The following is a 144,179-nucleotide window of genomic DNA, read 5'->3' on the forward strand; positions in this document are numbered from 1 at the left end:
TTCCGAGACAATAGAAATGCAGAGAGGTTTGTTATTTGTTCCGTGCAACGAATTAGCAACAGGGCTAAAATAAAAGCAGAGCTCTACATTCTCGGGAAAAGGATGAAATGTTATCGTAACACACTTCTAGCAAAATGCTAAGAAATCCTCAATACATCTTTCACAGTAGAATGATCATGAATAAATTTTGAGAGCAACAAATGATGTTCAAATACATAAGGAAGGCTTTTCTTGGTATAGGCATCAAAAAGGCAACTGCAAATAATTAATAACTGTGTCAACAGAGTGTATACTTCCTATACTTCCCTTTGCTATGTTCTTCTAGAGTTAGCATTGCTACAGAGTAATTGTGGGGTTCTTACTATTTTGTTGTCTAATTTTGCATGTGAGATACACTTAGACCAGAATATTTCCTTACCTCCTGCTTTAATTGCCAAAATCCCAACCATACTGTCAAATGCAAGTTATGTTCTATCCCATCCAGGATGTCTTCGCCATGGTAGGAAAGAAAATTCTCCTCCATTTAAAAATTTTGTTTTCTCTATCTCTTGGCATATCATATATTTAGCTGTGTAATATGTTTGTTTACATTTTTAGTGTCTCTACTATATTAAAGGACAGCTGTTTTCATTTATCTTCTAATGACTACGGTATAGTGAATCGCCCAAAAATGGTGTTCAATATTTCATCAATGAATAAGTGAACACATGTAGTAGAAAAGCACAGTGCTGGCTAAACAATATTGCTTTATCTTGCTTTTCTTTTCTAACTTTTATTTGTGTTTCCAATACAGCATCTTGAACATACAGATGTTTAATAAATGTTTATCGGTAGAATTATTTAAAATACTTAATAATACATATTTCCTTTAAAATAGGAAAATATAAGTAATAAAGAAATTTAAAAATATACTACTTTTTGGCTGGGAGCAGTGGCTCACGCCTGTAACTGCAGCACTTTGGGAGGTCAAGGTGGGCGGATCATGAAGTCAATAGATTGAGACCATCCTGGCCAACATGGTGAAATCCTATCTCTACTAAAAATACAAAAATTAGGGTGGTGTAGTGGCACACATCTGTAGTTTTAGCTACTCGGGAGGCTGAGGCAGGAAAATTGCTTGAACCTGGTAGGTGGAGGTGGCAGTGAGCCAGATTGTGCCACTGCACTCCAGCCTGGTGACAGAGCAAGACTCTGTCTCAAAAAAAGGAAAAACAAAACTACTTTTCATTTATTTTTCTTAAGAAAGATACACCTTTTGGGAATTATTAGCTCTAAATAATGGGTTGATTTGGTGAGATTAAGTGCATTTTATAGTGAGGTACAGATTTGATAGTAAATGTACATAGACTTTGCACTTCGATAACTTGGTTTAGTTCCTGGTCTTCTCATTTACTGTGTGAATCTGGATAAATCAGTTGAACTCTCTCAAACTTAAATTTGCCATTCATAAAACAGAGGTTTTAACATTAACCTCACAGGTTAGCTATATTAAATAAACACTTTATACAAACAACCTAAATTGTGTGCCCAGCTCACAATAAAATGTCACTGCTCTTCCTTCCCACCCTATTAATGACTTCATTTTCTTAAATATTAAATCTAACTAAACTGTAAAATGTCTTATTTTTGATCAAACAAAATGAAAGTTAAGACAACGTTTATTCTAAGTGTAATATGCACAATATAATCCAACTTGAAATGTTTTGTGAAGCTTTCGAGAATTATCTGGTTATTACTAATGTTTTGAACGTCTTTTTCTTTCCCTTTTTCTTCTAGGAATGGTGCTTTTCTTCTTTTGAGAAATCATCCTCCTTTGGCTCCATAGGAGATGAAAGATCATAATTTCTACAACCTCCCCAATTCCCCATACATTATCCACAGGGGTGGGCGTGTTTCCAAAATAAGCCAATCGGTTTTTCTCTAGGATTCATCAAATGTGTAACGTGATAAGAAATCTGTCCTTCTCTTGGAGAGGAAATATAGAATCTCTGCGCCTGAGTGTGGTTGACCATCATGGCTTTACTTCAGAGAGAGCAAGTCTGCAACAATAAAGCAGGCAAAGGGAAAGAAGGCCCAGGTACTCACACTTACCCCATAATCTGGTAAGGCGGATTAACAAAATCTCCTGTTTTGCCTTACATAGCCTGAGTTTGGCTTTCACATTTGCAAATAAAATCTTATCAAATTTAAAAATATAAGCAGTGAGGCTGTATCCTACTGTTTTCTTCCTATTCAACCTTTAAATTTTAGCATCTGACCACTAAGTATATTGTGGTGCCTGCCAGGTGAAGCATTCAGATCGAATTACTGCATAATCTACTAGCTTGTGTTTCACAGCAATAGACTTTATCCTCAACCTGGGTCAGGGTTTGGCAAATGCTGGGGTTTTGTGGGTGGGTGGGGGAGGTGTGAAGGACTAGATGGAGGTGGGAGAGTGTGGCTGGATCAGTCAACCTTTTAGCATTTTCAGGAAAAAGCCCAAAACCTCCTCTAGATTACATGCTTTGTTCTCACAGAAGCACTTTGAGAATCAGAAGAAGGTCCAGCAACTTCCTCCACTCTGTGTTATGCAGAGTGTGTGTCAAAGTGGCTCTATAGACGGATCTGCCTGCCCTGGGCAGGGGCAAGCTCGTGACCGAAAGCTACTTCCTTGAGTCGAAGTTGCCTGAGACATCAAACTGAATAGATCCTGAAAAGAATTAACAACTCTTTTATTCAGGGAAATTATATTTTCTCTTTTTGGGTCAATTTCCCGTCACTCCCCTCCTCATATTCCTTTTCTTTTTCCTTCCAAATAACATTTTAAAAGTGACTTTTTAAGAGGAATATTTTCCTATTGCAGAAAAACTTAAAATGCAGAAAACCAAAAAAGGAAAATAAGAGCCACTTATAATACTACCACCTGAGAGAGTTCAGGTTAATTTTTGGCATATATTCTTCCAACTTTTTTTTATGGAACAATATTTTAACATAGTTGGTATGATATTGCATATTGAACATTGTGTCCTTTTTGTATTTTCATTTAGTAAATCTAAATACTTTCTGGTTAGGTTTTCTGTTTTTTGACACCGTATTGGTCTCTTGCCTAGGCTGGAGTGCAGTGGGGTAATCACAGCTCGTTGCAGCTTTGACCTCCCGGCTTAAGTGAACCTCTTACCTCAGCCTCTCGAGTAGCTGGGGCTACAGGCATGTGCCACTAAGCCTGGCTAATTTTGTATTTTACTTTTTGTAGAGATGGGGTCTCCTTGTGTTGCCCAGGCTGGTCTTGAGCTCCTGGGCTCAATCTTCCTGCCTCAGACTCTCAAAGTGCTAGGATTACAGGCATGAGCCATTGTACCCAGCGTTAGTTAGTGTGTTAGTTCCTATTTATTTGGTATTGTAAAGCTGCCATACATCTTAGCATTACATCTTTGATGCTGTATGTCAGAGGACGTAGAGCATTCATGGCACATATGAAGGACTTACACCAAGGTGAAAACAATAGCCCAGATACTTGACTCCATTTGTGTCTTCCTGAATATAGAATAGATGTCAGATCGGAGATTCTATCAAGTGTATTTATAAGAGTGAAATGAGATGTTAATATGCCTAATACCTGAAAAATTGTTAGTTTCTGGGTAGAAGGAAAATCCAGAGTATAAAAATTTATCATAAACATTAGGCTTTCCCGTCTTTCTATACTTCCCAAGCTGGAAACTCATTATTATTTCTGGCAAGAACCAATGATTATTTTCCTGCCAGGTATCCCTTGTACAGCTGAGAAGATACGTTTTGTCAAGCAAAATAGAAGCACAACATTTTGTATATGAGGTTGAAAATAAAAGTAGTGTTTCTCACTGTTTTAGAGGAAATGCAAAATACAAAGAAGCTGAAATTAAGAAAACATTGTTAGGTAAAAGATTATAATGCAATAAACATGTGCCACTTTGACACCAGTCAGATGTGACTCCTGTATCCACCTGCCCAATCAAATGGTCAGGTTCTTCAGCCTTGAGACTGTGGACAAAGACATGTACTTTTGGCTTTTGCCTAGGTCATCTCTGACTCCCTATAACATTTGGCAGCCATGAAAACAAATCCAATCAGAAAATCATGGTGATCTTTGAAAAAGGGTGGGAAAAACAAGGACATATTAGATACAAAGTTTATATTATTCATTTTTAAAAATTCAATTTGAAGCTAGTGGGAAGTGCAAGATCACAGAGATAAAGCTCCATTTAGTCTTCACATTTTTCAAGACGTAAATGGGGTAGAGATTTACATAGGTGTTGGCAGTTTGGAACAGAGTTGACTAGGCATAAAAGTAACAGAATTAAAAATGTTTGTTTTTATTTTGTATTTTTGAGACTGGAAACTGATAAAAATTTCTGATTAGCAAAATTTGAGAATAGAGTCTTTTTTCTTTCCAAAATGACAAATATCTTCTATGTTGAGCGCTCCATCTGTGGCAACAGGAATGAGAAATGCTTTTGAGAAAGTTAGCAAGCTTTTGCCCCACTTAAATGCTTAATAATAACAGCAGCACAGACCCAAACTTGATAAAACTTTGGTACTTGTTATTTGGATTAAAATTTTGTTTAATTTGACTCAGGCAATTAAATGGGAGTTTTCAGATTATCCTGCCCACTGATTCATAACTGGGAGACAGATTCATGGTAAGGCAGCATTGGACACATACTTCTTCTCTTGCTGAGAACCATGGATATGATCAAATTGTCTTTTATTTAGGTGAGAGAAGCAGAGGCCCAAAAAATTATAGCAAATACCCAAGGTCATCCTGGCAGGAGTGGCAGAAAAGGACTAGAACAAGGAATCTTCTCCGTGGACAGTATCCTTTGCACTCTGCATCTAGCATCCACTCAAACACTGTAGCATGTAGGCTCCTTGCCAACAGGTATTGCCAAGAGCATCTTCCTACCTCATTCCTGAGTTTCATCAGCCCCCAACCCTTTGTGTCTCAGCTTCTAGACTTTCTTTAACCAGAACTCAGCCATGGGAGAACTGGATTTATGTGTGGGATTACAGATAATGTCTTATCTGATGTGACAACTCCAAAGAATTGGTAGTGTTTTAGAGATATCCAAAGGCTCTATATAACTCAAAAAGAGTACCATGTAAACCTCATGACATCTGGTTGTGTGAGGGATAGGGAGGCATTGCTATTTTGTCTCATCTATCATTTAGGCCCAGAAAATCTTATATTTATAGACAAAGGGGATCCAGGCACCAGAGAGTTGTTCCAACATAAGGATGGGAGCCTAATGTTTCAAAAAGCTAGCACTGAGGAGTCTAGTGGCTTTTTATAATTTGTACTAGTCACTCTTCACTTCTGGCTCTTCACCTGCTCTGACACGATGGAAATAAAATAAGCTAGAGAGAGCTGTTTTATTAGAGTTGGAAGTTCCTACTACTCCAGCTACAAATATCACTTAGGTAGGTTTGAAATTTATTTAGGAAATATAGATATAAGTATATTTGAAATTGCCTATTATGCTGTGATAAAGGAGGAAAGGGTAAGGCTATCCATAGTTGGCCTGAAACTATAATTTCAACGCTTATGATAGTTTTCAGAAGGACTTGAGGAAATATGTACATTTTAAGATGATAACATGCAGTACACTCATAGTTGCACTATTTGCAACAGTGCCACACTGGAAAGTTCTCCAGTGCCCATGAACGATAGGATGAACGAATTGTAGTAAGTTCCACAATAGAACACTATTCTGCAGTGAGAATAAAAGATTCACAATCAGCACAACAATATAGAGGAATCTCATAAATGTAAGGCTGAGAGAAAGAAGCCAGACACAAAAGAATACATACTGATTGATTCTATCTATTTAAAGACAAAACCAGACAAAGCTAGTGAATGATATTAGGAGTCAGGATAGTCATCCTGGGAGAAATTAAGTGACAAGGGAGGTGCTCCTAGAGTGTTAGCACTGCTCTGTTTCTCACAGGTGCTGGCTACAGGGCCATTTAAAGTAAGTTTATTGAACTGTATACTTACGCTTTATGCAATTTATGTACATATGTTATGATATTTCTGTAACTATTTTTAAAAAGGCAAATGGACATTTTCAAGAGACAAGAAACTAATACTCATCATTTAAATAGAAATTCCCTTGCTTTCATCTTCTTTAGGAAAAATGAGAATTTTGGAAGTGCACCTCTTTTGTAAACTCTTAATCAGGCAATGAACTAAAATAGTCAATAAAGAGGAAAAGAGAAAATAGAAGCCTCAAAAGATGAATTCCTATCAAGTGCTTTTCCAGAACTCTTCGTGATTTAGAATTCTAGGAGGTCCATCAGAGGCCTCCCATTTCTATTCAGAAATGTACTTTCTTAAGTTAGACAGCTGTCACAAAGCCTTAGGGAGTAATGAGTTCACAATTTCAATTTATTATCAAAATATTTCCATCTGATGAGAAACCTGAAAAGACAGGAGACGCAGAGCTACATAGATGCAGATTTGTCCTTTTATCAGAGACACTCTCAGGGACAGATTTAATTTTCAAAGTCCAATTTGAAAACCACAAGTATATGTATCTCTAGACAACTGTCCAATGGCAATTTTTACTCTAAAGTTCGTGCTTAAAGTTTTTCATCAATATGATTTAATAAGTTTAAAAAGTCTCAAATTTTCATCTGTATATCACTTTACAGATCTTGGTTCACAACTGTTTATTTTGGGCTGAAACTTCAATATTCATTGGTTACCTATAATAATAGTTACTCAGAAATGTAGTTAATAATTAAATATAAAAATTATTTTTACATTTATATAAATCTCTTAAAAAGACCGAGTTTTGAGAGACAGAGCAAGAAATTGCTTAGAAAATTGCAGGAAGCGTTAAGAATCTCAGTGTCAGTCAAAGCAGGTACAACAAAAAACAACTGTAGACATTCATTTTTTGCTCTAAGAATGCTTAAAATAAATGATCACAGAATGAATAACTGATGTATGGCAAAATGAGTTTAAAACTATATAAGCTCCAAGGCCCCAATGTGTGTAAGAATTCTTTGGAAGGGTTTTGAAGGACTTTGAAATGTCGTAAATAAAAGTAAAAACTGGTAGTTAGGCAATGTGTTTTAAACTATAGTGTCACCACTGTTCTTCTGGTGCCTAACTGTGTTCTTCAACATCTTCTTTTCCCTTTTGATTAGAAATCCTGGTCTACCTCAAAGGTTTAGCATTGTTTTCTAGGGACATCAGCAATTGGTAGACCATATGTGAAATAAAATAAACAGTAATATTATCTTTAGAAATTAAGCATTATTTACACAGTGAGAAGTGATTGACTTGATAGGCCTTAGACCCCCTTCCTAGAACAACCTAATATTGTTTGTGATGCTCTCCTCTCTGTTGGTTACCCCCAAGTCATTACGGTGACCCCTAGGGCCCATTTTCTCTCAATAGGAGAGTTTCCCGTTTCTGTGGTGTTGGCAAGTCTAGCCAAGGACAGCACTGCTTCTTTTGTAGATCACCAAACTCGGCATTTCTTTTCTGGATTCATGTATGAATTCTTGCGGCAGTGAAAGGCTTCTGAAAACTCTGCAGAGTTCTGCAAAGTCCCAATAATCCTTTGAAGCAAACAAAAAAGTCACCATCATTATTTGATACTCATGTCCGTACCACACTGGAGCCCTGTAGCATTTCCCTCTGCAGGTCAAGTGAATGAATTTGGAATTTAAAGTTAAACGTAAAATAACCTGGTACAATGAGTCAGTTCCCTTTCATTAACAGAATTTTTAAATGGAGAGGTAACCAAGTACAGGAGTTAACAGCACGGATGTGGGAGACAGACCACATGGCTTGAATCCTGCTTATGAAGCCTCTCTGTGCCTCGGTTTCTGCACAATAGAACATGCATCTTAAGGTTGTCATGGAGAGTTAATAATTTATAAGCATTATATGTGTTTTTAAAACAAATGAATAATTCACATTTGAAAATGCAGTTAATTGGAGTTGTATTATAATACAGTTTGGTCAAAGAATATAATCACGATTTCCCACAATGTCTTGAAAGGGCTCACATAACAACTTACATATAATAGGCTTTAAATAGACATTCTTTGTTGATTTGACAGAGGTTTATTTTCCATTTTTCAAAAAGGACTCCTTAAATTTCAGAAACTGGATTCAGCCCAAATAACTGGAATGGGCTGGCAAAATGCCACTTTCCTCTTATCTCTGACCCCAGTGGGCAAAAACAACACAGTCCAGCTCACTATCTGCACCTAGCAGCGTTTGAGGGGAGACATGGGTCAGTGTGCTGATGCAGAGGTGATGTTTTCACACCCACCCTGTACCCTGAACCAGCTCCTTTCCTTCTCTTGCTGTTAAGGCCAGCCCATCACGCTTGCTTAGGTTGGGAGGAGGGGCCCAGTGACAAGGGGAGACTGAACTGGTGGAAGGATGAGGCGCAAGTGACAGGTGAGTCCATTTTGATTTACGGAACTCTCCCTACCTGGCAGGTGTCCTACCGTGTGTACATCTTAGCACTTCTTTCCCCTCCAGCCATTCTTCACACCACAGTCAGAATGATCTTTAAAATTTAAATCAGGTTCCATAATCTCTTATTTAAAACCTTCCATGGACTTGAAAGAAATGTAAACTCCTGCCCATGGCCTGCAGTGTCCTCCTGATGGCCCCAGTCTACCTCTCTAGCCTCCTCGTGGTGCATTTCTCTTCCTGTTCCTCCTTAGGCTCAAACTATGCTGACCTACTTTCAGTTTCTCAAACTAGCCAAACCCTGTCCCTCTTCAGGGCCTACTGGTACCTGCAGACCTCACTCCCTGAAAGTACTCACCAGTCAATACATGGCTAACTCATGCCTTTGCTTAAATGTCCCCTCCTTGGCCGCCTTAGAACACTGTCTAAACTAATTCCTCTCACTGGAACTATCCCTAGCAAAGCACTTACCACATTTACAATGATTTGTTCTCCCTTTTTACTTCCAGATACACCCACTAGACTAATGTCTCTAAGGGCAAAATACAGCCTTTGTATCTTTGCGTTCCACATCTGTGGATTCAACCAAATGCAGCCGAACATATGTGGGGGAAATATTGTGTCTGTACCGAACATGTGAAGGACTTATTTTTCTTATCATTAATCTCTAAATGATACAGTATAACAACTATTTACACAACATTTACATTGTATTAGGTATTATAAGTAATCTAGAGGTGACAAAGTACAGGAGGGAGAAAGTGTATAGGTTATATGCAAATACTCCACCATTTATATCAAGGACTTGAGTATCCACAAATTTTGGTATCTGCAGGGGGCCTGGAACCAATCCCCCACAGATGCTGAGAGAAGACTGTACTGTGTAGGTCTTGCTCCCTGCTGCACCCCCCAAGCCCAGCACAGGACTCAGTACATACTGAATGAATGAACCTGTGACTTGGTTGGTCACAGTGATTATCTGTAGAGAAGCAATAGGGCATTATGAAGAAAACACTACTTAGTGTTTCTGTTGTTTGTTTGATACTATGGATCAACTAGAAGGAAAGAAAAGCATTTCCTTTCCCTTTCTTCATTCCAGAAAAGAGAGATTCATATGGACTTTTTGTAAGTCTGACTTTCTAATGTTACTCATCAACTAACTTTTCTCTCCCTCTCCACCACAACTCCCCTATCTTTCATGGAGGATGTAACCTTTTTTAATTGTTGGTTTTTTAGGATTCCTAGAGGAGTCTTAGAGATGAAAATAATCTCCTGGTGTGAGAGAGTTATAGTGAAGTGGAGCCAGGAGCTGGGGAATTTATATGTTGGTCCACTTGACAGGGAGATGATGGCCTTCCCAAGAATGGGGTAGGTTCCAGTAATGGCAGGTTGTGTGAATGACAAGGAGATGTTTCCCACTCTGAGCAAGGCCCTGAGAAGCTCTCTGTTAGCATGGCGCATGGTTGCTGGGAGAGCCTGGACATGAAGTGTAGAGGCTCTGAAACTCATCAGCATTGGGAGGAAATGGAACCACTGACTCCAGCTGGAGCATTTGGAATGTACAGGTCTCAGCAGTGACCATGGTGGACTGAAGATGAAGGCTATTCTCTAATTTCTGTGCCTGTGTGATGATTTTGGACTCCAGAATAACCCTGAAAGAGTACGTTGAAAACCCACTGAAAGTAAATGGCTCATCTCCTAGCTTAGTCTACGAGCTTAGAGTTTGGCTTAATTTGATTTAAAAAAAAAAGTCCATTACTTACATCTGAAAAATTGAAAAACAAATTCACTCTTTGGACCATATGAGAGTATAAGGAGAAGTCTGTAGTCTGCAAATCAGGAAGCAGCACTCACCAGAACCTGACCATGCTGGCACCCTGACCTTAGACTTCCAGTCTCCAGAACTGTGAGAAATAAATTTCCATTGTTCATAAGCAAAAAAAAAAAAAAAAAAAAATTAAAAAAAAACAAACACCTACTTCTATAATGTAGCCAAAAGTGACTGTTTATGTAGAGATCAAAAGATCTTAGAAATTAGAAATTTGCTTGGTCTTTAGTCTTTCAGATTGTGGGGCTCAAGGGTTCTTTGTTAGAGAGGAGCTTTGACTCATTAAGGCAACCTTCTTCCCAATTCAGGTATTAAATGGGGAAGGTACTAGGTACTGGCTAAAACTAGGTACTGAAATGCCTAGGTACTGGTTAAAGACAGCTATCCTGTCATCCTGAGCATTCCTCACACTAGGGAGCAAGCTCCCTGGTTGACAGAGTAGCTATGAGAGTCACTGACTGGAAAAGCTGCATGTTTTTGTTTTCATTTTATTAATTTTTTTTCTCCAAAGGATTGTGTCGGATTGAATCAGATGGGGACCAGTACTTCAGTAAAAATGTCCAAACTCAGGATTTAATTCTACATTTCTCTTAAAAAGTATTTTTAAGATTTATATTTATAAATCTCAAAATTAAAACAACAAACAAAAAACACCTCAAAGAAATAAAATTCTTCAGATAACACCGTGGAAAGTAAGCACTGCAGAAACACTCAGCCTGGTAAGCACTCAGCTCTCCACGTACGCTCCACTCGTCTTGTTCCATTCAAAGAATCTACTTAATTTGATCCTGAATAGTTTAACAACACCCCAGGACTTCACTTACTTTCCTAGTTAACCTCTGGTGTTTATGACATCAAATCTTTGAATAGATCATCTACTTTTTTCTGAGACAGGGTCTTGTTCTGTCACCCAGGCTGGAGTGGCATGATCATGACTCACTGCAGCCTTGACCTGGGTTCAAGCGATCCTATTGTCCCAGCCTCCCAAGTAGCTGGGACTATAGGCCTGTGCCACCATGCCCGGCCAATTTTTTTGTTTTTGATAGAGATGAGGTCCCACTATGTCACCCAGGCTGGTCTTCAACTCCTGAGCTCCAGTGATCCTCCCTCCCTGGCCTCCCAAAGTGCTGGGATTAATAGGCGTGAGTGATTGTGCCTGGCCTAGATAATCTATTTTGAAAAGTGAATACATTATTACTAAAATACATCTTTTTTCTAAGAGTGAGATCATATTACATGAGTTATCTTCTGCTATTGGAAGATATGTACCTGAATTTCATGCCATATAGAATGATTTGCCTGTGTCTGTGTTTCTAATAACACAAGATAATAAAGCTTTTATTGATGATTTCTTAAGGTGATTTACTTGAAATTTTTACTTTATTATATAAAATAACTTATTGTACTGCATTTTTTTCCCCTTGGCAAACAGTTACTTGTGTTAAAAACATCTAAGAGATTTGGCATTGTGACCAAGAATGGACTTTATATCCTATCTGACTATTCCTGCCTACAACAACTGAACTTCTGAATTACTCTGTACAATTAATGGGTCCTCAGACAAACTTTTGTTAATTCTTGTAAATGAATGACTTGGCTACAAAGTTAATTGGCTTCATTCAGGAATACGCTATCCAATCTTTAACTAATTTATACTATTCATTCAAAGCAAAGACATATTAATGAGTGTATGTTCTGCTATACATTCATAAAGAAATAAACGCCACAATAGATTTCTGGTTATCAGCTAAAGATTAGAGATGCTAATAGAAATTCTACAAAGCTCACCAAAATCTATACTGATATCTATAATATATCAGGAACCAATGCTAATATTGAAGGTAAATGGAGGAAACAGAAGAATTTCAAAGAGGGCTTATTAGCATGCTAAGTTACAGAGTTATGAAGGAACAAAATGTATCAGTTGAACATATCTACATAAAACACTAGAAAAAAATATTCCTTCAAAAATATTAGAAATTAAGCTTTGAAAAACCTTTCTTGCTTTGCTAGTGGTGTCAGTTCTATAAAGTGCCCTTTCTTCCTGACTGGAAGACAATGTTGAGTAATCTAAGCACCTAAATCATTTTGCCTATTTGGACTTGCTTTACAAAATTATCAGACTCTTATATATTATATAGAAATATTATATCTAAATAATTAAAAAAACATTTATAGATTACATATAAATATTATAATAACCATTCCCTGAAATGACTATAGACGGCTAACAAAAAACTGAATTTCCAAAATGAAGTCAATATTTAAATTGTAGATTCAATTTCTAGACTATTAAAAGAAAATTTTTGGGGGCTTAAATACCATTTAAGTTTAATGACATGTTTTCTGAGCTAATAATAATTGAGGAACTAGGAAACTAAAAGTAGGCAGTACAATAATAGGAAAGAAAACCAGGAAAGGAACAAACACACCGGAAAACTCTAATAAAAAGCCAAAATAAATCAAATAGCATCACAATTGGTATAATAATGTGGCTTACTAAATTAATAAACAGTAGAACCATAACTAATGATCTAAAGTAGTCTGTGTCATTAACATTTTAAAAAGGGTCAGGTGTTTCTTTTCAGGATATTGTTTTAAGGCAGGAAGGTAGAAACGTATTTTTAACAGAGAAATTTTAATCCAGTGGTTAAGATAAAACTGTTAATACTTAAAGGAGACAAATTTTACCTATTAAAGTTTAATTTGCAGCCTCTCACTCTCTGAGGATGGTAGATATACTAGGTATTACAATAACATGACTGAAATTCACCGAGGTTTTTATGGACATATGTTTTAGTTCATGGAGATATGCAGGGCAAACCCTTGACAAATGAGGTTGTATGGTGCGTTTATAAGCTTATAAATGCTAGCTGCTATCCTCAGAATTAAATTCTTAAACCTTAACTTCTAAAGTTTATTTTAAAGTACATAAATAAGGCTTTAGTTAGAAAGTATCAAACAATGGTAAGTTAGACATAGCAAATATGGTTTTATGGATTCAGCTTTGTTGTATAAGTGTATCTTGCCTTTTGTTATAATACTATGGCTATGTAAGCATAAGGTTACAAATCTCTCTCAAATTCAGAAAAATTTCTATATAATCACCAAGCACGATTCTTAAATAGCAACTTGATATCTACTAGTTTTTAAAGTTCTTTAAAAATATGTTTTACTTTGTACAGCCAGGAAGTGGCTTGTTTCCAAAACCAAATGTAAGCTCAAACTTTTGCCAAGAAAATCTCCTTACCTCCAGAGAAAATAATAATTTCCTTGACAAAAGGTTGCCATTCTGTTTACCCTTAAAACACATACACACACACACACACACACACACACTCTCTCTCTCTCTCTCTCTTCTCTTACTATGAATGAAAAATAGTCAATGAAGGATCTTTGGAGCCGAAACAACAACAAAAACTTAAAGATACAAATAATTTAACTTGTTTATAGCAAAATATTGTTTGCAGTTTAAAATTGAAGCTACAAAATTATATACTTATCCACATTTTACTTAATAGCCGATCAGTTACTAACATTCTGAACTGTGCAGAACATAAGAAAAAGGCCTTGACTGATAAGGGGACTATTGCAAAATATATAAGAATTCTTATTCTGTTCATCCCTCTTGTCTACAAATAATCCTAGTATGAACTTTCAAACACACACACACACACACACACACACACGGCTCTTCATTTATATTAACATTAATCCTCTAGCAACTCTCATGATAATTTAATCCTCATTTTACATATCAAGAAACTGAGGCACTGTAACAGAGGTTACAGTAACAGCCAGTAAGTGGTGAAGCCATGGTTGCAACTCAAGTGTTTCTTACTTCAAAGTTTAAGTTCACTTTAGTAAGGAAAAAGACAATGCATAAAAAATTAAAACTAAAAGTTTCTTTACACCGCAATGGGAATTAACTCAGTGACTTTTGTTGCTCATTATGTGTCAAGCAGTTAATTTGAATAACTTAGCAGAACTAAATTTAGCTTGGATTACAGAGATAATAGGCATACCATAAGCAGCTATTGAGTGAATGAATATTGAACGAAATGTTCAGGCAAATATTAGATGATGATGATGATGATGATGATGATGATGATGATGAAGAACAAGCTGAGTAAATTCTTTAATTTTTAAATGTGCTACTTTATTGCTTCAAAATTGGATGTTTTTCTCCATAACTGAATGTTTATTCCCCAGGATTAAATGATCTGGGAAGTATGTTCACATTCATTTTATGTACAGCTTTTGGAAATTTAGCCTATTATCTCTTTTGTTCTCAAATTTCATCTCCAACCACTCTATAAAATTTTTAGGTTTTTTTTCTTTTTTTCAAACTTTCTGGCCTGAGAGGTGTTGTTGATCAGCAGATGATTGACTGAGTGTCCTAGTACATGGGAAAGCAGTAGCATTAGGAATTCTGTTCTAAAACAAATACGTAGGATCTAAGATTAATATTCAAATATTGATTAGAATGACTCTCTTCAACCATTGCTCTCTTAGATTTTCTAATTTGGGAGGGACTTTAACTTCTTCTAGCTCAATTTTCCACTCCATAGAGCATTTTTCTCTAGCATCCCTGATGGGCTGTTCTCTGACCTCTGCTTCAATGTACTTTTTCCTGAAGCTTTGGGAATAATGTTATTCTGTATTGAAGAACCTCTAATTAGTAGAAAGTTTCCTTTATGTTGGAATTGTTCTTTGCAATTTGGAGCTCCTTGGTCTGGGCCCAAACCATTCACAACCTCTTAGAAATGTCTTTGTGCTAGCTTTAAATTGAGCCACTGTTCTCAGATGACATTTATTGGAATTGATCAAGCCTTGAGACTCGGACATGTAGATTCTAAGAAAAAGAGTGGCCAAGGGTATGCTTACGTAAAATGCTCTGATGTATTCTGTTGATCTTATCGGAGTTAGAAAAGGCTAAATTCCAAATGTGGAAGCAATGGACCCAATATTGCTGTTCATACCCACACACCTGAAATTGCCTGGACTGTGCACATCTGTTTTAATGGAGTTGACCGCATACTCTGGCCTATAAGTTCCACACCACACCTAGAGATAGGAATAGAAAAAGCAAAGAATGTACTCAGGTTCAATCCAGGATTATTTGTTTGAGCAAGTTGAGGGGAGGGAGAAAAACTAAACTGGAATTCTGTATTCCTCAACCATTAGCTCTTAAATAATGTTCAGTGAAAGGCAACCAAAAACATAGTTATTTATTATTAATATGATCCAGCAGTCTACTATAAACAATGAAAGTGAATCAAGTCAAATGCTCTGCCACAAATGATTAAAACAGGAGAACTCAGCATGTGATATCTAACTTACTGTGAAATTATAACTCAAAATGGTTTTCACATCTATCAATCAAGAAAGACACAATACCTGTGCAAAATTCAAGAAGAACAGTTGTTTGTGATTTAGGTCAAGTCCAGGAAGTAACTTTTCTTCACCATTCTTTTTAACATAATTCTGATAGGCCTAGGCAGTTGATAAGATAGGAAAACAATGATTATAATTCCTAAGGTTATATATAAACCTATGTAAAAGATTATGTTACCAAGTAATTTTTTGGATTAAAATCACCCTAATAATACATTTAGATATGGTTACCTACAATTATTTCATGAATTAGAGAGACAAATCAAATTTATTTACAAGTGCTCTGAAAAGAACAAGATATAATTAGTAGATGACAAGAGCCTGGCACATGTCAGATGATCAATAAATGTCAATGGAATGAATAGGTGACTTAAGTAATGAAAAGCTTATCTAAATGTTGTTTTATAAATTGACAAATAAGGCTAGTCAGGACAAATGAATTGCCAAGGAAGTCTACAATTAGCTTAGTTACTACTCTCTTACCAAAATAGACTCACCAGACTTAGAGTGATTCTTGCCAAGTCAAAGGATTCTCTTGAGTTCCCTTAGAGGCCTAGTCTCCTATGAGTGAGGATAATCAAATGCAACTATTCTGGTCTTTTGAAGACAGGACAAAATGGACTGAGCCTCAGTTACATTCAGAGGAAAATATTTAGGTAATCTGAATGTCAGAAAGTACTCTTAGTTCTTAAGGATTTATATGCACTACTGAAAAAATTGAGTTTTCCTCTACTAAATATACTTTCAAAAGGAATTGATAGTAAACTTTTGGAGATGTGTCATTTCCAATTTAATACACCTTTAGAAGGTGACCAACTAGATGAATAGAAGATATATTTCATTTCTTCCTACTTACCATCAGCATAGGTTTATTGAACCTCTACTGTGTTTTTTTGTTTTTTTTTGAGATGGAGTCTTACTCTTTTTGCCCAGGCTGGAGTGCAATGGCACAATCTTGGCTCACTGTGACCTCCTCCTCCTGAATGCAAGTGATTTTGCTGTCTCAGCCTCCTGAGTAGCTGGGATTATAGGTGCTTACCACCATGCCCAGCTAATTTTTGTATTTTTAGTAGAGACGGAGTTTCACCATGCTGGCCAGGCTGGTCTCGAAATCCTTATCTCAGGTGAACCGCCTGCCTCGGCCTCCCAAAGTGCTGGAATTACAGGCATGAGCCACCGCACACTGCCTGAACCTCTATTATGTAAAGATGCTGGGGATATGGGAAAGGCTTGCACCTACTCCTTCTTAGAGAGCTCGCAATCTAGTGGGGCGGTGGGGCGGGGGGCAGGCATTACATGTTAAGAATTTACATATTTTGAAGTGTAACAAAATATTTGCACAATTGTAATTGGCGTCATGATTACAATTCTGTACTTGGTTGTTGTGAACTGACTCGCCCCACGTTGGGCGCCAGCTGTTGAGAACTGGCCGCGAGCCCGGGAATCTCGTCCAGCGAGAGGGTCCCAAACCTGGAAGAGAGCGCGCGCCGGAAAAAAAGGAGATAGAAAAGGCGAGGTCTGGAGGGCTACATGCGCTATGCTCATGCAGCAATTTTATTTTTACAATGTGTTTCATTATATACCTTTTTGAAGTTAAAGTTGTTTACACCGATTAACGTACTTAAGTTACAGTAAACAAGTTACACCCAGTAAGTAAGTTAAGCGCAGTAAGTAGGCTACGCCCTGTAAGTAGGTTACTTCCAGTAAGTAAGTTATGCCCAATAGGTCAAGGTAAGTAGATTACAGTCACGCCCTGTAAGCCATGGTAAGTAAGTTACAGTTACACCCAGTAAGTTATGGTAAGTAAGTTACCAAGTGTAAATACTTAAGTTAATATTTTACAATGAAGGTAACAAGGGTCCAAAATGAACACAATCAAGCAATAAACCATAAGAAGCCAAAAGTGGACACATTGCCTCCCAAGTCCTCATATCCATAAAGTAATGTCTATTAATTATTTAGAATAACATAGTCCCTCTCTCGGTTCCTGCTTTCCCTCAGCTCGACTCCCCCAACCGGGGATCTGTGTCCGGGCTCAAGCTCACCATATGGCAAGGCCCATTTCCCAGGGGCCTCACGCGGGAGCGATCCCCACAGATTCCCTCACTTGGTCTAGGTGATGATCTCCACAGAAGTACTATCAACCCCAACTTTGGCTGGATTTTATAGCAGTGATTCGCAATCATTCCCAAGTTAGAATCAACATGGGAATATTGAGTGCCAATGCCTTCTATTTCCAGCCAAAATGGAGTGATAGAGACTAGATTTAACTTCTTGCCGAAATAACAAAATGATGAGCAAAATATTTTAAACAATGGTTTGCATAACATTGAACATCAGACAAAAAGGAGAATGACCCCTGAGAGATGGTAAAAAAAATAAAGTGAGTCCTATGACTGCTGAGCTTTTTGTCCTGAGAGTTTTCAGGCTACATCATAGGAGAAAACCAGTCAGAGCCAGGGGGACTCCTTCAGTTGAGGAGAAGGAGCTGAGTTCAGGGACATCAAGAACAGGGTACTAAAGAGGAGAAAGCTACACAAAAAGAGAACCCTAGAGATCACAGATGGTTACCCTCAAGCATTTAGCTTAGTCTTGATCTGAAGATGTGTGTGAGCAAAACACCCAAAAAAATTAGACAGAACAATGTCTGGTACTTACACAAGACAAGAAATGGAAACCCCCAAGATTCTCAGAGTAGATTCTTATCGCAGCAGTCAGGAATAATGTCCCTAGACTGAACCCTGACTCCCTCCCAACTAACAGTTACAAAAGAAAGACCCAAAAGAATCAAACCATTTTCAAGGAATTTAACTGTATCCTAGAATGAAGTTCAAGAATATTTATAGGAATAAAGAGCATCCAGCACTCAAAGAGGTAAAATGCAGCTGGGAGCAGTGGCTCACGCCTGTATTTCCAGCACTTTAGGAGGCCAAGGCAGGCTGATTGCTTGATGTCAAGAGTTCAAGACCAGCTTGGCAAAATTCCATCTCTACTGAAAATACAAATATTAGCCAGGCGTGGTGGCGTGTGCCTATAATTCCAATTTCTCAGGAGGCTGAGGGTAGAGAATCACTTGAACGTGGGAGGTGGAAGTTGCAGTGAGCCAACATCATGCCACTGTATTCCAGCCTGGGCAACAGACTGAGACTCAATCTCAAAAAGGAAAAAAAAAACGTAAAAAATCACTAAGCATTCAAAGAGTCCCAATCAGTTCCAAACCCTGGAACTGGTTGGGACTCATTCTTTTGGAAATCTTGTAGCAGACTTAATCTCCCAAACTTCACACTCTGATCATCCTTGGTCAACTGACAAATTGCAGGCCCCATCAGTCACCTCTTCCTACACTTCTCTGATGCTTCCTCTTCCCTGACCCAACCATTGATGTTCTCCTCCACTCTAAACCAAACATTGCCATAATGAACAAATGATTCTATATCCTCATTCACTCCACTGATCATTCCATACATCCTTGTCCTAGCGAAGCCTAATTCTAGCCTAGGGACAACTTGTCCCTTGTGACATCTCAAGTAAACCCTGCTTGTTCTCCTACATATGGGCTACTTCATAGTTGAGAGAAACACTCAAAATCATCCTTACTCCTCTTTGTGGCTTCCTAGACCATGAATCCTCCACCCTTTTATGAAATTCCCTGCTTTTTCTTATGTACATGGCATCCACTAGACTATTTTTTAACCATTGCTCACATTCTCAAATAATGACCTTTTATAAAGCATTCATTGATTTATCTCTAGTTCTTAGAATAATGCCAAACCTATTAAGCCTCAATCAGTATGTGTTGAATGCAAGAATAAATGGAAGGCTAAATGGAATTCTAAGGGATGCTCCAATGATAATACTCCTCTGTGTATAACAATGTGGTTGACTACAAGGCCATGTGCTGGAACCATATCACTTCAGTCCCTTAATGTGTCATATATGAACTATGGTTTAATAGGCCCGTGGTTTACATTGATTTTTGTTCCCAAATGCTATTTCACCTGCTACAAAACTGAAGGTCCTGTTTCTTCTATTGGTCAATGACCCTGAAATAATCCTTCTTATGGGACATCTTTTCTTAAAAAAATTATTTCAGAGATTATGTCTTAGAAAAATGTTGCCTCCTTTGTGAACTTGCATATCTCATCATTTTGGCTGTTATAATATTCCATGTTTTCTCTTCTTTTCAGCTCTTTGCAAACTTAAGTGTTCAGCTCTATCACATCAATGTATTGAACCTTATGGCTGGCATATTCACAACTCTTTCTCCTCACATTTTTTCCATTTTCTATTCATCATTTACTACTTACATTATATGAATTTTTTTTGCAAAAGGTTTTAAATGAATTATTAAATATGAGAAATGTTCCAAATCACTAACATGGAAAGAAAATCTTTTAACTTACTCTGTATGCTTGACCAATACCTCCATTATCAGCAATATTTTCTCCCAGTGTATTAATTCCATTGAGCTGTTAAAAAAGACACTTTATTCAGATTGTTTTTAAAAAGCACCAATAATACATTTAAGGTTGAACGTGTCTAAAACTTTTCAAGAGAATACTAATGACATACGTGCTGTCCGCCTGCCAGGTCCCAGGAAAAGTTTCCATACTGATACACCATGCACTGGGATTGCTCTTTAAAGTTACTTGCAGACTGTTGAGTCCACCAGTCAACGAGGTCTCCATCTTTGTTGAAGTTTCTGCCTGTAATATATTTATTTAAGTAAAATGGGAACTCATTGCAACAAGAATTATTATAAGATACCTTTAATTCAAAGCGCAAGGACTGAAATACTGCTGTGTGACAGAACAATAAATTAAGACAGATGGTGAAAGAAACTGTCATCCCTCCTCATCACAGAGCTGGCAAAGCCTGGACTGCCAGAGCTCTCTTTGCAGATGTGCCTCAGTATTGACCCAGACATTTCACTGATTTGGCTCTTGATACCTCAGATGAGGCCACCAGCCAAAATATTCCTGAAATTATGCCTTGTTCTGTTGAATGGTTTTTACCTGAGACAAGTATGTTTAGTTTGATATTTCGAGATTTTAAGCAGTCAACATTTTTATTCTGGCATTAATTTCATATTCCTGAATCCTTCATTGGACACTGTGGGCTCAGTTTCCCTCAACTTCAAGCACACAAAGAAAATGTCTTTCTCTCCCGTAGCTTCCCTGCCAACCATAAATTACATCGATCTTTCCCCCTTTTAAGCTCCAATTGCATTTATCATGTGTTTTGACACTTAATATTACCATTGTTTTCATATTTATCTATGATGTAGTGATTAAGAAAAGGGCTATGCAGCCATCCTACTTGAACTCACCTCCTGGTTTCACCAGTTCCTAGCTTTGTATCTTTGGGCAAATCTTTCGTGAGCTTTTATCTTTTTCCACTTGAAAAACAGAAACAGTATTAGAACCTACCTGTTAAGACTGTTGCATAGTTTGAGTTAATAGACACTTAGTAAGTCTTTTCAAGAATTCTAACATTCCTGTCGCCTTTTCTTTCTCTGGCTCTCTAAAATGGGGATTGATTATTCTCTATTTTCTCTTTCTACTTTCTTTCCATTTGTGAACGAACCTTGACATAAATTTAACTATCATCTCTTTACATATTTCATGTCTTTATTCCTCTTAGGAATTCAGCTTTGATCGAAACTCTAAATTGATTTTGCCATTTAGGGTAGCATTTAAGTGCCTAACTGTTTGCAAAGACTTGAACTAGGTAGTAGGTACAAGATGGGAAAAAAGAACAAGAAAAAATCAAAAAAGTCCTTGACCCAAAGCAGCTTAAGAGTCTTATGAGTACTTGGAGAGACAATATTTTCTAATTTTACATCTGATTTTAAGACATAGCCATGCAGCCTGTCCTTTAAGAGTATGACAAGATAAGTCATATACAATCAGGAAACTAAGACCAAGCATTATCACTGCTGCTGACAAATACCATAGTATTTTCTCAATAGGAATATTTGCTTCATTGTGTCAGAGTGTAAAGCACACATTGTTTCACTCACTGTAAGAAACTTTTTATCTTCTTAAGCAACAACTTGAAGGAAAAATTCAAAGTGTGGTGAAAAACAGAGAAATGATACCTATTTGAATAAATGTGGTTTTGTATTGAAAAATTCTAATAACTCTTAATGCAATTTATGAGCATATGCCTCAGCCAAAGGAAAATGTCAATTGCACCTACCATTGTCATCGAAGCCATGGGTGATTTCGTGTCCTATGACCATGCCGATGCCCCCATAGTTCAATGAGTTGGACTGCTGGGCACTAAAGAAGGGGGGCTGCAGAATGCCAGCTGGGAAGACTACAAGGAGAGAAGATAGGGATTATTCATGGCCTTTTTTTAAAAATTTTAATTTTCTTAGAGACAATCCTCCCTCCTCAGCCTCCTCAGTAGCTGAGACTATGGGTGCTTGCCACCGTGGCATTATTCAGTGACAGGAGGCTTGGGGTTCTGCTGTTCACTATGTCAGTTTCACTTAGTTACATACAAAAACCTTCTGTGATAGAAACCAATGCAGCCAATGCAGACATTTTCTTATGGATGATAACAGAGTTCATCCTGGAGTGGTGCAGTAATCTAGGATTTATCATCACCATTCACTTTACAATGGCTTTTAAGATTGTTTTGTGCTGTAAGGAGTTTGGAGCAAAGGGAAGTTATAACTTTCATTAAGAAGGTCCTTTCCCCCTTATAAATATTTGGAAGAAATAGTTACTTAATAGCACAAGTATTGTTTTTAATGTTATTGCAGAAATTGTATCCATATACAATAATATCTTAAATAAACACTGCCACTCAATTGAAGGTATGCCTCAATCACATAACCTTACCTTATTTTCATCAAGGCACTTATGACTTCCTCATATTCTATGTATTTCTTTTTTTATGACCGGAGTCCTTCCTTTTCCTGTCTGTCCCAATCCCCTTCACCTCCTCAAATATTAGCCCTTTGAGAGCAGATTTGTGTGTCTGTATATACATGTGTTTATTTTTATTTTATACTTTTTTCTAGTTCATTATCTAAATGCCTAAAATTGAACAATATGTAAAACTAGAACAGTACCTGGAACAAAATCAGTGCTCAGGAAATGTATTGCATCCATGAATAATCAATGATAAATAAATGAATGATCACTGTAACTTACTAATGTGTCCTAAAGTATTTAGTAAATAAATAAATGAATTGAAATCTTCCCTGACTTCTGCATTAACTTGCTAACTTTCTTCATTCAGATGTCTCACAGACATGTTACATTTAATGCATCAAACACCAAATTCATTTTCCTCTCTAGGTGCTCAGTCTTTGTATTATGTCTGCTAATGGCACTTGAAGGGTCTCTATCAGCAGAAACAAATGTTTCTATTTATCTTTGATTCCTCCTTTCTTTTACAGTGTTTTACAAGTCTGCTTAGGCAGAGGCTGGGTGAGGTAGCTTTCAGGAGCATCTTTGGTTTATCTCCTCCTGTCACTGTTCTGTTCACACATACTTTCATTCCTTGTCTCAAGAATGACTTAATTTCTTAATCAGTCTCCTACTTCCTGTCTCACCCAACTATAATCTATTCTAAATCTCATCTACTCTCTGAATCTATCCTGCAGCCAGATTAAAGACAAATCTGGGCATCATCACTCTCCTGTGAAAAATCTTTGGAAGACTTACCATTGCTCTCTAGCTAAACACATCTTTCTGGCCTATGGCTCCAGGGTCCTCTCCCACGTCTCCATCTCCATCATACCTCCCCTCCCTGCTTCATTCCAGTATTCTCCTGTAATATATACTCTGACCAAATATATTTCACCATTTCTGAAATATGCTAATAATATGTCTCATATAAAAATATATTCCAAGGAAAGATAATCTACATCTTTTATTAGTATTTATCTCCCCTGTTTAATAAAATTTTCAGTCATGTTATTTAGAGATCATTAATCTTTGATCTTAGAAAGAAATTAAAATTAAATTAATTAAATGTTCATTGTTTAGTAATTCAATCTTTAATGGCTTAAAACTCTAGTACCCACTGAATAACTGAAACATTATTTTCTGTAATTAAGGAAAAAAACCTTCAGTATCAACACATATTAAGTGCAAAGCCCCTATGCAGGACATTAAGAATACAAAAGAAGGGCCCTGACCTTAAGAAATTTGAGATTTAGGCAACACAGAGTAGCAAATGTTATTTCTTTGTCTTTCAGTTGGGCTGAATACAATGTAACCTCACATGGGCTTCAGGGATAAATATTAGATATTTACAGAGAAGATTTTAAAAATTAGCTGAGCTGAGCTATTTAATTGCTCTCCAGACCTCTCCAAAAATTTGGAAAGTTGCCATAACATTCAAATGACACAACAACAAAAAGGTACTTTTGTTCTTAGGGAATTTTGATGAAAATCATTCCTCACGTGTAGCAGCCTGAGCTAAATTGAGCCAGGAAATTATTTTTAGCTTAAAGTATAAAAATTATGTGCAGTACTTTATTAACTTAAAGTGAATACTATCTCCCACACTATGTACTTTGACTAAAATCCACCCATTATATAAAATGCTGTTATGAAACGTGCTATCTAGACTAAATATTAACTATAAAGATCCTGCTGCTTTAATTATACCCTGATATGCCATCTTCAGGCAAGTGATAAGACTTTTATGGTTCTTATTAAATATTAGTCTTCAAGTTCAGGTTTGCTAATTATGACCTCCCCTTTTCCTTTGTCAGCTAAATCTCTGTAAGGAGGATTTTCCCCAGTAGCCTTATTACTAATAAGTATGCTGTTACTACTAGGTGTCACAACTGTTGTTTATAACCAACTGCTTAGTTGTGCATTTTTTATGTTCATGATTGTCAACAAGTTAGTTAATTAAATAAGTCACTGGTCTATGAAGCAACAGATTGTGTCTCCTCTTCTTCCTTTTCCCCTCCCCATCACAACTTCTGTGGTTTGTTTTTTGAAGGCTGCTAGCAATCCAATTTTAGAATATTTAATATAAAGCTTAAGGCAGCAATTAAGCAATTTTTTTTGGTGGAAAATAATTAAACATCCTTTTTTTGTGGGGGGGACAGGGTCTTACTCTGTCACCCAGGCTGGAGTGCAGTGGCGTGGCCTCGGCTCACTGCAACCTCTACCTTCCAGGCTTAAGAAATCCTCCCATCTCAGCCTCTCAAGTAGCTGGGACCACAGGTGCACACCAATATGTCCAGTTAATTTTTTGTAGTTTTTGGTAGAGACAGGGTTTTACCGTGTTGCCCAGGCTGTTATCAACTCCTGAGCTCAAGTAATCAGCCCAGCTTAGCTTTCCAAAGTACTGTGATTACAGGCATGAGCCACCATGCACAGCCCAACCATTCTTTTTATACTAAATGGAGTAACAATGTGTTTGGAAATAATCTTAATTTTCAAGTGTGAAAATAAAACTCCTAAGAATGAATAAGACAATTTAGAAAATTTAACTATCTCAAGGTATTTATATTCCACACAGGCTGAACACACTAAAGAACTTACACATTTGAGAAACTGAAAAAAAAATTATTTAAAAAATTATTTCTGCAATTTTAATGAAAAAGGAGAATACATTCAATCATTTCCTTCACTGAGATTTTAAGGTTTAATATGATGACAGAAGAGTGCCTGGAACTTACAGAGAACCATGTGACAAAACATTCAAGTCCAGCTTTCCTAATGTTATGGCCTTCTAGAGCTCCATGAAATAAACATGCAAGGAAGAGGAACAGCGGATTAAGCACTTTTAGTTTGCCTTCTTTCTTGGAAATTGACTTTTTTGTTGATATGAAGAGGCAGGAATGCATACAAATTGGAATGTCGCCTACATATGTGAGTTCTAACAAAATGGTGAAAACTGAATTGAGAAGTAGAAGTTATTGATATGAGTAAGTCTCTATATAACAAAACAATTTTTTTAAACATAACATAAAATGACCAGTCCCAAGAGAAAGTATATGAAATCAAATCTGGAGTATTCTATATGTCTATGTGTGTGTGTAGGGGGGAGGTGGGTCATTTATGTGGCACATGCTATTCTATAACCAATCCTAATTTTGTAATGGACATTATCCCAAATTCATTAAGGCAGTGTTGCAGAAGACATGTATATAGGTATGTCTGTGTATATTCGTATACAGATACACATTTTTTTTTGAGACAGAGTCTCTGTCACTCAGACTGGAGTGCAGTGGCATGATCTCAGCTCATTGCAACCCCTGCCTCCTGGGTTCAAGCAATTCTCCTGCCTCAGCCTCCCGAGTAGCTGGGATTACAGGCACCACCACTATGCCAGGCTAATTTTTGTATTTTTAGTAGAGATGGGGTTTCACCATATTGGGTCAGGCTGGTCTTGAACTCCTGAGTTCAGTTGATCCACCCACTTAGCCTTCCAAAGGGCTGGAATTACAGCATGAGCCACCGCGCCCAGCCCACATACACATTTCTACCAAGAAAAAAGATGGAGATTTAACTCTTCAACTATTTTTAGTTAAGACAATCCTCACTTTGAAGATTTAAATTTTCAAAGAGAAAAAGTGTACATTTCCAGGATTTTCCCTCTTTACTGTTCAAGAAGCCGACAATCACATAAAAAGAGGTTAACAAGTTTTCTTATTTTATATATCCATTGGATCTTTAAGGATCTTTGAAAACATCTTTTTAAAATAGTCAGAATTGTTATTATAGCTAATTCTTGATTTGCCAGAGGATTATGTTTATTTTGTGAAATGTTGGGCCACTTTTACCTTCTTTTTTCTTTTTCTGTGTGCTTCTTTGGTTTCAGGACATGAAACTCAAAATGAAAATATTTTCATCTCTTCTCTGATTGGGGAATCTCTGAATTGGGCCCATTTTGAGCCACCTCCAGGGACTTGGGGTACTTCAGAATCAAACAAGGTCCTGTCTTGGCATAAATGCCTGAGCCTGCTCTAGAGAACGGCTGAAGGACTGAACATGCCAGAGTGGTCCTACTGAGGATGCGTCAGCACCAGGTCTGATAGGATCCAGGGTCCTCCCTCGGCTGGACTGAAATGAAGCTGCATCCCTTAGTCTGCCCTAATGCAGAGCTAAGGGGCCTAAGTTGCCTCACTTTGACTTGAAATTCCATTGAAAGTTAATTATTCCATTTGTCTCAGTATCAAATGAACTAGATCTTACACTGACAGAACTACTGAATATTAAAAAGAGGGCTTCAAAGTGAAGACCCTCTAGAGATAAAGACATTTTAAAACAAGATCTAAATGGTTTCAAAGACTACATTATAAAGGACTGACTGCACAGGTTCTGAAGAGTTGAATCATTAAGCAGGTTCTGGTCTGGGTTTTAGCAATCATTTCCCTAGCAGAAAACATTCATTAGCTTAGACTTTGAGCTAAGTAATTTTAACCTGAGTAAACATATCTTATTTATTATTTATATGTTCTATAAAACAATCCTTTCTGGGTACTTTATATAATTCATTTTCAGGTAATATACCAAAGTAAATTGAAAATAGATTAAGGTTTTACTCCAAAAATAGAAATAATAAAAATACTAGAAGAAATGTAGATAACTTCTTAACCTAACTCTTGACTTGAAAGCAATAGGGAAAGGCATAATCAAACTTTAACATAAAAATATATAATTTATTTAAAGGTTAGTTTTTTTAACCAATGATAAATATCTGGTAAGATTTTTTATAATTTCTAATCTAATTGGTAATAGAATCAAATAAAAATGAGGCTTACAACAGACTCTGAGATATAAGAAGAATGGTTTAGAATAATGCTGAGATTATCATCTCTCTTAATTCTAGTGCACCTGAAGAACTGAGGGCACTGGTAGAAGTCTGTTCTACTATTTGTTTAGAATATTTCTGGCAGTACTGAATCAGCTGACTACTTTCTAATGCTAAAATCCCCTTGGAAAAAAAAATGGCCAATATATGTGATAAGTGATATAAAGTTCAAAGATGTCCAGGCCTTCCCAGGAAGAGAAAACTATCTTTGTCATATTATGTCATTCAGTTATTCATCATATATGATAATTTATTCATGTATTAATTTATGCATATGTATTTAATAATACTATTAGTGAACATATGAATTTTTTTCTTTTTTTATCCAATGTGGTTAGGTAAATACAATTTCAAATACTTCAATCTAATGTAATTGAGCTTCCAACTTTCTAAACCTGTTGGAGCCTTCCTGAATGAAGATGACATAGAATAGAACCATCTCTCATAGAGCCAGCATACAGAATTGCCAAGATTGGATCTGTGAAAAGTTGGCTCTTGAAACCTTAAACCACTTTAAGAAGCTAATGCTTAATGAGTCTTAAAGTAAATACAACTTTATACAGATATATTTAAGGGACTTAAAAATACTTAAAAATAAAAGTATTCAGAAACATGATAAATTATTTTAGATATAAGTAGGAATATTGTAAAAGAAACAAAACTACTTAATGTGATTTGTACTAATTTGAATTTTCCTATTATAGTGAAAAAAGTTAATGGATTCATTATTTTCAAGAAATGTATTCAATAGATCAATAACTCAGCATCAGCAGTGCTTGTTTAGAGGTATTGTAATTGGTCATACAATGTGCTACAGGTTGGGAACAATAGAGAAATATTAAATAATTATTTAAGAATACATCTTACCTATCTGATTTCTTCCTGAAGAGTAAAATGCATTGACTACAGCTGCTCCGCTTATCCACCTGCAGAAAGCATAAGAACTCATTACAAATGATACTGTATTATCTGATTAAATCCACTCATACAATTAAAGCATTATTACTATTCCTAGATTAATCTTACCTATCTGTTTGAAACATGATCAACAAATAAAAATTGGCTCATTAGGTGAGAGCTCTTTTGAAAGTATTTCTATTTCTTGAAAAACATCAGCATATATTCAAGTCTGTAATCTTTTATTTGCATGAATTTTTATGGAGGCATCTGATGTTGCAAAACCTATTAAAATGTATCACCTCAGAAACTGTAATGGGTTAAGATTGCATTAAAATTTATTTAGCTTTATGTTCCTGATACTGGGTAACTATGACGACGATTCTGGAGCAGTTGACAATACTGAAGTGTGGATCATTAAAACTTCAGATTCAAGTATATTAAAAATAATTAATTCCTGGTTTACAAAGAACCTTTTTGGGAACTAAGATACCTCAAGTAGTTGTCTCAGAGAAATATGTCTCTGATTATTGCCACTTAAACGTATTTTCAAAAAACACAACATTCCATCTAATTGAGCAAAGAAATATTTTTGTATGCCTTTAAAACGAAACCCAGGTCATCCTTAAGTAGAGCTGTCTGTCTATCTGTCTGTCTATACCATGTCTTAGGCTCTGTATAAAATCTAGAGATGCTATAAAATACAGTTCCTGACTTCAGGAAACAATAGTTCAGTTGAGGAGATGAGAAAAACGCATAAATAACTATAGGATGAATGAGAAAATGGAAAAAAATGGCTCGTGCATGATAATATGAGGGATGAGGCTAGGAATCAAAGTTCCCATGGCTTTCTGCTCAGATGTTATGAAGACTGCATATTAATAATCATGTGTTAAAACGTTTTGTGCAACAGAATTAAAGTTCTCATCTTAAAAGACTATTACAAATATCATTATTCACTCATTGGAAAAATGGACACTGCTTAACTTCAGATAACCTCTTAAATTTCAGCTCATATGCATGCACTTAAGATAATCATATATCATTCTTTAATGGCTTCACTGCAGTTGTTCTACTTTCATGGCAACTGTTAGTAAGACTGTTATTATCCTACTCACAGAAGAAATGTACAGTAATTAGTACAATGAGGTTATATCAGAACTGTTTCCAGACCCTGCTTTGCAGGTGAGCTGTACAAAGTCAGCAGCCCAAATCGGCACTTTAGTTGCAATGTCAGTAACTATTGTGAGATGTCAGAGGTAAATTTTATTTTGATCTCTTAAAAATAACTAGCAAAGGGCAATAAATAACAACTGACTGATAAATTCTAAGAAGGGATTTTCTTTCCGACAACTTAATAAGACTTTTTATATGAAGGATGTGGGACTTTAAAAAACAATCTAGTTAACATTTCTGTGAAGTTTTCTTCAGGAAGAAAATAAGGTCGGAGATAAGAAGAATGATTGATCAATGTGTTTCTTCCTTAGTTTGTGACTGCTGTTGTTTTAAATTGAGAAAGCATTTTTAAACAGGATGGGAGGACTGATATATCAGTCCTCCTTAATTTCCTCACAGCTGAGTCATCAGTATTTTAATATTTCTTGCAGGTTGATGATTACAACAGTATAATTTTATTTATTTTAATTAAACTCTATTTGCTTCCCACATAATTTGTGGTGACTCACAAGAAAAACATGTATTTGTAAACCCAGGATATTAGACTAGAACTGAGAGATCAGAAACTATGTAGAATAAGTAGATTTCATTTATGTGACTAAGAAATATTATAAAAGAAAATATTTATATAAACAAAAATCATGATTAGAAAATATATTATGACTATGTTTATATTTATATAAACAAAAATCGTGATTAGAAAATATATTATGACTATGTTTATATATATTCAAACAGTTACTATAATTCAGGTTCAGATATGGTACCAAGTTGCCTGGTAAGAAGGTCAAAATGGAAAATGTGCTGTTAGTACTCCTAGGGGGAAACATTGTTCCTCGCATAATTTGAAAAAGGTAATTCTGATGTGTCCTCGACATTTCATAGCAAACATGGCAGCAAATTTTACCTGTAAATAGCTTATAGTTTTTAATTGCTATAAAAGTTAATTTAAAAGGTACCTAGATCTCAGTGGTTTTAGGGTTCAGTTTCTCAGTTGTGAACTTCTGGGTTAGTGACAGTAAATTCTACATGGGCTTTTACAGGTCCTTACAAATAATAGTTGCAGATTGTTTGAGTCTGGACTAGTCAAAAATCTGAATATTGAAATAGAAAAGCCATTCCAAATTGTTTAAATTGTTATTACAGAGGGGAGGAACTAGATATATGAAACTAATGTTTCAGGTAACAGTAGATCAGAAAAATAGGACACAAATGAATGAGGTTTATATATTATCCATCTTGTGTCTATTGCTTTTGTAAAAACAAATGTCATACCTTTTGTTTTAGTGCTTTTCTGCTCTTCTGTTACATTACTTTGAGGGCTTTAAGACTGCCTTTTGATTTATGTTTGTAACTTTCCAGCAGGGAGAGTTTTGCATATTAAAATGTCCACTGTGAATTATACCTTCAAGAAAATAGGTAACTGTTTATGACCACCAAACGTTCAAATAAAATTAGAATTATGGCAGTTGGGTTTACACAGCATGAATGTATAGGTATTTGCCTTTTCTTCTTTGAGAAGAGAAAGTGAAATGGTGGTGATTCTTGTCCTAAAATAATAGATAGTGTAAGTTACCTGAAGATATCTTTGAAGTGTAGAGGCCAAACACTAACAGCCTCCACAGAGCAGTATCGGACTTGAGAGACGAAGCACTGTGTTCTTCCATTCCTCATTCTTTCTCCAGTGGTCTGTATGTATATGAATGTGGGGTGCATGTGGTATGAAGTGAAGAGTGGGGAAGCAGGAGAAAGAAACTGTATTTTTAATTTCTGAGATGTAATTTTGTCAGGTAAGCTTATTCTTGTTTGGGGGCATTCGGCAGTAAAGCTAAGAGGGGCCACTAGAAGCAGCATGGCTCCTCAAAGCTGAGCTAACAATGTGGGTGGGGAATAGTACTGACATACACTTGATAGAGGAGCCAGGTGTTTCTTTTCTAACTCTTATTACCCTGAGGAAGCTTAGTGCTGATGAATTTCACACACACACAGTAGTGTGCAGAAATCATTTTTATAGCTGGGAAGAAAAGCAGAAGATAACAGACTGATCCTATAGCCTTTTGGATATAATAAACCCACTAGATTGCAAAATCACCTAGAATAAATTTTTTTTCAGCTACTCTTGTGTAACTTAAAAATTTAAAACAACAAAATTGTTAATGTGCCTTTACTGCAAGTGTTCAATTTCTCAGCATTTAGTAGTCTCAAAGCAACTCATTTGAAATCAGCAGTACAATATGATAGTTTTTCTCTGTCTTCCTCCAGTCCCCTGGGTGGAAAGAATTCTTATCTTAGAATCACAACATGACTGCAATCCTTTACATTTATCAGTATTTTCTCATCAAGACTTCAAAGTTTTCCATATACTTTCATTCATCTTTCAAACCATCCATATAATATGTTTGCAGGTACAGAAACTGAGGCACAATATGGTTATTAAACTCTTTCCTAATATACATACAAACTAAGTTAGATAATTGAGAAAATAATATTTAAACTAAGAAAAATAGGAACCTGCTCACCTTCTAATCAAATCTACTTCTAAGCTGTGGCTCTGCATGATACACAAAATTTCATTACAGGGATTAATGCCATTTTCTTGCCATCCTCTTTAAAAATGATCATTTCTTGCTACTATGTCACAGTGGGTTACTATTTAGCAAGCATCTAAGTTATGTGCCAGGTGTATGATGCAACATACAACACAACCATGCAAGACAAAAGTAAAGTGATTATCACCAGATTATAAAGAAAAAATCTAGGTTCAGAGGTTAGGAGGCAAAGCAGAAATTATGACCCAGGTCTACTCCCCTCATTCCCTGACTCCACAGCACAGGCTCTTCCCAGTGATCTGTAAGTGTAACTTTTTACACAAAGGCAAAAGCAGTGGGATCAAAGAACTTCTTTTGTTGTGTAATGGTTGTTAACATAACTGAAGTACTCCCAGTGACTTAACCTGATTCTGTCTGAGGCTAAGACTCTCATTCTGACACTAACCTGAGAGAAGCCACTTCTCTTTCAACAAAAGGTAATGGAAAATTACTATTTCTTTCTTAGATGTTACCAGTTGTTCGCGTATAGTTCTGTTTGGCAATAAGGCATAATATTTTTAGTCTTCACTAGCCTTGTATATGTGTACATGCACATATGTGTGCACACACTCTTGGTACGCTAAATTCAGAGAAATTCCCAATTTCAGAGACACATGAGTGGGTGGATTGTTTCTGTCAGAATTATCTTTGGTGACCTTTCTCCTGATTTAAAGTAATTTCGAGAACTTCCAGGAACTGAAACCGATTCCATACTATATAACACTCAGTACTTATGTAACTTGACATAAGACTATTGTCTACCTAGCTCATGAGAAGGTAACTCCATGAAGGCAGAAATATTCCATGTTTTGTTCTTAATTGAATCCCTAGCGCTAAGACCAGTGGTGGGAGCACTCAGCTCTTTGGGTCTTGGTATATCACTGGGTCCTCCAAGCTCCAGGAGGGCTGACCCATTTTATCCGGTGACTCTAAGAAGGCACAGCGCACCGTTGCAATGCACATTGTAGCAGACGCCACTGAATGTTGTCCTTTCAAGAGATTATACTGAAATAAATGTATCAGAATTCTTGTGGAAAGTTCGTTCAGCTTAAATGGAAGTTTAAGACCTTTTAATTGTGTTGTTTGAAGATATAATTTTTGTTTTGTTTTTAAAAAGAACTACCTGAAACTTCAACCTTTAAATTATTCAGCTTCCTTTTCTAATTCCCCTTCCCCCTCTGAAAAACAAAACAAAAGTAAACAGAATCCCTCATCAAATGCTAACTAAAAAGCAGAAATCTTTTTGCCAATAAAACATATTTTGCTTGCAATCCCAAAACACATTGAAAATCTGCAGACTTTTTTGGCTTAATGGAAGCATAAATGGCAAAAATCTTAAATTTTCATCTGTTACAACATGTGCAGAACACGAGGATGCCATGGCAGACACTGCCTTGGGAAATTAAAGTGATTTGTTTAAGTTTAGTCTATCCCTTCTTTCTGGCTAATATTTGCTGAGTCAAATAATCTTTTTTACAAATCATCTCCATCTACATTTATGGAGATTCATTTGTCTCAAGTGTCCGGCCTCTGCCTGTGCACCCTGGATAGACCCAACTTCACACTGCTGGGCCATCATATTCACCCATATAGTTCTGCATAATTATTTTTCCTTTGATACCAAAGTTGAACAATAAAGAACTTAACTAGAAAGAAGACTGGTTCTAGAAACATCAGTAAAGTGGAAAATCAGAAAGGATCTTTTAGAAAGAAGCGAGGTACTTCTTTGCCACTCAAGAAGGTTTTTTTCTCTTGGGTCATTTGATGTGGAGAAGCTTAAGAGGAAAACTTCCTGGCTCCTATCAAAACTTCACAGTCAGGTCCACAGAACTTTAGTGCCAGAAAGAACCTTAAACGTATTCTACAGTCTAGCACAGCCTACTCGTTTTATAAAGAAAGAAACCACAAGGCTTTTAAAAGGACACAGGTAGTGAATGGCAGAACTGGGACACTAAAAGAGTATTGGGCACTCATCTCAGTGGCAAAACTAGTGTCACTTCCTAGGGTGCCAACTGCTCTGCCATTTTTGGGAGTGCTGGCCTTTCAGGAAATTTCTATATGCACCATGGAATCACAGATGTTGAGCTGCCAGCCTTAGGGGTTCCACTTATTTCAGGGGTGTGCCACCATCCAATTGGATGAGATTAGAAAAAAAAACACCATGTTTGAAGCAACCAAGGGGAAGACAGAAATGAGCTCATTTTTGTTTTGTCTTTAGTGAATCCTCTGTTCAACTCAATATTAATTTAAATGCTGACATTTTGATTCCAGAGGATATTTTATTAATAATAAAGGTTTAATTGTGGTTTGAAAAATTATTGTTCTAGCACTTTGTTTCCTGGTAATAGCACCAGCCAAACCCTGCCTTTCATCATATTTGACTTTTAATAACCTACCTCTTAAGATCATAGCCTCGAGTAAAGGGCAACATCTTGTTCACCTCTTTATCCTCTGTTGTGTTCAGCACCGTGCTCTACACAGAGTAGTTGCTCAATAAATGTTTATTGACCTGGCTCCTGTCAATGTTAGTGTGCTTTCATTTTGATGCAGAACAGCCAGAGAGACGCAGCAATGAAATCTCTTTTTGTACTTTATAAAAAGTTAACTCCAGGGCTCAACAGTTATGATTCACAAACACTAGCAACAATTATATCACAGAAGGTTCTGTCCTGAGAAACTGACAAAATAACATCGTCTAAAAACAACATTTTGTTTTGTTTTGTTCTTGTACATCTTTTTCTTTAGAGATTTATGTTTGTTCTATGAACTTTAAATGAAGATTCATGTTACTAAAAGTAAATATTTTAGAAATATTACTAAGTAACCAATGGATATTATATTCCTGACCCAGCACTATTTCTATGTTATAATGATATGTTTAAAATTCTTTACAAACTGGCGCCAAATCCTGAAATGACATAATGTTTGAGATGGTTTTGGAAACACATACTAAGCATCAGAAACCACACGAACTAATAGCTTTTGAAATTCAAACCCCTGTCCTTTGTAACTGCCAGCCGCTCCTAAGAGCAGAGGGAGGTCCTTTTAGCCAAATGATTAACTTGGGTGTCTCACGTGCAGTGTCTCACGTGCAGACTTCCTGACTTTTTCAATTTCTTGGATTTATTAAAGATGATGTGCATCTTCACCAGTCATGATGGTGAAATGCTTGATGTGACCATTCTTATTTTAGCAGCTGAGTTAGTTTTATCATCATTATCACGAATTGGCAATTTTATCATTTATTCGCCCCATAAACATTTATGAAGAGCTACATTATGTTCATTAGTGTTTAAGCTCGGGTGATACATATATCTGGTTTCTGCTTTCAACAGGGGCTAGTCCAACTAAATGTAGTAAAATGTACTGGAACTTTGACCAAAATGTACAAAGTGTAGTGCAGCCCAAGGAGAAGAGAAATATGCAGTGGGGTGCTATGAGGAAGGAGGTAATACTTAACATTTAATCGAACCATGTGTAAGTTTCTGTTACGTGAACCAGGGCATAAAGGGTGGTCCAGGGAAACAGAGCAAGACTTGGGAAAGACAGAGAAAAGATATGGAAATAATATATATGGCTGGCACTTCGGGAAATGGTGAGGTGTAGGATGAATGTGAAGGAACTATGGAGAGCTAGTGTGGGATATGGTTCTCTTTTCAAAGATGTCACACATCATAAGACAGGCAACAGGGACACACTGAAGTGTTTTCTTCAGGAAATAACATAAATAACATGCCAATTTGTGACTTCAAAAAGAATCTCTAAGGTAGCAGTGTGGAGGATAAACTGAAGGTATACAAGATGATTCGTAATAAAAATTAGGATAATAGCTTAGATGAGTCGATGAACAATGAGAAATGTCTGAATTACAGAAGTGACGATGGGAATGGTGAGCTGGAGATCCCCTCTCCCCACTCCTACATCATATTTAATTAACAGCTGGTGGATGCAGACTTTTTTTTTTTTTGATGGAGATTTGAATTAACTATCACTGTATATGTCAGGAATAACAGAACGATATCAGTCTAGGATGATTAAAATGAGTCCCTGGTTTCTCTCTTGGTAGCAGTAAAATGGAGGCTATTAGAAAATTGGCAGATATACATTTTTGCCTAAATGACAAATGCTGTGTTTGTAGATTCAGTAAGACATCTACATGGAGATGTTTCATAAGCATCTAGACATTTGGATTTGAACCTCAGCAAATGGATCTGAGTCAAATACAAATATTCAGCTAACATGATGATGATAGAAGATATGAAGAAGTATATGAGTTTGCCCAGTGAGAGCATGTGAACTGGGGAAAAAAGTGTCTAGAGGTTTACTGTTCGGTGAATTGAATTTATATTAGTTGCTGCCTTGAAAATTTGATGCATCATCATTTCTCTAAAGTACCCTACAATATAACCCTACAAAAGTCTAAACTGGGAACCCTCAATTTTGGGTATGCACACATATTTCTCTTTTGCGACTTCGGGAGTGAGGATCTTGAGCATCTGAAAATGTAATTCTCTGAGCTGTAATACAGGCTATGTGAAAGAGTAGAAGCAATAGGAATGATCTCGCTAAACATATATAGCAAGGACTTGAACTTGATGTCCCATAAAAAATAAAAGAAAAAAGAGTAATGACTTTATTCCTATTTAAGCAGGTTCAAAATAAGTCAGTAATTTTTCCTGCAAGAAACCTTAATAAAATAAGAGGAGATTTGACCATGTTGTATCCTAGAGGGCTCAGTCTTAATGATTTGATGCAATTACTGTCAGAGGGTTTCGGATTATTTTGGAAGATAAAAATAAATTTTAAACCTAAACTGCCAAGTGAAAGGCATCATCTTGTGAAAATTCCATAAAATTGGATATGAATAGGAATGACGTCATATAAAAAGGAACTAACACTAACTCAGGGGTTCTCACTTGGTGGGTGGTACTTAAAAAGAATACCAGTAACTGGGTTCCAGCTACAGAGCAATTACATCACATTCTAGGGTGCTTGAGTTGGGGAACCAGTATTTTTTTAAATGTTCCCCAGATGATTATAATGTGCAGCTAGAGTTTTGAACCTTTGTATCTGGTAAACAGGCAGAATATAGGAAAGGAAGAAAAACTGGCTCTGTATGGCAAAGAAGACCTTAGAATTCATATTGCATTTGTGATCATCAGAAGCTCAAGGGGAGGACCCAAAAAGTACTCTGAAGTATGCATGTTATTGACCAAATGTTCATTAAAATATTGTATACACTTTTGGCTTCTGATTATCTATCTTAAAAAGAGAAGAATGCAGAGAAAATCAGCCCATATGATGGAAGGGAATGAACAGTATAAATTATATGAAAAAATGATTATGAAACTGGCACTACATCAACTTCAAAACAAAACATCAAGCAATAATTCAACAACTATTTTTAGAATTATGAAGAAATTTCCTGATGTCCTATGGGTACTGATTAATTTGGCCATTTCAGAAATACTATTTGACAGTCTGTAGATATTTTATAGTGCTAACAATTATTAAATCTTAGCATGTCTATTTTTAAGGAAATACGAATATACAGACTTCTAAAAAATTTCTCAGATTATAAATTCACCCAGATAATTATTTTGCATGACTTTTTGTGTGTTCTGAGTGACAGGATATGGTAACTTGATTGCAATGCCAAGCACGTGTATCCACACTCCTTTCCCAGATGGGACACTAACGATTGTATAATATTTGCAATCCCATTTTTAGCATCAGACAACACACTATTTGTTTCAACATAAACTTAGAAGTCAGCAAAAGAGTTGCTCTCTCTCTCAGGACACCTCAGTGTTGCAAGAGTTCAACATGTTGAGTAAGGATTGAAATGTACTGGCATTTGCATTAGCAGTTTCGTCCAACCTGTACTTGGTTTGCTGAGAACAGAACAGGCTCATCATCAAATAAGCCCACGGCACTTTGTACTTTTCTTGGCATGACATTTCCCTACTGGTGGTGCAGTTTGTTACATCATGTCCTGTCTATCTTCTGCTCTTGTCACGTAATCAAAGTTCACCTTTGATTCTCCCAGTACCCAATGACACCTGGACTTCGTGTTTCAAAATATTAAATAAATAAATGCATGAAAGAATAAATGAATGCATGAATGAACTGAGCACCTCTTTGGCATGTTATTGTGTTAGTTACCACACAAATTAAGTTAGTATATTTATTTTTCACTTGCTCACTCACTCATTAATTTAGTTTTAACTGATATTCTTCAGTGTGCTAGATGCTGAGACTTTATGGTCAAAAGGAATAGCCCCTGTTCTCTAGGGGCTAAGAGCCTAAGGAGAAAAAGTCAACATAAGTGGTTCTAGAAATTTAAGTGCATAAACACATACGCTGATAAATATGTTATATATGTCTATTCAATAGAAAAAATAAACTCTAAACTAATAGTTATTTATGAAGTACTGATGTCACCAATAAACAGCGATTAAGAGTATATGAAGACTATGAATAAGAATGGTTCCTGGTGTCTCCTATTTGACTACCACAGGGTTTAGAAAAGTCTTACATTAACTATCTCTGAAGGGGATGGCGTTGTGGGATTGACTGATAGAAAAAAGGTGAGGTTGTCAGCAGAAAAAAATTCTGGATACAGAGTAAGGCCTAAGAGAAGGCTTAAAGGAGCTATGGATTGGCTTACTTAAGTTAAGGTGTTTTTGAGAATGTTGTTTACAAATAAATTGAGCTGATAGATAATAATATAAAAAGAAACAAAAGAAATGAGATAAATTTGAGGATACCTTAATGCAAAAGATACTTTAATTTGGTTAAATTCCTGATCCATATCTTTATTATACTATAATTAGATGCTTTTAGAAGTTCTTAGTAAAAAGAGAATGTTGTACTTTTTAATATTTTTCTAACTGAGGCTCTTTCACTTAATCTAACAAAGAAGGGAGGGAAAGACCTGCTTCTAAATGAGCACATTAGAAACAAGAATATACGCACTCGTCTTTGTCCACCTTTTCTCGGAGCTTCTTTAGTTGTTTACTTTGGCTGAATTTCAAATTTTGAATTATGTTCTCGAAGTATTCATCTTCTTTGTAGTTCAACTAGATTACATATTTCAGGAGAAATATTAAAACCAATTATCTTCTAAATTTTTACTTTAAACATAGGGGATATTTTCTTAAATTAGTCAATAAAGTTAACAGAGAGCATTAAAAAACTTACCATTAAAGGATGTAGTTCCAATTAAGCTAGTTCTGTTAGTATATCACAGGTCAGTACTCTAACCAAATCACGAATTCAGTCTATTATTTCGTAATAATCAAAGGAAACCAAGTGTCAAAGAAACCTCACATTATTGACATTAATCCTCACATAACACAGGTGGATAATGGCACATTCTTATTTAGTACTTACCATGTGCTAAGTACTGTTCTAAGTACTTGAAATTATATATTATACTCATTTAATTCTGTTATACTAATAGAATCGAACATTATGCTCATTTAGTACAGATGAACTAAGGGCTCCTATCCCCATTTTAAAGTCCAGGAACCTGAGATACAGTTTAGTCACTTTCCCAAGTTTAAATAAGTGGTGGAACTGGGATCTGGAACAAAGGAGCCTGGCTTTGTTCCTAGCCACTACACTCTTGCTGTAAGGACCCCTGGGACTTACAAGCTGTAACCAGCTCATTTAAAAGAGAAAGTCAAGTTTCTTCTGCAAATGGAAAGAGAAGAAGGCAGTATGGCTTGCAAATCCCCATGCTAAACTAGTAATCAATGAGTGAGAAATCACTGTCATCCGGGGACCTGGGCAAGGATCACCTCGCTGTCACCAGGGTATCACGTAGTATGGTGACCACAAAGTTAGCAACAGCACTTTCAGTTGAGTCTGAAATCAGCACTTTAGTTACTTTAAGCAACTGTCTGCTCTTTTAACTGTTGTATTTCCAGGGCAGAACAAAATAGCTTTTAGTTCTCAAAATCGGGGTTTGTTTTGTTTGTTTGCTTTTAAAATAGAGTAAGCATGAACCGGTTTATCCAGTACAGGAAAACTTAGAACGTGGAGGGAAACTCGAAGCCTGTGTAAAACGTGATAAGGAGCCTGAGAGTCTGCCTCTTGTTCATCACCTTGATGTCTATCCCTTGATACTCTTTAAAGGACACCAGATGTTACTTACTGTTCTTAAAATGGAATATATGGAAACCAAATGAACAATAACCAAATATAATCCTGGCTAATGAAAACAAAAAGGCTAAAACAAGTATCATTCTGGCACTAGCGTTGAACATTTTATATAATAAGACCTGGGGTTTTAGGCTACTTCACATAATTTCAGGCACCCCATAGCTAAAAACGACACTACCACCAGCCTCAGGTATATCAGTGGCCCAGACTCTCTATAGAGACTTACCTCCAGGTACTCGTTATTCAGTTTGTTATCATCTGCAATAATGTCATCAGGATAGCCGATTCGTTCTTTAATTGCTAAGGCCTATGGAAATTAAAATACTGAATGTGAAGATGATTATATAACTTTCAGATACAAACTTGTAATCTGCCGATAACTAGCAATTGAATAATTAATGTCATAATTATTGATGACATTACTTGATCCACACTGTTCATAAAATGAGTGTCTAACATATTTAAACAGATATCGTAGCAATGGCTTGTTTTTCGGGAGGTTCAAGAATAAATAAAAAACGGGTCTGAAATTTAGTTTCTAATGCCTTTTCCTTATAGGCTGCAGCTTTCTCAAGAAAACCAACATAAAAACTGACAAAACTCATTATTCTACATATTTAGTACTTTTATAAATTTTTTCTCTCAAAGGCTTTTTTTTTTTCAATTTCTCAGAAGGAGTAATATAGTAAAATAGCTTCCATTCTAGCAGGTTATAATTATCTTTCCACTTTGTTGATTCGGCTGAGAAAACAGATATGGGCTTACAGGTTTACTGCTCATATTATTCCTAAATATTGGTTCCTAGAGTTTTTATGTTCTCCTTTATTCTCTAAAGTCAGTGTACCTATCTTCTCAAGTTCAATAAATGACATTAATTAGAAAAGCGGAAAACAGAATTTTCCTTGTTATTCCAGCTCATACTTATCATGTATTTACCATCTTTTTTTTTTCTTTTGAGACAAGGTGTTGCTCTGTTGCCCAGGCTGAAGTGCAGTAGAGCAATCAGGGCTCACTGCAACCACTGCCTCCCAGGCTCAAGTGATCTTCCCATCTCAGCATCCCAAACGGCTGGGACTACAGGCATGCACCACCACGTCCAGATAACTTTTGTATTTTCTATAGAGACAGCATTTCGCCATGTTGCCCAGGTTAATCTCAAACTCTTGGGCTCAAGCAATCTGCCTGCCTCAGTCTCCCAAAGTGCTGGGATTACACCAGTGAGTCATTGCAACTGGCCTATTTACCACTATTTCTAATGTTCATTTTGAATTATTTTAAAATGGTTTATTTTACTTATTTTATTATTTCATTATCACTTGTTTACTACTTGCTATTTCTATTTTTATTTCTCTCTTGATTTTATCAGTGACATCTGACTTTTGCTTCTACCACTTCATATCACTCTTAAATAATTTAATTAATTTAAATTTTCATGGAGAGTTTAGCCTGTATCTCTGAGTTACATGGTGTGCCATCACATGGATGTGGTTTTATTACAAATCTTTTACATGAGCCCAGGGTTTCCCCAGTCAGTGGATCAAGCCTCATATGTATCACTGAAGTCACTAAGGCCGAGCCCATTTTCTTGTAAGTTTCCACACCATCAGTCATTACAAACCAGCCCTCACTCAATGAAACTTTATTTCCTGTAAGACATTTCCCTAGAGAATGTTCTAAAGGACACAAATTCTACAGAAAGTATAAGGTAGTACACACAAAAAAATTTATTGTCAATTGCTTTGGGTAAAAACACTGTAGCAAAAACATTAAGCAAGTTTCTCTATTGTAGGACTTCTTACAATTAAAAATAGGTTAGATTCTAAGGCTAGAATCATAGGTTATTATAAATGTCCAAGATCAGAAATTAATTTATCAATTTAATCATTCGACATATTTCAGTGGTCTACCAAGAGCCACGTATGTTTTAAAGGGCTGAGGATATAATGCTAAGCAGTATTTTCTGCCCTCCCCTGCCCATAAATAGCTTATTGTAAACAACAATGATGAGCAGTGAAATAAACATTAACTCCAAAGTATGATGATAAAATTGCACCCTAGGAGCATGTAACCCTGCCTATGGTGAGATGAAGGAAGACATTCTATAAGAAGTGTTCACCAAACTCTTTGACCATAAGCGTCTTGTGGAACAACTTGCATGTCCGGTATTTTGTGACACAACTCTGGAAATGCTGATCTAGAACAATCCAACTGGCTTTACCAAGCAGAACCATGTCATGCACAGTTGCGACATGAAAGGAGCAAATCCAACCTGAGTATCTGAAGAGTTGGCCAGAGTGTTGAAAAGATAGCAATACTGGGGACCTAGGTTCTAGGCCTAACCCACTCAGGGCTCTTTGAAAGCTGAAAAAAGACTGTCCTTTCATATGATTTAATTCTAAAACAAAACTAGACCAGAGGGTGATTATCTTATTAAAATAAATTTATTATGGTCTCCTCTATCAATCCAAATAGCCTGCGTTTTCTGCCACCCTAACTACAGAGATTAGTCAGAACTGCTCATAAAGCACGTTCACAGTTCTCACAGGACATGTTCTAAAGACAAATGATCATGGTAAATTTAAACCTAAGATTTCCTGAGATATCTTAAACCACTCTTAAGCAAGACAGTAAAAGTCTCAATAATAGCTGCACATTATGGGTAGGCAGGAATAGTTATAAAAAAGCTTCTTCAACATTTCCTTAATGACTGATCTTATAAGGCACCAATAATGCACATTTGCTTGAACAGAAACTTAATATTTTCACCTTGCTAGAGTATTGGTTGCAGAGATAAAAGATCAAGATCATAAAAATACATCTTTATTCAAAAAAACTCTTCCTGGAGACATTGCATCTTGAAGGAGCTTACAAGATTTTATGCAATCTTTGATTATATTTTTTTCTAAATGTTTTTAAAGTTAATCTTTTCTAGTTAGCTGCCTGCTCTTTACCTTTTCTTCAGCTCTCTTTTTTGTCTCAGCATCCATCCAAGTGAGGTCATCTAAAGTCTGAATAAAAACTTCTCGGATCTGTGCAATCAGGTCCTCAACCTCAAATCAGAACAAAAGACACATATAGGCCATTAATTCACTCTTTGTAACACAGATTTTTAAAAATAGAGCAACATGTTGTTTTCATATGACTTAATAATATGTTAATAAGTGTAAATTTATAGACAAACTGTGACCTAAGCTGATAGATATAAGGGATCATTATATTTTTAAAGAAACATTGCTGCTATCACACTCTTGATTAAATAGGTCTTAATATATGGATTAATGTAAAAATCATTTTCAGAATGTAACGGTTTCACTATCATACTAGAAGAACTAACATAAAATATTAGTGCTGTCGTTCCCATTGGTGGTTTGGCTAAGGATAAAGTGACATTTCAATAAATTCTTTCATTAAATTCCATTGTCTTCATTTCTATAACAACAAAAAATAAAGCACATTTCTTATACTTCAAATAAATCCTGTCTTCCTTTCTATGTTTTTAAGAAAATGCTAATAATTTTGGGGAAATTTTGATAATAGAAGAGTTTGTAAAAGACGATATAATTTGAACATGTGACTGGGCACTCTGAATATACTGCTTCTGGAAAATGGTGAGTTGGTTTTGGACTATTAGGAGCAAAACATAACTAGATTCTTGAGGAAAGCAAGGGAAGATTTATTGGGAAACAATGGCATATTATGACTCAGAAGTCCTCTGCCTAAATTAATAAAATTTTAGCCAAATGATGTAATTGCCCATCACTATGAACAAACTGATAGCGTCATGTAAAACTGACAGTGTATTATTCTGAAAACATTACCACGTGTTTACTCTCTCCAGCAAATGCTGCTTCCACATAAAGCCTCCCCACGGCATTTTCCATATTCCCATTGACATAGTTTGCGCAACGTCTCCAAGTTGCTGTTTCTGAGGTTGTACCATAAAGGGCCTACGGAAGAGAAAAAAGAAATGGCATTTGACCAGAAGGACAGGTCTGGAGCATCTTAACAGCACACATTTCAAAAATGTCTCATCTAAGTTCTTAAAATATTCATCACTTCTCCTTACAAGGCACATGTCCCTAGCCTATAATGAAATGTGATCCAAATGGACTGTTTACTTATATATGATCTGAAAACTGTCATATTTTCAGTAGATGTCCCAGTAGAACTTTTGGCGATTACAAGTTAATATCGTTGTAGAAAGCATTAGAAAAAAACCCACAACACTGTAACCACTATACAAACTTAAAACGTGAAGTCATATTCAATAAATGCAATGGGGGAAATATGGTATACAAGAAAACACATTCCTGCTTTTCAAGGTTTTAGCTGAACTCTGAGTACTTAGAAAACCTGTATGTGTATAAATTTAAGAATAATGGGATAACCTAGGTAAGGAAGCTTTAGCACAGCACCATTTTTGCATTCTTCGTTTTAAAAATATGACGACAGTTTCTTTTCAAGGATAAAAACTGGAAATTTCAACAAATCAAAGTTATTTTCTTTCCAAGACACCAATTAACATGTGTGCTAGAGTCTCTCCTTCCTCAATCCCTACTGTCTACTCCCCTTACCATAGTACCAAAATGGTGACTGTTTAAATAACATAGTATAGGCTAAGAAAAGGTCTTAAATTTAACTCCAGGTAGGTGTACTTTGAACAGACTGTCCCCATCAATATAGTCCATCTGTGTATATGTCCAAGATGCAAAAAGCACCTGAAAATCAAGTTAATTGAGATAGACAACCCTGAAATTATTTTTATTTTAAAAAATCAAGACAGTATTCTTTCATGAACTGCGTAGATAAACCAAATGCAAATCCTTACAGGACAATGCAATCATGGTGCCATGTAGACTATCATAAGATGGCAAATCCCAAGAAGACTTATCTCTCTTGGCAACATACCCTAAATATGTGAAAGATAACCAGTTTTGGCATTTTGTCCCTTCGCAAAGTTCACCACATTCTAGCAGTGTACATGGCAAGCCTTCATTACCATGTATCGCTTTATGCTTTAAGTCTTAAGAAAAGAGATTTTTTTCTTCACCTTGCGGAAAGCATTTCTGGACTCCTTGTAGGTTCGGCTGAGGCTGCTTACAAGATCCATTATGAATCTCCAGGACATTAAATTTTGAAGATCTCTGTATAAAAAAACCCACCACCCAGCAACAGAAAAGATGAGGCTGCAAAGTTTCTGAAGAGTGATATGAAATGCAAACTTTGAGGACATGGGCACTATGACATACCTACCTGGCAGAATATTTGGTAAGAATGGGCTTAAGTTTGGTTAAATATTCTGGAGCATAAACAACCACATCTTCTTCATTTGGAATATTAATATTCACAGTTGACATGATTTCATTTGTGAAATTTGACCAGCTGAATGGCTGGAAAAAAGCAGGCATGAAAGATTCAGAAATTAGGGATCTCTCTTCCTGGTACCAAGATCCAGTTATAGTTACAGGGTTGGACATTAAAGGTGTCAGTTGCATCATATAATCATCACAATGCTCAGTTTGATATTCACTTGGGACCCTTCCTCAATTGTTTCAATCAGTTTTAAAATAAAACCTAGTTCTGCCAGGTGATTATTTACAAAGCATAATTAAACTAACCATTTGAGAGCAAAAACAAAGCCTCTAAGCTGAGTGAACATATAACTAGAAATTAGGCTTAATGTCATCTTCTTGCTGTAACCAATATAGAAAATAAAAATAGAAACATTTCAAAATAAAGCTTTTTTGGTTTATGCAAAAGTCAAAATGTGTATAAAGTGTTTATCTCTTCTTTTTTTTTTTTGGTGAGATGGAGTCTCACTCTGTCACCCAGGCTGGAGTTCAGTGGTACGATCTTGGCTCACTGCAACCTTCACCTCCTTGATTAAAGCAACTCCCCTGCCTCAGCCTCCTGAGTAGCTGGGATTATGGGTGCATGGCACCATGCCCAGCTAATTTTTTTTTGTATTTTTAGTAAAGATGAGGTTTCATCAAAAGTGTTTATCTTTTAAAAGCAGATATTAATAAACAGTTCATTCAAACACAGTAACACATATAAATGGAAATCCTACTATAGATGAAAACATACTGTTATAGCCGTGGTACAGTGGTGTTATGAAGTCAAAGAAAACAGCGTCTTTTCAATGATCAGCATTGGGTCTATAGGGATACCACTTTTATGCTTCAGAAGCTAAGTCTGGAGTTACCAAAAGATAAAATCTTATCTTTCTAAATGGGAATTGAGAAGGTTTAAGACTATCAATATCTTCGGCTGTATTTTACACACACAAATACACATACACACAAACACAATTACACATCATTTATTGAGTATGGGGTGCCTTGCTATATACTTTTCCTAATTTCCTTTGATGGTTTAGGTCATTCTTTCAAAACATATTTATTAAACACTTATATATTAAAAAGTTCTGAGTAAGATGCCTAATCCAATAATTAATGTCTTTGGAAAAATCCTTGTTAACAAGAATTAGTCCCAAAGATAATGTCATCGCTGAATGTGGTAGTTTGTAGATTTTCCCATGGATGTTGCTTCATTTCCTGGCTGTATGCATCAAGTAATATACAACAATAAATGCATGGCCACAAAAAGAGATTACTGGATACTAGGTAAAAAAAAAAAGAAGTCATTTCTGTTTATAAATGGAATCTATGAGATAGATTTTCTTTTTATTTGTGTTCTATTTCTGAATTATTGTTCTGAACACCTCTATAGATGGCCTTGATGAGAACATGGGAAGTTCTATGAATAAGTTATCCTTTTTAGGAGTTAAAAGGAAATCTAGAGCTTTTTTTGTGTGACTGTCCAAGTTTCATGACTATATAATGGCCTTTCAGAAAGATTTTCAGTTTTAGCATTTTCCAAACCCTTTTCTATGGGAGTTTCTAGTATTATTCTATAGCTGCCTCAAAAGGAATTTTACCAGCTGGGAATGGTGGCTCACACCTGTAATCCTAACACTGGGAGGCGGAGGTGGGCAGATCACTTGAGCTCGGGAGTTCAAGACCAGACTGGCCAAACCTCATCTCTACTACAAATACAAATATTAGCCAGATATGGTGGCGCATGCCTGTAGTCCAAGCTACTTGGGAGGTGGAGGCAGGAGAATCGCTTGAGCCTGTGAGGCAGAGGTTGCAGTGAGCTGAGATTGTGTCACTGCACTCCAGCCTGGGCAACAGAGTGAGACTCTGTCAAAAAGAAAGGAGAGGGGGAAGGACTCAAGATGGCACTGTGAGAACAACCCAGGATTAAAGCTCTCGTTGAATCCACGGAGAGGTGAGTCAGAGCTGCATTTCCAGACTGATATTTGTTGCCCACAGAACGGGGAAATTCTCAAGTATAAAGGAGACGCGAGACGCCAGGAAGAAGTACCGCCTGGAGAAGCCGGCAGCTGGGGTGGCGGCAGCCGGCCCTACCCAGTGCTCCCCACAGGGCGCCCTTGTCCCAGTGCCCTGTTGAACTGGCAACCTGAGACTTGAGAGGGCTGGACTTGAGACTGAATGGGACTTGGACAGTGGGCCAGCCCAGGGGATTGCAGGGACACAGCATTTGGGGTAGCCCAGTGGGACGGACAAAACCGCGATTCCAAACGCTCCCTGTGCAGATGGTCTCTGAGATGCTATGGGGAGGGGCGTCCACCATTACCAAGGCAACCCGCCCCTACTGAGATACACGCCCACTGCTGACGCAGCCTGCCGTTGCCGAGGCAACCCGCCCCTACTGAGATACACGCCCACTGCTGACGCAGCCTGCCGTTGCCGAGGCAACCCGCTCCAACAGAGAGACTCCGCCGCAGGGCGTAGCCCGCGGCAGAGACCACAGCAGAACAGCAGAGCCTGCAGCAACAAGGCAAACCACACAACAGCAGGGCGGAGCCTCGGCAGGTAAACAGTGACTAGACTGCCTCCTAGCTGGGCAGGACACCTCAACGGACATCCAAAAATAAAGCCCGAACCCCCCAAGACAGAGCATTTGGGAAAAAAAGGGTTTTTTTAATGAGCTCTGTCACAGCAGAATCAAACATAGCAGCCTAACAGCCCTGAATGAACAACAGAGCTCACAGCTCAGCAATTGAGCTCCTATAAAGTACAGACTGTCTCCTCAAGCAGCTCCCTGACCCCTCTATATCCAAAAGACTCACATTTGGCAGGCATCATCCTGAAACAAAGATAGCAGAAAAAGAAACTGGTAGCATCCCTCACTGTTCCACAGCTGCTATAGGTGCACTCCAGACAAGCAGGGCCTGGAATGGACCTCAGCAGTCGTACAGCAAATTGGCTAGACTGGTAGAAGGAAAACCAAGTAACAGAAATACTCCATCATCAACAATCTGGGTGTCCACTCAGAGACCCAATCGAAAAGTCAGCAACTACGCAGACGACAAGCGGATAAATCCACAAAGATGGAAAGAAACCAGCGCAAAAAGGAGGAAAACACCTGAAACCAGAACACCTCGCCTCCTAGAAAGGACCAAAACTCCTCACCAACAAGGGAACAAAGCTGGACGGAGAATGACTGTGACGAAATGACGAAATTAGACTTCAGAAGGTGGATAATAAGAAACTTTTGTGAGCTAAAAGAACATGTATTAAATCAATGCCAAGAAACTAAGGAACTTGAAAAAAGATTTGAGGAAATGATAACAAGAATGGATAACTTAGTGAGGAATATGAATGAATTAAAGGAGCTGAAAAACACAATACGAGAACTTCGCGAAGCATGCACAAGATTCAATAGCCGAATTGACCAAGCAGAAGAAAGAATATCTGAAGTCGAAGACCAACTCAATGAAATAAAATGAGAAACCAAGATTAGAGAAAAAAGCGCAAAAAGGAATGAACAAAGTCTCCAAGAAATGTGGGACAATGTGAAAAGACCTAACCTACGTTTGATAGGTGTACCAGAAGGGGACGAAGAGAATGAATCCAAGCTGGAAAACACTCTTTAGGACATCATTCAGGAAAATTTCCCCCACCTAGCAAGACAGGCCAACACTCAAATGCAGGAAATACAGAGAACACCACAAAGATATTCCGCAAGAAGAGCAACCCCAAGGCACATAATCGTCAGATTCAACAAGGTTGAAATAAAGGAGAAAATACTAAGGGCAGCCAGAGAGAAAGGTCGGGTCACCCACAAAGGGAAGACCATCAGACTCACAGCAGATCTCTTGGCAGAAACACTACAAGCCAGAAAAGAGTGGGGGCCAATATTCAACATTCTTAAAGAAAAGAACTTTCAACCCAGAATTTCGCATCCAGCCAAACTGAGCTTCAGAAGTGAAGGAAAAATAAAATCCTTTGCGAACAAGCAAGTACTCAGAGAGTTTGTCACCACCAGGCCTGCTTTACAAGAGCTCCTAAAAGAGGTGCTACACATAGAAAGGAACAACAGTACCAGCCATTCCAAAATCACACTAAATGCTAAAGAGCATCAACATAATGAAGAATCCACAACAACTAATGGGCAAAACAGCCACTTAGCATCAAAATGGCAGTATCAAATTGACACATAACAATATTAACCCTAAATGTAAATGGACTAAATGCACCAATCAAAAGACACAGACTGGCAAATTGGATAAAAATCCAAAACCCATCAGTATGCTGTATCCAGGTAACCCATCTCACATGCAAGGATACACAAAGGCTCAAAATAAAGGGATGGAGGAAGATTTACCAAGCAAATCGAGAGAAAAAAAAAAAAAAAAAAAAAAGCAGGAGTTGCAATTCTCATCTCTGATAAAATAGACTTTAAAGCAACAAAGATCAAAAGAGACAAAGAAGGCCATTACATAATGCTAAAAGGATCGATACAACAAGAAGAGCTAACGATCCTAAACATATATGGACCCAATGCAGGAGCACCCAGATACATAAGGCAAGTTCTTAATGACTTACAAAGAGACTTAGACTCCCACACAATAATAGTGGGAGACTTTAACACTCCACTGTCAATATTAGACAGATCAACCAGACAGAAAATCAACAAGGATATCCAGGGCTTGAACTCAGACCTGGAGCAAGCAAACCTGATAGACATTTACAGAACTCTCCACCCCAAATCCACAGAATATACATTCTTCTCAGCACCACATCACACCTACTCTAAAATTGACCACATAATTGGAAGTAAAGCACTGCTCAGCAAATGCAAAACAACTGAAATAATAACAAACAGCCTCTCAGATCATAGTGCAATCAAGTTAGAACTCAGAATTCAGAAACCAACCCAGAACCGCACAGCTTCATGGAAACTGAACAACTGGCTCTTGAATGTTGACTGGGTAAACAATGAAATGAAGACAGAAATAAAGAACTTCTTCGGAACCAATGAGAATGAAGACACAACATGCCAGAATCTCTGGGACACATTTAAAGCAGTCTCTAGAGGAAAGTATATAGCAATAAGTGCCCATATGAGGAGAATGGAGAGATCCAGAATTGACATCCTATCGTCAAAATTGAAAGAGCTAGAGGAGCAAGATCAAAAAAACTCAAAACCCAGCAGAAGACAAGAAAAACTAAGATCAGAGCTGAACTGAAGGAGATTGAGACACGAAAAACCCTTCAAAAAATCAATAAATCCAAGAGCTGGTTTTTTGAAAAGATCAACAAAATAGACAGACCACTAGCCAGACTGATTAAAAGGAAAAGAGAGAACAACCAAGTAGATGCAATAAAAAATGATAAAGGGGAAATCACCACAGATTCCACAGAAATTCAAACCATCATCAGAGAATATTACAAACAACTCTATGCATATAAACTAGTAAACCTGGAAGAAATGGATAAATTCCTGGACTCCTGTGTCCTACCAAGCCTAAACCAGGAGGAGGCTGAAACTATGAATAGACTAATAACAAGGTCAGAAGTCGAGGCAGCAATTAAGGGCCTACCACACAAAAAAAGCCCAGGTCCAGACAGGTTCACAGCCAAATTCTACCAGACACACAAAGAGGAGCTGGTACCATTCCTTCTAAAACTATTCCAAATAATCCAAAAAGAGGGAATCCTTCCCAAATCATTTTACGAGACCAACATCATCCTGATACCAAAACCCGGCAGAGACCCAACAAGAAAAGAAAACTTCAGGCCAATATCCATGATGAACATAGATGCAAAAATCTTCAATAAAATATTGGCAAGCCGATTGCAACAGCAAATCAAAAAACTTATCCATCATGATCAAGTAGGATTCATCCCGGGGATGCAAGGCTGGTTCAACATACGCAAGTCTATCAATGTAATTCACCACATAAACAGAACCAAAAACAAAAACCACATGATTATCTCAATTGACGCAGAAAAGGCATGTGACAGAATTCAACAGCCCTTTATGCTAAAAAACCCTCAATAAACTCGGTATCGATGGAATGTATCTCAAAGTAATAAAAGCTATTTATGACAAACCAACAGCCAATATCATTCTGAATGGGCAAAAACTGGAAGCATTCCCTTTGAAATCCGGCACTAGACAAGGATGCCCTCTTTCACCACTCCTATTCAATATAGTACTGGAAGTTCTAGCCAGAGCAATCAGGCAAGAAAAAGAAATAAAGGGTATTCAAATCGGAAAGGTGGAAGCCAAACTGTCTCTATTTGCAGACGACATGATAGTATACCTAGAAGACCCCATTGCCTCAGCCCAAAAACTCCTGAAACTGATAAGCAACTTCAGCAAAGTCTCAGGATATAAAATCAATGTGCAAAAATCACAAGCATTCCTATACACCAATAACAGACTTAAAGAAAGCCAAATCAAGAACGAACTGCCATTCACAATTGCTACAAAAAGAATAAAATACCTTGGAATACAACTCACAAGGAACGTAAGGGACCTCTTCAAGGAGAACTACAAACCACTGCTCAATGAAATCAGAGAGGACACAAACAGATGGAGAAACATTCCATGTTCATGGTTAGGAAGAATTAATATCGTGAAAATGGCTATACTGCCCAAAGTAATTTACAGAATCAACGCTATTCCCATCAAGCTACCATTGACTTTCTTCACAGAACTGGAAAAAACCACCATGAACTTCATATGGAACCAAAAGAGAGCCCGCATAGCCAAGTCAATTCTAAGCCAAAAGAACACAGTGGGGGGCATCACACTACCAGATTTCAAACTATACTACAAGGCTACAGTAATCAAAACAGCATGGTACTGGTACCAAAACAGACATATAGATCAATGGAACAAAACAGGCACCGGAGGCAACACAACATATCTACAACTATACAATCTTTGATAAACCTGACAAAAACAAGCAATGGGGAAAGGATTCCCTGTTTAACAAATGGTGTTGGGAAAACTGGCTAGCCATGTGCAGAAAGCAGAAACTGGACCCCTTCCTGACACCTTACACTAAAATTAACTCCAGATGGATTAAAGACTTAAACACAAGACCTTGCACGATAAAAACCCTAGAAGGAAATCTAGGCAAAACTATCCAGGACATAGGAGTAGGCAACGACTTCATGAACAAAACACCAAAAGCATTGGCAACAAAAGCCAAAATAGACAAATGGGACCTAATGAAACTCCACAGCTTCTGCACGGCAAAAGAAACAGTCACTAGAGTGAATTGGCAACCAACAGAATGGGAAAAATTTTTGCAGTTTACCCATCTGACAAAGGGCTGATATCCAGAATTTACAAAGAACTCAAACAGATTTACAGGAAAAAAACAAATAAGCCCATTCAAAAATGGGCAAAGGATATGAACAGACACTTTACGAAAGAAGACATCTATGAGGCCAACAATCATATGAAAAAATGCTCATCGTCACTGGTCATCAGAGAGATGCAAATCAAAACCACATTGAGATACTATCTCACGCCAGTTAGAATGGCGATCATTAAAAATTCTGGAGGCAACAGATGCTGGAGAGGATGTGGAGAAAAAGGAACACTTTTACACTGTTGGTGGGAGTGTAAATTAGTTCAACCACTGTGGAAGTCAGTGTGGCGATTCCTCAAGGCCTTAGAAATAGAAATTCCATTTGACCCAGCAATCCCATTACTGGGTATATATCCAAAGGAGTATAAATCGTTCTACTATAAGGACACATGTACACGAATGTTCATTGCAGCACTGTTTACAATAGCAAAGACCTGGAAGCAACACAAATGCCCATTGATAATTGACTGGATTGGAAAAATGTGGCACATATACACCATGGAATATTATGCAGCAATCAGAAATGATGAGTTTGTGTCGTTTGTAGGGACATGGATGAATCTGGAGAACATCATCCTCAGCAAACTGACACAAGAACAGAAAATGAAACACCGCATATTCTCACTCATAGGCGGGTGATGAAAAATGAGAACACATGGACACAGGGAGGGTAGTACTAAACACTGGGGTCTATTGGGGGGAAAAGGGGAGGGCCAGTGGGAGGGGGAGGTGGGGAGGGATAGCCTGGGGAGAAATGCCAAATGTGGGTGAAGGGGAGAAAGGAAGCAAAACACACTGCCATGTGTGTACCTACGCAACTGTCTTGCATGCTCTGCTCATGTACCCCAAAACCTAAAATGCAATAAAAAATTAAAAAAAAAAAAAGAAAGGAGAGGGGAGGGGAGGGGAGAAAGAAAAGAAATTTTACCATTGAAATTAACTCTAATGTATATGTAATAATTTCAAATAGTTTTTTTAGGGCTTGCCATGAAGTCAAATAGCTGGTGTCTTCTAAATTCTTATTGAAGTCCCATTTATTTCAATAAATAAAAACTTGATGAATTTTAGAAACAGTGTTTCAATGTTATAATTTAGAACATGGCACAGTAAGAGAGCACATAAAACTTACCACTTACCTTCCCATTGATCTCTAGTGAAAAGTTGCTTTGGAGCTGGGCCAGTGTCATCTTGTTATAAAGCAGCATTGGATCATTGCGATCTTCAGGTTTAGCCGTAGCCTATGGATTTAATTTTTGATCAGAATTTTAGAATTAAGAATTCTTTAGAAAAACAGAACTACATATGGGGGTAAAAATATAGAATACATATAACATGATTTAAGTCCTAATCTGTACTTATTTTTGTAATTTGTTTTGTCATTTCCAAAAAAAAAAAAAAAAAAAAAAGGAGTAAATCTATTAAGGAACAATGATTGAGATTTGGCTGTGGTGTCAAGTTAAAAATTTTTAAAAGCCTTTTTATATTTTGATAACTGCCAAGCCATATAGGCAATATTTATGGGCTATGGCTAACGGCCAGTTCAGTCATGTCTGTGGCTGTTTCATATTCTAACTTCCTTTGATATGGTCCTCTCCAATTTCTCTCTTAGATATTTCCTCTCCCATCTTCACCATTACCATTCAGTGTCCTAGTTAAAATTCAGCCAGGAAAGAAAAGTGCAACAGTTTCTACAAGAATTTACCGCCAGTAACACAGAAAATTCCTAGTACAGAGCACAATTGGGTTGCAAGTTATCTGAGAATGGGAACATAATGGACCTTCGTGACTGTTTTCTCATCTTGCCTGACCAGCTCAGTGCTCTACGTGCAGCAGCATCCAATTTTATTTCTTTCACTGAATTAAAAAAAATTACAATAACAACTCCCCAGCTAGTGGTTGAAATGAGTTAAAACCAATTTTAAGTGAGAAGAGACAAAAGGTAAAGGCTTAAAATTGGAATTATTTCTCAGTGACAATAGCTCCAGTTTCCCCTATAGGTCACTTACCTATTTATTTCTGAAAACAATTATTTATTGAGCATGTCCTGTGTGAAATACTATGCTGGATTTTGTTAGAGATGCATAAATGATTAAAAGATAACCAAGACTTCATGCCAATCTAATACAAGGGTCTATAATAAGACTGTAAATACAGACACGTAATGCTGAGGTAAGACACAACTACTCCAGAGCCAGCGCTGGTCAAAGGAGAGCATGGTCTGGGAAGGTACAAGTGGCAAAACCCAGAGCAGCAAACAGTTCTCTAGCAAGTCTTTTTCCAACACAGAACCACATGTAACCCATCCAAATGCTATTCATCCAGCGGCAGCTCCAAAAACAGGCTGGCTCTGATAGATTTTTGGTTTCATGTAGCCCCAGGAAAGCTAAAATTGCCCTTTAAGATATTGACTCTTCAAAATTCTGATGAGATTAGATGGCAGAGGCAAGCACACAAGGAGTCAAGGATGCACGTGTTGTTTGCAACAACGAAGAGAGCTCTGTGGGTCCTAGACTGACTCTGACCATGGGTTTAATCAATAACCTGGATGCTGCTTAGACTCAGAGTTCACTCATTTGAGACTGCAATGCTGTCTCAAAGAAAAATGAGGGAAGAAGTGCCAACTCAGACTCCAAGGGTTCATCTAGAGCCAGAAGAAATTCAGGAATACACATCTTGGGCTTTGTTGTGAAATTATTGTTTTATCCTCTGTCAGCTCAGCAGCCTGACAGTTTGAACTCAGTGGTATCACAGTGCCACATGGTTATGTTCAGGGGTTAATACTTCTTAGCAAAGAAATAGAGACAATCTCTGTGACTTAAACTTTAAAATAAAGTAACATTTGAGATATATACATACACACACACACACACACACATACACTAAAACAGCTTTGCATTTGTCCTTAGTCTGAAGGGCATGCAACAATAGTTGGACTGTAAATAGTAGAATTCTGATGGAATCCACTTATAATAGGCAATTAAGCGTTTCTAGCTTAATGTTTGTCCAATTTAGTGTGTCTTTTAAATGTCAGGAAACCAGTTTACTATAAAATTCTTTAGTTTCAAAGGTCCTTTTAGTTTCAAAGTTCCTTTTCAGTGATCTATTACCAAGCCATGTATTTTTATTACTGGTTAAAGTGCTATACCTTTTACTCTTAAAATATGATAGGGGGGAAAAAAGCAGTTGACATTATTCAGTATATCAGAAAAAAAATGTGTTTTACATTGGCAATTTCTTTTTCCAGTTCCATAACTTTATTCATTTCCAAAGCAAGCTGGTTTTCATCGATGGGCAATTTTTCTTCCTGACGAATCAATCTGGCCACAGAAATCATAAAATCCACATACGCTGTACAAGCCTGGAAGAAATAAACAGCATACACTGTTGAATAATCTTCTAAACATTCGTCATAGTATTTAAAATTTATTTTCAATTCAATATTAATTTTTGGTAATAGTTAACCCTGAGTAAAATAAAAATCCTTTTCTAAATACTTAAAGAAATGACCTGCACAGATTCTTAGACAGTCAATATATCTTTGAATTACAGCTTAAAGGAGAGCAATAAAGCATCACTGTGAAAGCACTAAGTAATGTATAACCACTTGGTTATGGCGACTTCCTAATTTTCAATTTTCAATCAAGGTTATTTTGCCTTAATTAGAATGGAGTAGCAAAACACTTCATAAGCAGTAACATACCAATTTTTTCCATAAATAATAATACATTTCTTTACCATATCTCTTTTTCTCAGATTTTCTTTGCTCACATATAATTATTTTCTCAACTATTCATGGAAAAGTGACCACAAACTCATATAATATAATCGGACACCTTTTTATCTCTCTCCTCGAGTCAAGCAGTTTCTTTTCTATGAGGCTGTGTTGTCAGGAGCCCCACCAACACACACCTGTAGGTTTTAGTTAATTCCATAAATGGCTCCTGTTACTGTAAGATTTCACTATAAGATACCATAGATTTAGATATTAGCTTTCTTCTAAAAACTCAAATTCTTTATATTTTATCTTCACATACATCTTAATTTGCAAAAGTAAAGTATAGAATAGTTGTATTACTAACCTTTTACAGAATATATAAATGGTTTATTCAAGTTCAGAATGGTAAGAACACTAAGAAATAGAGTATCACTTTTGTTAGGTCTGAACCAGTTGCTATTAATTAGCCATTATTACCTATTAGCAATTAAAATACATTACAATTCCACCTCATGTTAAAATTTAGTAAAGCAGTCAATTGTGATTAGGAATAGGTGAGATTTCTATGCTTCAAAGACTTGTTTGCAGGGTAAATACAAACAATGGCTATAAAGTGTGCTATAATGTGCTTTAACATTTTCACAGTTTTAAGAGTATTTTACATCCTTACTGATCAATTAGAGGTGAAAGAGACATCCTTATATTCACTTTGAGTGCAAAGGTACATCTGAATTTACAGTGACCCATTAATCAAATCTAAAACTAATAGGAAAATAGAAGTACTCAATCAAGCAAGAAGTTAATAATTACAAAATTATTATCAATTTGTAAGTCCAGAGGTTTATATACTGGTATTCCATGACTTTCACTAAATGCTAAGTAAACAGTTTTTTCATGGATATTCTACAATGCTGTGATTATCTATCAAGAATCTCTATCCATGAATTTGCTACTCAGTAGAGCAAACAATTTTTCATCTGTGAATCTGCATTAAGAACCTAATCAATTTCACCACATCAACAGAATTAAAAACAAAAACCACAGGATTATCTCAATAGATGTGGGAAATGCCTTCAATAAAATCTAATTTCCTTTCATAATAAAAGCCCTTAGGAAACTAGGTATTGCAGAAACATACCTCAAAATACTAAGAATCATCTCTAACAAACCCACAGACAACATCATACTGAATAGGCAAAATCTGGAAGCACTCCCCTTGAGAACTGAAACAAGACAAAGATGTTCATTCTCTCCACTCCTATTCAACACATACTGGAAGTCCTAGCCACAGCAATTGGGCAAAAGAAAGAAATAGAAATCATGCAAATAGAAAAAGAAGTCAAACTATCTCTTTTCACTGATGATATGATTCAATACCAAGAAAATCCTAAAGACTCTGCCAAAGGGCTCCTGGAACTCATAAACAACTTCAGAAAAATTTCAGGATACAAAATCAATGTACAAGAATCAATAGCATATCTATTTACCAATAATGTTCAAGCTGAGAGCCAAATCAAGAACATAATCTCAGTTGCAATAGGCACACACATACACATTACAAAAATAGTTGAGTATATGTGACTAATGAGATGAAATATTTCTACAAGGAGGACTACAAAGTGGTGCTGAAAAAAATCATAGAGGAAGCAAACAAATAGCAAAATATTTCATGCTCATGAATTAGAAGAATCAATATCATCAAAATGGCTATACTGCCCAAAGGAATATACAGATTCAACACTTTTTTTTTTACAGATTCAACACTCTTTTTTATCAAACTACCAATGTCATTTTTCCCAGAGTTAGAAAAAACAATTCTAAAATTCATATAAAACTAAAAAGAACCCAAATAGCCAAAGTAATCCTAAGCAACAAGAACAGGACTGGAGGTATCACATTACCTGACTTCAAACTATACTATAATGCTACAGTAGTCAAAACAGCATGGTCTACACAAATAGACACATAGACCAATGGAATGGGATAGAGAACAAACACAGAAGTAACGCAGCACATCTACAGCCATCTAATCTTTGGCAAAGTTGACAAAAATAAGCAACAGGGAAAGGACTCCTTATTCAAAAATGGTGCATGGGTAACTGACTAGTCATATACAGAAGAATAAAACTGGACCCCTATCTTTCATCCTATACAAAAATTACCTCAAGATGGATTAAAGATTTAAATGTAAGACTTCAAACTCTAAATGTCCAAGAACAAAAGAGGAAATACCTTTCTGGATGCCAGCCTTGGGAAAGAACTTATCACTAAGTCCTCAAAAGCAACTGCAACAAAAACAAATATTGACAAGTGGGACCTAATTAAACTACGCAGCTTCTACCACAGCAAAAGAAACTATGAACATAGTCAACAGACAACCTACAGAATGGGAGAAAACATTTTCAAACTAGGCATCCAAGAAAAGTCTAATATCCAGAATCTGTAAGAAACTTAAACAATTCAACAAGCAAAAAACAAATAGCCCCATTAAAAAGCAGGAAAAGACATGAACAGACACTTCTTAAAGGAAGACATACATATGGCCAAGAAACATATGAGGAAATGTTAAACAAAGCTAATTATCAGAGAAATACAAATCTAAACCACAATGATATACCATCTCACACGGGTCAGAATGGCCATCATCAAAAGTCAAAAAGAACAGACGCTGGCAAGGCTGCAGAGAAAAGGGAACACTTATACATTATTGGTAAGAATGCAAACTAGCTTAGCCACTACAGAAAACAGTTTGGAGATTGCTCAAAGAACTTAAAATAGAACTACCATTCGATCCAGAAATCTCACTATTAGATGTAGACCCAAAAGAAAATAAATCATTCTACCAAAGACATATGCACTGATATGTTAATCACAGTACTACTCACAATAGCAACAACATGGAATCAACCTAGCTATCAATGGTAGACTGGACAAAGAAAATGTGGTACATATACACCCTGGAATACTATGCAGCCATTAAAATGAATGAAATTATGTTCTTTGCAGCAATATGGATGCAGCTAGAGGTCATTATCTTAAGTGAATTAATGCAGGAAGAGAAAACCAAATACCGCATGTTGTAATTTATAAGTAGGAGCTAAATGTTGGGTAAGTATGGACATAGAGATGGCAATAAGAGATGCTGAGGATTACTAGAGGGTGGAGGGAGAGAGTGGAGCAAGGGCTGAAAAACTAACTATTGGGTACTATGCTCATTATCTCAGTGATAGGGTTATTCATATTCCAAACCTCAGTACAGTGCAATATATCCATGTAACAAACCTACAAATGTACCCTCTGAATCTAAAATAAAACTTGAAATTATATTTTTATAAAACCCTAATCACTAAGATAACAGAAATGAAAAGATAGTTTTACATATATTCTCAGCAACCCAATTTTTTTCTTTTTAAAGGTAATCAGAATTTTTGTTTCACTTCTAAGTAAATAAATGTTCTGAGTTCATACCTCATGGGACCAACTATTCCAAAGTATAAGCATACAGTGTTTTGAATTAACTGTATTCCCAAAGAGTATAAATCAATTGATACTCAGCAGGGAATTACTACTGACTATAAACAAAATGGTAGTTTTAATTTTCCAATATCAATCTACTGAGATTTTTCTGTATATGGGATGCTTTTTTGTTAAGGAGGTGAGAAAATAGTAACAGTAATCATCTTGGGCACTTTGCCGATTCAACCAACTGGTTCTGCTCCAGTCTCCTTATCCTTATCGACGTATTTAAAGACTATAGAACTTTGGTATAAGGCAAGCACAGAACTTTGGATGATGCTTCTAGTCTGCCAAACTGGTTAAATTTCTTAGGAAACTAGAAACATACAGTATCACAGGCTTCTGGGATGCTCGAGTATTTAATAATATAGCTACATTAATAATATATTCCTACATAAAGGAATATACCACTTCCTTTAATGAATTCCATTACCTGGTAGCTACTCCAATATAACTGATTAAAACATATGTCTATAGTCAGGAAACCATATTTCCTGACTTCCAGATTTATCTAGTGTCAGACTCTAAGGTTACTGCTGTGCTAAATCCCTTGTACGAGATGTGATTCTATCTTAAGGTTTTAATTATCTTTCTTATGATACTTCCAGATATGGAAAATGCAAAATGATTATAATTGTCATGATTTGGGAAGAAATTAATCAACATATACAGATTGGCCAAGATACTTTTTAAATTGAAACTCAATTTTGTGTCTGTAGGACTGAAAGAGCAATTAGTTATTACAACAGCGGCTAGAGTCAGCTCTCATTTTTGACAGTCATAAGGTAGCTTTCTTGAAGCTTTGATATAGCAAATCAATGATTCCTTATGTGAAAAAGAATCCACTAAAACATTTATGTAGCCTTTTTTTCTTTAAAACACAAAAATTGTAAATCCTACTAACAGTAGTTTCAAAGGTGTTGATCTGTTTTAAAAAGTTAGGTAAAATCCATTTAATAGCAGTTTTGTGGGTTTTAAAACCACACACTACCAATGAGATAATATTTACTAACACCCAACATCATGGATAGTTACTCTAATTAGGACTACCTTCATTTTGTTGAATCAGGTAATGATATTTATAATTACCTCTTTAGATATCAGGCTCTTTGTGCCTGGAAAAAACCTGATGTTTGTCAGATTTGTCAAAGAAGAAGAGAGCAATGAATGCCATTTGACTGCTGTCCTTCAAACTTTAATATCATTCCTAATGACAATCAAGACCCAGGGAGGAACAGAAAGTTCTCCTGTCAGATTGATATCTGGGTAACCTAGAGAGCCAGCTCTCTATGGATCAGGGATTTTATTTCAAAAGATTCTGAGATGCCCAGCTCTTACCAATGTTCTATCTTCCTACATAATGTGGAGCAGGAAGTGACTGAGTAATCACAGAACTGTGGCACTCTTGGCCACTGATGTTGGGGAATATTTAATAGTGCTACACAAGAAGTTAGGGGAAGACACAGGGAGACTAAGCAGGAAAGACATATTTCCTATCAAAAAAAGCTTAGAAACATTTCTCAATTTAAGCAGCATGTCAGCTGGTGTGCAGTTGCCAGCACAGAGATACCTGCTTCCCTCCAGCAGACTGCAAACATACAGTCACACAGTCATTGCTGGGCACTGGAAATAAAAAATAGCCTCCAGCCGAATAGGACACTAGAACAGGAGAAACATGGGACCCAAGAGGACCCAAACTTGGACTAGCATAGGGACTGCTGGGGGCTTTCATCAGGTTATCAATAAGAACCTGAAGATTTGTACAACTTCTTTTATAAATTATAAGGTTTATTCCATGCTTGCAGGACTGCATCTAGTTCTTTTTACAAACCAAGTTCAGTTGATATAAAAAATTCTCGTCATATTTACTAAGTCTCATATTTAAAAGCTCCCTTTTGTTTTCTTAAGCACAGATAACTGGACTGAGTGAAACCTTCTGACTATTAGTCACCTGGTGTCCGGAAAGGACGAAGTGAGGTCAGCAGTTTCCCTTGCAGGGTCTGTCTTATCATGTCATAGCTGTGTTATGCAGTGAGACTAGCTCTGCCACGTATCACCCTAGCACATACTGGCCGAGCAGTTTAAAGTACACAAACTGTTTCCCTATAATGAGAGAGCCACCTACACAAGATTATCTTAGGTCTGCTCAAGTTTCTCTATCTGACTTGCTATCATCATTATCTTTCACATGAATTACCACGTGGCCTTCTCTGATCTCTCTGGTTCCATTACAACACATTCTACAAACAACAGCCAGAGATGCTTTAAACAAGCCAAAATGAATCACCCATGCCTTACCCCAGTCACTCGTTGTTCTATCACCTTGATTTACTTTCTTTATACCACTCACAATTTGTCTTATTTCCTTATTTACCTGGTTATTTATTGTCTATCTCTTCCCATTAGAACATGAATTTCATGACAACAAGCACCTTGTTTCCTTGGAATCTTTATTACCTAGAAAAGTATTTGTCACATAGCATAAGCTCAATGAAGATCTGTTGAATTTTTTTTAAAAGTGAAGTTAAATTGTAAATATATTAAGTTTCTCTCACTTTCTATTTCCTCAGAACTTCCATCCATAGCTCAAGTTCTGAACAGATTCTCTCAGCTTGTACACTGAGTTAAGTGGACAAAGAATAGCTCCTCTTTTTAAATTTCATTTCTGGCTTGCACCTGCTCATCTACAGGATGGCACATCTCAGCTTATGCTCTTTCCCAGACACATACAGTGTAGAGACTTCTCCTGGCTTTTCTGATCTGATCGAGGCACACAGACTCTGGGTCATCGCTTTCTGGCTTCAGTCCATTGTGCCCATGTTCCAAGTCCTCTATCCTCATCCCTAAAATGTCTCCAATTTATGAGCCCCCAGATTTTGTGAAGGCTCTAAACTTCTTCATAACTCTGGCCTCCCCTCTTGCCATGCCCTGCAGCAGTATACCCTGTAGCTTCTACTCTCCAATTCCTTCCCCGCCTCCTTATGCTCTCAAACTCTAGCCCCAGCAGTTTTGTTCCTTTTCTTTTAGCCCTGAAATGTTCTACTCAAAGAAATATTTTGTTGATGTATAAACGCACAAGTAAAATAAATCACAATGGCTTTTGAAGTGTGTGTATATGTGAGGTGTTTCTGCACAGAACCCTGTTATTGGCACAAAACAAAGTAATCCTTAGGGTTGGAAGCCACTAGCCTAGCTTACTCCCTCTTTTCAGACAAACATCAGTGCAGAGCATAAACATATCTATTATCTAATTATGCTCAATTATTTTGGATTCCTAATCTTCAGAATTCCCTGTAAAGGAGAACAAAGTAAGATAACAATTACCCTTGATAAGCTAAGAAGGTAGAGAAAGGGAAGCTTTGAGACCAATTCCAACTCACCCCCAGTAGAGAGCTCAGACTCTTCTGATGATGGGTGATTTCTTAAGAAAATTAAGGTCCTCAGTCCTCTCAGTGAATCAGTATATAAAAGCTTTCTCACATAAAATGGCTGGATGGTTTCATTTAAACATTTTGTGAATGGGAAGGGTTATGTTTTTGGGCCATGTATATCTTTCGTATTGTTTTCCTAGCATAGGAATTTGTAACCCTGTAAGGAATAGAATTGTTTTGAATCTCACTACTTCTGTACTTTGAGGTGGCAGTGTGTCATTAAGTAATCTCTTCAGATAATCAGAATACCTCAGAACTCAGGTCCCATTTCTTTAACAAGAGACAGCACAGAGGCTCCTTGACGAGAACAGTTTGAGAACAGTTTGTTAGGAAGAGCAGACCTGGTGAACATGGGCCCCTTACTGACATGATGGAGCTGTTCTGTATCACTTTTCCTTCCTAGATTGTAGTAATAATAAAATACTACAACACAAAAATTCCATTACGAGGGTATCAAAATAAAAAAAAAGGACTTCTATAAAGTGAAATGATCTTTCTTAGTAATTGTAGGGGCTATTTTCATAGTTGATAAGAAGTTTGGTTGTAAGATTATGGAATATAATTCCTCTGGATAACCAGGTATCCCAGAAGGAAGGATCAAAGACCTGTGGAAGTGGGCTGAGTTAATAATTCGATCAAGGAGGTCTATGATTAGGGTACTTCTGACTGAAGAGGAGGTGTGACCCTCTCTGATCCTCAGCCTTTGAGGCATATCTGCAGAAGGCAGACCCTACACTAAAGTTTAAAAATTGTAGGCTAACACGAAAGGCAAGGAAGCCAGCCTTCTATGATCTAAGGACACTTTTCTTTGACAAAAACATTGGTGACCCTATGCCAATTCTCAAAACTTCTTTTGGTTATTTTCCATGAAATAATATAAATTGCAAATGTATGATACCCATTGAGTGTATAAATATACCTCAGGCAAACCGAGTTTAGCAAGAAATAACTGAGGATTGAAAAGAGACAAGAGGACACATAGTTCGTAAAATGCTCAAGATATGTATGCTATTAGCTGTTGATGCCCTAGAGCTCATATTCCCCAACATCAAGGGAAGGAAACCAGAAGGGCTTACAAAGACTGAGTTCTTTCTTTTCTTTCCTCTTGTCCCTGCCATCTTCCCCATCAATCATTCATTCACTGACTCTGTAGCATTTAAGGGCCAGAAACTGAGGTAAGTATCAGAATAAAAGCAAAGGACAATTAGTAATTTTAGGGGTTATTTTCATAGTTGATAAGAAGTGGAAGCATTGCTTCCACTTAATTTTTAGTTTTGTAGGAAAAAAATGACATTGAATAAAAAGTATATATAAATCTGGATGCTAGGCAAACCATAACAGAGGAAAGAGTGTGGGCAGGTGATGTGTGGGGGGCAAGTTTTAGGCAAAGGGAAAAACATATAAAAGACTATAAGAGAGCAAATCACTGAAGGCCAATGATACACTGATACTAAGATTTCTTCCAGATTCGTTACTCATCTACTGAAGGTTATCTTTTTATTCTACACTTCTCAACATTTTTTGTTCGTGAAACATTAAGACACAAGACAGAAATACTTAAGGTGGCTGACATTTTCCAAAGATGGCAGAGTAGGGGAAAAACTAGAATTAACTTTTATTTGATAGCTTGCTAGAGATGCAGGGGAAACAAAAGGATTGCAAATGGTAGTGATTAGGAGAGAATAGCAAATATCATGGGAAGAATAAGGATAACACTGGAATTTTTACTGTAACTACACACATTCTCACCCCCAGTGATTTTCTTTCACTCCCCATGCCCAAAAGAATGGATTCAAAAAGAGGGAGAGGGTGAAGAAATATTCAGATAATTACCCATTTATGGGATGACACATAGATTTTATTTTATATGCAACTTCCTTCCACTGAAAGGAGGTTGTTTATAGCTTGGAGCATGCCTTGAGAAGGATTCTGAGATCTCAGGTTAGCAGGAAAGAAGGACATCACCCAAAGTACATAGTTATGGAAGGCGAAGCAAGGCAGGAAGCATGCTGTGTGTTTGCTAGTCTGATTCAGATCGCTGAAGAGCACCTAATTTAAGCTGAGAATAACTTCCAGGCTGTAAGTGCTGGTGCAAGTGAGTTTTCTCTATCATTTGCTCATTTAAAGATCTCTACTAAGTACCAACTTTTAAGAAGTTGTAGCTAGGTGAGGTGGCTCACGCCTGTAATCCCAGCACTTTGGAAGTCCAAGGTGGGTGAATTACGAGGTTAGAGGTTCAAGACCAGCCCAACCAACATGATGAAACCCCTCTCTACTAAAAATACAAAAATTACCTGGGTGTGGTGGTACTGTGCCTATAATCCCAGCTACTCGAGAGGCTGAGGCAGGAGACTCACTTGAACCCAAAAGGTGGAGGCTGCAGTGAGCAGAGATCATGCCACTGCACTCCAGCCTGGGTGACAAAGCAAGACTCCACCTCAAAAAAAAAAAAATGAAGAAGAAGAAGAAGAAGAAGAAGAAGAAGAAGAAGAAGAAGAAGAAGAAGAAGAAGAAGAAGTTGTAATAATGTAATAGAATGGAAAAGAGAGAAGGACCAAAGTTTGCCACTATACTACTGTTCTGCTGAATGCTGAGGGCAAACTTCTGAGCCTCGGATTTCTCACCCATAAACTAGGAATATATTATTAATTCTGGATTTGATCACCACTGTGTTACTTGATCACAAATACAGTATTCCCTAGATCAGGGAATGTAAACTGTGGCAGAGCCTGCCAAATGACATCAGTACATGTGCTCCTCTTTTAAAAGATACAACCTTCTTCTCTGTCAATCAAGTTTTAACAAGGCACAGACATGACCGCTCTGTTCAAGGCTACATTTTCCTGCCTCCTTTATATTTAGTTGTAACCACATGACAACATTTTAACCAATGGAATGTAAGCAAGTTCTGCACCATTTACATAAACATTAACTATCTGTCTACCACTTTTCCTCTTTTATTTTTCCTGTGGCCTGGCATGTGAACAGGGCAGTGGTGAACCAACTTTGACCAAACAGACTAAGAGAAACACTAGAGGAGGTTGATATTAGAGCAATGACATAAAAGGAAGCTGGCTGCCAGACATTCCCCTGGAGCAGAGCTTCCTGCCTCACCTGGACAGCTTCCCTACTTCCAGATGGGCATGAGAGACAGAAGTGAACTTCTCTCTTGTTTGAGCTGCTGTATTTGTGAGTGTTTTTATTGCTGTGGCTTAGCTAAGACCAGACCAATACGCAAAATCAAGTGCCTACAGGAGCCAAGAAGTCAATATAAATCAGTGAATCACGTTGAAGAGGACTGTTCAAACTTGGAGAACAAATGCCCTTTCTAAAAGGAGCAACCACAACATCACTCTGCTCAATTGCTGCCATGTAAGAATGCAAGCTAGGGGCTCAAATTCTACTGATTTACTAAGAAATCTGGATTCTTGAGTGAAATATTTTGTAAAATATTGGCAACTAATTCAAAATTTAAAAAAAACCTACAGGTTAAACAAAAATGCTTCTATAACAGATTCGAGCGAAAGACTGCCAGTTTGTGACCTGTCCTAGATTATAGGAGTATAAAATGCACAAATACAACATCTTAACAACTTAAAAAATAAAACCTTTTACTGCCTTAAATATCTACATTGACTGCCAAGTAAAACTTGATATCGGAAACATTAAAATGTAAAAAATTATGTATCCTAGGATTTGAAAAATACAATGTAAGAACACAATCCTAAATATGAAAAGCATCCCAGTTGATGGTGATAAAAATGTATAGTAGTGAACCAAATACCTCGATTACTTTCAAATCTGTAACAGAAAACAGCTGCATAGCTCTTAAAGCCAGTAGCTGGACCCCACACAGTAACTAGATTGCACTGAATTCAAATATCCCACACTAATGTAATTATCTGTGCTATTAATTGTGGCCTTTGATAATATATCTTTTTCTTCATTTTGGTGTTATGCAGTCACTCAAAAAGATACCTTACAGTGAATTCATTCCATGTTATTTGAACTTCATAATTAGGTAAAATAAATGCCAATCACAAACATATTTATCTACTAATTTTAACTAAAATGTAATTTTAGTTATGTCACTACACTGCGAACCATTAGGATCATCAATGATAACTTACTTTTCAGCTACAAAATAATTATAAGAAAAACCTTTGTAGAACCAACACCTTTCCCCAGTATCTAACGATGTGTAAGATTTCTAGTTTTGTCTCCTGTTGTTCCTTACTTCTGTAAGAAGAGCACGAGAACATCAGCCCAAGAAAGGCAATGTTGTGAGACACTAAGAAAGCATTCCGGAACATCCAAACGTCCACTACGGGGTATGATGCCCGCTGGCTACCTGGCCAATGTTAGAGTCACAAGGTAGCTGCAAAGACTTGTCTGAGTCCACTATCTCTACCTGCATTGTTCTCTGAAAGTCAAATCAGAAGCTTCCAGAAGGATGCTGCAGACTGTATCTCTCACTGACCCACTCTGGTTCTCACTGACACCACCGTAGCCCATGATAAATCTGTTCATTTTTTAAATAATCCAGTTTACAGGTGGATTAAAATATTTTAAATTAACTTTTCAAAATAGGTCATATGTTTTAAATACTAAAAACCAAGATACAAATAAGGAATTTCAAATTTCCTAGTTTTGTAAAATGCCTTCATTCATTCTACTGAGAATGTTCATTCTTTCAAAGACCGCTCACTTTTATGTGTGATTTTAAGCGTCTGTCCTGAATGAAGAACATAAGAGGGCTAAATTTGAATTTGGCTTCATCTTTTTCATTACTTATAAGTTTACACCAGATGGGCCTGTCGTTTGGTTGTGGTTATTTTCTTTTTCTTTGTAATTTTTACCTCTTTATAGATTCCAGTGCATTCATAGTAATCTCTAGAAGGGAGGCCAAGTCGAGGCTGGTCAACCTGTAAAAGAAAATAAATCATTCAGCAAGTATAGAAAAGTTAGAAAATTACAAGCATGCCTATTTATGTATGTGAAAGATCCTAGTCTGCTGTTTATATGGGGTAACTATCAGACACTGAGTAAGTACAAAATTAGGAAATGGTTTCTACACTACTTATAAGTGTTATACTAACGGGCGGTTAATCTGGAGGAGGACTGTGCTGCAGATATTCAAGGAAAACCAAAGAAAATGAACAAACGATTTACTGGGAGAGATTTTTCATGCAGAGCAGAAGGCGCAAGTGAACAAAAACATGTCAGATTCTAGGACGTGGGAATTTCTAAATAACATATTCACAGGACTTCCCAGCTTCCTGAGATTCTAATGTGCTCCCCTGGGAACATTCTCATCTGCTTTCACCCTGAGTTGGGATCCACTCTCATTGGTGGGAGCAGGTCAATATTCTTCAAGTTGATTTGGATGGATGGGGAGAAGGGGAGGAGAAGTGGAAAACCTCTATGGTAACTCCAGAACCTTTCCACTAATCCAACTCTTGCCAGAAAATGTTTAAGATTCTCTACCCTAAGGGAATGGAGGCACCTTCTCCTTGGTTCTCCCCAAAGCTGCTCTACTCAGAAGAACTTCAGCAGACCCAGATAGCAGTTAAGTGTGTAAAAGATGAAACTCAGTTCTGTGCTAATGTGTCTGGTCCATCTTTAATACCCAAGTGAGAGCTGCCTGGGCATACTTGCAGCTTTGTGAGATTGTTTCCTACTCACTGCATGGCAACTTAAGTGTGGAGGCCAAACAGAGCATTTCTGGGTTAAAGAGAGAATCCTAGCAGCAGTGGAGAGCCTAGGCCAATACAAAAGAAACATTACCCAAATAACTAGGACGGAAAGGGCCAGAAGATATCTCTATATGAAGAGCCCTGATCCTTCCTTACCTCCTGACCCTCAAGGTGATCCTGCAAGGAGAAAGTTTCAGAAGAGAGAGAGTCCACTGAAGGAGATTTTGGTTCAGTTTCTTTAAAAATTTTATATAAAAATGACCATAAAGATTTATGCAGTAGGGACACAGGTATGATTTGGTAACCTGCAACTTTTGGTATCATTTCTTTTACAGGAAAGAAGAAAGAAAGAAAGAGAGAGAGAGAGAAGAGAGGTAAAGGGAGAAAGAAAGAAAGAAAGAGAAAGAAAGAAAGAAAAAGGAAGGAAGGAAGGAAGGAAGGAAGGAAGGAAGGAAGGAAGGAAGGAAGGAAGGAAGGAAGGAAAGACTCATTAAAATTTTCAGTATATTCCAAACATTTTCATTAATCTAATCTTAGGTGACATCTAAATCAAATTGTTTATATTTTTAAAAATAAAATAAATTCATTTCAAAAGAAAGGCATTTTGTTTCTCCTTAATTGAGAAAAAAAGTACAGATATTCTTTAGTGAGAAAAAAATTATGTTATTTTTCTATGTTATTATTTTTGAAAGCAATTATTGTTTTTTGGTTTCCAGACCTGCATTACTTCTATACACCAAAGTATACTCCTTTCAGGTAATATACAAAGAAATCAGGGACTTTTTCTCAATAGGAGGGGCCTGGAGCCCTTCTTAACATTTGTTTTGTGAAGGGAGAGTATCTAAAATAGAGGTAGCAGAAGCAAGAGGTGAATATCTAAAACACAACATTAAGAAAATACTTTCAAAATTGGGACTCCAGGTATTCGGGACAGAGCATGAATACGCCACCTCCTTGCTTACTCAATTCAAGTGAAAACAGCATTATTTCTAAGTATCAATAACAACAATGTGTGTGGAAGTTTTATTACAATTTAAAGATAACTTTAGCTATTTGCCACACAAACTTACATGAATTACGTGATTCACAGAATTCTTATCATCAGTGCCAACAAACAAATTAAAAAGGACTTTTTTCCCATATTTAGAATTCAGTTGTGCAATAGCTTTTTCAGCTGTCCAAGAAGCACCTAAAGCAAAAAAAAATAAAATACATCTTTAGAAGCTTTAGTTCATTAATGATATTATAATAACATAAATTTTACATGGATTTTTTTTTTAAGTAGGAAAATTGCCTTACCATATTTTTGCTCCCAGTTTTCTGTTGCTACTGGCCACCCATATATGTCTGGTAACAGTTTGAGCAGAGGTCCTCCACCTCTGCTATCAATAGCAGCTTTTGAAAACAATAAACATAAATTCAATTAGAAGTCTAGGCATAGTTTGGCACCAATATATGCATACTCCTAATGAAGTCAAATGAAGAGCACTTACATTCATTTATACAAGACCTGTACAATGTTTTTGCTTTCTGCACTGCTACTATATCTTCAGTTTTGGGTTCTTGAAGGACATCTGAAATAGGACGTTTAATAAAATACATCAACATAATTGCTCATTTGCACTATGCACACATAATTGCTCATTGGCAGTAATTAACATTTACAAGATGGGTTCAGTGAAGATACTTTGCTGTTCTGGAGGTACATTCATTCCCTCCCCCCAGTTCCAAAACCTTATAGGAAAAACCAAACCCCTTACCAGATTATCATTCCTAGCACAGAACTGGGAGTCAGTTTAATCAGCCAACTTAGATGAAAGTCCTTTTGACTAGATTATCTTTTTTTTTTTTTTATGAACAGTGATGCATACTGCTCTACCATAGGTAACAGTTACTTTTCTTGAAATTGAGATTAAAAAGAAAACAATAATACAGGGAATTTGGAATTTAGTATGAATAGTCCTTTTGATAGCTCGAAAATAATTATCTGTGTGATTGTACTTTTAATGCTCCAAATGAATGAATTGAATTGTCTTACTTGTTTGGATGTTAAAAAGTAGTTAAAATTGGTTTTCTTCAAAACAACTTCTAGAAGAGGGGAGAACAGGGAACAGAGGACAGGAGCGACTTGTCTAGACTTTGCTAACTTCCCAGGGAGAGCGTCTCAGCCAGGTTAGAATACGCCTACGCTGGGAAGGTAAATCTTAGTAACATCTTACAGTGACTTTAACACAGGGCTTGGGTAGGGAGACTACAGAAGTAGGTTTTTGTGGCAATCATTTAAACTTTTTTATTCTGTAGAATGGCATAAAACTATCATCTTGGTTGGGCATGGTGGCTCACACCTGTAACTCCACACTTTGAGAGGCTGAGGTGGGTGGATCACCTGAGATCAGGAGTTCGAGACTAGCTGGCCAACATGGTAAAACACCATCTCTAGTAAAAATACAAAAATTAGCTGGGCATGGTAGTGGGTGCTATAATCCCAGCTACTTGAGAGGCTGAGGCAGGAGAATCACTTAAACCTGGGAGGTGGAGGTTGCAATGAGCTGAGATAGCACCATTGCACCCCAGCCTGGGTGATGAGAGCGAAACCCCATCTCAAAACGAAACAAAGCAAAATAAAAACAAAAACCTGCCATTTCTAGGGATGATACAGCTTTGTCATTTGCATACCTACAAATGAAAGCAGGAATGCTAAGAGATGTCAACTTATTAATTTTGGTGTCTGCCATTATCAGGGTGACTCAGTAGTGGTACACAAATCCTGGAAGGATTATTAACGTTTTACTCTTTCGTGACATTCCTTGTAATGGCTAACAACTGTATATTTAAAAAAAGAATATATTAAGAGAGAAGTCTTTGATGCACAGATACTATCTCTACCAACCTTTCAAAACGACTTCTAGTTCATCTCTTAAAATGTCAAAGTTGCCATAACGGGAGCTGGTCTCAGGAATGACATTGCGTTTCAACCAGCCTCCGCAGGCATATTTGAAAAAGTCTGTACAAGGCTCAGCGGTGGCATCCATGTTTTGGATCAGTCGAGCAGCTGCAAGAACAGAGAGAAGACTAGATAAAATGATGGGTGTATTTCTTATGTAGCTTAAAAGGACAAAAAGGCATGTTGCTCCCTTTTGATTGTTACCAATTTGTCAGAAGCTCCGTTTTCTTTCTTATGTAACAGTCAATTCAGATGGATGAGGAACACTATCTGTGTATAGTTCTCTTTTCCTTTACTATAGTTGGTTCATTTTATTTTGAACTGTGTGAATCCCTCCACCCTGGGTCCGCAGCCTTCCCAACCCACCACCGAATAAGTTTCTGGCTAGTTCCTATTTCAGAAGAACAAAGAATAGAGGTCTACTTTGAGTTGGCCATCTCGGGCCTGAGGTTAGCATGTCATTCTTCACTCTGATAACATTAGTTGCCAACTCTGCTCTTCAAAGTGCTGTGACTTTTGAATGTCTCTGAGACTCCAAGCCATGAAAGATTGTTAATGAATTTTTATCATTTTAGAAAGGATCTGAAGCTACAGTTATTACTTCCTGGACCTTGCTCAAATAAATTTTGTAATTCAAATTTGACATCTAATTTGCATTTGTTTATATAGAGTCTGTCATTATAAAACTGGCTGTAAGCTTATTACTTTTTCTCAGGTCCACTTTTTTCTTTGACGACTATGATGAAAATGCAAATCAACCAAGACTGAGTATTTATAATCAAGACGCTGACTCTGCTAAGAGCTGCAATTGATAGAAAGATGTATAAAATAGGAACTATTTCCATTGAAGAGGAGAATATGGCCCAATGCCCATAACGTCTACACCTGGAATTGAGAAAATTCTGCTACTGTCGTCCCCACTTTCCATCTCATACAAGTTGAACTGTTTTGCAATGAAAACAAAAGAGCAATTGAGAATTCGTCTGTATCAAGAGAATGTAAGTTCCCAGATGAGCTTCTGAAAACACCTCACTTTCTGAATTAATTAATTAAAAACTTCAAACAATTTCTGAGCTGTATAGATTTTTTAAACTTGGTACAATAAATAGGTTTTCCAGCTGAGCCTCAAGCCCCTACTTTGAACCACCTTTTGGGCATGTTTGCTTGTCTGCCACCTCAGGACCCAGCTCTTTAATACAAAACTCTCAGGATTGTTTCCAGACCAGTCTTCTCATGATTTTTATGCTTTAGTATACAGCACAATTGTTATCATAGCCTCCTGGGTTTGAAACCTTGGGCAAAACGATTTCTCTTTCCCTTTGGTTTATTGGTAATTCCTGTGCCTCTTTTCCAAACCTCTTATTCTGATTGGTACCTGGTTTACATCTTCATTCCTTTTTGACTAGAAGTTACCCACTTCTTCATCGTGATATATTCTACATATCTTTCATAGACGAAACTTCGCAAAAGACTCTTTGACACTGGCCACAACCTTGCTGAAAAATATCAGTGGCTTGACATTTTCCCAGGTTAAATTACAAACTCTTGGCCAGGCACAGTGGCTCACGCCTGCAATTCCAGCACTTTGGGAGTCTGAGACCAGCCTGGCCAACAGGTGGTGAAACCCCAACTCTACTAAAAATACAAAAATTAGCTGGCCATAGTGGCAGGCACCTGTTGTCCCAGCTACTTGAGAGGCTGAAGCAGGAGAATCGCTTGAACTCAGGAGGCGGAGGTTGCAGTGAGCCAAGATCGCACCACTGCACTTCAGCCTGGGTGACAGAGAATCTGTCTCAAATATAAAAATAAAAATAAAATCTTTAACTTGGTTGCTAAACCATTACCAGAATAAATGTATGTCTCTACCTTCCCCTTTTCCCCTTTTGGTGTTTTATGCAAACTCTATTCCAACCAGATGGGCCTCTTGTGTTTTCTTCCTTGTGTTTTCTTAGTCCTGTGCCTTCACTTTAATCCTCCTCATCCCACAGTTTTGATTACTCCTGCCATTCTTTACAAATTCTACCCATCATTCAATGTTCAGCTCATGTTCCATCTCTTCCCTGATGCTTCTGTGACTCCAAACTTCAAGGAACATTTCATTCTCCCAACTCCTGAGAGCTCATTGCCTCACTATGTTCAATGTTTGGATGAGACTACTTTGAGTTTTTCATTGTGAATACATACCCTTTGTATCTAGCTATTTTGTTGATGTGATTAATCTCTGTATTCCCATCACCTAGCACCTGGGTAGTAGGGGTGCAATTATGTTTATGTGTGACTGAATCATTTATGAGTCTTCTTACCACCTTCTCTTACAGCCCATCACTCTCCTCCCCACCCCTCCTCACAGAGGTCAAATCAGTTCTCAGTTCATTGCCTCCAGAATCCATTCTACCCTTCCCATTGTTTCCATTCTGTCTCAAGCCCTCTTTCTCTCAGACTCTATTTGTGCCCTTTTGACCAAGTTGTGGCTCCAGGCCTCTTTTTACCCAGGTCCATTCTGCACTCCGCAGGCACATTAATGTTCTCAAAATACTTCAGAATATCATTTTCTACTCCAAAGTTTTCAATACCATCCTTTTGCATTCATAATAAAATGCAGATTCCATAGCACATTTGAACACTAATAGAACTAATGAAGCTTCTCCTTTGCTACTTTCTCATATGAGCCATCTGCCACAGTTAAGTGAGTATATTCAGTTTCTATGAGACACCTTGTGGTTTTCTGCCTCTGTAACTTTGACCGTGTTACCCGGCCCCAACAAGTACTCATAAATATTCTTTCATATTATTTCATGTTTTGAAATTTCAGGCATTTTCAAAGCCCAATCCAAATACTCCTTCTTTATGAAAGACTGGCCTGACAAAAGTCTGTATCAGCTTACGACATATTCAGTTTTTGCATGCAAACTCATTATCTCCTCACCTGGACTATGGCTCCGTGAAAATAGAAAATGCATTTTCTCTCTCACAGAGCCTAACACTGTACTCACTCAAGACTTGCCAGTAAAAACCCCAACTTTAACACCTCAGTTAAAGACTAGAAAACTGATTTAAAAAAGGTAGAGGGAAAAAGCAATTCCCTTGAACTTCTTTTTTTGAGACAGAGTCTTGCTTTATTGCCCAGGCTGGAGTGCGGTGGCAGAATCTCGGCTCGATGCAACCTGGACCTGCTGGGTTCAAGCGATTCTCGTGCCTTAGCCTCCTGAGCAGCTGAGGCTACAAGCCCACACCACCATGCCCAGCTAATTTTTTGTATTTTTAGTAGAGATGGGGTTTCACCCGTAATGGGGAGGGTGAAAACAAAGATCCTAAATACATAGGATTATTACATAAAGTAAAAAACCAGAAAACTAGAGCCTGAAAGAAGTGCTAACAACAGACATTCTAAGAACACACTCAGCAGCACATAACTCTTCTCTTTTAAGATACTTAAAAACATTTAAACTGAATGTTGTGAAGGCTGTGCCATTTGGCGGGGGACCTCTGTTTTCTTCCCCTTTCTGGGGAGATAATGGCTTCTGTCACAACACCACAGAGCAATAAAGTCGACTCATAAAAGTAATGAACAAGTAATGAACAAGCAGAAGGAACAAGAATAGTCATGAACAAGTCCTCCTGCCTATTTGGAAATGCCACTTGTCCTTAAACAGGGAACACAAAGGATGGCTAGTGGTTGCAGTTCTCTGATCACGAGTGCAAATTCTCTGTCCTGCAAATGCAACTGTACTTCCCCCATCTTCCAGGAGACAAAACATTTAGCTTTCCCTCTTCTAGGTTGCATTTCCTCATCAAATACCCAGTACAGTTAAATTACTTGCATCTGCACAACAAATCAAAGAAACAGTATTCAGTTTGTGAGGGTTTTGCAGAGCAAAGAAAGGAAGAGGCAACTTTGTTAACTCCTTCCAGGGCCACTATTTAAATTTCCCTTTGACCAGAGAGCTTGTCTAAGCATGGATGCATCCACTCACTTCAAAGGGAGCTCTCTGTTCTGATGAACATTTTGGGGCCATGGGCCAAGGCAAGTCATAGGCTAGCACTCTTATGCTGGGTCTTTGATCAACCTTCCTTTAATCTCTTATCGTAGGTTTGATTCTCGTTTTGCACCTTATCCTCCGGACCTCCTCTGTGCTGATTTTTCTTTGAAGTCAGCGTAGACTTGTGGGTAGAAGGCCGTAGGAAACAGACGTGCAACTGTCAAACTGGTTGTAATTGTTTTTATGTTTTGTGCTTTGTTTTGAATTACTCAACCTCTCCACACAGCCAACCTGGGCTCTTCAGATGTTTCCTTATCTGTGGGTCTCTGACATCTGAGTAAACAAATGTGGTTTAAAATCAGACAAAATTGTTCACCTTAATAAGTAAATATAAAACAAATAATGTAGTAAAGTCAAATGTATTGACATGGAATGTTGCTGACCAGATGTTGTAAAGTGAAAGATTTTATACAGATTAAAAATCTGTATAAAAGCAAAGAAAATCTAGAAGGATATATACTAACATATTCAGAGCAGTCATATCTGGGAGGAGGGATTATGAGTGCATTTAATTTTGTATTATTTGCTTATCTTTATTTTCCAATTTGTATTAGATGTACATGCATTGCTTTTGCAATGAGGGAAAAAAGTTTATTTTTAATTTAAGAAAATGGTCACATAAAGACAAGAAAAGTAATCTTCTATTAATAATGAGCTTATTTCTTACAAATGACAATTCTGAATGTTTCGAGCTGATAATAAATGACACTATTTTCTTTCTAACTAATCTTCTTGTAACATTCTCCCAACTTATTTGACTATAGGAATTTAAAAACAAGTTCAACTACCATCTGGGAAATTATTAATTACTGCATTCCTCACTGAAAGGTGTATTGTGTGCACATGGATTGGAAGATGTTGTATACATACTGGGAAAATGTTTGGGCTCTTAAGCCAGACAGACCTGTTTTGAGTCCCAGAGTTCCACCACTTTTTAGTTGTACAAGATTAAGTAATTTTCCCAAGATCAAACAGCTAGTAAATTATGGGGCCCCAGGACTTGCACTTAAGCATATATGGCTCTGAGCCCACACCCTTCCCTCCCTGCTTTGGATGCAGAAGGCTGGTAGGGGGCATGAGAGAAGCAGCGACTTGCACAGCCCTCTTTTCTTCTCCTTCCCAAGTACGCTTTTAGTCTTTCTTTGCCTTGCCTTTTTTTACTTTCTCTCCTTCCTGCCACTCTGAAGCCACAGCCGCCCTCCTTCCCTACTGTTGAACTTATCACCAGCAATCTGTGCTGGGACAAAGGCAGGACAAAGTACAGCATCAAGACTTGGAGAGTCCACAGATGAATTCTTCACAGTGGAGCAAGCAGACAGGAAGCAGCATGGAGGCCACTCTAGGTGGCTGCACTCAAAGGCCCATGCAGGGGTGCATCTTTTTGAAGTGGACATGTACCAGGATCTTGCCTAAGTTGTCTTTGGAGCACACTGGAAAATGGAGCGTGAAAAATCTCAGCAATATGTTTTAGGGCAGTACTTGTCAACCCTGGCTAAACATGTGAATCAGCTAAGAAGCCTTTTAGACACACAGATGCCCAGGATCTACTCTTGATCAATTCATTCAGAATCGTTGGGGTGGGTACAGACATTTTTTAAAGTTTTCTAGAGTGGGTCTAATGTGCAGTCAGGGTCAACCACCACATTAGACAATAGAGAAACATGGAAATGAGGACCAACAGATCCAGTATCAGAAAAGTATAGTCCCATACTTTCGTGAAGTAGGAATATTTCCTTTTGCCTTTTTCAGGCTGTAAATGCAAATGGGCTCACATCATGGCAACCTATGTTTTGCAGTGACTTCAGCCTACTTGGCTGGCAAAGTGTTGCAGGGAACCTCACATGTGTCTCATGCACAAGCCCACGACCCCAAGGCTTCCTTCCACTCTGCTCCACTGACTTTAGCCTCCACAGCCTCCTACCCAAACCCTGTCCATGATCCAGTCCCTGCTGGGTGCTGAAGCTGGATAATGCAGGGAAAATGCCTCCCTTCCTAATTTTTCACTGTCTCCAGTCTTGAGCAGGGCTCTTGTGCCTACAGGTAAATAGGTCTCTTGAATTTTACCCCCATGGCCTTCTCTCTCAAGAACCACAAGCACCAACAGGCCTGGTTCTGGAAAAATTATAATACCAAAAACTGTACTATATTCAAAATCACTTCTCTCCTCTGATGGCCAAGGAATATTTTTGTTGTTATCTCAGGAGGCTCATAGGCCTCTCAGAAGAAACTTGAGGCATAGCTTTCCATCATTCTGTTAGACACTATTAGACATGGTGAAATTCCAGTTACATGGGACCCCACTACATGTCTCCCTTAAAAAGAAGCAACCTTAAGTATCCCTTTGAATGACCTCCAAGCCACAAGATCTCCCCTTTCTTATCTGCATCCCTTGCTTTCCAACATTGCCAACAGTTTGCTAACTGAAAATAAGACTTTGGCACTATACACAGCAACTATTTTGATATTTATGTATGCACAATCCCTGGAAGCTTGTTTTCTGGTGAGGGGGTGAGGGAGGGCTTAAAGAAATCTCTGCATTGTCCAGTGCTCCTGGGGAAATAGTCAATAAACAGGAGAGAGTTGAAATAAATATGATAGTCACAAACAGCAAATGATACACTAGGTAGCATAAAGTTTTGTGCTGTAGTACACTTTTATGGGTTTAATTTTTTTAATGTTAGTCATTACTTAGCAAGTCATTGAGGGTTTCCCATATGAATGATTTCACAGGAATGACAAAACAAGTATGGTTTATTCTCATTATTTGCATGAGTTTTGTTCTATATAAAGTCACTACTATACTGAATTAGTGAATGCTGAATTATTGACCCTAGGGGAAATACAAGGTTAGGTTCCTGTGAGCTTCTGGTCACAGATGATTAATACATACTTTGTTTTATATGTGTTTCTGTTTAAAGACACCTTATTTAATATATTTGTTGATTCACTAACATTTAACTCACACCAACAACAGCACTGTAACTGATGTCTGAACGATGTTTATCTATTGCATGTATTTTCTCTGTAAGGCGTATCACAGCCTTCTTGTGCTTCAAGACACTAGATAGCACTTCCACATTATGGTTGTGGAAGCATTTAAACAGTGAAATAATCAGCAAAAAGCACAAAAATGCAAAAAATGCTGAGTAAATAGACTACAAAAAGCATCCTTGTCTATGGCTCCCTTGTTCAACCTCAGCTGAGTACATGTGTGTAGAAAGACTCAAAGATTTTTCACCAGTCTGTGCATGTCTGTAAATGACTGTGAAAGAGCTGCAAGTAGTGATTTGGGGGTAATAAATACATTTTAGGGAGTAGGTGAATTAGCAAACACAGAATCCAGAAATAATGAGTAATGATTATGCTTATATTCCTTTTTTCTTTGGGGCTTTTTGAAGCATCTAGAAAAATGTACAAAACAGGAAAGAAAATTAAGTGGGAATATGGTACAAATAATTTCTTTCTCAATTGCTACTCTATTTTAAAAACTCTTGGTCACTATAAATTAGCCATGTTTTAAATAGGTTAGGCATCTATTTACGACATACATACTACATATATACCCCGGTGCCATGACAAAATTCCTCCATTGACTATTCTTAGTCTGCATTGAATTAAGGTTTAGGAAATGGTATATAAACAAAACTGTTTTCAGCTTGTTGAGGTCTGCAAATTGCCTAAGTTCTCAGCTTCCTAACCCCAAACACACAACACCAGTATCGTAACATCATTAGAATTAGCCTGACTTATAATTGTTCTAGAAGTGTCCAAAAGAGGTCAGAGAAATGTTGGGGCACTCAGAAGCAAACGCTCTTTTGTAAAGACCTTAGGACACCCATTCTCACCCAACCTTCTGTTGTAAATGCTTGCTTATTAACAGACACTAAACTTGATATTACTTTTAGGCAATTTTTGACAATTTAAAAATCTCTTTTGACAACATTCTTCAAGTACAGCTGACCCCATTCCCCTGCTGCCACCATCCTCCCACCATCCCCCCAACCAAAATTTAGACAAAGTCAGAACTTTTTAAAAGAACACAAGGAAAATGCAATGTAATCACAATGGGTCACAAAGGATTCAATTCAAAAGGCAGCAATGTGAAAACTGGAATCAGGGGGACCATTCTTGAAGAGAAAATGACTGAAAACTAGCAAGCACATAGACTCTAACGCTAATAAAAACCAAATGGCTTTCATTACCAACACTCAGGATACTTCCACAATCTACTCTTCCATTTTTAAAGAAAAATCCCTGCCCCTAAATTGCTTTTGCGATGCCTTGGTTGAAGAAAGATGGAGAGTGGGGGATACCAGATGCTGAGTATAATCTGGACTGCTAGTTTATCATTTAACTCAAACACTCCCTGTCAACCAGTGGTTATGTTCCAAGAAAGCCAAGGTCATGACTTATACTTATGTAATTGGTGAGTACCAAGAAACCATCCTGTTCAGACTTACATAAGTAAATGTGAAGGAAGTTTCCAAACATAGTGAATTTACTCTGTACAGCTGCACTCTCAAGTAAGGAGACCTATTTTTGCTGTTCTAGTTTGAGGAGTAATCAGTTTATAACAATATTTCATATATACATGTGACTAATTTACCTTAAATGAATAGGTCTTATACATACAAAACAAATATGTATGTACACACAAGCATATGAATAATCAACCTGGATCCATTTGCTATCAGATAAATTCACTATCATATTTAAATATACAATGTACATTATAGGATTTTCATTTGGGTTTAGCCAAAGATGCTTAAATGTAATAATAATAACAATAAGAAGCCAACACTTAACATACATCAAACACCAAGTGCCTACTTCATGCTAGCAATTTTTAAAATGCTTTCTTTAATATTTGTTTTCTTTAACCCTGTATGGTAACTATATTTTTCCCCCTATTTTACAAGTACAGAAGTTGAGGGTAAGTAATTTGTGCCCAAGTTCACATAGTTGTCAAAGGATATTGCTGTGGTTTTAATTCAAGTAGTGCAATGGCCAGTGTCTGGGCTCTTATACTATGTGAAACTGCCTTGGGTTTTAATCATTTTTCTTCTTAGAAGTACTTTATAAAGCAGGACATATTACTTCTATTTTAAGGAAATCTAGTTATGAGGTGGTTACAAACTCAAGGTCACCAATACAAATTTAAGGAGTTCATCTAAAGGTGATCCTAGGTCTAATTTTAAGCTGATGCTTTTTTCACAGTATCATTCTGCCTTAACTCTAAATAACATTTAAAAATTTTCAGAAAGTCTACAGAGAAGGAGAGAGAACCCAAATTAAGTTATAGAGCAACCACTGTTTTTCTTGACACCCAATTAAAATGGTAATTGCTCTATAACATGTATATAGTTATATAATTTTTTTTCACCTCATTTGGCCCTGGATTTTAGAACTTGTTGAGATAATAACAGAAATCTCGTGGCTAATGGATTCACAATAATAATCTTTAGTTGGCACTCCCGAAATTAGTGAAATTCTTCCGTCTTATCTCATAGCCCATTTCAATGAATGGCTCAGAGCCAAGGGAGGACTGGCAATTATTTTCCAGTAGGAATTCCTCCAGAATTCGCAGCAGAAACATATTCTGTTAGTAATAATACAAAAAAGTACTCTGTGTTACAGTTAAGTTAAAGTGCCACAAGTCTAAAAATAATGTTTCTTCTTCAGGTGCAATTTGCATTTTGAATCCTGAAAGACTCTGCTGGCAAAAAGCTATTAGGGATTATACTGTAATTTAAATACAGTATATCACTCAAAATGAATTATCAGATCTGCTGTTGATTATAATGTTAGCAAATTATGATAATGTTCCTTTTTTAAACTAAAGCTATAGAAGGTCATGAAAAGGCTACATTGTTCCCTTGGTAACACTCTTCAGGTAGATCTCAAGTTCCCTGGACCCTGGCAGACAACTCTGAAGAGGGAGCAATGAGGATCCACACCCATGTTCTCCTGTTTAAACATTGTGTTATTTTGGATCATATTGTTGGTCAAGAATAACCAGCCAACTTCAATAATATGTAATTACTAAGAGTAACTCAAAGCATCCTGCCTTTGCATCAATTTTGGTTAGGGAGTGGTACAAAAAGACAACAGTGGAGGACAAGCTGAGCCAACGGTGCTTCCTGAATGCTGCCTAAAATAATGTCAAGTTCTAAAAAGGCTCTTCTCTAGAGAGCACTAATACATTTAGTAACTATTAATAAACCAAACATTTGATTGGCACAAGGCAGTGTTCGGCTCCATATGTTTATATTTTTTACTGATTGAATAGCTATTTTCTATCATAGAAGATTCAGAAGATTATGTTAAATTGTTTGCTTTCTCCAGAGAATTTTCTTCTTGTGAAGCATGAAAAGAGTAAAACTTTTCATTTAATTTCAACAAATATTGAGGGCTTCTATATATCCAACGCTGTTAGGAACTGAACATACCATGGTGTGATAAACAGACATAATCTCTGCTCTCACTAAGTTTGCAGGATTTCATCTTAAACAAGACTGTTATTTTCTAATGCACGTGAGCTCCTACATTGTAACTATATTTAGATATGAAAGATTGTTTTGTGATGCTCAGGTCTGATTTTCAATTCTCAAACTTACTCAGTGTTCAGTTGACAACTAAAGCTCATACTTTATTCAGCTGAGGTAGGGAGTCACTTGTGATGTCCTTCCACAGATGAGTTGATGCGTGTGTGTGTGAGCTGGCTAGGAATTTGAATTGGTGCGTTAGGAATGAAGTGAGCAGAGATAGAGGAGTCTTACAGGATGGTGGCTGTTGAAGAACAGCAACACTTAGCTGAACAATGGTGTTCAAGAGAAGGAGAGCACAGAGGGTTTAGGAGAGAAGAAATGAATTATTGAGAAGGGAGAGATTCAGAACAAACCAGAGTTGGAAAAGAAAAACCATACTGATAGAGACTTTGCCTTTAGAGATCTGGAAATTCTTACCCAAGTGGAAAATTAGTTGAAATTCTCCCTTAAACAGGAAAATACTGGGAAAGAGAAACACATCCCAAAACGGTTTCCTCAATAACCTAGTTCTAGCTTAGGAGGTAGAATTAGCAGGGTGAATTAGACAACTGAGAAGAGAATCATTGACTTTATTGCTAGCAAAGAAGATGGATCAGACAGAAAGGGGCTAAACCTAGGAGGCTTGATAGAGAAATACTGAACTGAGAAATCTGAACTTGCATAAGCAGGACCTAGCTAGACTGAAAACGTTTCTTTGCTGCTGCTATATTTGTGTATCAGGTGTGCTTATAAATCACCTTGCATAGGCATCAATAGTTTTGTGACTTCAAGATAAGGATCCTGAGAGTATATTTATTCAATCAATATATATTGATAACTTACACATTGCTGGGTGCTAGAAATAGAATAATGAATAAGATAGAAACAGTCAAAACTTACATTTTAGTGGACAAAACCCAGACATTGAGCAACTAATACCAAGTGAGATATGGGTTATAGGTAAAGTGTATAGGATGCTCTGGGAATGAAGGAGGAGCTACCAGTCGAAGGTAGAGGAGAGAGGAGTAATTCATTTATTCCTTTGGCCATTCAACAAATATTTGAGTCAGGTTCTGAGCTGTATCCCAGATGGAGAAAGTAGGTGACGTTTTTTGACAAAAGAGACAACCAAAAGAAGACTGGTATGCCGAGTGACTGTCTGCAGATGTGGACAGGTAGGCCACCCTCTGAAGAAGGGATTAAGGAGGAAGAGGTAGGTCTCAAGGTTTCCACATGCCAGGAGCCCTGCCTGTTGTTGACTGGTAGAAGCAGAGGCCTGGTCTTTGCCACCCTGCCCAGTGAACAGGAGGGATATGATCATGGGAAAGAGACCTCACTCTTGCTGAGGTTGCAAGAAACAGCAGCCTTGCCCTAGAAGCCCTCATGGGAACAGCTTAACCTTTCTTCCAAGCTGTCTTTATGGTTATGGCTGGTTGCAAAGCTCTAAATCATCTTGTTAACACATGCTCTGCCAAGTTGACTTATGCTCTCTCAAGCCCAAGCATGAGCAAGTTCTTTCTATGAATCCAGGCAGGGCTCTTGTGAACTGCAAATATGTATGACCATATGGTTAGGTGAGGGGATAGAGCCTCGGATCAACAATGCAATGAGCTATCAGATCGGTATGGTATGCACAATTTTTGAGAAATGACTCAAAGTATATTTCAAGGTAATCCATAGAATACAAAAGCAATAATTTTAAGTATACTTCAACCCAGGGAAAGAATTCTAATTCCTACCCCTAGCACAATGACTAGCCTATAATGAACACTCTGAAAGGATCCTTTATTCTCAATTAATTACATCTTCTTGTAGTAAATCATCACCATCTGCTATTTGTAAACTAAAACCCACACAAGCACTGTATCAGAATCTTGAAATATTCTGATACTACCTTCTTTTTCTTGTTACTATCCCTGAATAAAAAATGACTTGAATGCTCATTTTAAAGTCAGATAGGCAGGATCTAAAATTTTTTGAACTTCACATAATTAGATTTTCTTTTGCTAAATAAACAAAACAAAAAACCAATTTCCCCCTCCTAGGTTTTGAAAATGAATAGGTGTGATGGCTGATAGGTGAAGGACAAGCAGGCTCCTTGGCTGTCTGTGTTGGCATACAAAATCAGTGAAGCTGTTCCTTCCTCAGTAAATGAAGAAACATTCTTTTTCCATATAAAACATTCATCATTCGCATAAACTGGGCTCTGATAGAAGTAGTTAGACGAGACCAGTGAGACTGAATCCTGGTTTAGCTAGACTATAAAGGACCATCAACAGAAGAGCATCCAGCTACAAGCAACAGAAAGAAGCCTCACAGGGAGGGCACCCACAGGCAGAGTGAGGAGGGAGCTATAACCAGCAGATGGTGTGCATTGACCCAAGAAACTTCAGTTCTCCACTTTCTGGCAAAAGGTCATGAGGTTAAGAGCTAAGCTAGATTTCAGTCCCAGAAGACAGGAAAAAAAAAAAAAAAAGAAACTCATTTTCCAGAAGTAGAGAAAGAGCCAGGAGTGAGATTCCCAAGGGAGAAGGCAGAAACCTATTTACTAGATCTGGTGTCAGAGACAGATCACCAGGAGTGGGGAGCTGACTGGATGTGGGACATTTGAGCTACTGACCTTGGCCCCAGTGAGTGCCTGGCCCTGGAATGGGACTGACCCTTGGAGTCCCATATGGAACTCAACCAATCTGTCAACTTTCCAGAGCTTCCCATTTCTTTATTTTCATTTTGTTACCACAGTTGAGTGGCGCCATACAAAGTGTATTAGGCTGTTCTTGCAATGCTATAAAGAAATACCTGAGACTGAGTAATTTATAAAGAAAAGAGGTTTCATTGGGTCATGGCTTTGCAGGTTTTACAGGAAGCATAACACCAGCATCTGCTTTTCAGGAGGCCTCAGGGAGCTTTTACTTATGACAGAAGGTAAAGGAGGAGCAGGCATCTCACCTGGCAAGAAAGGAAGCAAGAGAGTGGGTGGGGAGGTGCCACACACCTATAAGCAACCAGATCTCATAACTCATTCTCTATTGCAAAAATAGCACCAAGTCATTAGGGATCTGCCTCCATGATCCAAATACCTCCCACCAGGCCCCACCTCCAACACTGAGGATTAATTCAACATGAGATTTGGGCGAGGACAAATATCCAAACTACATCACAAAGTTTCATAGCACCTATTGCTACGAACTTATTGAGTTATTTGTTGGAGATGGGGTCTTGCAATGTTGCCCAGGCTAATCTCCAATTCCTGGGCTCAAGTGATGCTGCTGCCTCAGTCTCCTGAGTAGCTAAGACTACACGTGTGTGCCACAGCATTCAGCTCTACTATTTTACAGAAGCTGTTAAAAGATTCATAGTTGCACGATGCTAGTTTCTTTAAGGTGACTTTCAAGGTTTCACTTGAATCATTTTTTTCTCAGCATATTATCAGATCCTTGCTAGAGTATTAAGTATGGTGCTTTGAGTAACTTATAGTTGATTTAATGATTGTGTGTATATTACATCATGATATTATTTGTTTATCTCATTCACTCAAACATGATTAAAATTCATTTCTCTGTCACAAACACAATTATTACTATTTTGCTTCTTGGCTTCTAAGTTAGTAATAACATTAATTACTACATACATGTGTTTTGAAAATAATTCATTTAGTGTCAAACTGGCAGAAGTATCAGAAACGTCCTAACTTCATTCAGCTAATTTCATTATTCCAGAAAATTAAGCCAAAGAGTTTAACAAAAGCTTTCTTTTCTGGAGTATTTTTTAAGTAATTACCAAATCTTCAAGCATATCTTGTTAGAAGCCTTTAATGATTTGGGAGTTCTTTGAATAAGAATTTCCTTAAAGTTCAGAAAAACCTTGATTAATAAAATAATCCTTAGAAGATATGGCTGGGTCATATCCATCATTTTACACTTGGCTTGCTTGTTTTTGCTTAAGCATCAAACACAGAGAAACAAATTCACTGCTGGCTATTGGATACTTGCTCGGCAACTTCAATTTAACTTTGCAATCACCTAGTCTAGTCTATGAGGTGGACCAACTCCCATTTCATTAGCTTCACAGTTAAGGCACTACAGTTGGACTCCTCTGGATTGCAGAAATGGATTATTAAAGGAAGATTATACCTCTGAGAACTGTTTAAACAAAACATTTTAAGATAAAAACTCATTGATTCATTTTGAGTTTTTATCTAGGATAGCAGAAAAATAAAAATGAGTAGAAACAAATTCATCAATAATTCTATCAAATGGAATCCCACACTATATGCCAGACAGGTAGCCCTCTAGCACTTCTTCTTATTAGTTGCTGCTTACCCTTTTGTGTGATAATTTCATATGACAACACATGTACTGAAAATCCTTACCCATCTGAACTAATCTCATTGGGTGGCATATCCCTTCACTTTGCCCCAACATGGAAAAGCCAAACTAGTTTTCTGTTGCACTCTGTGCAATAGCCAAATCTATACTCTCCACTCAGCTTATGTAAGCTTCTGTCAGTCAACCACCCCAGCCTCATCTACTTTATCTCTGTCTTCTATTGACTCCAAAGGCATTAATCTGCTTCTTTAAGACTCTGATATGACATGGTGGCTCATGCCTGTAATCCCAGCATTTTGGGAGGCCGAGGTGTGCAGATCACCTGAAGTGAGGAGTTCGAGACCAGCCTGACCAACATGAAGAAACCCTGTGTCTACTAAAAATACAAAAAATTAGCTGGGTGTGATGGCACATGCCTGTAGTCCCAGCTACCCAGGAGGCTGAGGCAGGAGAATCGCTTGAACCCAGGAGGTGGAGGTTGTGGTGAGCTGAGATTGTGCTATTGCACTGTAGCCTGGGCAACAAGACTGAAACTCCATCTCCAAAAAAAAAAAAAAAGACTCTGGCACCTTTCACAGTCTGCCCTTCCACGGATAAGTTCTACCATCTTGCTATGTCATATCAGAGACCCTGTGGACAACCTCTGGTATACTCTAGCTTAAGAGTTTCTTGACCATCTGAACTCTCCTGACTTTCACCTTCACTTCACATTGGTGAATACATTTCCACAACGACATCTTAATGTTCTCAGATCTTAATGTTCTCACAACCCAGAACAGTTGTGCCTCTGAAATATTCATCTCGAGTAACCCCCTCTCCAATAAGAATCTTCTGATCCTTAGAATTTTTTTTTTTTCATTTCTTTATTCCCTCTACACCTGCTCTTCAACTTCACTGCCAACTCTCACCCTATGGCCACTCCATTTTTACCTTACCTTTCATTTATATCCTCTATCCAGCGTACATCCTGTGCCATCCCTGAAACCATCATCTCACCAAAGTATTTCATTCCCTTGCCCCCTGTGAATGAGCCTACCCTGAATTGATTCAGCTGCCTTCCTCTTCCCTTCCAACTCTAGGCTAAGAGATCTAATAATGTTTTTTATATGTGTGTTTGTTTGCTTACTTACTGTCTCCTTTACTAAGCTCATTGTAAGCTCCTGTGGGCAGGGACTTTGCATTGTTCACTCTGTGTTTAGGTGCTGGGTAACCTTAGCGTCTAAAACAGTGCCCAACAATATCTGTTGAAGCTATTATTGGTGATACTGGAGAAACCACACAACTGGTTTAATGCCATTTCAAGTTACAGCCCTCCACTTCAACAGAGCCATCAATTCTGTGTGCATGGCCCACTCCTCACATGGACCCTTTCTAGTCTTCATACTCTCCTTATTTACTTTCTCTACCAGCTCACTCTCAGGGGGAGATTTTTTGCTTGTTACTTCGTAGAGGCCAACTGGATCATGACCCATTCAACCCCCAGTCTCTTCCAGCCTCCAAACATACTTGCCTTTTAGCCATCTTGGCTTCTTTCACTCGGTATTAAATAAAAGGGAAGACAGCCATTCTCTATCTCAGAATAATCCTACATTCTTTCGCTGGATACATATCCTCTTTTATTTCCCCATGGACAAGATCCATCAATTTTCCAATCTTCCAGCCTTCAAACATATGTGCCTTTTAGCCATCTTGGCTTCTTTCACCCAGTATTAAATAAAAGGGAAGACAGCCATTCTCCATCTCAGAATAATCCTACATACTTTTCCCTGGATACATATCCTCTTTTACTTCCCCATGGACAAGATCCATCAATTTTCCATCTTCAATGTCTTCGTCTCTGCCTTCAACATTTAGCCCAGTCAACCTCTCAGCTGTGTTTAATTCCAACAATCACTCTCTCATTTTTGACATCTGCTCTTCCATTTGCTTTGGTGATTTTATGCTTTGCTGGTTTTCCTTCTACCTCTCTGAATACTACTTCTCGGTTTCTTTAGGAGTTTCTTCCTCCTTTCATTTTCAAATGTTGCTTTATGTGATGCCATTTTTGATTCCCTTCTCCATTTCCCTAGGAAATCTCAACCATATCATCCACATGCTGATGACCCTTGAATCTTTATTTCCAGCACCATCTTCCCTGAACTCTACCACATCAAATATGTACCAGTATCTCAAATTTAAACTGTCTCAAGGTGAACTCTTCACTGCATTGGTCCCAGCCTATTACCCAATAAGCTGTTGCTTCAGTGTTCCCTAGCTTGGTGAACGGCCAAGCTTACCACCCAATTTACCAAACCAGAAACTTGAATTACCTTTCCCTCACTTCTTTTTCACAACCTCACCTATTTTTTCACAACCTCACAAATTTACAGAAACATTATGTCTTATGAATTCCCAGTAAATATTTCATAAATCTATCCATTTCTCAGCCTGGGCAACATGAGGAAATCCTATCTCTAAAGAAAATTACAAAACTTAATGGTATATGGTGGCACATGCCTGTAGTCCCAGCTACTCCGGAGGCTGAAGTGGGAGGACTGCTTGAGTCTGGGGAAGTCAAGGCTGTAGTGAGCCATGATTGTACCACTGAACTCCAGCCTGGGTGACAGAGTGAGGCTCCATCTCCAAACAAACTAACAACAGCAACAGCAACAAAAACTGTTGCCATTCAAATCCAGGCAACCACCACACTCATCCACATAAGTGCAGTAGCCCAATTTCCTGCCCACAGCCATTCTTTAATTCTTGTCAGTGATCTTTCTCAATAATTCTGACAAAGTCATGCGTCCTTTCAAACCCTTCTTTCTGTGACTTCTCACCGCTACTAGAAGGAAGCGCATTCACTTTAACAATGACTACAAAATCCAACTCGTGCTTTTTTCTTTTGCCTGTAGTGAACAATTCTCCTTCCTGCCTCCACTTTCCTATCTTCATACACACCCTCTATGACAGCCTTACAGAAATTCTTTCAGTTTCCCAGTCTCGCCAAGCTCTCTCACAAACAAGGAGCACTGAAACGTTATTCCCTTGTTTGGGTAAATTTTTGCCTCCACTTTACCAGGCCTAAATTAGACAGCAGCCAATCTCGACAATGCCACACCACCGTTGAAAATCCCTTAGATGCTCCCTGTGGCATTTTAATTTTATTCATTTTCTGTAGACTTCAGGAGATATTGCAACCCGTTTATCATGGCATATAAGACCCTTTGTGACCTGGGCCCTGGTTACTTCTCCAGCATCACATCTTGCTTGCCTCTACACCCCAGCCATCATGAATTACTTCCAGGTCCTAAACTCACCGAGCTCTCTCCTCCATCTTGCATACAGCCTATGCGCATGCTCTCCTCTGCTCCCATTGGTTGGGTAATCCAACTACCTTTCAGAATTTAGCGGGTGATGTGGGACTGGCTTCCTGGCCTTGTTGCCATCACTTCAGCTGCCCACTCCCATACCCACTCTGGTTTAGCTGCTCCTCTCTCAGAGCATCTGTAGCACACACAATCTTCTTGTCACTATCATAGCACTTATCAAACCATTTTGTTTACGTCTCTCACACTGACCAGATTTTCCTGAGGGCAGGAGGTATTTTAGTTCATATTTCCAATGTCTAATGTTCAGTGTTTAGAAGGTGCTTGATTAATGCTTTCGTGAGGGAAAAAAATGAATGCCAGGTATGGAGGGACGTGCCTGTAGTCCCAGCTGCTTAGGAGGTTGAGGAGTGTGGACTGCTTGAGCCCAGGAGCCTGAGGGCAGTCTAGGCAACACAGGGAGACTCTGCCTCTAAAAAAGTAAAAAATAAAATTTAAAAGATAAAATTAATTAACTAATGAATAGATAAATGAATAAATGAATGAATGGATGAGGGAAAAAGTTGTTCTAATGTCTCCACAGAAACATCATGCCTGCATTACACTGGGGAAATTTAGGAAGACATTCCAGGTTGAGCTTCTCCATGATTAGCAGAAAATCAGGCTCAGTGTCTCTCCTCTCTAACGTAAAGTCTTCACTGGGCACACAGTCTGAAATTGAACCTGTTAAAGCAATCAGTTGGTCAATATGTATCTTCTTTTAAAAATGCAAATGTCCAGGCAATTCCTATACTGCTTAACATCTATTCATTTACTTAAATTGCTTTTCCTCCTAACACATAACAGAAACTACTCTACTGAAGAAATGGAAATTCTGTGTGCCCAGGAAGAATAGAAAGTTTAGCAGCATAGGTATATTTCAAAAGCTTCCCAAACCATTGTAATAAGCAGCCATATTTGAAAATCACTATTATTTAGTGCTTTTCAACCTTACTGTGCAGGGAGATCACCTGAAAGGGTTACTGAAAGTGCAGCTGCAGATTCAGTAGGTCTGAGGTGGGGCCCAAGACTGCATTTTTGCACGTTCTCAGCTGCTGCTGCTGCTGTTGTTGGTCCATGGACCACACATTGAATACCAAGGATCTAGTCATTCTCCTAATGCAGACCTCTAACTTATTTACCTTTAGGGATTAATCAGTGGTAAGAAAAGGGATAATGGCAAAGGTCTGCAAGGGTGAGCACAGAGTAACTACATTTGTAAACTAAGGTGTGCCTGTTGGTTTTTCTTCACAGGAAACACAGATTCAAGTGTTCATTTCTGATTGTGCTCATTCTAATTGATTCAAAGCCTAAACTGTCACCCCCATGCTAAGAGCACAGCAATCAAAGAAAATGTTAATAAAGGATGATACATTTTTATTTGAGACTACCTAAAATGTATTATATTCTGTCTCCTTCTCTTTCTTTCTCTCTCTCTCCCTCTCTGGCTATTCCTCTTTAAAAATATATTGTTTGCTCTCCTTCATCCCTATCCAGAAGAGGAAACACAAGAAGAAATACTTGGTGCAGAGCCCCAATTCCCACTCCCTGGGTGTGAAATGCCCAGGATACTATAAAATCACCACAGTTTTTAGCCATGCACAAATGATAGTTTTGTGTGTTGGCTGCTCCACTGTCCTCTGTCAGCCTCCAAGAGGAAAAGCAAGGCTTACAGAAGGATGTTCTTTCAGGAGGAAGCAGCACTAAAAGCAGTTTGAATCAAGATGAGTGGGAAACCACCTCAATAAACACATTTTGGAATATATATGTGTGTGTGTGTGTGTGTGTGTGTGTGTGTGTGTGTGTGTAGTTTGCCTTTTGATTTGATTATTATTTGATTCTCAAAAAAGAAAAAAATGTTAAATACTGCATTTGACGGTTGGGTGTGTTGGCTCACACCTGTAATCCCGGCACTTTGGGAGGCTGAGGCGGGCAGATCACAAGGTCGGGAGTTCAAGACCAACCTGGCTAACACAGTGAAACCCAGTCTCTAATAAAGATACAAAAAATTAGCCGGGCCTGGTGGCATGCACCTGTAATCCCAGCTACTCAGGAGAGGCTGAGGCAGGTGAATAGCCTGAACCTGGGAGGGAGACGGAGGTTGCAGTGAGCCAAGACTGTGCCATTGCACACTCCAGGCTGGGTGACAGGGCTAGACTCCATCACAAAAATAAATAAATAGTGCATTTGTGATTTTCATGAAATAAGATGTTAAATGAATCAGAGCTGTACATTATACCTTTGGTGCATCTTCCTGAAGAATGTGTAACATGAAATAGGCTGTCATTAGTCTTTGCTGTTTCTCTGTAAAATGAGACACTTTTAATTCCAATTTTGTAGATAAGGAAAATGAAATGCAGAAAGCTGAACTGACTTAATTAGGAACACATACCAATAACACAGGATGTGGCCGAAACTTACATCCTAGATCTCCCATGCTAAAAGTTGGCTTAGTGGAAAAAGAAGCAGTAAGCTTCCAAAAATTGTGCCTGTTACACATAACACTTGCATCTCTTTGAAACAAACTTTATAATTTAACAGCCCTTCTCCTGCACGTATTTCTTGCTGGCATTTATATTCTATTCATCTAATTATTAACCTATATTCTTCCTAAAAGAATTCAAAGTGGCCTTAGAGGGCTACATAAAATAAAGTAATATACATTGTCTGAGAACGAAAAGAGGAACAGGAATAAAGCTGATGAAGCAAGTTTATACAAAGAGGTCCTATAATTTCAAGTTAAATTCAAATTTGGCTCTTGACTTTCTACCAGTCAAGGTGAAAAGGGAAACATGTCACAGCACTTGCGTGAAAAACCAACACATTTTTCCAGAAGCAGTAACTGCTAAATGCTCTGTGGTAGACCAAGTAGTCTGGCTTTGATCCAGACGGCTGGTACACCTGGGCACATATGTCTTTCACTTCCTCTGCAAGTGAAACCCCAGGGAGTAAAAAACAGGGCTTCCCACACCTAATCCTCAAATAATTTTAACTTCCCAGTTGATTTACTATTTCCAGAGACTTTTCATCAATATAATGCTAATATAAAGTAAATAACAGAGGCTCACGCAAACTAAAAAGCTTGTGTTTATTTAGGGAGGATTTCACAGATGTTGAAAACTACAGATAATCATTTAAATTGCAAGAATGGAACTCATAGACTCAACATACAACAGCAAGCGTAAGATCAAAGCATAAGATAATTACGTAAAAATAGACATTGGAAAGATGGAGGAAAGGATGCGGGTGATTTTTCTTTTTATTTCCTTTTTTTTTTTAGCATCTTTTGGTTATTAATTTAAACACCATAAAATTCACCCAATAATATTTGGTAAACTTATACAGTTGTGCAACCATCACCGCAATCCAATTTACACTTGATCTTTAGCCAAAAGGCTGAGAATCTGTCACAGTCCAGTTTCAGAACACTTCTATTATCCCAAGAAGTTCCCTTATGTCCATTGGCAGCCAATCCCTGCTTCATCTTCAGCCTCAGGCAATCAATATTCTCTCTTCTGCCCCTATAGTTTTGCCTCTTCTAGAAGTTTCACATAAATTGAATTTTACAATATGCAGTTTTTTGTGTGTCTGGCTTATTTCACTTAGCATAACATTTTTGACATTCATCTATACTGTTGCACATAATAGTAGTTTGCTCCTTTTTATTGCCGTGTGGTTTGTAGTTCATAGCTATATGACATTTTGTTGATTCACCTGTTGATACACATTTGGGATGTTTCCATGTTTTGGCTTTTATATATAATGCTGTAATGAACAATCACAAAAAAGTTCTTGCTAGGATATGTGTTTTCATTTCTTTTAAGTAATACCTAGGAGTAGAATTGCTGGGTTGTAGGGAAGGTATATATTTAACATTTTGTAAAAACTGTCAAACTGTTTTCCAAAATGTTTCTAACATTTTGATCCAGATGTACTAAAATTTACATTCCCACCATTAATGTATGATGGTTCAGTTTCTCCACATCCTCACTCACAGTTGAGACTATCCTTTTCATTGTAGCATGTAGTGGTTAATTTTAGGTGTCAGCTTGACCAGGTTAAGAGATACCCAGATAGCTGATAAAGCATTATTTCTAAAGCATTATTTCTGGGTGTTTCCATGAGAGTGTTTATGGAAAAGAGTGGCATTTGAATCAGTGGACTAGGTAGAGAAGATCCACACTCAGCATTGTGGCTGAGCATCATCTAATCGGTTGAGGACCCAGATAAAACAAAAGGCAGAAGGAGGGGAAATTCTCTCCTTCTTCTGGAACTGGGACGTCCCCCTTCTTCTGTTCTCAGACATCAGAACTCTAGGTCCTTGGGCCTTTGGTAACTAAGACTTTCTATGCATATTCCATTGGTTCTGTTTTCTGGAGAAGGCCTGACTAATATGTGGCCTTTCTAGGATGTTTTGAACAAAAAGAATGTATGCTAGTTTTCAGTCAGTTCAGAAATAGGATCAAAACAAGCCACCACCAGCCCCTGACAAAATCTCCTTTTCTAAATGGTCTTAAAGAATGAAAATTTACAGGATTCAAAAGCTTGTGCAACATTCTCCTTATGGTGTTTTAAATTCTGTATTTTTCAATTTCCTTCAAGTCATCTATCTATTTTAGCAACTTGAGCCTCGTATCATATCAAAGCCTTACCAGAAAGCACCTTGCTACCTCGTGGATTTGCTTATGAGTAGGACAAAATGGATCCTTCAACTAAAGAGGAATCTTTCTACATCTCTTATTCTAAAATGTTAAATATCAAACCAGGATCCTCACTCCAACCTAAGTAAGTTTGTATCCACCCCCTCTGCATGTAGATAATTTCTATAGCTATAAAATAAACCTTTGGAGTACTACTTAGCTTACCAGGCATTGCTAATTTTCTTTCCCTTTAACTACTTAATTCAACTTTTTAGGTTTACAATTTCTTGACCATTCACTAAAAAATGATGGTGTACTACTTGCTCAAAATTTCCCTGGAGGGTAAAAAACACATTATATATTTGTGTATTTATCACATAATTGATTCCCATTCTTGGAAAGGATTTGATTGATAGATGCTAATTTTGACTAGAGAAATGTAAGGTAATATCCCTACACAATTTTCATGAGAATTGTGCCAGGGATGCCACCTAAAGTAAATTGCCACATGCCACAGTCAAATTAACAAAGGTGTACTTCTATGGTCTTCCCACTAAGATGTCCAATGCATTCTCATTCCATGAAGGATTTTTTCCAAACTTAATTACATAATGAAATAGCCTCATTTCCTACACTGAAAGGCTGCTACCAGGCCAGCAGTCCCTATGAGTTAGCCATCAGTCCTTCCTGGATTTACCTAATTGTGCTATTTTTCTTCATGGAGGTTTCAAGGTGATAACAGACAAGAAGGTAGAGACCATGGTTCACAATACAGCAGAGATGTGTTGTTGTAGTCAGGCAAAGGTCAGCAGTTGCCAAGATACATCACCAAGGGTATCACCATGATTGAGCCCTTGCAGACATTTGCAAGCTTCATTTCAGTTCAAGGGTCATAGCTCAAGGCACACAAAACTTACAATTAAATCAGCATGTGCATACAGTAGTCTCCTCCTTAGCTGTGGTTTCACTTTCCATGGTTTCAGTTACCCATGATCAACTACAGTACAATATATTAAATAGAAATTTCCAGAAACAGACAACTCAAATGTCTTAAGTCATGCACCTCTCTGAGTAGCATGATGAAAGTCACTGAGGAGCCTTCTCCATTATCATCATATCCACTGATTCAGGATGACAGTGTTTGTGTTCAAGTAACCCTTATTTTACTTAATGATGACCCAAAGCACAAGAGTAGCGATGCTGGAACATTGTTATAATTGTTCCATGTTCTTATTAGTTACTGTTATTACTCTCTTACTGTATCTAATTTATAAATTAAATTTTATGGTGGGTATGTAAATATAGGAAAAAATACAGCATATGTAGGGTTCAGTACTGGTTCAGTCCAGTATCAGGCATCCACTGGGGTCTTGGGGGAATCCTCAGAGGACAAGAGGGGGACTGCTGTGCATTATCTCACCATGCTGAAAATATCTCTCAAGTAACAGAACACCACCTCTCCTTGTATTAATAATTAAATAATCATAAAAAGTTTTCTTGGTATGTGCAGAATTAAAATAAAAGGAGTGGACAGTTCAGAGAGGTGTTTCATCCAGGTCTTAATGTCCCACAAGCCTGTCTCTCAGGGCTGCCATCGACAAATGTGCAGTGTCCAACCTTCATGACTATATAGGTGGTCCACTCTCTCTTGTAAACTCTATTGATTATGTCTTAACTTGGCCTCTCTGGCATCTAAATAATTTAGGACCACACTTCTAACTTCTAATATATGCTTCTGCAGACCCCTCAATTCTATGTTGTCTTTTTTTTTTTTTTTTGAGATATAGTCTTGCTCTGTCACCCAGTCTGGAGTGCAGTGGCGCTGTCTTGGCTCACTGCAACCTCTGCTTCCCAGGTTCAAGCAATTCTCCCTCAGCCTCCTGAGTAACTTGGATTATAGGTACGTGTCACCATGCCTGGCTAATTTTTGTATTTTTTTGTAGACAAATTTCACCATGTTGACCAGGCTGGTCTTGAACTCCTGACCTCAAGTGATCCGCCCGCCTGGGCCTCCTAAAGTGCTGGGATTACAGGCATGTTGCCATGTAAGGTAACATATTCAGAGGCTCTGGGAATTGGATGTGAATATCTTCGAAAGGCCATTATTCTGCCTACCATTATGAAGGAACCACTGATAACATCTTGAGACCATTTAAACCAGTTGTACCCAGTCACAAGTGACTGTGCTGCCCCCAGGGGACATTTGGTAATGGGTACAGACATTTTTTGGTTGTCATAACTAGGAGAGGACCTGACATCTAGTTGGTAGAGGCCAGGGATGCTGCTAAATATCCTATAATACACAGAATAGCACCTACAACAAAAAATTATATAGCACAAAAATATCAATAGTGATTGAGTCAAGAAACCTAGATTTAAAGCATGAGATTCCTTGAAATCTAAGTTAGGAAGGTTACAATGCAATGAAAGTCAGTTTCAGGATTTAGACTTACATAGAAAAGTCTGCAAAAATCACATACAAACTCGATAAGTCTAAGTTTTTGACAATCTTACAGGGTAAATAAGTGATGAATAATACTTTGTAGCATTTTGATCCCTTCCTTAAGTTCTTCTTTCTTAAGTGGTATTTGTTTTATTTTCGGTCTGGTGTAATCTTTCATACTGACACATTACACATATGGGTAAGTTAATTTAAAGTATACATAAACATCATTTTATGTACATCATAAATATTTAGGTCCTAGATGCTCAGATTTAAAATATGTAACACCAAACAGATTTGAAATAGCCTTCTGCAATATTTTACTTCTGTCTTGGTATGGCTTGATTTCTATTCCTTGACTTCAAAAGATCAAAGAGAAAATTACATTTGCTGTGACATTCCCTTCCACTGGGAGAAAGGTTCGAGTTGGGGCCATCTTTCACTTAATGGAAGCACCTTGAATATCAATACTTACTTTTCCCATTCTCAAGAATTTCTGAGCTCATGTTTGAACCCACCTAGTCTCTTAAAGTGCCCTATAGACTTGCTGATAAGATATTTTATATTTTTTCAACATCTTTCTATTCATATTTTTCTTTTCTTTTTTTTGTTTTGAGATGGAGTCTTGGTCTGTTGCCCAGCCTAGAGTGCAGTGGCATGATCTCAGCTCACGGCAATCTCCGCCTCCCAGGCTCAAGCAATTCTCCTGCCTCAGCCTCCCTAGTAAACGGGATTATAGACATGCGCCACCAAATCCAGCCAATTTTTGTATTTCTAGTAGAGATGAGGTTTCACCATGCTGGCCAGGCTGTTCTCCAACTCCTGACCTCAAGTGAGCTACCCACCTCCGCCTCCCAAAGTGCTGGGATTACAGGTGTGAGCCACCGTGCTCAGCCTTCATATTTCCTTTTCTTTCCATCCGCTCTACTCCTGTCATTCTACTTTAATACTTGATTTTGTCCAAGTTTTCCTCTAGGATTTTCCTAGTTTGCAATAACTTCTAAAAGAAATAGTTGTATTTTCTGTGGCAGAAAAGATCTCCTAACCAGCAAAAGACTCTGTGTGTGTGTGTGTGTGTGTGTGTGTGTGTGTGTGTGTGTGAATATGAAGAGTGTATCTATGAGGGTGTGTGTCATCTTATTTATTCCTCTAGGAAGAATAGTAACTACCAATGTGAACAAGTATTCTGATGGCTTGTGAACCAACAGGATGAAGAAAAATACACAGCTATACAGCAACCTTGTTTACTACAGAAGTGATTTCTATTGTATACATTCCTCTGCCAAGATACAGTTCTGCAAGGTGTTTTACATTTAGTTTGATTTCTAATCTATGATTAAAGGATACAGGTTAAATACATTTTAGAGAGTTGAGACTTGCCAAACATTATTTAAAAACTGTATCTCTAAACATTAAGTCACATTTAAGATCCCAGATTCTGAATGTCACATTGCTCCTTGGGAGGAGAAACCTGCCTAGATCTCTGTCGCAAAATCACTTCTTGTTTATAAAAATACACCTACCTAGTCAAAAAAATCCAGCTTCTTTGAAAATAAAATTCAAGGAAAAGAAGACAAAAAAGAAAAAATAGTGAGAAAAGACAGAATCTATAGATTAACATACTGAAGAGACATGTCAAGTGCATTAGAGACAGGAATTAACCCTTAGTAGTCAATATGTAAGTGGAAGTTTCTCAAAGCAGGACAGCCTGAGCATTTAATAGGGTAGCTGGTAGAGAGAGAAAGCATAGGAGGACTTGGGGAGGAAGTAAATGTTAACTTTGACAATTTGGGCACATGCTGACTTTCGCACAAGACCATGGACATCTTCCAGCCAAGGTACCAACCTGTGCAGCCATTTCCCTTGGAATAAAGTAGCTTTGTTTCTGAGACAAACTTTGAAGGAGAAAGTGCATCTTATGTTGAGCAGCAAATGGCTAACATCTAAATCAACTCTCCCTCAAGCTCCCCACATCACATCTCAAGATGTCTGGCCATAGCACTTGCGACCCAGAGCCAAAAAAAAAAAAAAAAAAAAAAAAAATCCATCAAAAAGCAATACGAAAAAAGCAAGGGGCACAGATACAGAACATTAGACTACAGCCTAGAATTGCCAGATATTTTCCCATCATTCTTTTGCAAAGTTCAGTGAATAACAAAAATCCATGTAAAGAATATCCAAGGCTGGGTGTAGTGGCTCATTCCTGTAATCTCATCCCTTTGGGAAGACAAGTTGGAGGATCACTTGATCTCAGCAGTTCAAGACCAAGCCTGGGCAACATAACACCCCCCTCTGCTACAGAAAAATTTTTTAAATCCTAGCCAGAAGTGGTGGCAGGTGCCTATAGTCCCAGCTACCCAGGAGGCTCAGGCGGGAGGATGCCTTGAGCCTAGGAGATCAGGAGATCAAGGCTACAGTGAGCTGTGATCACACCACTACACACTCCAACCTGGGTGACAGAGCAAGACCCTGCCAGAAAAAAAAAAAAAAAGGAATATCCAGCAGAAAATGCTTAAAATTATTTGGGACAGTTTATTTCTTATTTCTTATAAGACACATAGACGTCTAAAAAGGAGGTTTAGAATCTCTTGTTAAAGGGCATAAGCATTGTGTTATATCCCAGGGTGCTGCCCTTAGCTACCACCTTTCTTCTTGAAGAAAGAACAACTACTCCCATTTTCAACACACTCTAATTGGTAGAATTTCTATAGCTCCATACACTTTCCTGTTTTCTGCTCTTATTCTTTTTTCTCTTCTAATCACTGATATTGTCTTAAGTTCAGCCCTTAAACTTCTTCTCTTCTTTTGAGAACTCAAATACTCCCAAGGCTTCCACTATCACTTCTAAACTGACAGATCCCAAATTCAAATTTCAGATTTTTAAACCTCATCTCTACCTCCCTGCTGTCTATCCTCATGTGGCTGTTACCCACGGCTTAGACCAAACACATCCACATCCACCTCATAACCTCTCTATTTCTGTGTGAGCTGCCACCATTTTTCTTAGTCCCTTGGGTTCTAAAACTTGGCATCATTCTCAACTAATTCATTTTATTTAGCAAGTCTGTTCTATTGAGTCACCCAATTCTCCCTTCCATTACCTCAATAGCCCTCTTATCTCACCACAGGCCACCCTTTTTTGCTAACACCTAGAGTACAGCAGCAGCCCCACCTGCCTGTCCTCCTTTTCACTCAATCCATCCAACTTCACATTCCTGGAATCATCTTTCACCTTTGGCCTGATCACTCCCCTGTTCAAAAATATCTGTTTTTCCTGTATTACAATATCAAGGATAAACATGGAGTTCCAAGATTCTCCATAATGCACTCTTCCAACAAGCATACATTTTTACTACTTCTCAATAACATAGTTTATTTCTGTTGTGTTTGGAATTCCTTCTTCTGTACCTCCACATCTCAATTCTAGCCCCACTTCAAGGTTCTCCCCAAATGTTAATTTCTCTGCCTAGATTTACAGGCCTACATCTCACTCCCTTCTTCTCACTCACCTGCTGATGTGCATTGTGAAATTTAACACAATATTCGATGCTTACCATTTCATAAGTGTTCATTTTCTTTCTCCAACTACATGGCAAGCTCCATACAAATAGAGATACAGTTTTCTATTGCCCTGCCATATAGCCCAGGGCTGAAAACAGTGATATATTTTTCAGAGTAGACAAGTTAATTAATCTACTACTTAAATACATTTTTATTTTCCTTGATTATAGAGCCAGACACATAAATAAAATGAATAAAAGTATAAACAAAGCAAATGAAGATTAGCACTTAATTTTAAATGTTATACATCAGCTGCATAACTATTACATGTAAAAACCATTTCTTACCTGATTTTATGCAGTCTGATGACTTGCAAATACCATCTAGGAAAAGGAGGAAATATGCATAAATATTGGCAACACATTTTTAATTTTCTACTTATCTTTTGCTCTTTTAAAAACTGCCAATTAAATAAGCAATTCCTTAAAGCAAGAACTAAAAACTGAGCATTATATGTCTTTTTCAGTGGTTAGAGAAAATATAAGAAAATAAAGTAGGTAAAATCTAAATTTAAAACTTTGATTATGAAGAAAAATGTGTTATTATATCTTCTCTGCCAACTAAGTCCTAGGCATATTAAATTGAAATAATCAGTTGTTTTTGCTTGGTAATCATTTTTTTTTGTTTGCCATTAAACAACCAATCTTTTTTAATCCTTATTGTGAAAAACTTCCAAGACTCGAATTACATTTGTTAAATTCCTGTGAAGACCTTTAGAATTTCAATGACACAACAAAAATTGACTAATGACTATTACTAAAGCTGGCCACAAAATTGTGTATATTTTAATCAAATAAAAACTATACATCAGATTGCTCATAAGTAAGCATGAGTGCACTAAATATACTTGCAATTAATAACTTAGCTCAACATAAAAGGTATTGTACTTCAGAGTTAATTGGTTTGACATACTGATGTTACATTCTATAAATGAATCGCTTTGTCAGTCTTTAAATGCCTCTATCCTTAGCACATGTATTAGATAGATGGTAAAAGCATAGTGGAAGATTTCCTTCTCTTTTGCATTTACGGATGCACAGGTGTGGGAGTAACTTACCATCGTAGGTTGCATAGAGCGCGATCATTGTCACAGCTATGATGGTGAGGAGCAGGACAAGGACCGAGAGGCTGATCTCTAGTGGGGTCCATCGCTGTTTCTTCTTTGGCTTTGGAGTGTTGATATCAGTTATATCCATCTGACTTTCTGATCTGCCCATCACCTAAAATCTGCAAAAAATGAAAATACTGATAATGAAAAATATATAGATAAAAAAGAAAATGTTCAAATACCTAATATGGCTGGATAAAAGTAAAAGGTTCAGTTATTTTAAATTAGAAATACATTTTTGCTGTTGAGAAGTCAAAATTGTGTTGTTGAAAGCAAAGAATATAGAGCCAAATGAATTTGACAGGTCTCAGTCACAACCTTTTGGGTTTGTTTTTTTTTTGGTATATCACTGGAAATCTCAGCAAAATTAGACAGTGAGACTTGGTTGAATACTCAAGTAGGATTGCTTCAGCAGTTTATAAGCAAATAATTGCTCTACCATCATTAAGAAAGTTTTAAACTCACCCTTTTGAACTCTGGACTAACAACAAAGGTTAATTTTATATCTTGCTCCAGTGGCTTTTTTATGAGCTCAAAAATCAATGACTAGTACCTTGAGGTTTTGACTAAGTCATAATTTGAAATACTAATGTAGATAAACAGCAAAAGGAATGATAACATGAGATAGTTCATTTTAGTCATAAAAACAACTTTTATTTTTACAGTTCAAAATTACTACTACTACTGATATAGGTATCTATTAACTGGTTAGATAACATGCTGAAAATGGTCACACATCCTGAATATCCAGCCTAACCATACCCAATCCCATTTAAGAGGGGAGTAAGGGGGACAAGTAAACAAAAGAATGCAAAAAATTACCAAGTTGATACTTGTCATCCTATATAAAGCAGGGTGTGCAAAACATACCTGTGTTCTTTTTTTTTTGAGATGGAGTCTCACCCTGTCAGCCAGGCTGGAGTACAGTGGCACGATCTTGGCTCACTGCAGGCTCTACCTCCCAGGTTCAAGTGATTCTCCTGCCTCAGCCTCCCAAGTAGCTGGGACTACAGGCACTACCACGCCTGGCTATTTTTTGTATTTTTAGGAGTGACAGGATGTTGGCCAGGATCATCTCTATCTCCTGACCTTGTGATCCACCCACCTAGGCTTCCCAAAGAGCTGGGATTACATGCATGAGCCACTGCGCCAAGCAGCATAACTGGATTCTTAAAAATCTTTCATCTCAACTAGAGATGTGTTAAAAAGTTTTAGCCTAAAAGTGGAAACTGACACAGAATAGAATAATTAGGAAACTGGGGCACAGAGAAGTCAGGCAACATGCTCAAGACTACACAACTAGTCAATATTCTTTGTAAAGAACACATTTGGATGGCTGGGCCGGTGGCTCAAGCCTGTAATCCCAGCACTTTGGGAGGCCAAGATGGGTGGATCACGAGGTCGAGAGATCGAGACCATCCTGGTCAACATGGCGAAACCCTGTCTCTACTAAAAATACAAAAAATTAGCTGGGCATGGTGGCGCGTGCCTGTAATCCCAGCTACTTGGGAGGCTGAGGCAGGAGAATTGCCTGAACCCAGGAGGCGGAGGTTGCAGTGAGCCGAGATCGCGCCATTGCACTCCAGCCTGGGTAACAAGAGAGAAACTTCGTCTCAAAAAAAAAAAGAACACATTTGGTTACTGTTCAAAATAAAGCTGTATCATCACGTAGGAAAAGCTGATTTAGATCTTAATGTAGAAATTTAGGGGGAAAATTAAGGAGATATAAGCCTAAATATTAAATTTCATCAGGGCCTAGTGATATTTTATCACTCAGTCCCCAAGGATTAGAGCACAGAATTTCAATTTTTCTGCATAACTGTACAAAAGAACATCTTAAACTAACAGATTAGCTGTTTATAGTTCAATACAAATTACTCTTAGAATTTGGTTCTTGGATGACGTGACGGCTCAGAAATGCTCTTATAGTTAAAGATCTTTATTGAATACACACAATTCCCTAAGGGTGTGTTTTATGGAAACTGAGGCATAGGAGAAAGAAGAAACATTTTACATTTGAAGTGTGGTCTGGGAGACCCAGCAGAAAACTAGGAAATTAACTTTCCCAGTGAATTATTAATAAGTGAACCACAATTAGACCTTAAAGTTCTGGATACAAAGTCTTAAACATGCTGTCCGCTTGATTACATGAGGCTATAAGCAAGGACAGACTATCAAATAAAAATATTTTATTAGACAATGAAAACCGTGTCTGCTCAATAAAAGTGGAATGTAATGTACCTGAATGTTAAAATGTCTTACTTAATGGTTATGTAAGGCATGCTGGCTTAGTCTCACCACCCCTGGGGTTATGATATGGAATTGCATTGATTGTAGTCCTATTTTAATAGTGTATTGGTTGGGCAAAGAAAAGATGAGAACAAATTAAATAATACTTTGGACACCTTACAGAGAGGTAAACGATAATAATTCTCTCAGTTGCCCCACGTTTCTTGATTGTCCTAAAGAACATCTGAATGTTAAACACATTTGCTCAAGTATTTCCCTTTCCTGAACATTCTTCCCCCCCTGCTTTAATAATATTTCAGAAGACAATGTAGAGAAATGCTTATCGGTAGAAAATGCCTTTTTTTCCTTTTTAGTTCTTCTTTGGAAATGGCAGTCGGTGTTTCTGTAAAGTAAAGCTAAGAGGTGAACCAAGCAGCCTCAGAGTTAAATTACAGGTGCTTTGTGGCAACTCCATGCCTTGTGGCATAGTAAAGCTAGTGAATAGGCATTTCCTTCCCTCTTGTCAGTTTATCTTCCCTTGGCTTCTCCTTCTTACCCTTGAGACTGGGGTACTGAAACAGCTGGGCTCTTAATGGCTCAGCACCTAACTCTGCAGAATCAGTTCCAGAGAAATGAAGACAGTGACATAAGCTGCATCAAAATAATATAACCTTTGAATTACCTGCAAAGGCTTCCTCCATCTCCCCCTCTTGTAAATACTCTGTAAATTCTTCAAGGAAGTCTTTTGCTCCTAAGTAGCATTTTTTCAAAAGCATTGAATGAAAGCAGAAAAGATGCAAGTTTAACCTCCAAATTAACTTTGTCATTCATTTCCAGTTAATTCTGGAAGGTTCACTGTTTTTCTTTAAGAAAGCAGGGGACAGTAACTGGAATCTCACTGTGGAACATATCACTAACCCCCAGATACCTGAATATCCAACTTAACCACACCAAGTCCATTTAAGAGGGGAGTAAGGGGAACAAGTAAACAAAAGGATACAAAAAAAAGTTGATACTCTAGTCCTATATAAAGCAGGGTATGCAAAAACATACCTGTATTCTTAAAATATTTCGCCTCAACTGAAGATGTGTTAAACAGTTTAAAAGGAAAAGTGGACACTGCCACAGAAGAGAATAGAGAATTAGGAGGTCTAAGATAACAAGAACCCTGCAAACTTCAGCTTGACAACATTATCAACAGATTAAATTACTATTTTCTTTAAGTATAAGCTGAATTTCAAAGCAATGTAAAGCAGCAATTCTTACACCAGTTGAACATACGCATAACTATATCAGATAGTCAAAGCAGGAAACCTGGATAACTGATGTGTTAAAAAGGAAGTCTACTTATAGACTTACAGACTTAGTCTTAGCTAAGCAAGTTTCATCTTCATAGCACATTATAACATTAACTTACGACTGTAGGTCCCTGAAGCTGTGCTTTGCAATTACAGTTTGCATTATGGAAACTGAGGCACAAGAAGACGGAAAAACAGTTTCCATATTTCGACTGTGTCTGCAGAAGCTGAGGACAGCAGTACTCAGGACCAATCATCTTGTTTCCCAGACATTAATTAGGTGTTTCCCGGTCTGAAATTCCGAGTTCTGGTTACAAAGTGCAAACCACATTATTCCCCTGGGTAGTGCTGCTCTACAACCGAAGACACAGCTTTAAGTCCAAGAAACTACCAGACAATATTTGAAAGTGCTGGAACCCACAAAAATGCCAGGGAATGAAGCTACCCGCCTTCATACAGTCGATTTGCCGATGAGCAGCTTCCAAATGCTGACGTTGCAAATCAGGTACTAGTTTTCAGTTTAATAAAATTGCCATTTGAATCATATATGGGGAGGAATCGACTTGATCAAGAGGCTGAAGAAGGATATTTGGTTGCAATTACCCTTATTTTCAAACAATACTAAGTAAGAAGTCTTAAACTTTCATCTACAAAAGAACACCTCCACCCGCACCGACCAACCCTTGTGAGATTTAAGCATAAATTATATAATAGGAAATCAGGTTTAAAGCAAGATAAAGAGGTGGGATAATGAAAAGATCTTCCAGTTAAAAAAAGTGAAAATAGAAAAGTGGGTTACAAATGAGAAAATCCTACATAAACCAAAATGAAAACAAACCTTGCTTTTTAAAAAGAAAAAAAAAAAAAAAAATCAGTGTCTCTACAGCAGAATGGCAAATTCCCAGCCCCCAAATCAGCCCCGGTGCAATCTGGTAGCGCGGATCTCGGTAACAAAACAAAACTCCCCGAGGCAGAGGCCGCAGGGAACTATGGAAATTAACCTTAAGAGCTAACCTGAGGTGACTCCCAGAGCCCTCCTCAGGTCACCCCCCGGGCCCCTCTCCCGTCCCTCACTCCTCAGGTCCCAGCAGCCGCTCTTTCCCAGGGCACGCCTCCTTCGCCTGCGGCCGCAGGGTCTTGGGCGCTCGGCTGGCGCCGGACCTCAGCGGCGGACCCCGCTCCGCGCACCTCCCGGCGGCCGCTCCCCTCGGCCGACTCTGCCCTCCCCGTGCCCGTCCCACGGGCTCCCAGCTCCCTGGGCGCTCGCGCCCTTTGGACCCGTCACCCTCAGCTCGCTCTCCCGGGACTCACCAGAGGGATTCGGGAGAAGTTGGAGGCTGCGGAGCCGACACATCCCGACCAATGAGCGCGCGGGGCCGGGTGGCAGCGGCGGGCGGGCGAGCGGGCGGCCGGGGAGCCCCGCCGCGCGCGGCTAGGTCGGTGCATCCGCCCCTGGCGCCCGGAGCGGCGCGGGCTCCAGGCTGAGGCCGGACTTGGGGGAGGTTCCGGACCCGCCTCCGCCCGGGCCGGGGGGCGACGAGGAGCCCGGGCATCCCTCCGACCCGCACCCGCAGAGACTCACCGTGACCTCTCAGCAGATCCCGCACCAGGAGTTGGGCGGCCGCTCCAGACGGCGCTCGGTCCAGCTTCGCCACTTGCTCATCTCCGCGTCCCGCGCGTCTCGGCGCTTTCACCACCCCCCGCCCGCCTCGCCGCTGCAGGACCAGCGAGAGGAGCAGTTCCCTGGGTGACCTGAAGGCTTCCGCTAGGTCTCCCAAATCCAGTCACTTCGCTTGAGGGGGCCGGGGCGACGGGGGGCGGGCGGTGGCAATGAGAATGTCCTATCCTCCCCACACCCCACCTCACCATTCCCAAAAGGGCTTTGCTACACATTCTTGGAATTGCTTAGCTTCGGGGCTTTCAAGAAAACAATACACTGGGATTCTCTAGTGCTGAGGATGGCTCCATCTCTCCCCTGCGGACCGGAGACTATAATGCGTGCCTCTACTTTTACTCTTTCTTGCTTCCTTTCCTCCCTGAATCCAAGCATCCTTCCTACTTCATTTAAATTCCTCTCTCCCTCCCCCCTTCATTTCCTTTTTTCTTACTCTCTCTCCCTCTATTCCCTCTTCCTTCTTTCCTTCCTTGCTCCTGCGTTCTTCAACCCGCTTCCCTCTTTCTTTCTTTTCTTTTTCTTGGTCGTAGCACTCTGATGTCAGGATCTGTACTGAAACTCTCCGCTCCCACCTCCTGACTCCAGGAGGTGTGTACCTGGGAGGTTGAGGGTGGGGAGTGAGAGAGAGAAATAAACTAAAGTGTGTCTGCTCTACCTACTGAAATCAGCTGTAACGCGCCCGGGCCCTCATCAGTTTCATGAAGGCAAGCAGCACACCACTTTCACTCAAGACACAGCGATTACCTCCTCAAAGGGGCAAATACAAACTAAGAAATAATTCTGGCACAAAGGCAGTTTCTTTGTAAAAGCTACCTTTAACAGCTATAATTGCCAAGGAGCTCAGAGGAACTTCTTCTTTTTTTTTTTTTGTTTCCAGTATACAAGTATCTTTAACACTGATCCCTTTCCTCTTTTGAATCACATGTAATTACACACACACACACACACACACACCCTACGGAATTCATACTGAAATAAAACTGGGTTTGCAATAATCTGTTTTTAATATCAAAATGATTTACTGCTTGAGGGGAGTCCCCTTGCACTAAAAAAGTTTACATCTTTTTCATAGCAGAGAAAGCTGAAAAGCAAGGAGAAAAGGTAGTTCACACTAGTAAGATAAGTGAAATACAGTGGAGAGACATTTCCCCCAAAAGCGAACCAATCTTTAAATAATTAGGTTGATATAGAGAAAAATGTAGTGTGTAGACTTAACGAGTGCTATTCATGTCTGTATAATTTACTCTTTCTCTGTGCATTGTACAGACACTACTTTGTCCTCAAAACAATCCCAAAATATTGGTGTTTTTACTCCCACAAATGAGCATACGGACCTTGACTAGCGCCCTGGAAAGCATCTCAACTGGAATTTTTTTTTTTCTCAACAGTCTCTCTCTGTCACCCAGGTTAGAGTGCAGTGATCTCAGCTCACTGCAGCCTCTGCCTCCCAGGTTCAAGCGATTCTGATTCTCTTGCCTCGGCCTCCCGAGGAGCTGAAACCACAGGCATGCACCAACACACCAGGCTAATTTTTTGTATTTTTGGTAGAGACAGAGTTTCACCATGTTGGCCAGGCTGCTCTTGAACTCCTGACCTCCAGTGACCAACCTGCCTCCGCCTCCCAAAGTGTGCCCGACCTCCACTGGAATTTGAACCCAGTTCATTTTACTCAAATGCTGAGATGCCATTATCCTCATCTTACAGAGACGTTTGATGCCTAAAAAGGGAATTTCTCACATTCATTTGGTGAGAAATCTAGATCTTCTAACACTCTACTGCTTAGTTTTTATTACTCTTCAGCTAAATTAGTAAAGTGTTATTTCAGCCTTACAAGATCATCAATAAATAAAATTGAGTTTAAAAAAAATCTTTCCTCTTTTTTTCTGTAGTCGGTTATCAGTGTCTTCATATGGAGTCATGTCCATTTACAGTTTAATATATTTCTTCTGATTAACATAATTATTGTTGATGGGGATGTGGCTTGGACAAGGTCAGTTAAAATTTACATATCAACAGAATATGCAAATTAAATTTACATGCCTAGTCTTAACCTTTTCATTTAAACTTTTCAAGCTAAGTTCTGTTTTCCAATTTGCACAAAACTTTTAAGTATAATAGAAAAGTTTCCTTTGCCAGGTAATAGTATACCCTTGCAGCTCAGGAATATCTTCATATTAGTAGAAATAGGACAGTTTGATTTATTTATAGTGCCTCTAAACATAGAGCTGAAAACTGAAAATATAATTGATTTAACTTTTTTAATTAAAGAGCTGTTAATGAAAACTTTTCAAACTTTTCAGTTATGAACACACGTCATAGATTTATTTCAATCTTGTTGCAAAAGGAAAAAAAAAATCTCATAGGAAGCCATTCAAAGATTCACTCTTGGTGAGGGCTTTTTTTTTTTTTTTTTTTCCTAAGACAGAGTCTTACTCTGTCACCCAGTCTGGAGTGCAGTAGTGCAATCTCGGCTCACTGCTAAAACCTCCGGGTCCCAGTTCAAGCAATTCGCCTGCCTCAGCCTCCCAAGTAAGTAGCTGGGATTACAGGAATGTGCCACCATGCCCAGCTAATTTTTGTAATTTTAGTTTCACCATGTTGGCCAGGTTGGCCTTGAACTCCTGACCTTGTGATCCACCTGCTTTGGCCTCTTAAAGTACTGGGATTACAGGTGTGGTGGTGAGGGCATTTTAAAGGAAAAAAGAGGTTTACTTACAATGTACCAAAAGAGACAAATGCCTACTTAAAGTTATTTTTAGACTCTGACTTTCAGCTGATAGTCAACAGTATAGGTTAGTGACTGGTTTCATTTTCTTTTTTCTTTTCTTTCTGTTTTTTAGATGAAGGTCTCAGTGTGTTGCCCAGACAGGTCTCTAACTCTGGGCTCAAGCGATCCTTCCGCTTCAGCTTCTTGATAGCTTGAATTACAGACTCGTACAACTGCCTTACAACATCTTGATTTCATCCAAGTTCATTAGAAACTTAGGCTTTTTTTTTTTTAATCAAAACACTAAATCTCCTCCCAGAAAGTTATGCAAGCTTGAAATAATTTTTAAGGGATCTAATTAAGAGCCCCAAGTACTTACAGTAATTAAATCTAGAAAAGGGAGGCTTACTGAGGTGGTCCAAGATCACTCAGTTTGGCTACTTACAGGAATGGAGGAGAAAGTAGTCCTCCTGGTGGCCATACATAATTTATTAAGAGTGGAATACATTGGTTCTAGCAATATGCAGAATAGATCCTTAAAAACCGCCACTGTATGTGACACAAATGCTTGACAAATTATTTTTTAAGTCCTTTAAAAATGTAATAGTGAATTTTTATATGCACCATTGAGCCAGCAGGCAAGTAAAGGAAAACCTTAGAAGCCAAAAACAAGGACAGCTATCAGAGGCATTTGGACCAGAGCAACTCCATCTTGAATAGGGGATGGAGGGCTGAATTCCTGGGAGGTAAGACATTCTTAATTATAGGATGAGACAGGAGGTCAGTTTGCACAAGACAATTAGGTCACAAATAGGTGGATACCGTAAGGAAGCCAGCCAAAATCCACCAAAACCAAGATGACCATGAATGTGACTGCTGGTGGTCCTCACTGCTCATTGTTTGTGAATTATAATGTATTAGCATGCTAAAAGACACTACCACCAGTGCCATGACAGTTTACAAATGCCTTAGCAACATCCAAAAGTTACCCTATATAGTCTAAAAAGAGGAGGGACCATAGTTCAAGGAAATCTCTGCCCCTTTCCCTGAAAACTCAAGAATAATCTACCCCTTGTTTGGCATATAATCAAGAGGTAATTTTAAGTATACTCAGTCAAGCCGCCCATGCTCCTACTCTGCCTATAGAGTAGCCATTTTTTATTCGTTTACTTTCCTAATAAACTTGCTTTCACTTTATGGATTCATCCTGAATTTTTTCTTGCAAGAGGTTCAAGAACCCTCTCTCGGGGTCTGGATTAGGATCTCTTTTCCCGTAACACAGCCAAAAAAAATCTAGACAGAAATGTGAGTACCAAAAACAGTAGCTGCCCTGGGAGTATCTATCCATTTCAAGAGGCCTCACCAGACTTAAGTGGCCTAGAGCTTTCACTTTTACAGGACTTGCAAGTGCCAAGGGACTTCATACAAAGCCTAGTCTAGAGCAAAGTGAAAAGGTGGGCTAACAGAAAATGAAACTCAGCCCCAACTCCCACTCCTCACCCCTACTCTCCCCCAAGAAGCATAAATACATTTGCTTTTTTAAGTCATGACTCAGTTTGGTAAATTTACAACAAAATCTTTCTGTAAGAATTCCTAATTGGGCCAGACTTTAGATAGATATAGGGCTAGCATTTATACTAATTGCGTAGCCTGAGTATTTCCAAGTTAAAGATTTATGGTAAAGCAGTCATCGTTAGACTATCCCTAATAAAAATTGAAAAACTTACCACTACTGACTCTAACCAAAGGAACTTCTTAAGAATGAATTTATGAAGCAAAATAACAGTTTATGGAAGATCTGATATGTAAGAAATAATGATAAGCAAATAATATAGTAATAACATGAATAAATCTGAGCAAACATTAACAAAAATAAAATTATGGTGATAAAAAATATCAACTAAAAAACCAGACAACAGGCAAGTGTAAGTCAGGAAAGTTTAATTAGAATTAAAGCAATCGAAAGTCTTTACTCAATCAGGCCTGGTGGTGTGCGTCTGTAGCCCCAGCTACTCAAAAAGCTGAAGCAGGAAAACTACTTGAGCCCAAGAGTTGGAGACCAGCCTGAGTAACATAGTGAGACCCTGGCTAAACAAATAAAATGAAGTCCTTCCTTATGTTGTTGGAAATGAAAATAATATTAATTATATAATTTAGACTTTATTAAGTTAATTATGTATGTAAAAATACTACTAAAACCACTGAAAAAATAAAACTAGAGAGCATAAGGTCAAGTTTTGCAGAAAGAAAAAAAATTAAACACAAGTCAATCTAAAGGAGGACAAAAAGGAAAAAGTATTAGAGGGGAAAGCATAGGAAGTATAACATAAAATGCTAGAAATAAATCGAAATATGTTAATTGCAATAAATATAATTGGACTAAATTCTCCAGTTAGAAGACACAGATTGGCATAAAATAAACAAAATCCAGCTGTCTTCTGTTTAAAAGAGACACACCTAAACATAAGGCTATAGAATAGTTGAAAGTAAAATAGTGGAAAAAATATATCAAATGAATATAACAAGGATTGCTGGTATAGTAAGGTTGTAATAAGACTAAAATTTTACCAAAAAAAAGAGAAAGTAATCAATTCAGCAGCATGATAAAATTATAAGCTTGATTACATCTAGTAGCATAAATTTTAAGTATATACTACAAAAAATAAGAATTAAAAGGGTTAACTGATATTTCACCATGTTAATGGCTGATTTTAATACACCTTTCACAATATTTGATATATCAAGTGTACAAATCAGCAAGTATATAGAAGATCTGGATAATAATATTAAAAGATAATCTAATAGAATTATATAGAACATTTCACTCAAGAATTGGAGACTATACATTTTTAAGCATCCATGGAATATTTACAAACATTGATTATAGGCCAAACTATTAAATAAGCCTCAGTGCATCTCAAAGACTTTTAATAACACATTTTTTGAATCTTAATATGATTAAATAAAAATAAATTAAAACCACATATACATCTAGAAATTGTTAGACAATGTACACAAACACCTTAAAATAACATGTAAATTGGCCAGGCATGGTAGCTCCTGCCTGTAATCCCAGTTCTTTGGGAGGCTGAGGTAGGCGGATCACCTGAGGTCAGGAGTTCAAGACCAGCCTGGCCAACATGGAGAAACCCACCCCCCTACTAAACAGACAAAAATTTGATGGATATGATGGTGCATGCCTGTAATCCCAGCTACTCAAGAGGCAGAGGCAGAAGAATTGCTTGAACCCAAGAAGCGGAGGTTGCAGTGAGCTGACATCATGCCACTGCACTCCAGCCTGGGCAACAGAGTCAGACTCTGTCTCAAGCAAAAACAAAAACAAAACAGATAAAGAGCAAATCATAATGAAGTGAAAAAACCTATAACTGAATGACAATAAAAATATTTCTTGTCTATCATGTCAATTGACATCAATATGTGTCAACTGAGGTATCTATCAATAGAAGAAAATTTGTAGCCTTAAATAATTTTATTTTAGGGAAAAATAGCTAAAATTTAATGAGGTGAGCATATAAAGTGAGGTGACGGAAGTTAGAAAAGGAAACAACAAATCCTAAGACAGTAGACTGAAGTAGTACATAAAAATAACCAAAAAATTTTCTTTTACTCTATTAAAATTAAATATGAGTTCAATAGTAATTACTGTGTTTAAAAGTCTGGATAGTGTAGTTAGAAAAGAAAGAGAGGTCCAGGAGTGGTGGCTCACACCTGTAATCCCAGCACTTTGGGAGGTCGAGGCTGGCAGATCACCTGAGGTTGGGAGTTCGAGACCAGCCTGACCAACATGAAGAAACCCTGTCTCTACTAAAAATACAAACTTAGCTGGGCATGGTGGCTCATGCCTACAATCCCAACTACTTGGGAGGCTGAGGCAAGAGAATCACTTGGACCTGAGAGACGGAGGTTGTTGTGGGCTGAGACCATGCCATTGTACTCCAACCTGGGCAACAAGAGCAAGACTCCATCTCAAAAGAAAAAAGAAAAAAGAGAGGAAAGGGAAAGAGAGATGAAGGGAAGTGAATAGAAAAGAAAAAACAACTAATTAAATAATGACGAATTACCTAGTATGATCATCAATACTGAAAAACCAACATAATCTACAAAATATTACTCCTATTTATGAGTACTATGATTGATATAAGCTCAATATTAAAAAATTAATTGCATTTTTATAAGAGAAAAAAATGAGAAAATGTAACCTTAAAAGACCCATCTACGGTCCGATAGATACACAGATAGAAAGACAGAGAGTCATTGATATAAATATAAATATATAGATATATCCTAAAAAGGGGGTTGTAAAAAAAAAAGAAAGGGAAGAAAAGAATATGTAACATACTTAAATCATCCTTAAAGCCTAAAACATTTATTATCTGTCTTGATACAGAGCAAGTTTTGCTACCCTTGTGCAAGCCAATGCCCATACTTCTGCTGAAAAGACAGCCAATAATTAGTTTTGCTCTTTACAAGGATGCTGGTTTTTTTTTTCTCTCTCTCTCTCTTTTCTGGCAGATTGTACAAACTGATACTTTTTAAAAAATTTATGCCATTGTTTTTTATTATTACCCACTACTATTGTTTAAAACATTCTATTTATAGCAAATTAATGTGATGTACAAGGCTTAATAGACTATTTTTAATGGATTTTAGGTTTTGGGGTACATGTGCAGAACATGCAAGATAGTTGCACAGGTACACACGTGGTAATGTGATTTGCTGCCTTCCTCCCCTTCACCCTCATCTGGCATTTCTCCCCATGCTATCTCTCCCCAGCTCCCTCCCTCCCCGCTGTCCCTCCCCTATTCCCCCCAATAGACCCCAGTGTGTAGTGCTCCCCTCCCTGTGTCCATGTGTTCTCATTGTTCATCACCCGCCTATGAGTTAGAACATGCGGTATTTCATTTTCTGTTCTTGTGTCAGTTTGCTGAGAATGATGTTCTCCAGATTCATCCATGTCCCCACAAAGGACACGAACTAATCGCCTTTGATTGCTGCATAATATTCCATGCTGTATATGTGCCACACTTTCCCAGTAGACTTAACCCACTGGCTAATGCCTAAATTGATATTCTCATTAGTGGTATATAAGAAGTCAGATGAGTAAGACTTGGTTTTATATTGGAGTTTTAACTGGCATTTACTTATTAATTAATGAGATTGTGCATCTCCTGTGCTGTGGTAATTTCTATTTATTCTTCATTTTAATGCCTGTTTATTCTTAAAAATGTGAAATCATTTTTTAGCTTGTGGGCTCTGAAATGGGCCATGACCACTGTTGGATTTGGCTGACTGGCTGTAGTGTGCAGATCCCCGGCTAGCAGAACCTCCAGAGGTTATGTGATTCTATTGGGATATGCACCTTTGGTGGACTTTTTTTGACCAAGCTATTCCACAACTCAGAAAAAGTTGCCCTTGTTGGAAACTGGTTGTGATGAAAATGGACTAATTTAGGAATTTATAGGAGGCATAACAATACAAATGATTCTTGCTTAAAACCATGCAAATAAACTTTTTCCAGCAGAGATCCTATTGATTTCCATGGAAACGGTAACTCTAAACATTACATTTTATAGGCTAATAAAAGTTTTGGTAGGCCAACTAGTTTTTAAAAAACTAAACTTTGGTAAACCATTTTGGAAAATATTTATATTATCCAGAACTGTTAAAGAAGCATATGACTTCCAACCCAACAAATTTACCTTTAGGTACACAATCTCCGAAAAAACCTACTGATATGCACAAGATTCTGTACCAGCACAGTCTGTAATAATTTTCAAAAAACTAGAAACAACACAAAAGTCCACTGATAGGATAATGAATTGATAATTATAATACATTCATAAAATGGAATACTACACAGAATACAAAATAACCAACTGCCCTAAACAAATCAACCAACCAACCACCCAAACAAATCAACTGCAGCTAAACTGCACAGAATACAAAATAACCAGTTGTAGCTAAACAAATGAGAAAAGTAATGTTGAATGAAAAAGCAAGCAAATTCTGTGCAGAATATTACAGATACGAAGAAAACAGAAGATGTAATGATTATGTAATCAGGCAATCCACAGTTTAGTGGTAAGAAAAATGCAAACAAGTATTTACAATAGATTTGCATGTGATGGAAAAGTGTTTACTCTTTTATGCATGGTGGGATTTTGTGCAATGGACCAATAAGGTTGGAGTGTCTTTTATGATGCCTATGTTGCATTGATGGGAATAAGGAGGATGGGAAAGGATGGAGGCAGAGAGATCTGTTAAACGGCTAGAATGGTGATTTTTACAAAAGACGTTTTAAAAATAAATAAGTAATTTAAGGCAATTGGAGAGATTTTTGAGGTCAAATCCATAGGACTTAGGAACTTTTTCATATTGAAGGTAAAGAAGAAAGAATCTAGAATGACTCCTACGGTATTGGGCAACAGGGTAGATCTGTTACTTCACTAAGATAGGGAACATTTGATGGTGGTGGTGGTGAGCTGTGGATAGGACGATGGTTATCTTGTTGAAATTGTAGCATTACTATCATAACAATGGGATGTTTGCTGCTCCTGACAATTTGGTAAAACATCTATTTGTTACATGCCAAATGCAATAATTAACTGTGATGATGGGATAAATAAGACTCAGAAATATTATACCTTCAAATTTCATTTAAGAAAAAAAATACCCTCTAATTACCAAATGATTATTTTGAAAACAATCACTCACTAAGCAGTTTTTCAACTGACTATAGCAGAGTGACTGAAAATTAAATTTCAAAACATGGAATTGGGGGTATTCCTTGGCTAAACTGTTCCATGTGCTGATACTGTGGAGCAGGAAAGTCCCTCCCAGACATGCTGGATATGCCACTCGTATGAGGATGTGACTAAGCTCAGTTACAGAGATACACTCATCCCCTCATGTCCCCAAGATGATTGTGTGTTTCATCCCAGCAACACACTAAAATTCCTTTCCTGGCACTACATAGAGAAAGGGCAAAGGAGGGTAGTTTCACAGCACAACTTGTGTGCACTTTTCATAAGCCTGGAACCAATTCTGACCTGGAGGGAGGGCTGATTTTGAGCCCTTGGTATGCCCATCACCACATACCGAGGAACATGTGCATCTGATTCACTCACATTAGACCTCTCTGATGCATTTCCTGTGGACAGCTGTGGCCCTGACTGTGGGGGCGAGAGCAGGGTATTGAATACTACACAGCAGCAGCCACGGGAAAAAACTCAAAACACCCCAGATTTTTCTCAGCTGTTCAGTTTTGGCATGATTTACCTTTAAATCTCTGGTTCTTTCTAGCTCTGATGTTGAGGGCAGAGGTGCTGATTTCAAATAGTCAAAACTAGGACAAGCAAGAAATGAAGAAATGTAGCTTCTAAGCAACTCCTGAGTGGGAAAGTTTGTGTCTTGAAATAATCATATCTCACATGTAATCAATCCCCTACTTCTCTTGGATCCATAATGTTTCCAGGAAAACTGCCAGGTGAAATAGAAATATCTGAAATTTAGACTTTTATGTTCCATGCTTTACTTATTTATGCTTTATACCATACCAATCCTTTTGGAAAGATAAAGCTTATCTTGAAGCCCATCATTCTTAATCCTTTTCATTAAGTGGTCATTCTTACCACTGGCATTCTTAGCAATTCAGATTATTGCATTTACCTATATTCTGTAAGTCCAAGCAAAAAGAACACTTTAAAAAACTCATTCTGATCTGCTTATGCAGATGTATGTACATAGTGGCTTCTGGTGTATACTTTCATTATAATGTTTAAAGTATCTCAATGCCAAGTCCTAAAGAAATGAACTGCTCCTTGTTACAAGATGCTATTAATGTAAGAAATCTTTTCAAGTATAGTGATTTGGGATGTTATTTCACAAAAGCTTATTCAATGCACATTAATGCACTGCAAATTTTAAAACTAGGCCAGAAAAAGAAATAAAAGTGTTAAGAGGGCCCATTTGACAAGTGCGATATTGTATACAGTTGAAAAATAGCTCCAAAAACATTAAACAATGCTGTCTGTCTTACTTTTGTCTCTATCACACTAACTATATTGTTATAGGAGAGTTGTCTGTTTGCCTCGTCCACCTGTCTTATCTAGTGGTTATTGGTAGAGGTGGCAGTTACATTCCCAAGGGAAAACAATCTCTTCCTGTTCCCTGTGGTTATGCCCATTTCCTGTTGCTTCTGGAGCTGGGTAGGGAGGCAGTTCTCAATAAGGTCCTTCTGTTGATGTTGACCGACATCACATGGACAAAGGCGGGGGAGTCACATTCTTGTTGAGTACTAGGATATTAAAATAGCTGAAGGTTATGGAGCCTATTCGTAGTCTATTAATCTGATGATTTTGCTTTCTATTCATTTAAAACCCAGTGAGTTTCCTTCTGCTAAAAATTCAGGGTGATATTAATTTCTTCAGTCACTATTTAAGTAGGTATTAAAAGAAAGAAGGGTTCTCCATAAAGTACATTGTTTCTCTTCCTATAATATCATCAATAAATTGCTAAGGCAGAATTTCACATTATAGCAAAGAATGATACTAATATTATTTGAAGGTGTCTCAAAGAAAAAGGACCAGGTTAGTGCTCTTTAATTAACGAGATGTTCATCTCCCCTCCAAGCCAGTCACTAGTGAGCTCAGTCATCCTGGGCCTTAACAAACCTCTCCTAACTTTGAGTTGCCCCAAGCTGATCAGTTCTTTCATCCCACTTACTGAAAGCATCTTTAATTTTCTCCTTTATTTCTATGATGACCTTTCTTAATCTTTAATATATCTATTTCTTGAACTTTCAGTTCTCTTAGCTTCTACAACATTGTGCTGATCTCTCCTTCCTCTTTGTCCTCCATTTGCTTACTAAATAAAGCATCTTTTCTTCTCCTTTCATCTCTCTCTCTCTACCATTTCTTGCTTGACTGTTTTTATCCATACTCATTATTTCAGCTTTGATCTCATGGCAGACAACTCCCAAACCTAAAACAATTAGTCTAATATATTTTCCACTTTTTCTTTCATTTGCAGAATGCTTCACAAACCCTCGCTCTCGTGAACCCATATACTTTATAGGCTCAGCGCTGTTCCAGTTCATCTAGGCTTGACGCATCCCAGTGGCCTTTGATGACTGCTTCATTACTCCCCAACAAACAATGAATTTCCAAATCTTAACGTTTGTATCTCCACAGGATCTCTTTAATCCTTTTCCCTATATTTTATTTCCAAAGCCAACATTAGCCAGCAGAAATTCTATTCTCTTATTTTTCCTGCATTATTATACTAATGTTTTCAGCATTAACCTTAGAAAGACACTATTTCATGTTTTCCTTATCTCAATTCATTGTTCACATTATTTCCTGGTTGATTAAATAGAAACTCAGAATATTTTACTCACTCAGATGTTCAAAAACTCTCAATAACTCTCTAGGTCTGCAAAATTCTGTATTTTCAGATTTTATGCCTGCTAAGTCTAACTTAATAAAACTTGTGCTACTTTAACACGTGCTAGGCCTGTTAGAATGGGAAAAGTATAGAAACACAAAAATGTAGCTGATACCATGACACCAGAGACACCCTGTCAGACTAGCCTAAAACATTCAACTTTTGGGGGGAATGATTTTGGCTCAGCAGCTTTATTAAGGCATAATTGATATAATAATAAACTGTACATATTTAAGTATATAATTTAATAAAATGTGACATTTATTATGTATATGCCCATGAAAGAGTCATCCAATCAAGATAATAAATTTATCCATCACCTTCCAAAAGTACCTCTTGTACTTTGGTACTCTCTCCCTGCTGCCCCTCCCCACATATCTCTTATCTCAGCCAACCATTGATTGCCTCTCTGTTACTATACTGTTTGTATACTAGTTTGCATTTTCTAGAATTTTAAATAGATGTAATTACACAATATATATTCTTGTTTTTTTACCTTTTTATACTCAGCACAATTGTGCTGATATTCACCCACATAGTAGCTTTAGTTCATTCTTTTTTATTATTGAATAGTATTCCATTGAATGGATATACCTTAGTTTGTTTATCCATTCACTTGTTAGAAATTTGTATAATTTCTAGCTTGGGGCTGTTATAAATAAAGCTGCTATGAAAATTCATTTTAAGCATTTAAATGGACATACGCTCTCCTTTTTCCTAAGTAAATATCTGGAAGTGCTATGGCTGAATCATATGGCATTAATGTTTAACTGTTTAACAAACTACCAAACTATTTTCCAAAGTGGTTGTAGCATTTTTCTCACCAACATTGTATAAGCATTCCATTTGCCCCACATTCTTGTTAATATTTGGTATGGTCAATCTTTTTAGTTTTAGCCATTATAATTGGTGTTATGAGAGTGTCTCATCGTTTTAATGTGCATTTCCTTAATGACTAATGATGTTAAGCATCTTTACACATGTCTAATGGTTATCCATATATCTCATTTGGTGAAGAGTTCAAAAAGTATTTTAAAAGGAAATAAATGGCAAAGGCTAAATCTGTAATATAAATTTATAAAACTTACAAAAATCTCTCTAGTTTATCTTTGAATGAGAGGTATTTTAAAATTATCTGTGTTTTCTTCCAAATAACTACAAATAAATTCTGGAAGAATCTTTTGGAAGGACAAGAAAAGCATAACTTTCTTCAACATTATCTACATCCAGAAAATGCATAAGTCCAACCTAAATATTCTGCCTTATTACTCATGCTTCCTCTATCGTCTCTAAATCAGTGAATTCTAAAACATGCTATGAGTTCTACTGGTGGTAGGTGAGATGGTTGTAGGGGTATACTGAGTTATTATATAAGGATACATCTCACTATCAGAATGGTATTCTATTTGGACTTCTCTTTGGATTCATTTACTTATATCAAGAAAAAAAGTCTCAACTTAGAAATTATGTTTGTGTAACACCTCTGTAGCAATAGCTGATCACGTTTCTCAAGAGAGAGAGCAGTCCTTAGTCTCAGACCTTCAGCAGATGAGAGTACCAAACTAGAATTTTTTCTTTGTATTTTTTCATTGTATTTACTTTTATAGTAAGTGACTTAGATTTTCAATCAGTCAGCCAGTGACAGCAATACAACATGTCATTACAACATGTATTTTAGTTAAAGGAAATGAATTAATTGATTAAAAACATTACATAAGGAATATTCAATTGATATTCAGATTCATCAAAGTTGTTACAATAATACACAAATGGCTGAATTTGGACAAAAATTATTTAATGTTTAGCCCAATTACTTTTTTTTTTTAAGATGGAGTTTTGCTCTTGTTGCCCAGGCTGAAATGCAATGGCATAAACTCAGCTCACCACAAGCTCCGCATCACAGGTTCTAGCAATTCTCCTGCCTCAGCCTCCCTGGTAGTTGGGATTATAGGCATCTGCCACCACACCCAGCTAATTGTTTGTATTTCTAGTAGAGATGGGATTTCACTATGTTGGCCAGGCTGGTCTCAGATTTCTGGCCTCAGGTGATTAATCCACCTCAGCCTCCCCAAATCCTGGGATTACAAGCATGAACTGCCATGCCCAGCTAGCCCAATTACTTTCAAATTATACCCATTCCATGGAAAACTAGGGTTTACAAGGAGGTGCCTCAACTATTGGGTTGAGGAGAGGGCAATGAGTAGGCAAGAAGAGAGTGAGCAAACAAGTTTCAGGAAACCAGCCCTGGAATCAACCAGAGCAACTCACATTAGAGGGCAATAATTATGCATATTCACATCATATTATTTCCTTTTATCGTATAGTCTTTCAATCTTTTTCTAAGCTCATACACATTATTTTTAAAATTAGATTGTCATAACGTTACATACTTTAAAAACCTAATACTATAAAATGCTAATTTTCTGTCATTAAATGCTCTTTAAAAATTTATTTTTGGGCTGTAGAATATTTATTTAAACTGTATTAGTTTCACTTCTATATAAAATGAAAGTTGGACTAGACAATATCTAGATTATCTTCTTGGTCTAACAGTCCTTTGCTCTGTTAAGTGAATAGCTAAACACTCCTGAATTACTTAAATAATTAAATCCCTGTCCTATTCACCCTGAAAGACAGTTCATGGAACTCCCTGTCTGAGAAGCAGCTCCACTGCACAGCAACTATAACAACTTAGAATATCACTGTATATCTGTACAACTTGAGCCTGTATTTGAAACCACTGTCTTTCATGGCCACAGTGTCATATTATGTATGAAATGCATACATACATATGGAGATGCATATGCATAAATACAAATTAGGAGAACTAATGAGTCTCCCGCCCTCTCACTTTACCTCAGGATGGCCTGCTCTGGAGGGTGACTGACTGCTGTCTCTTTACGGCACCTCCCAGGGCTCCACATAAGCTTAAGTCATCTAACTCGTGTTCGAAGTTGGGCAATCCAAAACTTAACCTTTGTGGTTGGTAAGACTCTATCATGCCACTTTTTCTTTTCTGTTATATATTAACAGATAAAGAGACAAAATTTCACTTTATTTATATAGATTCCAAGAAAAGTTAAAGATAACTATAAGCTGCTCTTTGTTGAAGGCTGAGTGTGACTATATCCTGTTCCGCTTTTCCATAGATGGTACTGGGGGAGGTGTCTCCATTTGTCTTATATCTGCAGGGTCTTTAGGACTTAAAAGAAGGGTAATTCATTCATTTTACTTCATATTTACTAAGCACACACCTATGCTAGCCATTCTGGTAGGTCCTTAACACATAGAGACAAATAGAATGTTCCCTTTTCTTAAGTCTTAGTCTAGAAAGGGAGAGAGCAAGAGAAACACTAGCTCCAGCTCTATGTGTCTTGAAAGAATGTCCAAAGTGGTGGTTTAACAGAAACACACACATGCACTTCACAAATGAGACTGTCTTTAAGGAAACTGCCAAAGGATACTCTACTGGGTTAAATAGTGTCCTTGTACTCCAGCCTGGGCAACAGAGAGAGTCTGTCTCAAACAAACAAACAAAAATACCAAAATAAAACAAAAAAAACAAAACCGGGCCGGGTGCAGTGGCTCACATCTGTAATCCCAGCACTTGGGAGGCTGAGGTGGATCACGAAGTCAGAACACTGAGACCATCCTGGCCAATATGGTGAAACCCTGTCTCTACTAAAAACACAAAAATGACCCAGGTGTGGTGGCGCATGCCTGTAATCCCAGGTACTCGTAAGGCTGAGCCAGGAGAATCACTTGAACCAGGGAGTCAGAGGTTGCAGTTAGCCGAGATCACGACACTACACTCCAGCGTGGCGACAGAGCAAGACTATCTCAAGGAAACAAAAGGAAACAAAACAAAAAACCTACAGACAAATTGTTAGAGCAAGACTCCATCTCAAGGAAAAAAACACCCTAAAGATAAATTGTTAGAATTAAGAAGTAAGTCTACTAAGGTTGAGATATATAAAGTCACTATAAAAAATTCATTTTTAACAAATACAAGCTTGTAACGTGGTTGTTATAGTGTTAGAATTCCCTCTGTGACTTCTTGTCCCAGAATAAAGCTGTGTAAAGAATGCTTGATACTTTTTATTTATACAGTTGCTTTTAACTTGACAGACCTTTTAAAAATGTTACATGCAAATGATCATTTGATAATGCATATGCTTCAGAGTTCTGAAAGATTGAGAATTTCTCTTTAGCCCTCTAACTGATGCTTGTGTCCACCCATAATTAATACAGCAAAACAAAAACTCCAAAGGGATATTGTTAGGAGGTGGGTCTTAGGAAAGTAATTAGATGAGGTTGTGAGGGTGAGGCCTCCATGATGGGATTAGTATCCTTATAAGAAGAGAAAGAGAATAAAGCAAAAGCTCTCTCTCTGTATGTCTGTCTGTCTGTCTGCTTGTACTCACCAAGAAAATCCAGGTGAGAACATAACCAGGAAAAAAGGGTTCTCACCAAGAACCTAACCATGTTGGCATTATGACTGCAGACTTCCAGCCTCCAGAACTGTGAGGAATAAGTGTTTATTGTTTAAGCCACAAAATAATTATTATGGCAATTCTTTGTGGTGAGAAATGGTATTCTGCTCTTGCAGCCTAAAGTGACGTGCTCTCCCTGAATCTTGCCCTTATACTTCCCCATTCTCAGCATTTTGCTCCTTCTTGATATCACCAGGGGCTCAGGACTTCTGCTCCATCACAACAGCAAGCACCTGCTTCGTAGGAAGACTGCAAGGACTCTAGGATCATGAAGTGTAAGAGTTGGAAGACAATTTAAATTATGTTGTTCAAACTGCTTCATTTTACAAATGAGTAAACTAAGGACCACAGAAACCAATATATTTACCCTTAATTAGCTGTCCTAAGGTAGAAATGCCATTTGAAAATTAATAAACCAAACCATCTTAACCGTAAGTATTTCATTTAACACAGTATGAAAACTTCCAGCCAGCAAGAAGGATCTTTAATAATGGGGTTTCAGCTTTCAGCAAGCCCAAAGGGAGGACATTTACAGATCAAAGAGGCTGTCTCACAGCTGTGAAATCATAATTTTGCGGCAACCTCTCTCGGCATGTCATTCTTGTCCCCAGTCTCCCAAAGGGCAGGTATGAAGATCTATTCCTAGAGTCAGTAATCTATGACTTAGTAGGCCAAAGTAATTTTAAGGGGCAAGTAAAGTATTTGTGGTCACCCTCTACTCTTACTGTTATTGTTCAAAAGAGTAATCAACTGAATAACAACTCCTACTTTGAAACTCTGGGTTTAGTTGCCTGCCTAACAAAATCTACTCAGCAACCCCTGTACCAAATTCTTGTGTTGTTTAAAATATTTTTTTCATTTTTGTGTTTATTATGTTGTTTATGAATAGTGATAATTTCTGTTCTGTGTGTGTGTGTGTGTGTGTGTGTCTTTTGTGATTGATTAGACTACATAAAATTCAAATTTACCTGGAATTTAAGAATTATGTAGTTCTTACACTATTACTCTATTATTAATTTTCTTAAATAAACCCTACTTTCATCATGATTTAGATGTGTTTTCTTTTCTCTTTCATTTAATATGCTTTTGAAATAAACTTGCTAGCAAATTATCTCAGATGTGGCATCATCATTCATAAATGAAATAGACCTGTAGTTTCCATTTTCTTTGGGAAACATGCAGTATAGGGGTTAATAGCTTGTCTCCTCAATACAGGTTACCTAGGTTCCATCTCTGTCCCACCGTTTACTAACTGTGGAATCCTGGTGAAGTTATATAACTTCCCTAAGTTTTCTCATCTATAAGATGAGAGAAATGCTCAATCTCATAAGTATTTTGTGGAATAATTAGTTATATTTCTAGAACACTTACACTGTTCTTGGTATACAGAAAGCTCTTTATAAATATCAGCTATTTTGATGTCATTCTGGGCAGGTTTTGGTATCAATTTGCTCATCTTATAAAGTACACTTGGAAGTAATCCTTTCTTTTTTTGGTCCTTTTTTTTTTTTTTGAGACAGAGTTTTGCTCTGTAGCCTAGGCTGGATTACAGTGGTGTGATCTTGGCTCACTGCAACCTCTGATCCCCAGATTCAAGTGATTCTCCAGCCTCAGCTTCCTGAGTAGCTGGGATTACAGGTACACACCACCAAGCCTGAGTAATTTTTTGTATTTCTAGTAGAGAGGGGGTTTTGCCATGTTGGCCTGGCTGGTCTCAAACTCCTGACCTCAAGTGATCTGTTCACCTTGGCCTCCCAAAGTGCTGGGATTACAGGCGTGAGCCACCACACCCGGGCAATTCTTCTTTTTCTATAATCTGGAAATAGTTAAGAGGAAGAAGAATTTTTTATTCCTTAAGAATTTAAAATAGCTCAGTTATGAAATTATTTGGAACCTGTGACTTTTTTGAGAGAATACTTTGACAAGTTCACATCTTCTTCTTCTTCATAGAGTAGTTTTGAAAATGGGTGTTTTACTAGGAAATTACATTTACTATTGGCAAAATATTAAGATTTTTCAAACTTATCAATGCTTTAGTTTTCAATCCTTTCCTGGTAAGGCTTAAAATTTATTTATTTGTTCATTTTGAGAGTCCCTTTATGGTTTTCTCAACTTATTTATTTGTTTATTATTCATTCAATTCCGATGTTGCATTTTTATTATTTTTTCCTTAGGTTTTTCTTTTTCTAGATTATTAAGTTAAATGCTTATTCGTTCTTTGGCATGATGCCAGCTAATTGCTTTGAAAAGTATAAAGGAGGCCGGGCGCGGTGGCTCACGCCTATAATCCCAGCACTTTGGCGGCCGAGGCGGGTGGATCACGAGGTGAAGAGATCGAGACCATCCTGATCAACAAGGTGAAACCCCATCTCTACTAAATATACAAAAATTAGCTGGGCATGGTGGTGCGCGCTTGTAGTCCCAGCTACTCGAGAGGCTGAGGCAGGAGAATTGCTTGAACCCAGAAGGCGGAGGTTGCGGTGAGCCGAGATTGTGCCATTGCACTCCAGTCTGGGTAACAACAGCGAAACTCCGTCTCAAAAAACAAACAAACACACAAAAAAAAAAAAACAAAAAAAAAAGAAAGAAAGAAAGAAAAGAAAAGTAAAAAGGAATAGTAAAAAGATGTTTCTTCTGTTTTTCTCTTTTTCCTAACATTAACATACCATGTTTATATTTTATTTGTTAAGATTATATTCTCATTCATCCGTTCATTTATGCAGTCACAAATATTTATTTAGAACTGGATTTTGTCCAGAGTCCTAGTGGCAGGGGTAGGGCAGTGAAGAGTAAGTAAGATACTATCATTGCCTTCGAGGAGAAAACACTCGGTGCTTAAATGTCTTTTGAGGACAGGAGATGTTCATTTTACTTCTGCATCCAAACTGATTGAATTCTTGGGTCAAATATTGTGCAAGCCTTCATTAAAATTTTTGACTTGCTGTATGCATTTATTATTATTATCATTATTTAGAGGGGTTTATACAAGCTGTTTATTTATTTATTTGTATGGACTCTCTACTAGGGTGCCTTAGCTCTTAAAGAAACTTGTCATATGCTTTCTAGGGAAAGATGGTGGAAAAAATTTGTATCATAGACCTTTCTCTTCCAAAATAAATAAATAATAAGTTTAAAACAACAACTATAGATATGCACAAAAGAATAAGTATGGCAGCAAGAATCAAATATCTAGATATATAAGCAAGACAGGGAAAGAGAGGCAAAATATGAGAGGCATAGTGAAGATTTCCTTCTTCATTCATCCTGTAAGCAGGGGAGGGGGATGAATTAGATCCTAAAAAATATCATTCCTGTTACTCCTCTCTTCCCTCCCCAACAAAGTCACCACAATTTGATTAAAAAAAAAAAAAAAAAAAAAAAAAAGAATGCCAGAAGTGCCTGGTCAGCTTGGGGAGAACACATCAAACACTTTGAGAATATAAACTGTAAGTCACTTCCTTAATGCACCAGAGGTGGGCAAGTCTACCAGGCTCACCACGGTGGGGCAAGTTGAGTAACGAAGTCTGAAAAATTACGGCAATCATCTAAATTAACTGATCTTTAAAACTGTTTAGAGATGTAATATAAAGGATGTTAGAAGAGAAAATAAAACAACATCATTTGAGGGAAGAGGCATTTGGAATACTGCAGGTGGAATTCATTTTCCCTTCCTATGAGCCAGTGATTTGTAGTTAAAAACAGAAAAGAAAAACTGGGATGGGGTTGAGAGTGGCAGTTGGTGAATGATGATAAGTGAATTGTTGAACTGCATTCTAAGAACAGTTGAAGTAGAAACAAACAAATAAGCAATGGCCTGACCAGAAGGAGTAAATTAAGGCACTGAATTAAAAATAATACAAAAACCCTATAATTCAGCCCTAAAATGTTGAGTCACAACATCCAATTAGAAAAATGAATAAGTCATAAGTGTACATCTCCATTAATTTTCACAAAGTTTAAACATTCACATAACTAGCCATGATATCAAGAAACAGAACACGGCTATTACCTCAGGGAACTCTTTGGGCTCCTTTCTAGCCATTATCCACTTCTCCCAAGAGTAACAATTATCCTAATGCTTAATTTCACAGACTAATTTTGCCTGTTTTTGAAATTTATGTAAGTGGAGGAGTTATTATTATTATTATCATTATTTACATTATTATTATCATTATGTACATTATTACATTATATACAAGTTGTTTAACTTGTATAACGAGAGAGAGAGAGAGAGAGAGAGAGACAGAGAGAGAGAGAGAGAGAGAGAGAGAGAGAGAGAGAGAGAGAGAGAGAGAGAGAGAGACTCCCTCTGTCTTCCAGGCTGGAGTGCAATGGCATGATCTTGGCTCACTGCAACCTCCGTCTCCTGGGTTCAAACAATTCTTCTCCCTCAGCCTCCTGAGTAGCTGGGATTACAGGTGCACCCCACCACACCTGGATAATTTTTGTATTTTTGTAGATGTGGGATATCACCAAGTAGGCCAGGCTGGTCTTGAACTCCTCACCTCAGGTGATCCGCCCACCTTGGTCTCCCAAAGTGCTGGGATTACAGGCATGAGCCACTGCACCAGCCAATACAATAGATTTTTTAAATCTCGTTTTTGCTCAACATTATGTTTGTGAGATTTAGCATCTTGTTGTTAGTAGTTTTAGTTTGTCCACTTATTACTGTATCTTATTGTGTGTAGTTTTATTTTTTATTTATTTTTATTTTTTGAGACAGTCCTGCTCTGTCACCCAGGCTGGAGTGCAGTGATGCAATCTCTGCTCACTGCAACCTCTGCCTTCCAGGTTCAAGTGATTCTTCTGCCTCAGCTTCCTGAGTAGCTGGGATGACAGGTGCATGCCTCCATGCCTGGCTAATTTTTTGTATTTTTAGCAGAGACAAGGTTTCACCATGTTAGCCAGAATGGTCTCAATCTCCTGTCCTTGTGATCCTCCCACCTTGGCCTCCCAAACTGCTGGGATTACAGGCATGAGCCACCATGCCTGGCCTTGTGTGTAGTTTTTGTTTGTCCATTCTTATTACTGTATGCATTACATTGTGAGAGCATACCATGTTTTCGTTTTTTTTTTTTCATTTTACAGTTGAGTTATTTGATCAGCTTTCAGTTTGGAAATGCTATGAATGTATTTTACATGTCTTCTTGTGAACACATGAATACACCTCTGTTGAGTATTCATCTAGAAGTTTAATTGCTGGTTCATAGAGCATACACACAATATATTACCATACATATAGACATATGCTCCAAACAATTTTTCAAGGTAGTTAACTAATTTATGCCAGCAATCAATGACATTTAGGATTGTTCCAGATCCTTGGAAACTCAGTGTTTTTAATGTTAGTCATAGGTTAATTGGCCATTTGGATATGCTGTTGTGAGGTACTGAAGTCTTCAGCCATTTTTCTTATACGGTGAGTTCTTAACACAATTAAATGGGAAAGTGCATAGGCAAGGTCATCTATCTGTGATTGTCCATCTTCATGCTAAATCAGAAAGATAAAAATACTCATATCAAAGCTATGAAGAATAAAAAAATTCCTTTCAGCAACATGAAAGGAAGAATGTTCCAAAACTATCTAGGAGCAAACAGAAGGTTTTAATAGAACAAATGAAAAATAATTAAGGCAAAAAGGAATGGCATAAAGGCTACATAAAAAGCACTAAAATAAAAATGGTTAAAGAAAGAAACATGGTCCTAAAAAAAATCCAGTAGTTGAAATCCATCATATAAGAAAATAATACCAAAGAAATAAAAGTAAAGTCTACACAGTACTAGGGTACTAGGGCTGCTGAAACAGATGACCACAAACTGGGTACCACAACAACATACATTTATTCTCTCACAGTTCTGGAAAACAGCTTCTGGTGATTGCTGGCAGTTCTTAGTAATTCTTTCCATCTATGGACCACTAGAACAGGCATAGGATAAACATTTTCATTTCCATAGGGAGAAATTGGAAGGTATAAAGGGTTACTGGCTTCAAGCAAGTGCAAAAATCAGTAGGACAAACTGCATTAGGCTCAAGACCTAAAAACAATCTTCTAAGGCTTGGTCCTCTGTTTTCTGGGCCCACCGTAGTCACCCTGCTGTCTCTGGCCTTTATATTTGCATCTGTGGTTCTGCCCTCAGAATAATTCTTCCTTTCTCTTAAAGATGAGCAAATATTTGCAAATGAATAGCTCTATCAACCCATTTCTTGCTAAAATCCCAGAGATCTGGTGGCCTTCCTTCATTTTGTCTTATCTCTGCCCCTTTCAGTCCAGGCTGGTAGTGTGATATGGTTTGGCTGTGCCCCCACCCAAATCTCATCTCGAATTGTAATTCCCATAATCCCCACATGTCATGGGAGTGACTCTGGGGGGTCATTGAATAATTGGGGCAGTTACCTTCACGCTGTTCCCCTGATAGTGAATAAGTTTTCAAGAGATTTGATGATTTTATAAGGGGCTTCTCTTTCATTCTGTACTCACTTATCTCACCTGCCACAATGTAAGATGTGCCTGTTTCATCTTCTGCCATGATTGTAAATTTCCTGAGGCTTCCCAGGCCATGAAAAACTGTACCAATTAAACCTCTTTTTTAAATAAATTGCTGAGTCTCAAATATGTTTTAAAAGTAACATGAAAACAGATTAATGCAGTAAATTGGTATCACAGAGAATGGGTGTTACTGTGAAGATATCAAAAAATCCAGAAGGAACTTTGGATCTAGATAACGAATGGATAGAGATTGGAAATGTTTGGAGGGCTTAGAAGAAGACAGGAAAATGTGGGAAAGTTTGGAACTTCCCAGTAACTTGTTGAATGCCTTTGACCAAAATACTGACAATGATATTGACAACAAAATCTAGGCTGAGGTGGTCTCAGAGGGCAATGAGGAACTTTTTGGGAACTGGAGTAAAGATCACTCTTGCAATGCAAAGAGATTGATGGCATTTCACCCCTGCCCTAGAGAACTGTTGAACTTTTACCTTGAGAGAGATGATTTAGAGTATCTGGTAGAAGAAATTTCTAAGCAACAAAGTGTTCACCAGAAAGCAGAGCATAAAATTTGGGAAATTTGCAGGCTGATGATACAACAGAAAAGGAAAAGCCATTTTCTGAGGAGAAATTCAAGCCTGCTGGAGTAATTTGCATAAGTAATGAAGAGCTGAATGTTAATCACCAAGACAATGGGGAGAATGTCTCCACAGCATGTCCAAGGCCTTCAAACAGCCCCTCTTATTACAGGCCCAGAGGCTGAGGATGAAAAAATGATTTCATGGTCTAGACCCAGGAACCCCCTCCTCTGTGCAGCCTTGATACATGGTACCCTGCATCCCAGCTGCTTCCATTATCATCTCGTGAAGCCACCCTCATATGCAATCTGTTGTTGACTGAAACGTCATTATGTGTAGCACATGACTGTGTAATATATTTAAATTTTAAAAATCTTACTGGAGAGTTAAATTTATAAGCTACAAGGAGATGACAGAGGAACCAGTTGGTAAACTTGAAGATAAGTGGAAAGAAATTATCCAACCCGAAGAATAAAGAGAAAACAAGTTGGAAAAAACTCTCAGCTCTCAGGGACACATAGGACAATATTAAAAGGTTTAACACACAGGGATAGGAGTCTTAGATAGTTAGTGCAAGAGATAGAAGCACAAAGCTAGTTAAAGAAAATACTGCTAAAATTTCCCAATTTGGTGAAAGACATAAATTTATAGACTGTAGAAGCTCAGCAAACTCCAAACAGAATAAACTCCAAGTATATCATGGAAAATAAGGAAAATTAGAAAATACTTTTGATTGAATTATAATGAAAAAATAACATATCAAAATTTATGAGATAAAGCTAACATTATGCTTAGAGGTAAACTCATACTTTTAAATGCTCATATTAGAAAAGAAGAAATATTTCAAATCAGTGCCTAGTATCCCACCTTAAGAAGCTAGAAAAAGAGCAAATTATACATAGAAAGCAGAAAATATTAAAGATAGGAACAGAAATCAACAAAATAGGAAACAGACTACAGAAACTTAACAAATCCAAAGATTGATTCACTGAAAAAAACGACAAAATTGACTCTCAGGTAGTGATCAAGAAGAAAAGGAGATAAACCATCAAGATCAAGAACAAAAAGGAGATTATCACCACAGAGCCTACTGATATTTTAAAACATAATTAATTTTTAAAGATCCAAACCACAACTACCTAGACATTTATACTTAAAAGTATTTTTATAAAGAAAAAATCAAACCAAATTTGCAGAAAACATAGAAGTACTACTCTATGAAAAAATCTACCTAAATATTTAAAATACTTTTACTTAAAAACATTTTTATAAAGAAGAAAACAAACCAAATTTGCATAAAACACAGCAGTACTACTTTCTTAAAAATCAGTCTAAAGGGTTTTACAGATAATTCCAACTTGATTTAAAATACCTCAGTGAATAGTGAAAGAAGAAAAGCTTTCAACTTCATATTTAAGCAGAAAAATGATACTAAAATTTGACTTCCTACCAAAAAAAAAAATTGCAGACCAAACTCACTTACACTGTTAACACACATGTATATAAAAAATCTGCAAATAGCATTAAGTGGGTCAGTTAAGAAATACTACTTCTTGGTCAAGTGCAGTTCATCCTAAGAATGCAGCTATATTTATGTGCTAGAAAGTTAACTCATATAATTTTTTATAATATTGGACTAATGGAAAATATCCCAGTCCAACAGATTTTAAAGATATTTGACCAACATCCAGCATAATGAAGCTACTTCATGGAGAAATACTACAAAGATTCCTATTAAGAAGATACTCAGGAGGCTGAGGCAGGAGAATTGCTTGAATCTGGGAGGTGGAGGTTGCAGTGAGCAGAGATTGTGCCATTGCAAATGGAAGAAAACGTGGTCATTAAGACAGTCACCTACATTTGGCTAATTTCTCTAAAACCCTAAATCGAAATATTCTTTTGTTAAAATAACCTTTAAAGGCTAGAGTTCTTATAAAATGACAAAGTCCAATCTCAAGAAAGTTTCTTTGTGATTCAACAGAAGCTTAGCAACATTTAGAATTTTCATCACAGATTTGAGACACTACCATGCTATTGACAATCTCCTTTTCTGTCTCTAAATGACCATACCTTTCACTAACTTAGGATCATTTGCAGATCTTGAGTCTTTGATATTTAAGGTGTAGTACATAAGAATTTGAAGTTTTTATCTTTTCCCTTTCTCTCCACTGTAGCTCTTTGTCTTCTATTAAAATTGAACTCTTTATTGTTTTCATTAATTTCTCTAAGCTATTATACTGTGCACTTCTCTTTAAATGGAGACCCTAGAGTTTTATGACAATTTCCAGAAGGGATTTGGGTAAGATGCTATGCTTTAAATACCCTGAAAGACAATATGAACCACCATCTCCAAGATTAAAGTGGCAATTGCCTGTCTTGACTGTTCTTTCTTATTAGCTTTATTTATTAACCTTATGAAAAAATTTTATTCTTTAAAAATTTATTTTAATAGATTTTTTGAAAGATATAAACCAGCTTTGTATTATAATAAATGCCACATAATTTTTCTGTTTATTTTATTGTTGTAATAACACTTCACATGAAATCCACCCTTTTAACAAATTTTTAAGTGAACCATACATTATGGTTGACTATATATGCAATGTTGTAAAATTTTAGCACATCTGAACATTTTAAGTGTTTAAACAAGAGTGATATTAAATAGATGACCTTAGTTGCTATGTAGATGGATTGGGGGAAGGAGCAATACTGAAAACAGGTCTCTAGAGGAGTCACATGGTGACACGGACCAGACTGATGTTTACAGAGACAAAGAGAAAGGAAGGGTTCAGTAGAGATATGAGGGATCAAATCAACAGCACTTCCTGATGGACTAGATGCGGAGAGTGAGGGAGAAGAATCAATGATGAGTCCTAGAATTTTCTGTTGAGTAAGATGTTCTTCGTTGCGTGGCAGAGTCCTGAGGAAAATGCATATATAGAGAGAGTCTATATAACAACCAGTATAACCATGTCCTTCCTTTGTAATAGAAATTTGTATCTCAGTAACAGATTTCCCTTAATGCTTTAAGCCTCGAATTAAATACAAATTAGCATCAGTCTTGCCTTAACTTTGTTCTCAACTATAAATTCTGAGTAATAGTTTCTTAAAATTTCTGAATCATGACATTATAAGACTATATGGGAGAATCAAGATAATGTAATATAAGACTGTAGTAGCTTTCTAAATGCATTCCATTTCAAATACAGGCCAGTCTTTTTTTTTTGACATTATTTTGAATTTATGGAAAATTTTCAAAAATAGTTCAACAAATCCTGGATACTTTCAACCCATATTTTTCCAAATATTAACAATTATTTTCAAATCTACTCTGTCCTGTTTCACTCTCTCTCTTAGTCTTTCTCTATCTCTTTCTATATACATAAATATACACACATACACATAAATGCATAATATATGTGTATTATGCATACATAAATACATGTTTGTGTGTTGTATATATGTATTTATGTACATATGTATATGTAAACATATATTTAATTCTAGCTTCTAATATTCCAAATATAGACATCATAAACAACTGTCTGTTCAGGCATCAGTTCTAACCAGGGGTGATATTGTTTCAAGGAATGTTTGAAAATGTCTGGGCACATGTTTGGTTGTCACAACTTGAGAAGGTTTCCTACTGGTGTGTAGCAGGTAGAGGCCAGAGATAACGCTAACCATCTGACCTATAATGCACAGACAACCTTCACAGCAGAGAATTATCTGGCCATAAAATGTCAAGAGTGCCAAAGGTGAGAATTCTTGCATTAAGCCAATCAACCTCCCCTTCCACAACCCCCTATATAGACTGATTACTCTGTACAAGAATTTATCCAAGTGGCCTTGGAAAAAGCTCACTTCGTTCATCTACTTTGTTTTTAGTATGAGTGGTGTTACTTTGTTTCTCTCCATATAGTAGAGTTTAAAGTATCCAATGCCATAAGGGACATATTCACCTGACTTATTTTTTATATGTGCATTTTGTTAAAAAGAAATCTTTATTTCAAAATTATGTTAATCAGTTTGATTTAGTCATTTCAAAATGTATACATATATCAAAATATTATTTTGTATACCATAAGTGGATTCAATTTTCATTGGTTAATTATATCTTAATAAAGCCAAGAAGGAAAAAATATACCTATATTTCATTTTATACTTACATTTTTTTCCAAATCATTTAAGAGTAAGCTGCTCACATGATTATCCCTTTTTCCTCTAAATACCTAATTGTTTATTTTTTAAAATCCAGGAGTTCTCTTACATAATTGAAGTGAATTAATAAAATCATAAAATTATCTTTGATAGACTACTATGATTTAATTGGCAAATTTTATGAGATTCCTTTGATCAGTTTTTAAAATTCAGAGATCTGTCTTATTATCCTTTTGTAACTATAATACTAGAAAACAAAGTGGCCATTCAGAAAATGAAAGGTACTTAGTATCACCTGACTGAATTTCAGTTTAAAGTTGTAATTATTAACTTCAAACAGGTCTCTAGTGCTGCCACTGGGCAATTCCACAGTATTTCCCAGATCAGTTTACTTTTCAGTCTCCTAATTCAGACCTTTTCCACTTTAGTTAAGCCTCCACAACTTTCTTGCTTCTCTTCACTCCCAACTGATGATCTAACTCCTTATTTTCTCAAGAAAATAGAAGCCACTAGAGGAGGACTTTCACACCTTCCCACCACAACGTCTGTCAAACCACCTTGCTCCCATATCCTCTGCCTTATTCCACCATTAGGAATGGGCTATTTTTCCCCCTCTTGTACTTGATTCTTCCTCTTGGCATTGGGTCTGGCCCCCTTCCTCATTTGTCTCTGCATGAATTTGGGTACTGCCCAACTTGGGATGTTTTGTGTGGTTAAAATAAGAAGATCACAGTGTGGTTTTATGAATCATATGGTTTATTGCCATACAATGAGGTTCTTTTTTTTCTTCCACACAATTCTCAAAGTAGGGGAGAATAATGAGAACAAATATCACAGAGAATACACTCAATAAGTGAGGTGCCTGTATTTTACTTAATAATGCCCCAAAACACCAGAGTAGTGATATAGGCAACCCAGATATTCAAAAGAGAGGTCATAAAGTGCTACCTTAAAGTGAAAAGGAGGAAGTAGTCAACTTAATAAAGAAAGACAAAAAAGTATGCTGAGCTTGCTAAGATCTATGGTAAGCATGAATCTTCTACCCACAAAATTGTAGAGAGAAAAATAAGAAAGTTTGTGCATAGTGTCCACAGGGTTCAGTACTATCTGTAGTTTTAGGTATCCACTGGGAGTCTTGGAGCATATTCCCCAAAGCTAAAGGGAGACTGCTGTATATTAACCGCATCATGAGTGAGTTCTAATTTCATTTAGAATCCCATTATTAAAGTTTAGTTGCTCAATCAGGATAGAAGCATCTGTAGATCTAAAGTTGAATAGAAGTTTGAGATGGACCTTTCTATGAGAGGTTCTTGGAAGAAACCGTTTGACAAACACAGTGTGCCTCCATAATGATCAGCAAGGTCCTAGACACTCATGAGCCAGGGTTGGTGGGCAAGGCTTCCAGAGAGTAGCCTAAAGCTGACAGAGAGTAGCCCTCCAGGACCTAAGTTCTCAATATTGTTGTCTAAACCCTTGGATTTATAAGCGTTTTAGGGTCCAGTACTTGGGGCCAATAAGTCACATGTGTAGATCTGATATTGTGTGATGTAATGTTCTTGTGCGGAGGGAAATTACACTTAATGTTCTTATCATTGATAAACATACGGCACTATGTAGCAAGTTATGTGTTTGGAAACACTTCAACGTGTGTGGTTTCTGTCTCCGGCATTTGCATTATCAATATTTTCTCTTTCACTAGATCATCTGTTTCACTACACATACCTGACTTCATCTCTCCCCTCCCTACCCACAGCTCTCACCCATTCACACAGCTAAAGAATGGTGTATAATTGTTTCCGTTTCCTCTCCTCTTATTCACTCTTGAATCCATTCTAATTGGGCGAACTCTTCCCCCACAATTCTACCCAAACCTGGTCCTATCAAGAGCATCAATAACCTGTGTGGCCAATGACCTTTTCCCAAGGCTCACAGAACTTGACCTTCTAGCAACATTTGGCATAGTTGATTTTGCCTTTTTTCTTGAAATACTTTATTTGCTGGTTTCCAAGACAAATCCTTCTCACGGTTGTCTTCCTTCACTCATTGTTTCTTTACAGCCTCCTTCCTTAGTTCTTCCTCATCTTTCTGAGACTTAAACAATTGAGTTCCCCTGGACTCAGTCTACTGACCTCTTTCTACACCTGTTCTCTTTGATTTCACTCAGTTTGAATATCACCTGTACGATGATGCCTCCAGCAGCAAGGCAGAAGTTAGAGGCACAAGCTCTGGAGCAAGACTGCCTGGCTTTGAATCTTGCCCCCACCATTTTGTGTCTCTTTCAACAGGGACAAATTACTTAATTTCTTTGTACTTCAATTTCCTCCTCTAAAGTGAGGATAATTTAAATGGCTAGTACTTACCTAGCAATTTTGTGAGAATTTCTATTGATCAGATTTAACCTAAGAAACATTCCCCCTTCAAGTATTTAGAACAAAGAGAACTTAATGCATTTAAATTGTAGAACTGATTTAACAGATGGTAAGGAAATCCAGATATTAGCCACTTCCTGGAGGGTCAAAGCAAGTCTTGCTATAAAGGTACAGTCTTCAGGACAGTGTAGTACTGCATGACAAATACACATATAGATAAATTCAGCAGAAGAGAGTCCAACAATAGACTTCAGCATCTATGTTCAATGGAATTTTTCAAAAGGTGCCAAGGTAATTCAAGGGCAAGTAAATTATTTTCAAAAAATTGTGCTGGAGAAGATATCCATTTGGAAAAAAACAAGCTTCACACTGTATACAAAAACTAACTCAAAAGGAATCACAGACCTAAACTTAAAACTAAAACTGTAAAACTTCTAGAAGAAGGCATAGGGGAAAGTTTTTGCAAACTTAGGATAGGTAAAAAGATTTTTGGAAACAAGATACACAAACTATAGAAGAAATTTGATGAATTAAACTTTAACAAAATTAAAAGTTCTATTCAAAAGGAAAGACAAGTCACAGACTAGGAGAAAATATTTGTTATGCATGTATTTGACAAGAGTAATATCCAGGATATAGAAAGAATTCTTAGAACTCAATAATAAAAAAAGTAACAAAAGAAATGAACTACTGATACACACAACATATATAAAATCATAAAAATATTACTCTGAGTGAAAGAAGTCAGCCTAAAGAATTACATATTATATGATCACATGTATATAAAATGCTAGAAGAGACCAATTTAAGGTATAGGGACAAAAATCAGATCAGTTGTTGCCTGGGGCCTGTGATGGCTGGGAATTGACTGGGATAGGACTCAAGATAAATTTTGAGGTTAAGAAAAAAAATTCTATATCTTGATTGCAGTGATGGTTACATAAAAACACACAACTGTCAAAACTTATCAAACTAAACATTTCAAATTGGTATATTTTATTGCTTCTGAATTATATCTAATGAAGTTGATTTAAAACATTTAAAAAATCTAACAGATTCAAAGATTAAGCAGTGATCTTTCTGAAAATGCTGCTCCCACAATTCTGCTTATCTCAACATATGACACATCTAGTTTACTAGTTGCTCAGCCATAAATATTGGAGTCTTCCTGGACTCTTCTCTTTCTCTCACATCTCACCTCCAATCCATTAGCAAATTCCATCTGCTTTACCTTCAAAATATATTCTCAATGCGATCCCTTCTCATCACCTCCAACACAACTATACTGGTTCAAGGTACCATCAATTTTGCCTGGATTATTGCAGCAGCCTCCTGAGTGGTGTATTTTCTTCTATTTTTGTCCCTTTCCCTTCCATGCCACAGTTTTTCTCAACAGCAGCCAAGTCATTCATGTCACTGCTCTGCTCAGAATTCTCCACTGGTAACTTTCTGTTTCAGAATAAGGGACACCTCTCTTACAATGGACAATGAAGCTAGGCCCCTCATCATCTGCTCCCGACTGGAGTCCCTCCCCTCCACTTCTTCTCTCACCTCATCTCCTCCACCCTCCTTAATGCTCTCTACAGGCCAGCTACACTGAACTTAAACATGTCAAGGATACTCCCCCATCACTCCTTCCTGAACTGGGTACCTGCCACCATATATCTACGGAGCTCTGCCACTCACTTCTTTCAGGCTCTCCTCAAACGCCACCTTCTTAGAGAAGTCTTCCCTGACCACTTCATATAAAATCACTCCCTCCATAATCTCTATTCCCCTTCTTTGCTTTTTAAAAAAAATTCCCAGCCATTAAAACTCCCAGAATACGTTCACTTGTTCAACTGCCTTCTTGATTTGTTCTCACATGGATTATAATAGTGTGGGAAGTTTGTTTCCTGTCATATCTCTATCACCTTGGAATGATGCAATCAATAAATATTTATTATATTATTTGTATATAATTTATAATTCATATTATTTTATATTTAATGTGCTTTGTAGGTAAGTACATTAAATATGAAATATTTTATATTTACATTATATGTTATAGACATTACAGTATTATTAATATTAAATAAGCACTAAATATGTAATTAATGAATATATGAATGACTTTACTATGGAAGCATTACATGGAAAACACAGACACACACAACACACACACACACACACACACACACACACACACACACATTTTACCTTTTCTCCCTTTTTGGTATGAAAGTTTTATTTTTTCTCCATCATGATTCTCTAAAACAAACATTTCATCTCCATGATTTCTTTGAATGTCTTTATCAGAGTTAGCAAAAGCATAGTATGCATGCTGCTATGTTCCCTTCCTGAGTCTATGATAAAATCCATCATGGCTTCTTTCTCACTGAACCAACGTACCAGTGTTTGCCATTCTGCTCAACACAGAACTCCAGGCACCACCATGAATTGAATTTGTCAGGAATATGAAACCCGTTTATTATCTTGGATGTAAATTCAAACTTTCTTTGGTTATTGTTTTAGGTTTTATTTTCAAACTGACCAAAAGACATGGACCCATGGAGTAAAATAAAGTTAAGGTTCTTTAAAGTTCTTCCAGGTTTGTTAGGAAGGGGCAGAAGAAGCAGTGAGTATATCAAGTAATGACTGCTGTGTATTTTATTAAGACCCTGGGGGGTTATTTTAAAATAAAACTCCCAGTTCTTTTTCATTTGTCCTTTATATAAATCTCCAATTGTGTCATATTCCTTCTTAACCTTCTGAAGTCTAATCAATCACAGGTCTCGAAGGCATATTTAAAAAACTCTATAAATTGTTTTTTTCCTTGTTAATAATAAGGCTCTGTACCTCTTCTAAAGTGAGACAGACTGCACAAGGCCAGGAAAACACTTCCAATCTCTTGCTCCTAAAATCAAGTTGATAACCATAGTCTGTATTTCTAATGAGGTTTTTGGGCATAAAGTAAATTATTTATCTTTGCCAGGGAATCTCCACTTGGGCAGGAAAAGCATACTTGGACAGAAAATAAACACCAGAAAACAACCAAAGCACATTCTGGGACTCAGAAATTTACTGGTGATAAGTTTCTTAGATGGTCAGAGAACACACTCACCCAAATCCTTTTTATGAGCTGTGGCTACAGTGCTCTGGTACTTGCTATATAGGTAAAGGGTTTCTATTTTAAACTTGTCCAAAGACTGGACCTTCAAAACTTACATCTTATTGTTAAGTTGAGGAGAAAGTCATGCTTCTTAGAAAGGACTTTGGAGGTAGTCTTTTTCCTTTTGTACATTTAAAAAATCTGTGGTCTAATTCCTTAAGGCAATTGGCCTAGTGTGCTGCATATATTAATTGAGATAATGCTCTAATTTTGAATCTACTGGTATATTAGGTTAAAGGAATGTCTCCCAGTGTAGTTGTGATTAAATTCTATATTGCCTCAAGTTTATTCTGGTCCAAGGGAAGAAAGTTACATAGGATTTTCATTAACATTTTAATTAGGATTTTGGTGGTTACTGACCCCTGATGGACTAAATTTTTTTTAATAAAACAAGGTGTGTCTGTTCATTGTATTCACTACAAACTGCCTCCTCTTTTGACATTCCCTCAATTGCTTGGTGACTGCATTTTCTTGTATGTTTAATCTGCTAGTTCAGCCTTGAAGAATTGATAGAATGTTTTAACATCAAGTAGAAAACAGTGTCTACCCAGCAAATGTTGCCTTTTAACATTGAAGCCTCTTATTTTATCTTTAAATTGTAAAAAATATTCAAGTAGTTTATACTCTCATCTAACCAAGAGTTTTAATTTTATTAAACTTAATTTACCAATAAGCATTCTCATTTGATCTATTAAAATTCCATTATAATGAAGCTCGTCGTTGTATAGTTCCTACCATAGTTTTGAATGATAGAAAACAATTTTTGAAACATATAACTTGCAAATAAAGAAAAGCTTAATATAATAGATTTAAACTTGAACAGGGGCAATATTGTCTATTCTAATATCAGTAATATATTAAGGGATTTTACTGTATTTGCTTCTTATCATGTTCACAGCAGTTTATTGTGAAATAAAATAAAATTTCAGGATACCCTAAATTTATTGTGCCGAAGAGGAAGTTAAGCCCTGGAGCCTGAGTCACACAGCATGTTTGCAATTCTGCTTCTTAGAATATAGCTTAACTCTCTTCTTTAATGTTCTTTTTCTGTAAATGACTAAAAGAGACAGAAACCAGATCTCCCCTCTTCCAATCATGGATCTTTGCTATAGATTAACTTTCTCCTTATTGTCCTGTACCTAACTCAGACCAGATGCCACATAAGATTCCGTGGCAGTTACATCTTCAGTGTGGAATGTTAAACATGCCTTTCCCAAAAGAAAAAGACCATCTCAGCTAATTAGATTACCGTAACTATGCATTAAGCCTTACACAGAAAGATGCTGAAATTCTGTTAAGCTTCTCTAGCTTTGTCTATATAACTGATTCCAAACTGCTGTGCTTCAAAACATGGACTTCCATTTTTTGAAATCTGTTCTTCTTGAATGATCCTCAAACTTTGTGTTTGTATAAATTCTCTTTAAACTAGGTTCTGACCCTTTTGATTATTTAAGGTTGACATTTTGGTGACCCAGGGGGACCAGAAGCAAGCCTCCAGTGATTCCTGTCATTTTGCCCACAATTAGAGACTTGGTACCAGCATGAATGGTTTTTGTTCGTCTGACCTTGTCAGAGCCAGTGGCATCTGTTGCGGCTCCTTTCAGATTTCAAATCTTCCTGATTTGGGTTTGAGATTCAGACTGTATTCAAGTAACCTAATAATTCACAATCAATGGAGCTGGAATTGAAGCTCTGCTTTTAAGGTAGGAGTTTCATTGGCTATTATCTAGAGATTTGCTGACTGCAGATGTGGGATTTTCACTTTTTACTGAGGTTAAGGTTTTGAAAGTCTTTCTTGTTGAGAGTTTCCTACCTTTTCTGTTGTATGAAATTTGGTTAAGGAGAAACAACTTCTTTTTATAAACAAAAAGTGAAATAATTGCGGCTTAAGGGAAAATTTGTAATCTTTAAAACTGGTCAGATTCTGAAGCTTGATTCAACGGATGAATCTCCACTTTCTCCTTGAATGACCAAAATTTCTCCTACAAGGTCTTTTTGGTCATTCAAAAGGAAAATCTAAATCATACTTCTAAAGGAGAGATCTATCTTTAAACACTACAGTTAGATTTATATATAATATTTATGGTGTTACCGCCCATCATTATCTAGAAGACTGGTTTTACTTAAGCCATAGCAAAAATGGGGTACCTTTGAAATACCTACGTTAGTTTATACGCATATTTAATTAAAAACAAAAGCTGGCTATAAAATAAAAACAAAATAATTGACAGAGCTATTTCTCAATGGTACTTAGAAGCTTCTAAAAGTCATTTCTTTACAAGAGATTGCCTAAAACTATTTCTAAATTTAAAAAGACACTGAAAGCTTTCTCCCTTTTACTTCCAACTGCTCCTTCTTCTACCTCTATGATCTGAACTTATCTCTTTTTGCTTGTTCCCTCAACTCCCACACATCTCCTAGGCAAATTTTTGGAATTCCATATTGCACACATTTCTTTCTCTCAGAAGGGGAAAATGTATTTAAATTTGGACCAGAGGGAACAAACAGAGTTGCTACAGAATGAAAATGAAACTACTGAAATATAAAATACAGATCCAACTTTTTTTTTTCTACACTGGAATTAATAAATGACACTAATGATTTATCGACCCAATATCAGATAATACCCTTTAAATGCCCTGCTGAACTTTGCAGTCCCTTAAAGATAAAAGCTTAACATGTCTGTAAAATGTTAACATCCAGGGGATTAGCTAAGCAACATCACAGCTGAACTCAGATCTGAAACAAGTTAAAATCTCTTATATCTCAAAATGTCCTTTTTGGATCCCCTGTAGGACTTAAAGAAAAGCTTTCCACACAGCAGTCTGCGGCTAAGATCCTGTGCTGCTATGGCTGTGGCCCAGGATCAATTCCCTGTCAGGGAACCAGTCTCATGTGTTTTAAATTAGTCATATAACTTTAGTTCTTTTGGAGTACCCATTGATTATTGATTTTTTTCTCTTCCATGGACAGATTTTGATATCTGGTCTTTCCATTTCTGGGGCATACAAGGCTTTTGGACCTTCATGCATAGGCACTTAGCTGACAAGCTGAGATGGTAGAAATATAGCCATCTATATTTCTACAAAATGAGAGGCGTACTCCATTTGCAGCTAGCAAAACTTTTCTTCCTTCGAGCCGTCTTTGGTGTGGTTCTATATCTTGTGAGGATTGCTTTGCACTTCTTTGGTGATGCCTAGTTTATTATCAGTTAAGTCATAACCTTTGTTAAGTCTTAATAGTTTGTGTGGCACTGTGAA

The 144,179-nt window shown here is 37.4% G+C and overlaps 2 protein-coding genes across 6 annotated transcripts; both read right to left on the bottom strand.

Annotated features, from left to right (window-relative positions):
- Positions 1-6,382: 6,382 nt before the first annotated feature.
- Positions 6,383-107,614, bottom strand: MME (membrane metalloendopeptidase). Of its 5 annotated transcripts, none has more exons than XM_002759471.6 (23): positions 107,415-107,614; positions 102,255-102,424; positions 101,485-101,520; positions 72,261-72,422; positions 70,864-70,944; positions 70,670-70,765; positions 70,441-70,559; positions 68,534-68,599; positions 56,236-56,370; positions 54,149-54,250; positions 45,563-45,699; positions 45,360-45,453; positions 44,128-44,256; positions 43,261-43,359; positions 40,536-40,616; positions 39,119-39,222; positions 28,347-28,405; positions 21,882-22,001; positions 20,253-20,386; positions 20,084-20,149; positions 15,684-15,779; positions 15,274-15,350; positions 6,383-7,584 (listed from the first exon to the last, which is right to left on the bottom strand). In XM_002759471.6, exons 2-23 carry the CDS (start codon positions 102,412-102,414, stop codon positions 7,485-7,487), a joined length of 2,253 nt encoding a protein of 750 aa, XP_002759517.1. In that variant the 5' UTR covers positions 102,415-102,424; positions 107,415-107,614; the 3' UTR covers positions 6,383-7,484. The 5 variants fall into 5 exon arrangements, with proteins under 5 accessions (XP_002759517.1, XP_078210119.1, XP_078210116.1 ...); XM_078353993.1 differs by lacking the exon at positions 107,415-107,614 and adding an exon at positions 106,907-107,051; XM_078353990.1 differs by lacking the exon at positions 107,415-107,614 and adding an exon at positions 106,847-107,051.
- Positions 105,217-119,332, bottom strand: LOC144579963 (uncharacterized). Its single transcript, XM_078354563.1, has 4 exons — positions 119,146-119,332; positions 117,285-117,436; positions 107,144-107,547; positions 105,217-105,285 (listed from the first exon to the last, which is right to left on the bottom strand). The coding sequence occupies exons 1-4, from the start codon at positions 119,330-119,332 to the stop codon at positions 105,267-105,269; spliced, it is 762 nt and encodes a 253-aa protein (XP_078210689.1). The 3' UTR covers positions 105,217-105,266.
- Between the last annotated feature and the right edge of the window lie 24,847 nt (positions 119,333-144,179).

Source organism: Callithrix jacchus, chromosome 17 (genome assembly GCF_049354715.1).
Source record: "Callithrix jacchus isolate 240 chromosome 17, calJac240_pri, whole genome shotgun sequence".
Taxonomy (NCBI): Eukaryota; Metazoa; Chordata; class Mammalia; order Primates; family Cebidae; genus Callithrix; species Callithrix jacchus.

Bases quoted from the DNA above. Each gene is read 5' to 3' on its own strand.
- MME (XM_002759471.6), bottom strand. From the start codon at position 102,414: ATGGGCAGATCAGAAAGTCAGATGGATATAACTGATATCAACACTCCA. The intron at 101,521-102,254 runs GTAAGTTACTCC...TCCTTTTCCTAG, and splicing joins GCTCTATGCAACCTACGATG to ATGGTATTTGCAAGTCATCA. The intron at 20,150-20,252 runs GTATGTCATTAG...CTTTTTTAACAG, and splicing joins ACCTGGCAGGCGGACAGCAC to CTCAATGGAATTAATACACT.
- LOC144579963 (XM_078354563.1), bottom strand. From the start codon at position 119,332: ATGAACTGGAACAGCGCTGAGCCTATAAAGTATATGGGTTCACGAGAG. The intron at 117,437-119,145 runs GTAGAGAGAGAG...GCTGCTGTGTAG, and splicing joins AAACAGTCAAGCAAGAAATG to TATTCAATACCCTGCTCTCG. The intron at 107,548-117,284 runs GTCAGAATTGGT...CTGGTCCTGCAG, and splicing joins AAAATCAGCCCTCCCTCCAG to CGGCGAGGCGGGCGGGGGGT.